This window comes from Eulemur rufifrons, chromosome 7, assembly GCF_041146395.1.
Source record: "Eulemur rufifrons isolate Redbay chromosome 7, OSU_ERuf_1, whole genome shotgun sequence".
NCBI lineage: Eukaryota > Metazoa > Chordata > Mammalia > Primates > Lemuridae > Eulemur > Eulemur rufifrons.
In genome coordinates, this window is record NC_090989.1 from 74,561,216 (window position 1) to 74,705,394 (window position 144,179).

At 36.3% G+C, this 144,179-nt stretch overlaps 1 pseudogene; it reads right to left on the reverse strand.

Moving 5' to 3' along the window:
• Positions 1-668: 668 nt before the first annotated feature.
• Positions 669-93,554, reverse strand: LOC138385752 (Y-box-binding protein 1 pseudogene; annotated as a pseudogene).
• Positions 93,555-144,179: the final 50,625 nt, after the last annotated feature.

A 144,179-nucleotide genomic window follows, 5' to 3' on the forward strand; every position in this document is an offset into this window, starting at 1 on the left:
ACAGAAATAAAAGGGAAAGGACATTTCCTGAGGGGAAGCAACTCTCTCTGGCCAGTGGAGAAGACCCTGAGGTTTTACCACACTTCTGCTTTTATGTGGATGCCTTACGATATGCTAAATGGTGCGTGGAACATTCATTGTTTTCCTGAGAAAAGGGTTCCTAGAGCTCTTAGAGCTAAGGGACCTCCCCAATTTTATCCTTATAGGGTGACTTCCAGGGAGTGCCATGACATTTTAAACTGTCATGGCACTGGTGGGTGTGATTTTTATTATGCTAATGTATGTTAATAGGGAAAAGGTCACTTTTGGGCATGACCTCCTAGTTTCTGCACATGCTTCTGGCCAGGAAAAGTCCCTAACCTCAAGTTCCTGCTGTTGTGGGTTTGGTTCTAAATGTTCAATGGCCTCCTCATTTTTGTGCCCCTTCTCTTTTCCTGTGGTTAGCGCTGCCAACCTGCACCTGTCCCTAACATTTAGATAAAAATAATAAAAACCCATGCTTTGTAGATAATGCAGACAGTTCTAGTTATCTGGTCAATAGACAAAAAAGCAAGCACTTAAGGTTTTCAGCTCCAATCTTTTGTTCATTTCTTATTGCTGGAATTTTGAATTCATTTCTGCTTGTTGGATGACGAAACCGGACGATGGTAGAGATGGTAAGCCGGCATTTACTCTGCCCCATCCTGCTCAACCTCAGGAGGGACGAATTCTCAGCTGGTGGATCGGCTGCTTTTGTCTCTTTGCCGTCTTGTGGTTTAGGGTTTTCTGGACGTCTGCGTCAGTAATTGAAGTTGCCATAGAACCGACTTGGAGGCAGCTGCTGACCTTGGGTCTCGTCTCCTTGATTCTCTTTATCCTCTTCATTGCCATCTCCCTGGGTCTCTTTGGTAACGAGAGCCCCTGCGGAATTGTGGTCTATAACCCATACATACTCTGTCTTACTGGTCTACCTAGTTCTCCTGCACCCTGATTGCCAGCACCCTCCATCACTTCTCCCTGCACAGGAGGGTTGGGATACTGTGGTCTCCGCATATAATAAGATGGGAACATTTGCCCGTGGTAGGGCCAGCGTTGTTGGGCCTGGCCTTCAGGAGCACTCTCCGATCCCTCATTCTTTCCCCACTCACACTATTCTGGTAACTCTGCTGGTAATTTCGAGGAGGACTCCTGCGATGTGGATAGTGTCTATAATGGTTATGGTCTGCTGCCTATTTACTGCCTTGAAGTGGAACTCCACCAGGGCCCCTAACGTTTGCTGCCTCCGCACCCTGCGCTGCTGCCGGTGGTGCCAGGCTTGGTGTTGGCAGCGCTGAGCGCAGCTGCTGGGTCTTGGCCTCGCTGCTCATGGTTGCAGTGATGGTGACTGGGGCCGGCTGCAGCAGCTGCGGCTCCTCTCCACGTGTGATGGCAACTAGGCCGGCGGTCGGGCTGCTCCCACTGCAGATTGAACACACAGAAAAGAACAATCTTGGAATCAGAAGGCCATAGGTTCCCCAAGGCCTTCTGTGTATATAAGGTTCTCCTAAAGCATGTATGGAAAACGCACATTAGTTGGTCTCCCTTCTAAATATGCTGATTCAGTATGTGTGGGTGCCTAGAATCTACATTTCAAAACGTGCATTCCCTTACAGTTATTCTGCAAATAATGCTGTGTGAAATACTGGCTCAAGCTTATCAAAAGGGATCATGCTCCAAAGTTTCTTATCAAAATTGCAGATTTTCATTTCACAGACCTTTAACCTCTTCTTAGCCATCCATCCATCCATCCATCTGTCCATCCGTCTGTCATTGTGAGGCAGGGAACTGGCAGGCACTGCTTCAGACATTGCTCAATTGTGCAGGCATTGCTTAACTGAGTCAGGAAGCCCGGTTAGAACAAAGATGGCAGGGAAATTGACCACTTCTTGACCTTGGAACTTCATTCTACCCTCATTCCCATAAAAGTTTCTAAAGAAACCTCCCCCTCATATCATGCTGACACCACGACACTTCTGGTTTGACCATATTTAGTCAAAAGGAGGGCATCACCCTAATTCTAGGAAAACACTGCCCCTTTCCAAGAAATAACATGAATAGTCCTCCCTTTGTTTAGACTATAATTAAGCTGCTACTTAAATAGAGGGACTATGGAAGATGTTCTCTGCAGGGAGAACTAGCCTCTACTCTGTATGTGGAGTAGATTTTCTATACTTCTTAAATAAAACTTGCTTACTCTTTATACTGTGGGATCACTCCAGAATTCTTTTTTGCAGAAGCCAAGAACCCACTTGGACTTCAAGTGATTCCCAGCATTGGGAATTACATTCCTTTGACAATTGGTCCATCCAATCTACATTTCGATTTAGTGCTGAAATTGAGAACATTTTTCTTGGTCACAGTTTTCATGGTTACCTATCCTATCTTCTGTCCTTTGATGTCCAGACCACAACAATTAAATCAGAATATTTATTGATACTGCAAGTATATCCCAGAGATCAAAGAACTCCCCTGTTAATTCTAATGTACATACAGGTTAAAGAACCAGGAGCCTAGACCTTTGCTACTCAAAGTGTGGTCCACAGACCAGTGCCACATAAATCCTCTGGGGATCCTGTTAAAATGCAGATTTGGTTTCCTTCGGTCTGGTGTAGGGCAAAGAGTTTGCATAACAAGCTTCCAGGTGATGCCAATTGAGTCTCTGAAGCTCCTCCCTCAGTTTCTACCCCTGGACCCTGTACTTAGGCTTTGACCCTGTTCATCCTCAGTGTTGGACCAAATCTCCAGGTCTCAGGCTCTGGAATGTTGGCTATAGAAATTCTCCCTCCTAACTCCAGCCCTGCAGAGGACTATTCCAGATACTGTGTGAGACTCTACAGGCTGAGGGCATTGGAGAATTATAGGAAGCCACTACTGATTACCAAGCAGGCACCTCTCTGATGTTACACAGTAACAAGCTGCCACCCTGTTGACTGCCCAGCCCACTTCCTGAACAGTTGTTGGCTATGTTTCCTACCAGTATCAATCTGATGATTGTCAAACATCTGGCTGCTGCAAAATGGTCATGAATGGAAGAAAACTGGTGCCACTATCTCTCTAGTTAGTCTTCTATACCCCAGCCATAGAACCACAATAAATAGTACCTTTGCTTTGGAAAGTTCTTGCAAACTCTATCCTCAGAAAAGACCAGGGTATGTTCCCCTTTTTAGTGCTGTTTCCTTTATATAGAAGACTCTTCTCCAACTCTTTCACCTTATGAACATCTATTCATCCTCCAAAGCCTTCTTTCTGTCTCTTTCCCTAACTTATCTCCACCAGGGAGAATTAATTATTCACTGGAATATAAGATCTGACTCTATACTGTCATCATAGTACTTACCATTTTATATTTAACGATGTGTCTAAAAGGCTAGAATCATAGATGATATTACAATATCAGTTTTATGTATTGGAGATGTCCTCGACATTATGCATATATTATTATGTATATGTGGTTATGTTTGCAGACTTTATGAACACCCTATATTTACTGACACCAAGTCCCCTGTGGACTCGATGCCACTAGAGGTCAGGGCTTTGTCTAATTTATTTTTCTGCTCTCAGCATCTAGTACAGCTCTTGGCACATTTTTTGAAGTCTAATATAGGGTATCATATTGAAATGTAAGTTAATTGCTTTTAATGGTGACCTTGTCAATAGAGTCAACTGAAGAAATGATGGAAAGACTGTTCACAGTATAGAACACAGATCCTATCAAGGCTCACTTCACATTTAAGTGCAGAAAAATCCTTCTCATTGTCTTAGGCAGTGAACTCAGTCTCTTATCTCCAGAAGTAACCTCTCTGTTGGGTTTTTAACCTCTATGTTGAATTTTTCATGGTAGATGAATAGAGGCCTCTTTGGGATAGTCTTAAAGAATAGACGTATAGAGATGATTGAAATATGAGATATTATCCTGCAGTCAAAACTCCAACTTTAAAGTCAGAAGCTTGAGGCTTTTTGCCCAGAGATGCCAAAGAAGGACACAAGCCCAGGAGGTCAGGCTGTCCCAATCCTTGTAAATGGATATACACGAGAGGGTGTGGTTTTCCTCACTGTCATTCACAATCCTTCACTTGGGCTGGAAAAGCCTCTGTTAACATGTTAAAATAAAACTCCCCCTAGAGTATGCAGTAACAGTAGAAATGCCTGTGGGTAACCAAACCCAGAGTCACATCACCAGAAAAATGATTCAGTAAAATGAGTCAGTCTTTGCATTTCCACACCAAAGCAGAGTGGCTGCTCAAGTCAGCAGAGCATTTGTATTGCCAGAAAAAGTGCCAACACAAGGAATCTCCTCCTTCCAGGAGTGCCTTCTTAGGTTATACTTATCCTGCAGAGCTCCTTCCAAATGCATCTCTAAGCAAAACAGCTACAATTCCTAAGAATCTGAGTACTAACAAGTCCTTGAATCACCTGATTATGAAACTCATAAAGTGCTGACATAGTGTAAAGATGGATTTTAAAAGTCTATTGTGTGAGTAATGCATGCTCAATGTAGAACAGTTAAATACAAATAACCAAAAAATAAAAGAAGAAAATAAAGCCACCTGAAATAAAAGCTCAGTTAACCTTTTGATGTATATCCTTCAAAATCTTATGCATTGTGTGTATATGTAATATATACACATAAATATATATACACACATATATTTCTGTCAAAAGTAAGATAATATTGTATATAGTTTTAAATATGGTATATTTCACACCAAAGTTATATATTATTAAAGTCATTCCATGAGAGGTAATAATATTTCATTATATATTTTTATGGTTGCTTAGTATTCTGTTTCTATGTAAATAACCAATTAATTTTTGTTAGACATATAAATTATTAAAAAATCTTATTATTAAGTATGGCAAACATTCTGTTAACTATATCATTCCACATGTCCTAAGTACTACCTTAAGAGAAATTACTAGAAATGGAATGTGAGGTCAAGAGACTAGAAGGGCATAGCCAAGAAGCCCTCCGGGAAGTTTGTGCCAGTTTACTCCCATCAAGAGTATTTGAGAGTCTCTTTTATTTCCCCACATCAACTTTTCCATGATTATCATTTTAAAGCCATTGTATTTAAAAGTAAATATATCTTATTTTAATTTTAATATTTTGATTATTGGGGAGGTTATTATTGTATTTTATTGGTCATTTGAGTTTCCTTGTGAAATTTCTGTTCATGACTTTAGCCTGTTTTTTTCACCATGGTATCATTTTTTTTCTTATAGATATGTAAAAATTATTAATAGGTTAAAACTACTAACTCTTTGAAATAGTCATTGCATATGTTTTCCTAATTTATCTTTAGCTTTTTAACTTTGTTAGTGATGTTTCTTGTATAAAAGAAATGATGTTTCTACTATAAAAGCATTGCTTTTTATTGTAGAAAATAGGTCACTAAATATGAAATGTCCGATTTTGAATCAAAAGTGTAGTTTATTATATCTCAAACAAGAATCAGTACAATTAATCAAAGTATGCACCTAAACTATCAACACAGTTTTGCCGTCTTTTTTGTTGTTGTTGTTGTTCTTTTTTTGAGACAAACTGTTCCTCTGTTGCCTGCACTAGAGTGCCATCAGCCTAGCTCACAGCAATGTCAAACTCTGGGCTCAAGTGATCCTCCTGCCTCAGCATCCCAAAAGTTTTGCCATCTAACAGTAGCTTGTTTATGCCAGCAGCAAAGAACCCTGGAGTGCGAAAGGTGATATATTTGCCAAAGGCATTTTCCACAGCTTGTTGAGAATTGAATATTTTTCCTTGCAAGAAGTGGTCCAAAGACTGGAAGAAATGAGTCAGTTGGTGCAAGGTCTGGTGAATACAGAGGATGACAGTTTCCAAGTCCAGCCTCTGTAGTTTGAGCAACCTTGTTTGTGTGACATATGGTTGAGCTTTGTCTTGCAAGAGGATTGGCCTGTCTCTACTGATCAATCTTGGCTGCTTAATCACAAGCATCCTCATCATTTCGTCCAATTGGTTGCAGTGACATCTGCTGTAATCAACTGACCAGGTTTCATGAAGCTATAGTGGATAATACCAGCGCTGCACACCAAACAGACACCATTAGCTTTTTTTGATGAATATTCAGTTTTGGGCTGTGTTTCGGCACTTCATCTTTAGCCAACCCTTGTGCCGAATGCTTGTGATTGTCAAAAAGAAGCCATTTTTCTTCACACATAACAATACGGTGTAGAAATGGTTCACTTTTATATTGTGACAGCAAGGAAAGGAGAGCTTCCAGACGATTTCTCTTCTGACACTTGTTTAATTCGTGTGAAACTCATCTATCCAGCTTCTTTACCTTGCCTATTTGTTTCAAATGGTGCGATATTGTTGGAATAGGAACATTAAACCTTGCTGCTATTAATAATTCACACGTAGATTGAGATGGATTCGCTTCCACTGCACCTTTCAGCTCATCATTATCCACCTTGGTCTGAGATCATCCCTATGGCTCATTTTCAAGATTAAAATCACCAGAACAGAACTTCTCAAACCATTGTTGTACTGTGTGTTCATTAGCCACATCCTTCCCCAACACTTCGTTGATATTTTGAGCTGTCTGTGCTGCATTGGTTCTACAACAAAACTCATCTTCAAAATAACATGAAATTTTGACTTATCCATGGTTTCATAAAAATTGCTCTAAAAATTTTTTTTGAAGGCTAATCACAAGCCAAAATGTACATTTGAAAGACTGAGGATATACCTTCACAATAAAAATAAAACAAGAAGTGTCAAAGTGAACTGTCAGAGATATCAACTGTCAAACTTAGTACTTAAGGAAATCAGACATTTCACAATAACCTAATTTTTTTTTCACTTATATAATAGAGTACTGGTTGAAGCTGAAAAACCAAAGCTATACTGACCACCATTTTAAGAATTAGATGTTGCCTTCTTTTGATAAGATTATTCCAGGGTTCTGATCAGCTATGAAAATGTGAATAAAATGCTTGTGTTCATGGTTCACACTTCGTGGACAGCCAAGTCCCTTTAGAGGGAAGCAAACTGGCATCTGCAACCAAGTGACAGGAAGGGGCCAAGACAAAGATGCCCAAGAGGAAAACCTCTGAACAGGGTCTGGGTTTATGAACTGTGAAATCAGCCCAGTGATGTGCTGCTGAATGTTTAGCTGCTGGCTCTCTTGTGAGATGGATACATATTTATATGTACACAAGTTCATTATAAATTTTAATGACATGTTTATGTAGTGCAAAATTTTCAAATAATAATAGAATACCATTATCAGTTTTTGATAAACTCTTGTATAGCCACCCCGTGGTTGCAATTGATGAATGAATATAATTTCAGTATAAATGTTGGTTTATATATTTTACATTAATGAGTAAGACAAACTAAAAACAACAAAAACATTCTTCAAAACTTTGGTTTATCAATGACCCAAGCAATTCATTTCTTGAATCACATAAGAGTTTTTAAGTACTAGAATAATATTTTCTCAACTTTTTTTGTGCTATTCACAAGTATAGATACAATGCAATTTCAATTTAACCTGCATTATTAACGTTTTCTCCATTACTTCCTTACCGTTAAGCAAAGTATGAATTAAGCCCTGATTTAATTTATAGTATTTGCTCATTTCTGTGGTGTAAATATTCCCACCATGGCTGATTTCAAGCTGCAAACCTGATGTCATGGAATGAGTTTGGAAGAGATGTAAACCTCAAGAGCATAGATAATAGTGAACATAAAACTGATAAGTTTTGAGTATTCATTGTCTTTGTTTTTAATATCACTTAATTACAAATGCATATAATTTAATTTCTAATAATTGTTATGTTTAATGACTAGCTTGAAAGATTGCTGAACATTAAGCAATTGGCGAGTAGAAGCTAGCTGCAGCACCCCACAGATAGAAATCGCATATTCAATTTCACATTTTATGTGAAACAAAAATTTTGTTGCATACTTTAGTCCTGAAGCTTTCAGAAAAGTTTTAGTGTTGTTAATGAAGGGAATTGAGAGAAGGCCCTATGACCAAGCTTGAAGTTAAGTGGTAGACTGCAAGTAATAATTCCTTAATGTTGTGGGTTCAGAGACATCAGGAAGTTACCTGCAGAAGAAGAGAGTAGTACTCAGGAGGAAAACCTGAGATGGGGTGAAGATCAGATTTATGGATTGTGTAATCCCTCCTAGAGGATTCCCAGGATAACCTCTTATGAGCCCGATTTCTCTGCCATCCAATAGCATATGAAGTATAGGACTCAACCCTGATAATTTTGTTTGTAAGAAAGAAATATATATTTTCATGAACAGAAATTCGTAAGTTTTAAATAGCTTTATTGTGGTATAATTGACATACAATAAATTGTACATGTTTAAAGTATACAATTGTTTAAGTTTTGACATATGTATATATCTGTTAAACTATTGCCACAATCAATATAATGAATATATCCATCAACTCCAAAAGTTTCTTCATGCTCTTTTGTAATCCTGCCCTCATGACCACTCCGTATTCCTTGATCCTCATGCCTAGGCAACCACTGATTTGCTTTCTGATAATATAGATTAGTTTGCATTTTCTAGATTTTTATATAAATTAGATTATTCAGTATGTACTCTTTTTTGTCTGGCTTCTTTCACTCAGCATAATTATTTTGATATTCATCTATTTTGTCATATGCATATATCAATAGCATTTTTTGGAATAGCATTCCATTATATAGACATACTACAATTATTTTTTGCCCATTCACCTATTGATGCACATTTGAGTTGCTTACAATTTTAGATAATGAAAATAAACTGATATGAAGTCTCACAACAAGTGTTTTTATGAACATACACTTATACATTTTCCTTAGGTGAACAAATACCTAGTAGTGAAATATCTGGGTTATGTTATAGGTGTACATTTAACTCATTTAACTTTTAAGAAACTACTAAACTATTTTCCAAAAGATCTTAATATTTTACATTCCCACTACTAGTGTAATGGAGTTCCAGTTGTTTCACATTTTTGTCAACATTAGTATGGTCGGTCAATCTTTTTAATTTTAGCTATTGTGATACGTGTGTAGTGGTGCTGCATTTTCATTTAGGTCTGCATTTTTCTTACGTCTAATGAGGTTGAGTATCCTTTTCTGTGTTTATTTACCATTCATTTATCCAACGTATTTTGATATGTTATGATTTCATTTTATTTAGTTCAAAATACCTTCTAATTTTAGTTTTGATTTCTTGTTTCACCCAGGGATTATTTAGAAATATGTTATTCAGTTTCCAGGTATTTCAGGGTTTTCCAGAATTCTTTTTGTTATTGACTTATGATTTAATTTCATAGGATCAGAGAGAACATTTTATATGACTTGAATTATTTAAATTTGTTGATCCCTATTTTATAGCTCAGAATATGTTCTATAGCTATGGTTTGAATGTATCCCCTCCAAAATTCAGGTGTCAAAACTTAACAGCCAATGTGATGGCATTAAGAGGTGGGGCTTTTAAGGGGTGATTAGGTCATGAGGGCTTCTTGACCCATGAATGGAATTAGTTGCCCTTATAAAGAACTTGAAGAATGGAGTTTGTTCCCTCTTGCCTTCTCTCCTTCCCACCTTCCCACATGTGAGGACATGGTGTTTCTCCCTGTGGAAGATGCAGCCCTCACCAGATACCAAATGCCTGTGCCTGGATCTGGGACTTTCAGTCTCCAAAACTGTGAAAAACATATTTCTATTGTTCTCAAATACCCAGTTCCAGGAATTCTATTTGTAGTTGCACAAAAGGACTGAGACATCTATCTTGGGAAATGCTCCATGCATGTTTGAAAAGAATGAAAGTGCTCTGTTGTTGCGTGGAGTGTTCTAGAAAGGTTATTTAGGTCAAGTTGGTTGATAGTGTTATTGTTCAAATATTCTATTAATATATCTTTATATTAATTATTTATCTCTTTGTTCCATCAATTACTGAGAGAGAGATACTGAAATCTTTGATTTTATTTGTGAATTTGTCTATTCTATTTGCAGTTCTATCAGTTTCTGCTTCATCTCTTTTGAAGTTTTGTTACGAGGTGCATAGACATTTAGGATTGTTATGTCCTCTTAATTAATTGACCTTTTCATATTATGAAATGGTATCCTTGGTAATATTCTTTGCTCATAAATTTACTTAATCTGATATTAAAATAGTGATAGAAGTTGTCTTTTGATAGTGTTAGCATTGTATATCTTTTCTCACCCTTTTACTTTTATTTGTGTCTTTATAAATTAAATTCAGTTTTGAGTAGGCAGCATATAGTTGTGTCTTGCTCTATATTCAATCTTATAATCTCTTTAATCAGGGTGTTTAGGTTACTTAAGTTTAATGTAATTATTGATATGATTAGGCTTAAATCTATTATCTTGCTATTTGTTGTTTGTTTTTTTTCCCCCTAGGTGTTCTTTGTTCTTTTTTCTATCCTCTTTTGGATTAATTACTTTTTGTTTGTTTGTTTGTTTACTCTTATTTGTTTACTAGCTACGATTATTTGCTGTGTTCTGTTAATGGTCCTTTTAATCTTTAACTTATTATTTTCTACTTTCAAGTGACATTATACTAATTGACTTCTAGTATAAAAACCTCACAACGGTGTTCTTCTATCTCTCCCCTCTTGACTTCCTTACTGGTGTTTTCATGCATTTTACTTCTAGATATTATAAACTTCACAATACACTTTTAACTAATTTTGCTTTAAATAGTTGATTTTTTAAAGAGATTAAAATAAGACAAAATTCTTTTTGTTCACCTACTTAGTTATTGCTGCTACTCTTCTTTGCATAGATCTTGGTTTCACATGTTATTGTTTTCTTTTAACGTTTCTCAAAGTGCAGGTCTCTCTAGTGATGAATGCTTTCAGATTTTATATATGTGAAAAATTCTTTATTATATATTCTTTTTCAAAAAATATTTTTTATGAATTAAAGAATTGTGCATCAGCAAAGTTGTTCCCCCTTTTATTACTTTAAAGATATTTCTCCACTGTTTTCTAACTTAAATTATTTCTGATGAGAAATCTGTTGTCATCCATCTCTTTGTTCCCACCTAAACAATATGTCTTTTTTACTCTGGTTGTTCTGTTTTAAAATTTTTTTATTTATCACTTATTTTCAGCAATTTGATTATGATGTACCGTGGTGTAGTTTTCTTTATGTATCTTCTACTTTGAGTTCATTAAGCTTCTTGGATTACAGACACTTTTTTTTCCTTTATAGTCTTTTCCAGCTTGGTATTTTCTTATCTGTAATTTTTATTGCAATTTTGTCAAGTTCCCTAATCTTTTGTTTCTGAAATGTTTAATCTATTATTTATTCCATCCAGTGTGGTTTTTATTTCAGACATTGCATTTTTCACCTCTGAAAGTTCAGTTTGCATCATTTTTATATCATTCATATTTTTATTAACATGTTCTACATTTCTTTTAGCTTCTAGAACATATTAAATGGAGGGATAATTATTTTACTATTTTTTCATGATAATTATATCATCTGTGCCATTTCTTTATCAATTTTGTGTGAGTGATTTTTCTCCTTATGATAGGTTGTATTTTCTTGCATCTTGGCTTTCCTGTTAATTTTTTATTGTAAATTTTACTTTGTTGAGTACTGGATAGTTTTGTTTACTTTTGCTTTATTGTGGTACACAGTTAAGTTATTGAACACAATTTCATCCTCTTGGGTCTACTATTAAGATTTGTTGTGGGACCAACACAGCATTTAATCTAAGGTTAACTTTCCTCTCTACGGAGGCAAGATTATTCTTAATTGTCTGAAATCCCCCTGTATTCTGAAGATTTCCTTTCTGTCTGTTGAGAACAGACACTATCACTCCGTGTAAGCTGTAAGCTCTAATTACTTTTCCCTTTAACACTTTTAGTTTCCTCCTACACACACTTCAAGAAGTTTCCTCACATATGTGTGCTAATCAGTGCTCTGATGAATGCTTGAGGGGCACCATCTGCAAATCTCTACTGTTCTCTTTCCATGTAGCCTTCTACCTATGGTATTCTGCCCTGTGAACTTGACTTTTCTTTGCCAGACTCCCTGCTTCATCTGCTCAACTCAGGGAGACCCCTAAGCTCTGATTGGATTCTCCTTTCCTGCAACCCAGCCTGGAAACTCCCTCAAGGCAGCAAGCCAGGTTAATTACGGGTTTCTAGATTTTTTCTCTCTCAGGGATCATTGTCTTTCATTTCCTAATTTCCAGTGTCTTGAGTGCCACTGTTCTATATATTTTGCTTGTTTGTTTATGTTGTTGTTGTTTCAGGCGGGATGGGAAATCCCATCCTGATATTCCATTTTTACCTGAAGCAAAAGCCCAAAGATACTAATTTTAATGTCATGAAATATATCAATATTATACTTTATAGTTTGTACTTTATGTCTCATTTCATGTATCATTCTCTCTTTTTTCTACAAGTTTTAAGAGCTGCCATTAACATTTAAGTTTTTAATCAACCTAAAAAAGGTTTTGTATATGCTATGAAGTAGTGAATTAAAATCATTTACCTATTTCTCTTATGGCACACTTGGTTTTACATTACCACCTATTGAATGGAGATTAATTTCCTCACTATTATGCAAAGACATTTCTGTCATATACCAGGTTCTGCTGTGTAAATATTTGGTTTGGGGATTTCTAGGTTATTTCATTGGTTTATTCTTCTATTATTGATACTCTTGGATATGTATTAAATATTTAAGTGTAGAATCTTGTCTTAGTCTGTTCAGTTTGCTATAACCAAAATATAAACTGGGTGGCTTATAAACAACAGAAATTTACTTCCCACAGTCCTTGAGTCTAGGAAGTCCAAGGTCAAGGTGCTGGCAGATTCAGTGCCTGGTGAGGGCCCATTCCTCATAGATGATGCCTTTTTGCTGCATCCTTATATGGGGGAAGGTGCAAACAAGCTCTCTCAAGGCTCTTTTCTAAGGGCACTAATCCCATTCATGAAGCTTCCATCTTCATCTTCATAACCTAATCAATTTCCAGGGGCCCCACCTCTAAATATCACCACATCAGGGATTAAGTTTCAACATATTAATTTTGGGGGACATAAACATTTAGACCATAACAAATCTTAAAGGTTATATATTTAATGTAATCTCTTTTCTTTGGTCATTTGCATAGGTTTTATAGTGCAAGTGTTTTCTGGAATTACTTATATTATATTTCCCTCTGGTCTTCATCCTCGTTGTGAACTTGTTTCTGAAAGTCTTGAGTTCATTTCCCCTCCTAGCAAAATCCTTAAGGCAAGGAATAGGGGTATTATCTGCTGATCTCTTCCTTGGTTAATTTCCTCCAACTTTTTGTCACACAGGGTTCAAATACTCTAAATAAAGTCCAAGAGGCCCACCATAACTCAGTTAGTAATATCTCAATTACCAACACCTTCCAAACACCTCCAAGTTCTGGAGTTCTTAATCTTATTTCACTCTACCTAGCCACTCTGATTTTCTGCCATAATTTCATTTCCTGTCCTTCTTTTTTTCAGCAGGATGACATGGTTGAGTTATTTTAATTTCTATTTTTCTTGGTAAATATTTCAAATGCACAGAAAAGCATATGGTGTAATATAAGGAATGCACAAGTACCTTTTATCCAGAATTCATAAATATTAAGGTTTTTCAATATTTGTTTCAGATTTCTCTCTCTTTTTCTTTCTCTCTCATTTTTTATTTGAAAATTAAGTAATATGGATCCCTTTAAAGCCTTCCCTCCCTTCCTTCTGTTCCTCGGCGGAGGAAACCACTGTCTTGGGTGTAGCATGTATCTTCTCAGTCTGTACTCTCTCTCTCAATAAATATTAATATATGCATCCACTGTCACTTTGGTGTTGTTATGTATTTAAAAATTTATATAAGTGGTATTCTATTGTATAGTTTTTGTAGTTCCATGTCCTAGCAAGATGCCAAGGAACATAATAGGCTATCATGTAGCATATTGTGGACAAATTAATCTATTTCATTTTTTTCTCTCTCTCCTTTCTTTCCTTCCTACATCCTTCCCTCCCTTTTTTACTTCCATCTTTCATTCCTTCCCCCTCTCTCTTCCCATTCTTTCATTTGTTCATTGGTGACGTGCAATTCCTGTTCTCGGTTTACATTTTCAGACTTGTTTTCTCCTAATTCCCTGCATGTATATTATATTAAAAACTGGTGGACTAGTGTCAACTTTCCCCACATATGTTCTGAATTTGTATGTCTTCCTTTAACCTAGAATTCTCTTTCTCCATGTCTGCTTGTCTATGCTGTCTCCATTCCTTAAGAGCCAATTTAAATGTCCTTTTCTCCATTATATCACCTTAGATCATCTCAGCCATAAAGACTCTCTTCTGTATTCCATGCAGTTCCATATCATACAGTGGAAACAGCACAAGATTTCTGAAGTTGAAGCTTATTAGCTCTTCCTGAAACTATTCAATTTCAGTCAATCCAATAACCGAGACTCTAATATCTTACTTATAAATAGTGAAAATAATTCCTATTACATATCACAAGATGGTTATATTGGATAAAATTAACTAAAATGTGGATGGAGAGATTGAGACAGATAGGAGACCCAGCAGAGTTCCATAGTATGTTCATTTGTGAAGACACCCAGATAAAAAGAGTGAGAGAGTTCATGCGATGAACATGAAGTGGGAATAGCACGTCCTTGCTATTATTTGGTCAGCCTAAGTTCCTGAATACCCTGGGTTCCATGATCTTCTCACTGGGCTGCATGTGAGGCTTCTATTTTAAAGTCTGTAGATACTTAATGCTTAAATGCAAATTAAGCACTTCATCTGCTATTCAATTAAAGAAACAGCAGTCTTTTCGAACCCTGGATGAAAAACTGTATAGGATTTTAAAAGGTAAGTTTTAACCATAGATGATTTGAGAGTTTTGAATATAATCTCTGCATAAAATGCCCAATCCTTGTCCCAAATAACTTACTGAATGTGGAAAGAAAGATGAGTATTGAGATTTCCAGTTTCTGGCTTAGAAAGCTGGGTTGATTATAGTACAGTTATTAAAGATAAGGAATACATGAAGAGAGGAAGGTTTTAATGGTGTATAAATATGTAACAGAAATAGAATCATGCAGGAATTTGGATATTTATGGAGACTCTACCTGGCAATAGGAGTTTGGGGAGCTTTAATGACCAAGTCCTAACCACTTACATTGTCTAGTTTCTCCATTCAGTTTCCAAGTTCCTGGTAAACAGAATGTGATCAGCCCAACTTTAGTATATCAAATTTGCTCACTTAGGTGGAAGGAAATGTCATGGGCCAGTCAATCACCCCAATTTACATCTATTTCTGGAGAGAGAATAATTCAGTTTTCAGACAAGTCCCTAAAGGGAAGATTCCCAGGGGGCATTTGGTTACACGAGTCTGGAGTTAAGGAAAAATCAGTGCTCCAAATAGAGATATTGGAGTCAACAACACAGAGAAATTATAGGGAAGGTTGAATTTTGTGCAGACGGTGAAGAGAGCTTCAGACAGAATCTTGAGAAGACATTAAGAAGTAAGTAGAGAAAAAGGAGGGAGACACTCAGGGAGACTGAGAACACTATGAAAGCTACAGAACAAGGGATGTGAGAAGGCTGGTGTCCTTATAGACATGCAACAGTGACTCAGAAGTTTTTCCGTTCTGGAGACGTATTCTTCCTTTAAAGTCTTACAACAAAAGAGATATGTCAGGTGAAGAAATCTCCATCTATTTTCCAAGAAACGTTATCCAGAAAGCAAATCTAGAAGTATCATTTTCAGGCACCACATGTGTTAATTTCTTCTACCCTCTCAGACTTTAATCTGCCATGGTCACTCTTATACCATCCCTTTCAGATTCTCTCTTTTGACAAGCATTGACAATGGAAAACCAGAATAGATAGAAAGGCACTAATAGGAGAGTGTGGAGCAGAAATGTTTTATCCAAAGCATTGATGAGCTTCTCTAAGCAGTGAGTAGGATCCGAGGTAGCATAAAACTCTCCAATAAAAACCTGTGAGAATTCATATATTTATGGAATAAAATGTCATATAATTAAAAATATTGTGGGTTTATTTTTTTGTTTGGCTCTGGAGGATAAGAATGATGTGTCCTAGGTTGTGAGATTCTGCTGGTTTTTACACATAAGGGAGTGGACAATACCCATCGTGACCTAGAGCTTTGCTTTCTACAGGAAGGGATCGGTATTTAAGAACTTAGTCTTATTTTTTGTCGCAAATCTGGAGAGAGAGAAGTTAAACTTTAAAGTTCAACCAATGCATCAGTTTTCATAATAAGTAACTAGCCATTTGTTTGACTGAATTTAAACACCTTCATGCTTTTATTCTTCATGTAGGCTTGTATGTGTCAACACAGTCATGTCAGTAGAAGAAAATCTGACAGGAACAAAATACGCAAATGGATTAAAAAGCAAACTACAAACGCTCAACCAATCCACAATCTCAAAACACAGTATTTATAGTAGAAAAAAAGAAGAATATTAATATTCACTCTTAAATACTAGGTGAATGTGGGATGTGTGAAAAACCTGACTACACCTACAAAGTACTCAGATAAACAGCAATTCTTTGGAAAACATTTTTTTTCAGTTAGTGTAATTTTTTTCCTATTTATTTATTTTATTTTTTTTTTTTTGAGACAGAGTCTCGCTCTGTTGCCTAGGCTAGAGTGAGTGCCATGGCATCAGCCTATCTCACAGCAACCTCAAACTCCTGGGCTCAAGCGCTCCTCCTGCCTCAGCCTCCCGAGTAGCTGGGACTACAGGCATGCACCACCATGCCCGGCTAATTTTCTTCTATATATATTTTTAGTTGGCCAGATAATTTCTTTCTATTTTTAGTAGAGACGGGTTCTTGCTCTTGCTCAGGCTGGTCTCGAACTCCTGACCTCGAGTAATCCACTCGCCTCGGCCGCCCAGAGTGCTAGGATTACAGGCGTGAGCCACCGCGCCTGGCCTTTTTTCCTGTTTTTTAAGAGTTAAAAATACTTTGAGACTTATTTCTTATGTTGTTGGATGGAACTGCCCCTTGGCTGTAGGTTAAATTTTGCCTTAGAATCTGCTACAGGAAGTTATAATGTTTTGGAAGGTCTTTTAATCCATAAGATATAAACAAAATAATACCACATAATTTCATTATGGAAAATGACTATATTATTTCTGGTATATGTTAAAATAAAGAATTGTTGATATTATTCTATTAACACCAAAAGAATTTTTGAAAATAATGGAAAACGATGAGTTACGGAAACCAACTTCTAATTGATGGCTAATATTTTAGAGATATTTTTATTGATTAAGAGTTGTATCTTTGGCCGGGCGCGGTGGCTCACGCCTCTAATCCTAGCACTCTGAGAGGCCGAGGCGGGCGGATCGTTTGAGCTCAGGAGTTCGAGACCAGCCTGAGCAAGAGCGAGACCCCATCTCTACTAAAAATAGAAAGAAATTATATGGACAGCTAAAAATATATATAGAAAAAATTAGCCGGGCATGGTGGTGCATGCCTGTAGTCCCAGCTACTCGGGAGGCTGAGACAGGAGGATCACTTGAGCTCAGGAGTTTGAGGTTGCTGTGAGCTAGGCTGATGCCACGGCACTCACTCTAGCCTGGGCAACAGAGTGAGACTCTGTCTCAAAAAAAAAAAAAAAAAAAAAAAAGAGTTGTATCTTCTATCAATTGTGAGTTTTATTAATATTTTGGAGGCTTAATTCTCAAACAGGTCATTTAGCTTATCTTTATTCTGGGCTACAGACTAATGGAAATATTAACCCTTTCCATTATTTCACAACTACCTGGCTCTGAATGCAGGGCAGGGATTGTGGGAGGCTGTCTGAAAATCCAGACTATACTTGGAAAATTAGATGTTTATATTAATCTAATGGTGGCTATATAACACATTTTTTTCACAAGATAAAATTCTTTAGATGAAGGGAGATAATCAATAAAGAATTTTGTCTTGTCTAGTGTCACATAGCCAAGTAAAGGAGAGGGCTAGGACTCAACTCCTGACCAAGTGGCAAGTTTCGTCTAAATGTCTTTGCTTTTCTCAGCCGTTGACATTTGATATTTGTTCACCCACTGAGTAGTAGCATGATATAATGGGGAAGAGCAAAACTGCATAGATTTCAAAGTCAGAAAAACTTGAATTTGAATTCTGATTTTGTCACTTACTATTTGGCTAAAGCAAGTTATGTACATTCCTTGTGTCTCAGCTTCTGAGCTATAAATCTTCTAATTTTAAATAATTTACCACATAGAACTACTAGAAGGATTAACTGGGATAATGCATATAGTGCTTTGAACAATGACCAGCACATGGTAGACTTTCAACAAATGCTATCTCTCTCTCTCTCTCTCTTTCAAAAATATTGTTCATCACTCAATAACTTGTTGCTAGTGACAGAAACCCAGTGAAAACCAAGTAGGATAAAAAGCAAGCTGCACTGCTCACATAATCAAACTGCGGGAGGGGCAGGTAGCCTCACAGAAGATGAGAACCAAGGACAGGGGCAGTGCCAGCACTCTCTCCATCTCTCTTCTCTGCTTCTTTCTGACAGCTGCTCTATTCACCCAGATCGCGTCTCCCTTCAACTTGTTAGAAATACGGCTGCTGCAAATCCCAAACTCACACCTCCCTGCTTTACCACTATAGAGGGACTGAGCCTATTTTCTTGGTCTCAAATGGAAACACCTGGTTCTGACTGGTCACGCCAATCCTGGGCTATTCATCTGATGAAAGAAAAGAAGGATTCCATTAATGCTTCAGCTTGATATTGTGCCTCCCCCTCAAACCTTGAAAAAGGGACTTCGAGTCATGATTGAAACACCTACTGTGAAAGCACAACCAATTACAGCATTGGATCAAGGAACAAGCTGCAAAAGGGCACCAAAAATATACATGAATTATATAAACTTTAAAAACACAAAATAATACTTCTCTATTTTTATGTATAGATATAGGTAGTAAAATTAGGAAAAAAATATGTGTAAGAATGATGCACACCAAATTCAGATAATGATTTCCTTGGAAAAGGAAGATAAAGGAGGATGTGGGAAAGAGAAATCTAACGTACCTCTGAAGTTTTAGTTAGAAATAAAGGAGGAAAAGAAAGAATGAAGGAAAAGGAAGGGAATAAGAAGAGGAAGAAAGTGAAAGAGGGTGGTGAGGGAGAAAGAACACAAGCCAGAACACTAAAGAATCTACCTATGATGGCTTTCAATTAAGCCAAAGTTTCAAACTTATGCTGGGGGTGGGGAGGAAGAGAATATAATTGTATCTCTTAAAAGAAACCATACTCAGAAGCATTTTCAGAAGTGGTGGGGAGGAGTGTTGGTCAGGCAAACACTAGAAGTCTACTATATTTTAGTTCTCATTTATTTTCTACAATTTGCCATGGTTTCCTAAATTCAGCACAGGTATGAAACGAGATATAACCTTGCTTTACTTGATATTAAAAATTATCAGTGATCCATTTGTACATCTTAGTCAACAAAGTTGTTTTTCATTTAAAAAAATTTTGTTATACAAAATACTATACTGGGTAGTGAAATAAAGGTTGACTTGTTGATAAGATGTTAAAATAATCAGTAATCTCTTGATCCAACAAAAAATAAGATGCTTGGTCATCAGTTTTTAAAGAATAATAGATGACATTTCTTTGTGAAAAGATCTGGAGCCATGTCAATATGAGAAAATATAAAGACCTCAGATTAAATTAAAAAAAAAATCACTTGCTGTCTTCCAAAAGAAGAGAAAACAAACAAGACACTTGCTTTATCATGAAAGAAAACAAAGAAAAGTAGAAGGGAGTCTCTTATGTGAATGATACTTCTACATCTTTTACATCGTTTAACAAAATGTAGAGGTGGGATAGGTGGATGATAAGTTTTGTGCTTACAATTTGCATAAAGGTATTGGTGTTCTCCATTTTAAGCAAATTTGACATACTATTAAATGTTTAACTAATGAAAGAGATATTTGTACTTTTAAAATTTATTTTATAGAAAAACCTAAAGTAAGATTATTTTTAAAAAAATCTTATTTAGTGCATTGACCACTACTCAAGACACAATTTTGGTTATTTATTTTCTACTCAGCTTCATAGATAAGTATATATTTCATGTCCTTATCTTCAGCTGAAGGGACAAAATCAAAATACATAAAACAGCAGATCCAAGAGGAGGCTTAAAGACTGTTAGATCTTACCATGTGAGGACTCTGTAATTGGGCCAGAGAGAGGAGGACATGAGTGACTACAGACTAGGGGTCCAGCAAGGGACAAAGGCATCACTGTGGGGTGAGCCATGTGGTAATGTCCATTAATGAAATCCTTCTTAAATTGGTGCATGATAGTTGTTCAAAATCCTATTTAAAAAGCCTCAATTTACTAGAATTTGATATACACACATTGTGTTAAATATATTGATTTTGTCTAGTGTACCTCTAAACACAATGAAAGAATTAAAAAATGTACCCAAAGAGCAATTGGTTCCCTTCCATGTTGTTTACTCCATGCTTTTTTTTATCGTAATTGTTTTTATTTTTTGGTGCATGTATGTTGTGGGGGGAGGGGATCATAATCCTTTAGAAAAGAGCATCTTTCTACCTCTCTGAAAGAGATAATTGCTGGTCTGCACTTCCACTCTTGGAGCTACATTCCCTTGAGACTCATGACAGACATTTTCCTGCATTTCCTATTATCAGGCTGGACAAAGCCTGGGTGTATGAGCTTCCCTATGGTCAGGGATGAAGAGATCATCAGCTTCTCAGAGCAGGTTCAGATATGTCTTGGGTTTTGCTCTCTTCAGAGCCTAGCACAGTGTCTGGCTCATGGTAGGTGCTAAATGAAATTTGTTAAATTAATTCATTAATACATAAATCAAAAAGAAACAAGTGATTTTTCAAACCTTCTATTGAAAAGAATCTTCCCTTGGCATCTATCATGCACCAATTCAAGAAGGATTTCATTAATGGACATTACCACATGGCAAAGCATTTTGTAATGTGATAAGGGGACTTTTGCCTCTAAGACACCTGTTTGAATCCATCCTAAGTAGATAGGGGCTGGAAGTTACTGCTGCCAATATGAAGGGAGCTCACAATGGATTAAGGTTTAGATCCCAAGGAACAGGTGCCCTGGTCATAAAATCATCCATAACTATGAACCAGATAAATTAGGGACTGAAAGAGCCACTAAACAAAGACTTGCACATGATCGACACAAGTCCTATGAAAGAAGTTCATAGTCCAAATTGTAGTGACTCAGTATGGTGGTGCATGGAAGATGCTTAGAAGACTGGTGTTATTAGATCAAAATTGTAGTCCTGATACTGGCATAACATGGCTTGTTCATTATGACAAATTTTTCTAGGCTCAACTTCTGCATATCCTGTGCTGGCCCTGGAATTACCCATTTCTCCAAAAATTTATGGTCTTTTAATGGGAGATATTATTTCAGCATCACAATCTGGGTACTAGCAATGTTCAATGCTACTTTATTAAACATTATTTCTAGACCTTTTCAATGGAAAGAGCTAAGAAATATATGTGTATTTAAAAAATATTATCTCATGAGATCATACCGATATCTCCAATTCAGCTCAGACTTCAGAGGTTTTTACTTACCGTATTCTGTGTCACGTCTGTATTTCCTTTCTTCCAAAAGGATCATCCTGGTTCTCAATGAAATAGGGGCTGATAGAAATAGCATGTTACACAATTATTCATTTTCTTTATCCCTTATTACACACTTAACAGTCTCAAATTAACAATACTGAACTACCACCACCAATATAATTACTGAGGACAGGCAAATATGGCTTGCTCAGGTTCTCACCATTTTCTTCCCGGTTTTTAATGGTTGTGCTGTAACTACTGTCTGAATTTATGACCATTATTTACTATGCTCCTTCTTTTAATTCTCATTTAGTCTTAGTTCTCCTAGTAAGTATTTAGCAGTCAACCCCAGATCTTATGATGATACCTCTTTACTCATTTTGATTTTCTGAAACTTGTTCTCTAGCAAATCCTTAGAATGGGCTCATAGGAAAAATCTTCACTGAATTCTTATATACTGATAATTTTGTGTTCACCTCTTCTACATGAAAGTTAGTTCTTGCTGGATAAAAATATCCTTGGCTCGCATTTTCTTGAGTATCATAAATATGTGAGCCTGTTTTCTTTTGATATAAAGCATGCTGTCAAAAAGTTTGATGTTGGCCCAGCATGATGGCTCATGCCTGTAATCCCAGCACTTTGGGAGGCTTAGGTGGGAGGATTGCTTGAGGCCAGGAGTTTGAGACCAGCCTGAGCAGCATGGTGAGATGCTATCTCTACAAAAAGTAAAAATATTAGGCCGGGCGCGGTGGCTCACACCTGTAATCCTAGCACTCTGGGAGGCCGAGGCGGGTGGATTGCTCGAGGTCAGGAGTTCCAGACCAGCCTGAGCAAGAGCGAGACCCCATCTCTACTAAAAAATAGAAAGAAATTATATGGACAACTAAAAATCTATATAGAAAAAATTAGCCGGGCATAGTGGCGCATGCCTGTAGTCCCAGCTACTCGGGAGGCTGAGGCAGTAGGATCGCTTAAGCCGAGGAGTCTGAGGTTGCTGTGAGCGAGGCTGACGCCACGGCACTCACTCTAGCCTGGGCAACAAAGTGAGACTCTGCCTCAACAAAAAAAATTAAAAAAAATAAAAAAATAAAAATAAAAAAATAAAAACAAAAAGTAAAAATATTATCTGGGCATGGTGGTGTGCACCTGCAGTCCTAGCTACTTGGGAGGCTGAGGCAGGAGGATTGCTTAAGCCCAGGGGTTCAAGGTTACAGTGAGCTATGATTGCACCACTAAAAAAAAAAAAAAAAAAAAAAGTTTGATGTTAGTCATATTTTCTATTTTTTCCTTGTGGGCTCAAAAAATATTATTGGCTTGCTTCCTGAGACCTCCTGGTTCTGATTCCTTTCTCCCATTTATTTGCCCCTTCTCTTTCCTTTGATCTATAATGTGCCTGCCTTGCTTAATTTTGGTTTCATTTTTTCCTCTGTGTGAAGCCCTGTCCTAGAAATGAATCCTGGCTGGTCAAATTAAAGAATTTACAGGGGCAAGACTGCATCAGCCCCTCTGAGCTTCCTTACTACAGGCTCCTCCACTCATCTGACATTGCACTGGACAAACCCTCCTAGCTCCTGGCGGCAGCGCTAATCTCAAATTGGCCTGCTGTGATTGACAGTGACTGCTCATTGTCTATTTTGAGATTTTTCTCTTTTCAGGTCTGTCAGATAGCTTCCCTCTGTGTTCAGCCCCTCAGAGTTTGACATCATGCTGGCCATTGGTATACTCTGGCATTAGTTGGTTTTTTTGTTATCTACTTTAATTGTATATGTTCATGGGTTTTTATGTTTTGTCTGTTTTGTTCTTGCTCTCTGGTTGTTCTGTTTCTACATGGGGGAGTCATGAGATTGAAAAACTATGCTGCCATCATGATCTTCCCACTAAGGCATTAATTTTAAGTGGCTTAAAGGATTTAAAGAATTCTGAAGAAATAGTCACATCACTTCCCACAAATTATATTGTAGAAGGCAGCTGTCCTGAGCTAGTACTGAGAGGCAAATGCCTTGTCACTGAATTACTAAACGAAGTTGTAGTTACTGAGTATGCTTTGCAACGTAACAGACAGGTACCATATCACTCATGCCTTCACAGGCAACATGGAAGATAGAGGAAAATATTAAGCGATACCATGTGGAATCAGACAACAGATACAGAATGAGGGACATTCTACAGGAGATCTGACTGGGATTTAGGCCAAAGAAATGGCATAAAAAACAAAAGGTAAGGAGGAGGAGCTACACTAGATTGAAAGAGACATAACAACCCAAAGCATTGTTACACCATAATAAAATAGGTTTTTACCTGAAAATACTGTACATTTTAACATGCTGTTATTCCATTGAGGATGAGGGAAGCCAAAGAGAAGAAAAGGAGAATGGTCTCAATCCAAAATTATTATATTGGGGAGGGACATGTTTATTCTCTAATGCTGCTAATGGAAAGTTGCAAGCAGGGGAATACCAAAGGTCGAGGATATGGGGAGCAACCCAAAGGTGTCCTTGGTCACATCTTTAATGTTCAAGGAGACTAGTCAGAGGAGCTCATCTTAAAGAAAGCATTTTCTTTCTTTCTGTTTTTGTTTTTGAAAAAATAATTTCAAATTTAAAGAAAAGTTGCATGAATGGTACAAGGATCCTTTTCCCTGAACTATTAAAGAGGATGTTGCTCACATGAGGCCATGCCACCCCGGAGTACTTTACATTAGTATGTAATTCTGACAAAGGCATTCTCTTGTATAACCACAAGACAGTCACCAAAATAGGAAATAAATGTTAGGCTACAATGATACAATCTAATCCTTAGGCCCCATTCACCTTTCACTCAGTTGTTCCAAGAATGCTCTTTATTGCACAAAGATCAATTTATGATTACATGCTGCCTTTAGTTGTCATTTTTCTTTTCTTTCTTTCAATCTATAACAGTATTCTGTGTTTCTTTGACTCTCCTAACCTTATCACTTTTGAAAATCAAGCACAGTTCTAATCTATGACCTTTACTTTGTCATTGAATAGCTGTGTTGTCTTGAGGAGGGGGAGTAATTTCTCCATTTGAAGTCCATTTTCTTCATTTGTAAAGGGGTTAGACATCATGACCTCCACAGTCCTTTCCAGTTTAAAAATTTCCAGGATTTGTCATAAGCTTACTCAGATCCACTAGGCTGATCTCATGCCTAAATCTAATCATTTGTCTTGCAAAATAAGAACTTGTAGGTGACTAAATGTGCATCTATTTGAACTGCCAGGATCAATGGCAGGACAGCAGCTTCCCATTTAAAAGACAGTATACACATATCTTTGACCATTTCTCTCTTAAAAGAAGATAGTGGCAAAGGCAGCAAGAGACAGTGAGTTCAGTTTCATAACAAGGCTGAGTTAACAAGTTTAAATATGAGACTAAAGGCTTTGTTGAGAGATCAGAACCTATTGACTGCCACTGAATTCCAGGTAAACATTTTATGTGGCCACCATACTTTTTCCTCTAGAGTTACTTCTAACAAGAAATTTTCATATCCTGGAGCAAACATGAAATCTAAAAAAAGCCATTTCCCTTCTTTCCTCACCATTAATTATTTCAAGGACTCTTCAGATTATATTCTACCTGAATGCCAGGAAGGAAGTTGCCTCCTCTTCAAGTAGATTGCCTCCATGACCTCTCACCTTGCTTGGGCACCAGTTTAATATCAAACATTGGTGGAAAGCAAATAAAACCAATTCCAAAATCTGCTGGCTTTATTTTACCAAAGTGCACCTGAAGCATGCTATCCTGTTACAGGTCTTTAACAAAAAGCAGTCTAAGACAAATCAATCTCCAACCCACACACACTCCCTCAAACCAAAACACAGAGTTAACACAATCCCTAGGTGGTCAAGTGGTTTAACCACAAATATCCTGGTGGCCTTGTCTGACTCTTAGTTTACACAGCTGAAATGGGATGGCTGGGGCCCCTGGCTAGCACAGGGAAGGAAGGAAATTGTGATGGGCGGGTGCCCACTGTGGTCAAATGTGGTCAAATCTGCCTTTGGAAAGACACAATGGGAGTTCCATGTCTGAGCAAAAGATAAAAGCCAAAGAAAAGAGGAAAAATCATTCATTCTGCAAAATATTGAGTGCACACTAGAAATTGCTGGGTTGGGTGGGGGGAAAATGGAAGGGAAATAAAAGACGAGTAAGACATGAATATTATTCTCTAGGCTAGGCATGACACAAAGTAGAAACTGCTAAGGGAAACAAGAAATAGAGAAAATTCTATGGGAAAACTATAATACCTGGCATTAATAGACTACCAGTAAATGTATGACAGAAGGAAGGAAGGAAAGGAGAGTGGGAGGGAAGAAGGAAGAAAAGGTGGGTAAATAAAAGTGCTTAGCTCTGGCTTTGGAAAGGGAAATATCAGGGAATTTATACTGAGAGATGGAAAAATAATATAATAGACACCCTAAACTAATAAAAAGGAAAATAACTGAGCTTGGCTACAGTTCTTAAGCAAAAAAAAAAGTGGATGCAGCCACTTGGTTTGAAATGCATTATTTTGGCTCCCACTAGTCTCACCGCACCCTGCCCCCGGCCCCCTCAAGAATAAGACAGACTCACAGACATGGGTGCCTCTATCACTCAGAAACCAACAGAACATTGTTTATTTCAAGGAGTAGACACCCTTATCCCAAAGGTGAGGTTGATGCCTATTCACCTGAGAATCCAGCCCGAAGGTACCAATACATACATTACTGTCACCAGATTAGGCATTCACATTCACCCTTCAGAATATGCCCTATATTTTCTTGCTTTTGGACTGTTCACCCTGCACCAGGGACTGCAGCAGGGACTCCATCACTATCACCTCTGCACATACAAATCTTACCCATCCTTTAAGGTTTGCTTTATGGTCACATCCTCCTAAAAGCTTCTATGATATTTCAACAAGAAATTATCATTACCTGTTGAAAAGTTTCTAACTTCTTATCCCTTCCTTAGGGCCCTCAATTCATATTACCTTGTTTAATAGCTTTTGGTGCATGTTCTGCCTTCTCTGTAAGGCCAGGAGAACACAGGATCTGTCTGATTCATTTTTACCCACCCAATACCAATCATGACTAAACAGGACCCCATATGAGTTCAACAAATTTGGTAACAAGTGAATAACTATGCTGACACCATAGAGTGACTAATTATTGCATAACCAGGGTAAGCAAGGTTGTGCTACTGTACAAATAATTCCAAATTTCAGTGGCTTAAAACAGCAAAGGGTTATTTCTCATTCATAATGCAAGCCCATTGTGGATTGATTAGAGGTTCCCTTCTATAGCATTCTGACCCAGGTATATAAGCCGACAGAGACTCCGATCCTCGGAGCATAGGCAATTAATATGGCCGCTCCTATGGCAAGCAGAAAGGCGAATGATGAATCAGGTAACAGCTTGTAAAGAGGCCTTTGCCTGGAAATGACATATATTTGACATCAATATGATCACATTCTATCGGCCAAAGTTAGTCACAAAGACATGCCTTGTTTCAACAAGAAAAGAAAGTGCAATTATTCTATATGTCTAGAATATTCAGTGAACAGCTCTAATAATTACTAAAAAGATCACATAAAATTGACCTTCGGTCTTTATGTTTTAGCTTGTCATTCAATAAGTATGGAAGCATGGTAGTTCCCATCAAAAACTAGCTTTAAAATAATTTGCCTAGAGCCAGGTCATAGTAGTCAGAATTCATGGGTTTCCATCTTAACTAACTTTATATTATAGACAGATAAATACAAATATTTTCCAATAAAACAGATTTGAGAATCCATTTTATTTGTTGTCTATAAGGCAGAATACTATCACTGGAAATAGATAAATTGCTGTTCTTAAGGAGTGAAACACATGAAACCATAAGAAAGCATTGTATTTAATTTTAAAAATTAATTAGTTAAACATTATTTGACAAATCTTTTTGTATGCATGCTTTCTTTTAATAACAAAGGCTTCAGAGAAGGCATATATGGAAGAAAATATTGTCCATAAGCTATTTCTAAGACTGGATGATTTGACCTTTTACTAAGACAAGAGTTCTGTCAAGAGAAGGGTCCATGATAAAAAATGTCATCTTGCTATTGACCTTAAAGTTAATTTGTTGAACTACTCCCAAAACAAATACCTTCCCCGCTCCCGAGAAAGAGATTTCCAGGATTGTGCTGGTCGTACAATTTTGCATCCAGAGATGGGAAAAGAAAAGAGGGAGATGGGTGCAGAGAAGAAAGGAGAAAGGGCAGAGCTGGGAGCAAGGCACTGGACTGGCAAAGGTAGGTTCGCTTGGATCAATCAGAGACACAGCTCAGGTACTATCCCTGGGGCACGTTAGACAACTCGGAGCAGAGCAGAGTTCTTACAATGCAGAATTTGGAAAACAGGTGGATCCTTAAGGGAGCTCAACAGGACCAGAAAGTCACTTTTAAAAAAGGGAGCAGGGCTTGGTGATCAAAATGCTTTGTATCATGTTGATTTACTAAGTCTCATGTAAGGTCCCCAGGTCAACATGCCATCCACAGATCCCTGAAAATTTCTCAGAGTCCCTACAAACAAAATTACTCTTGACTCCACCCATGGTTTCAATTAATTCAAGAAGAGATTGAGACAGAAAATCTTCAGAAGTTCCCAGAGTCGCTTTATTTTCTTAGAATATCTTCATCTACACCCATTAAGCCGGACTCTTTGAATGAGTGCCCGCCTAGAAAAGACCCAGAGGCGGGCGTCAGCCTGCTCTGAAGAGCTTATCCCCCACTTTAAAACTCATTATGCCTATGTTTTTAACCTTTTGATACACTGGGATTTCTCTGAAGATTTATTTTATAAAAAGGATTCTGTACTCCCATAATATGCTGAAATAAATAAATAAGGCATATCAAGAAGCTAAAAAAAAAAAGGATTCTAGAGTTTCAAAAAAATTAGTGCTGCTGTTCTAAAACATTAAATAAGGCAAATCAATTTTTTGACTCAGAAGAATCATAAGATAGATACATAAGGCAGATGCATGAAGAAGGCGGGTAGGCCAGGGAGCTGGCTCCACTTTTTTCCCTTCTATTAAGTTCCAAGTATAGGCCTTCTGAGAACAATGATAGCACCGAGGTAAGGTTATGGGCTGAGTGCCACAGTACTTTAATGCCGTAGTGCTAAGACTTTGTGATTTGATGAATTTCATGAACCATAACAAACAATAATAATAAATTAGGGGCCTGGCACACAGTATCACTTTCAGGGGGGCAGTTATGACGAGGGACACTCCCAGAATGCATAGGACATTAGTCAGATAATTTTATGGGTCCTTGTCTATATAAAGAATTTGAGTTTTAAACACGTTACAAAAGTCTCAGGCCCCTGTAAAGTACAGTGATTTATTGACAAAGCTTAGAATACTGGATAGAGAAGAGTTACTGAACGTATTTGTTTATTGTCCAATCAGTGTGTTGACGATCTTTATACTAATGCCTGGCTCCCCTCAGGAAAGTTTCAGACTCCAAAATGGAAAGTGTGACAGTTTTAAATACTAGGGGCACAGGTAAAGATTAGTGCTTTCCTTTCATGTCACCCAAACTTTACCAGGAAGAAAAATCAAGAGAAAAAAATATCTATATTATTACTATCCTCTTAGCAGAAAAGTCTTTCTTTTCCTGCAGCTTCGTTTTCACCACCTAGACACTTCAATCCCTCTGCTGTGATGAAGTACTTGTTTTTTGTCTCACCTCCTCTCTATGTCACTGGTCTGAATGACAAGGATCTCACAATTCTAAATGGAATGCTTCTGATCAAATTTAGCAAGGAAAGAAGGAATGGTATCATTAAGCATGTATATTTTGCCAGATGCCCTATGTGTGATTTGTCATTTAACTCTCTTGATAACACTTAAGATGGGATTTCATATTCTCAATTATAGATGAGAAATTTGAGTCCAAGAGAATTTAAAAAGTCAAGATACATCTGCTTTTCCCCTAGACCACTGCATTCCTTCAGCTCTTTATCTGATGTTCCCTAAAATTTGAGGTGAGGGATTACAGTCAGTTGTAAATAAATACAAATGCATACAAGATGACCATCAACTTCTCTGCTACCAGAGAGGAGTATTTCCATATCTTCTTAGTTGTGTTAATGTAACTCAAGTCTTATATAAAGCTGTGTATGTCTATGCAAGTGTATGTTTCTGGCTAACAGTGAAATTCCTGGAATAAACAATATGTAGCTTGATGTTAGATAAAACCGTAGTCAAGACTGGGGTTATACAAATGACTAAGGCTACCTTAGTGTAATGAGCTGAGAGCTCATTTGTCAATGGATATCAATAACACATATTCCAAGACCTTTCACAGAGACATCCTATTACTTATAATGTTAGTTCTGTAAGTTTTTAATCCTGAATTATAGAAAATAGGCAAAGGATCTGAATGTGAGTAACTCAGGTCTGTGTTATATGGAAAAACGACAACTCTCTGAATAAACCTGTCAAGTTTATTCTACCCTCAAGCCGAACTTTCTTCTCTTTATTTCCTTAGATAAAATTTCCACAAGTGATTCCATCGCTGGAAACTACTTTTGAACTACAGCTATACATATACATCTACATAAACATATGCACATACATGTACACACACATACACACTTAGATGTGTGTGCACACTGAAAATCAGTTCACTCCTTAGTTTCAATCACCTTTATTACTTTAAAGGTAGTTTAAGCATGCAATCATAGAATATTCAAAATATGAAAGTATCACGTCTTCTGTCCGTGCAGAAAATGTGGATAGGTTAAAGGATAGAGAATATTGATAACAAAAATACCTTACATATGGATAGTACTTTACACAGAGCTCTCATTTTCATTATCTCATTTGATTCTTGTAATAGGCTTATCCTTAGGCAGGAGAGATGTTATTAACCCATTTAATAGATGAATAAACTGAAGCTTGGATTTATGTTCAATATAACGTACATAGTAATAGAGCAAGAACTGAAATCTAGATCCTTGTAACATAAATCCAGTATATGTTTTTACCATAATTTTTTTCAAAAAGATACTATGGTCCTGAAAACCTATATATTTATATGTTCATCTGTTTATCCTTTTCTATCCATCATCTAGCTTTGTATTTTATTATGTTTGAGATTTTTCCAGGGTACCAGCGATGCTTCTGTTTATTCATTTTGGCAAAGAAATGTCTTTAAATTTTGTTGGGTTCACAGCCTTCTGGTGGACAGAGTCCTCCTCATGCCCCTCTCACGACAAGAAATCTCTACTTTCTTCAGTTACTGTAATGCATTCAGCCCGCCAGTGTTATGCAGAAAATTTAAATACAAGTCTTTAATTTAGCAGATCCACCCACAAGGTTCCAGAAGCTAAAGTCAGCATGAGTCTTTGAGAAAATATCACCCTGGAAAAAATAGTACATGTGAGAAAAATACTGTGAATTTAGAAGCATTTGTTTTACAAACTACAGATGCAGAGTGAAAGAAAATGACATCTCGCTTTGATATTAAGCATTCCTCCATAACACATCCATCTGCAACATGTTTTGCAGTCACTTACCCGCTAAACCTCACGGCACACAGATTTGCACATGAGGCACAATACAGCTGACCCCGTTTTACAGATGGAGAGAATAAAAACACAGAGAAATTAAATGGATTTCTCAAAGTTTCCAACCAGTTTTCAGACATCTGCCATTGGACAGGAGTGAACTAAGTAAGCCACCCTAGTCCTTTTATTAAAGTTGAAAAAAGGAAATTGTATTGGCTCCAGCTTTTTTCTTTTTAGGAGGAGGATTGTTGGCTGAGATCTACTTAAAAGGACAGTCAGGAGACTTGTCATGAAGCCATTTTTGTGTAGCAAAACCAGCCTTTAATTATATTGTGTGCTTATTTGGGGTAGATGGGAGGGGAAGGCAGTGCTCCATGATCTCATCTTTAAAGGGGATGGACAAGATCGGTGGTTTTAAAAGTATGTTTCTCAGACCAGCAGCAGCAGTGTCACCTAGAGACTTGTTAGAAATGCAGATTCTCAGGCCCCACCCTTTACCTACTGAATCAGAAATCCTGGGGGTAGGGCCTGAAATCTATTTTGCGAAGCCCTTCAAGTGATTCTGATGTATGCTAAAATTTGAGGACCACTGAATTCTGAGTCCATCATGTTGTTAAGATGATCAATTGCATCTTTTCAGATAATTTTAAAGACATTTTAGGCTCTTCAGAATACATATTAGTTCATTTTTATGCTTTGTGATGAAACTAGATATTAATCTGTTCTATTTTAGTGGCAGAGAAATTGAGATACAGGCTTGCAGAAACTATAGGAAACAAAATATAAGACAGTGTAATGTAATGTCTCTCTTCCTCCAGATAAGATGCCTTTACCTTTTCTTTCTACAGCTCATGCTTTGGAACCACAATCAACAAAAGTGGAGAATCAGCAGACGTGGAACTCAGGGCTATTCCTTCATTTACTTAATGACGTTGGCAAAATAGTACCTAGCTGTGTCTTGCAGCTGCCAGGTAAAATAGTAGCATCCTGTTAGTTACTGGTTTCTACTTCAGTCGCAGGCAGGCGCCTTGTGAGTGAGTGCGCCAATCACAGCACAGCTGTATGGTTGGCTCTCAGGGCTACTGCAGAGGGATGGTGAGTTCCTTGAGGACAGGGATTGAGTCTTACCAATTCCGGATCACCAGCATTTAGCACTTATCACATCTGTGCATGATCGGAACACAGAACCTGGCCTGGCACGGTGGGGATGGGATGGGAGGATGTTTGTTGAATAAATTAATGAAATAATGGAATAAACGAATAGATGTTGTTCTTCCTCATATTTTCCATTATGTCAATACAAAATGATAATAAACTTTTCTTTTTCCCTCAGACACTGACTTTAACGAATAAATTTTCCAAAGCAGAGGGACTTAAAGTACATCACATGGCCTCATAGATCTTTTCCATTTCTTAACTTCTTGGTTCAACAAGGAATTGAAAGGAATCAATCTCCTGCTGACTGACAGTTTTGACAGCTGCTGTTCTCGGGATGTCAATGTATAATGTGTTTTTCAACTCACCAGTTTAAAACTGAACAGAGACATATGCACTGTCAGTCTTGCTCCTCTGATCTTGCTCCCGGTCCCCAGTTCCCACCCGCCTCCTGCCCTGTTTTATCCCTTCCTTCCCTCATGTCAGTGAAGTGCCTTTAATTTCTGAGCAATTCCAAAGCTCCTCTGCCCCGAGCTAGAAGCTGGATTAGAGCTCATCTTCCCTGAGTATTATTACAGCATTTTCACAGTGGAGTCTCCAGCTTTGCAAACTAATAGGGCATCATAAATTTGAAGCTGTTCAAATAATAAACGAATCTTTTCTCTATGCTTAGCCAAGGGAAGGGAGTATTAAAGTGAATAAGAGTAATAATAAAAAGCAAGTTAGCAGCATGGGTATAATTAAACTGAATAGTTCACACACACAAAATAAAGCTCTAAACATTAACTTCCTCTGGGACACACCCCAGTACACCCAGACCTCACCTCAGAAAGGTATGCACAGTTTGTCATCCTAACGTAAAGCAAACAACTACACTCACCCTGCCATTTACAATAGGGAGACAAGTTTGGCTCCTGAGTCAAAAATTCTTCCAGCCCTTAGGAGCAAAAAACACCAATTTTTCTTACCTTCAGTATTCAGAATACTGAAAATGCAATTCCTTGAATTGATAACAGGCTCTAAGGACAGGAATATGATGCAAGGGTATCTTATTTTCATGCAGTGTTGTAAGTGCTTTTTCATCTGTGCCAGAAAGAATAGCCAGCAGCACAGTAGAGGCATTTTGACCCCTAAAGCTGCTCTGCAGGTCCCCTGGGGGGCCCTTCCTTCCAGAGCACTCATTAGAAAGTGTAAGTTCTGAGAGGGCTCAGTCACTCTGGGTGGGGCTACTACCATCTGCACTTTCTCCCCTGAAGCCATTTAAAACCCCATGAAGAACCGGTCACCCAAACTAGGCTACACCTACCTTCCTTTCTCAAGAGCTCTGGGCCCAAGTCACCCCTGGCATGAAAATTAGAAAGTATTTTCTCATCACTCTTGATAAATTGAGCTTATGAGAACACAGAAAGTTATAATTTGGAAATAATGTGCATTTTTTGTAGCCGTTTTCCTTCAAAGAGGCTATTCACAGAGAGGCCTATTCTAGAATGCCCTCTTTATTTTTAGGGATACAAAACATTCACCATAAAATGATTATGTGCATGATGTGTAAGATTTTTTTAATCTTGGTTGTTTCTCTTGTTCTTCACTTCTCCTTCTTATATTTTTGAGACTCACACATCCTCTAGCTAGAGGAGCAAAAGGGAAAATCCACACACGTCCATGGACATGAGAGATTAAATCTGTTGTCCAGCTGCTGTTCTGTAGCCCTTCTCTACGTGGCAAAAACACCTCTGAGCTAGAGCATGGCTTAATAAGGAGTTCCCCATCCCCTCATATGGCAATCATAGCCAACTGATTGGTCCCCAAAGCTGCTAGTTTCATAGGAAAGAAAGCCTTTCAGGAAAAAAAACAGAGCAGTAAAGGTCCTCTACTCTAATACCCCATTTGACAGTTGGTTGGGTTGACAGAACAGGGTATTTGTCTGAGACACTAAGATACCTCAAAATCACACTTTTTAAACTTTTGTTAAAAGTTTTCTCTTTTTCTCTTGTGTTATCTTTGGTATTCCTAATGTTAACAATATTTACTATAAAATTCTGAAACTATTGAGCCTAAAATAAAATGAAAGTACTTGCTCATACTATTAAGTCTTCCTTACCATCTGAGTGATTTTGAGAATTCACTTGCCTTCTGTAGGTCTATGCTTCCCTATTGATAGACATGCTAGAGGAGTGATATTAGATGTACCTTAATCTCTAATGTTCTTTGTTGTAATCTCAATGACTAATGATTATCAAAGTGATTATTGCCTCTATTAGTGTGGATAATCAAGAGTTAAACAAATGTATTTATGTACATAGGATTAACATACATGTATTAGGAACATAATGCAATTCTTAAGAGCATATTAGAACTATTGCCTTATCTTGTGATTTATTTAATTTTATAAAGCAAAATAAATAGAAGTCTTGGATTGGGGATTTCAGGTCCTAGTTTTTCAGTCAGCTTTATTATTTAATTTTACTGTGTGACTGTAAATCATTTAACTTCCCTAAGCCTCAGTGACTTCATCTGTCATCAGGAGCAGATAGGTAGGGTAGGAAAAACACAAAGATTTTATACTATATTTTGTCTAAGAGTCCTTCTAGCTCTACCATTCAGTGAGATGGGAATCTGGCATAACTCTTTAAATAGTCATATCTTTGTATGTAGAAATATACAGGTTACTTGGACATAGAAGACAAAAGATTGGGGTAAAGTGAGTTAGAGACAATATTGTCAACAAGGGTAGAAGTTCTAGGGAGTCCCTTCTTTTTTGTTGAAAGTATGTGTGTGTTGGAGGAAGGGGAACAGCATTGATGGAGGCAAAAAGAAGCCAAGTGTTAATGTAAATCCTCTTTTCTTGACACTTCTATTTCACCCTTCCTGTACCCCTAATCGATTTCCCTTTAGAAGCAAAGAGCCCCTAAACAGCCACGGCTAATGTACTTCATCTGAACACAATTATAGTCCTAGAAATCCACTAATTTTTATTCATATGTATGTGTATAAAATCAATCTTACAAACTCTCAATTTAAACCAAATTACTTTAAACCAAATTCACTCATATTGCATTAACAGTAATTTTAGCTAAATGATTTATTGATATTTTAATAAAAGAAAAATCAAAGGAAAACATATAAAAACTTACATCTAGACATTGAGTTATGGTTTTATAGTGTTGAAATAAATCTATTAATAGAAAATTATTAAAATACATGCTAAAGGTAGAAAAAGAAGTCATTATCAAAAACGATTCTATTTTCTAGTAGATATCATTTAGAAGCAACAAGAAAAACTGAAATGTATTCTTATTTCTGGGTTTCAAACACAGTGATAAACTGAGAGCTCTTGACACAAGGTCAGCATAATCATAAACTAGTTTGCTTAGAAAGTTGCCAAAGTCTCACACTTTGTGACACGTGTACACCTACCTGAACCCTCAAAAAGTTATTGCAGGAGTGTAGAGAGCCCACTAGAGCATTTTCTTCAACAGGGCACACTAAGGATAAATCAGTTGAGTGCTGTTTACCAATAAGTCACCTCTGCAATATGGAAGGCACATATTGTCAGGAGATGTCCTTGTGGCAGTATGGTCTGCCTCCATAGGATTTTTCCTCCTCTCTCTACCATAGTCATACTCCTATGGCAAACTGGCAGATGCAGATTGTTGCAAAAAGCAATGAAAGTCAACACCCTGTATTTGGGGACTCAATTGCCACAGATTACCCGATTTACTATGTGAATAGCAAGAAAATTATATAGATAATAACAGAGCACAATTAACTGCATAGGCATTTTATTCAACCACAAGTCAACTCAACATGGGTGGTCCAAAGATAACCTATTTGCTTAATGACCTTAAGGAAGTTATTTCCCTCTCAGGGTCTCAAAGGGATTGAACTAGACCAGTGGTGCTTGACATTACCTGTACATTAAAGTAGCCTGGGAGCTTTGAAAACTATTGATTCCCAAGCCCTGCCTCATGCTACCAGTATACTAGAATCTCTAGTGATGGAGTCCGAGCATTGGTAGTTTTTGAAAGCTTCCCAGGTGATTCTGATGTGTATTCGAGGCTGAAAAACACAGATTTCTTTTAAAAGCAAACAGGGGGGAACATCAGAGGATTGACCTTAAAGTTAAACTTTGAACACTAGAATATTCATGGGAAGGATGTTTAGAAGTGAACACTCATTTGTTGGACCTACTTATTGGGGCCATGCCCTACAAAATTGCCACTGTGCAGATGTCAAACTGAAAAACCACAAAACTAAATAAATTCACATGGAATCACTCAACTTATTTGAGGGAAACTGAGATTGCTGCTTCCTATGGTAATATTCAGACTGTGAAGCTTTTTTAGTCTTCCATGAGTGGGGTTGCTTCAGAAATAATATACCACCCAACAAAATAGCACCCTAAAAGTGCTATTGCCTCATTCTGGCAACGAAAACTGTGTTTTCCCTTAGGCTTTGCTTCGTAGGCTGGAGTTGCCATGGGAAGCAAGGCTTTATTGGGATGCCAGAACAAACAGGCTCTGAAACCACCACAGCATAACTTATAGAGCTGCCTATAAATCAAAGAGAGCCTTAGGGTCAAAGCCACTTAAACACACGCACACACACACACTCACACATGTTCATACTCCTTGAAAAATATTACAAAGGAGAAGGTATGCCAGGGAAATCCAACTAAAATTACTGCACGTAAGTAATAATAACAAATTTATGTGCCTCTTTCATCCGCAATTCTCAAAAAACACAGAATGTGCTAAAATTACTTGTCTTTTGAAAGCTTTCCAATGTTCTGGGGGATAAAAGAGGAGGGATTTTGCATATAAAATCAGGCAAGTGGAAGTGGCTGTAAGAGGCCATCTACTCTATTATTCTGGTTTTAGGCATTGTTATCATGAAACCAAGCCATTTCTCTGCTTCCCCTTGGCAAAGTCAATTGTACACTATTCAAAGGTGTAGTCTTCTATCCAGCCCACTCTGTTTTCCTCTAGAAGACTTTCTACCAGTGACCTTCTGCTGGGACAGGATTTTAAATCTTTCCTAACACTCAGGTGCCAGTATACAACCTAACGCAGGTTAAGTGCTCTTAAGCTGGTCACCTCTTTTCTCCATTCTCCTAACCCTCTTAGTTTCCTCTTTTACCAAGAATGCCCATTACCCCACTAAAAAGTGCATTTCTTTGACTCTGGGGAACAGTATCTTATCCTTAGAAATCTGGCAATGTCCAGATAATCTTGATATTTAAAAAGAACATTTATACCTATATGGTATTTCTGAAACAAGTGTTGAGCCCACATGACCTTGCTCTACCATCTATGGAGATGACAGACAGCTGGTCACCATCCACAGCCAGAAGGAGCTCAGTAGATACTAGTTCTTTGCACTTCCTCCCCTCGGGCAGTATCACTTTTTTATTCTTTTTTATTTTAATAATGCTAAAGTGAAATGTAAGCTTAAATTTGGAAGCCTTAAAAGAAAAGTTTTAGAAAAGAATCACAATCACAAATCATGAAGGATTTCCTTGTTGCATAAACAATGAGGACATTTGCAGGAGGGATGGTCTCTCCACAGTGGGAAGCCTGCCTAGATGGTGTTGCACTCTTGTGTTTGCCTCTCCTGTCACCAGCTTCTGCGATAGCTAACCCACCTACAATGTACAGACCCAGCTCTCCTCAGAGCTCTAGGATCAACCCTGACTTTAGCCATGTAGATGATCTGGATCTAGTTCAGTTCACTGGGGCATTACCTCGAGGGACACTCATTGACAGTCTAACTCTGATATTGTGCCCATTTCTGTCTCATCCTTGACACCCAGTCACTGCCATAGCCTGAGTCCCTGTCAGAGACCTTGAGCCTGATTGTGCTTTCTTTGTAACTTGCTTAGCATACCAGCCTCCCTAAGACTTCCTTCTTTTGCCATCTCCCAAAATCACACCTTCTAAATGATGTTGAGACTATGTAGAGCCAGTAATAAAAGAAGGCAGTAGAAAATGGGTGGGAAACAAGCTTGGAATAATTCCTGAGCCAAATTGCAGACTCTTTCATATGATTTTATGCTGTTATTATGATGTCTGGCTTTTGATTGGATATCGGTCAACACAGAGCTTAACTAGAATGCAAACAGGACTGGTGCGCTTTTTTAAAATCTCTTCCCTTTCTCCTCATATCATCCATGACTAGACTTGTGCTTCCTCTCCCTGCTTGTTCTAATTCAACTTCTCCAACTCAACAGTAGAATAAATTAACAAGGCAGCTATGGTGGAGTGAAAGGTACCTTGCACTAGTTGTCTGAGTTCCAATGTCTCTACTCATTGGTAGGGTGACCTTAGGCAAGTTATTTTACCTCTCTGAGCTTCCAATTACTTATAGAATTGTCATGTGGAGCCAAGGAGTTGTGAAAGCTATATAGCACTATAAATATGTAGGCTGTTTTCTCCTCTTTTCCTAATGCTAAGAAAATAGAGTGGTAACACAGTCTAAATCTTTTTAAGTACTTCCCCAGAAAAATTTTTGAGCAATCTGGGGAGTTCTTTATGGTCATGTACTGGTCAGGTTCATTTTGGTCACAGTTACTAAACCACAGTTTTGCAATTGCTCATATAGTGCAAAAGTTTGGTACCTGCATTTATTTCTCTAATATACATTTTCCCCAGGTTTTTGCTGGTACACTTTAGCTAACACAAGACATCAAAGAGGTTCTAAACTAGTAGGAGAGCTTCAAAGGCTTCTTGAAGGGTCAATTAGCAGTTATAAAACTTATCTCTCTTGTTACTAATGGCTATTAAACTAAAGTGAGGGCTAATGAGGACTGATCACTGCCACCTCCTGGGATTGTTGTTATTGAAGTAGAAAATCATTTTAACTCTCTGCACTGAATATGCAATGTGTGATGAATTTAAGATTCATTAACTATTGTAGATTGAGGATCTCTTTATGATTCTTTCAAGTTAGAAGGTGACTTGTACCTGGCAACAAACATAGCGTAGGTACCTGCTTTGCCATTAAAATAAGTTGGTAAGATTTCCTGATGACATGAGTACTGACCCCTGTGGGTGCTCTCATGGTTTCCAAAACTCAAGTGGGCACATTAGTACCAGGTAGTATAGCTTCCTGTCTAAGCCAGGGAGCAAGACTGAATCAAATGTTACCTCTGCCGTTTCACGGCTTCTTGATATTGGGCAAGTTAAAGAACCCATCTGTGCTTTTGTTTCTTCACTTGTGAGATGGGGCTGCTGAAAACACCTACCTCCAGGCATTGTGGTGAGTGAAAAGAATAAACACAAAGTACTCAGTGGTCACTGGCATTTCACGACCATGTGAATGGACTTTTTATTTAAACAGGCAAATGGAAATTTATAGTCTATGGCAAAATTTTTTGTTTGAATAGTTATGTTTAAAAGGTCTTTTCTTATATGAACAACTCTCAAATTATCATGTAATTATAGGTATATATTTCTATATAATACATAAAATGATTCAACATGAAGATTTTTGCTTTGTTTCTTATTTACATTGTCTGAGTATAAAATTAGCACATTCATTCTAAGTCTGTTTTTGAAAGAATCAGGAAATAGAAAAGAATAGAAAAAAACTTCCACCTATATACAGTTACCCAAAGACATCTGTTATTTTGTCACATTCTCTTTTAAACAATTTTTAACATCAGGAATACTACTGAAATAAAAATTAAAAACAATTATTTTTAGTTTACATAGATACATTTGGTATGTATTAAATTCTCGTATAAAGATAAAAATTACTGATTATGTTGCTCATTAATATTTGCCACTTTTTATTATCATTTCCACTTTCCTCTGATTCTTCAGCCCCTGTAGAGCAGGGTTCTCCACCCTGACTGCACATTAGAATCACGTGGGGAGCTTTAGAAACATGCTGAAGCCAAGGCTTCACCTGAAATCAATGACAAGAGGATCTAAGGTAGGGGTGGGCATTGGTGTTCTGTAAATCTCCCCAAGTGATTTCTTTCTTACAGCCAAAGCTGGGAACCACTGCCTCACATGGACTGAATTCTTCCCTTGGCTCACAAAGAAGTTCTTATCTTAAGCAGCAGTGACAAACTGTTCCTCAGCACTGTTGTCCTGCCAAACCAGTCTCTCTTTAGCATCAGAGCTCCTGGAAAAGCCATCAGAACTATGGACCTCTGCTCCTTCACTGGCCTCCCCTATCACCTTTCCTCCTTCATCTCCATCCTTTGGAAGGTCACAGATGACCACCTATCAGTAATTCAATGACTTAAAAGAAATCAATTTTCAAATACTTTTTTTGTTACAGCATTTTCTTGTTAAATTTTCTGCCCTCAAACTATCATTCCTCATTCTGTCCCCTTAACACTGTCCTCTTCAGATTCCCTCCTGATTTTCTAGGCAGTTTACTGTCATACAAAAGATAAGTGATCTAGAGTAAGAGAGTGGTGGGTTTGGGTCTCGGCCCTACCAACTCCCAGGAGGGAGATTTAATAAGTAACATAACACAAGCCCTTGGGTCCCTGCCTAGCACATCTTAGGAGAAACTTCTGTTTGCTTACCATTCATTCCCCTTTCCTACCTCTCCTGCTTCTCTCCTGCAGAAAATGGATGCTTTCATTCACCAGACGGCCCTGGGAATATTTCCTGGGTAAAAAGTTCTGCTTCAAAGTGGGGAGCCAACTGCATCGCTGCTAACTCTTGGGGAAAGGGTGAAGCACATCACACAGAGGACACTGGGGGAAAGAGATCCGGAGTAAGAAGATTTCTGAGACTTTCAGTGTACAAAGGGCTATGGGAACTCTATGGCCTCTTCAAGAAAACCTACTCTAACACAATATATTATTTTCCAACATTTCTTGAGTTGGTGTTTTGGTTTGGTTGGCTGGTGGGGTTTGGAGTTTTGGGGAACATGTGGATGGGCAGAAGTGGTCCTCAGGGTGGCCGAGCTGTATTCCTCTTCTCAAAGTAGGTAGATGTACTCAAGGTGTGGCAATCATGAGTTACCATTAACTGAGGGCTTAAGTACTATATACGCTGTTCTAGCTTGGTAAACCTCAAAATGGCACTCTAAGGAGTGTATATTCTCCAGAAGGAGAAAACTGCCTGTTCTTCTCTGTGTGACATCATTTCCCACCCCAAAGTCCTTGCTTATTCTTCTTTTGGAAAGACCTCCTGTTCATCATCTCCCCAACTCCAAATTCCAAACATAATTTCTAGTTTCAGTGTAAACGCACATTCTTCTTCTGAATGCTCAGGATTATTGGCCTATAGCTCTCTTCTGGTCTAATCTTTTTTTTTTTTTTTACTTTTATTAGAGTTCTGATGTCTAATGTCTAATAATTTTATAAGCTCTGTTAAAACTGTAAACTTCATGATGTGTTTAGAGTAATGCTTACTACAGGGCCTCACACAGAGTTTGCACTCAATAAATATTTTTGGAATTAATGAATGAATTCATTCCCAGTAGCCTACAGTTGTCTTTCTCTTGCTCTCCCTTTCTCTCTCTCCCTTTAATGAGGAATATAAATGTATGGATGAAGTATACCTGGAGACAATCAGCATCTCTCCTGATAAAAACATTTATCATAACTATTATTTTAATTCTTGTCATTTGATGTTTAAAACCAGTTTCTATATACTATTTCTTGAAAACTATAAAAACGAAACATCCCTCTTAACTTTGGCTAAGCCATGTTGGGTAAAAAGGATTGATTAGGGGGATCATAAAAGGAAAGCTCTTGATAATCCCCAAACAGTTGCCTCTAACTGTTGTATAAGTGAAAAATAAATATGCAAAAACACAGCAACTTGGGATTTGTTTGGTGAAAAATAAAATTCCAACTTTGTCTCTTATGGTATTAAATATTGCTAAGACATATGACTGAAAACAAGAAACTTCATAGTTAATAATCACATTTAATAATGGTCTTAAAACAGTCAGAGTTCTTTACACTTATAAATCATTTCACACTCATGGATTAATATCCCAGATGAGAATAGAGGACACAGAGCTTTGACAGATTGGTTTGCCTGAGAGTTTATCCATCCAGTTGAGTGCTGATATTAAAATAAAAAACTGGCAAGCATGTGCTTAAGCATGAATAACAAAGTTGAAAAATTAATTAGTTGAAGAAATGTTGAATAAGTAAGACAAGCAAGAAGGAAAAGTCACCATCAAACTATTACTCAGTGATAATTACCTTTACAATGTTGGTATATTCCCTTCCATTTTTAAACACACATCTATTCTATTAATATAATCTCTAGTCACATTTGTTTAAAACATCAAGATTATTATAAATATACAGTTTATATTATGCTTTGTACTTTTATAGCATGTATATTTTTTCATATCAGTAAGTTTCATTTGACAACATGATTTTCAAAGGATATATTATATCAGAATATTTGGATATATCATGAAATTACTTATTGATTGTTTTCCACTGTTGATCATTTAGGTTGTTCCCAGTTTCTTAATTTTTTTAAAAAATTTCTATCATGAATGATCCTTCAGTGAGTATCTGTGTGCCCATATTTATATGCACATCTCTGCTTACCCTCTTAAGTTAAAATTCTAAACGTGAAATTACCCATATACTCTTTTAGCTTGGTAAACCTACAAAACTAAAAGAAAGATAATGTTCCAAGTTACCTTTAGGATTGTAGTTCTTCACAAAGATTGAGGCTCAGAGCGTGATGCAATGGGAAGAGTCATGGCCTGGGACCCAAGAGAACTGACTTCTAACCTTAGCTCTACCTCTAGCTCACTGGACGCAGCAGGAATTTCTGTTCTACCTCACAGGAGAAGTGTGGGACTCTTCTGAGTTCCTCATTTTTGGACCGTTTTGAGCAGGGAATTTTGAAATTTCATGTGCATCAGAGTCACCTTGGAGGGGCTTGTTAAACAGAAGTTGCTTGGAGCTATCCCAAGAGGGCCACATTCAGAAGGTCTGGCCGGGGTCTCAGAATTTGCATTTCTAACAATTCTAAGATACTGCTGTTGCTTCTGGCCTGGTGACAACACTTTGAAAACAACTTAACAGGATGGGCATTTTGGGAGGCTGAGGCTGGAGGATGGCTTGAGGCCCTGGGGTTTGAGACCAGCCTGAGCAAGAGCAAGATCTTGTCTGTACAAAAAATAGAAACATTAGCTGGGTGTGACGGTGTGCACTTGTAGACTCATCTATTTAGGAGACTAGGGCAGGAGGATTCCTTGAGCCCAAGAGTTTGAGGTTGCAGTGAGCTAGAATGACACCACTCCATGCTGACCCAGGCAACAGAGGGAAACATTGTCTCAAAGAAAAAAAGAAAACAACTTAAATATGGCATCTATTTAGAAGAGGGATCAAGACAGTGAGAATGCAAGAGAAATGTCTTTATTTCTTTTTAAAAAAATCATAAAGTATCAGAATCAAAGCATAAAATTTAACTGGAAAAAACAGAGGAAGGGATCACTGAATTCTTTCCCCTGGAATCCAACCAAGTGCTTTGGGACTTCTGCTGATTCCTTCCCCTAGAATGCCAAAACCCAGAGATGAAGTATTTTCCTTTAATGTTCTAGGACAAATGTGGTTCCATAGTCCATGTCTTGGTTCCCTTGAAAACAGCTGAGATGAGATAGAATTGTTCAAAATTACTTTACCAACACTAAAGGTGAATTGGAAGAGAACAAAGGACAAAAAGCAGAAGACAGTCTGGCTTACACAGTATAAATATTTGACAATTCTATCAGTTAATTATCTCCAAAAATTTGTAGTCCTGAGCCATTGCCTACCTGGTCTTCCAAGATACCTTTCTTGCAGCTATATGGTCCTGGGACAAATTCTTAGGCCTCTTGCTTAACTCCCTAGCATCCCAGAGCCTGGTCAGCCTCCCTATGGTTGTAACCATGACCTCTTTCATCTTGTACAAGCTGTCTTCTGGTTGCTGTGTGACCAAAATCATTTAAGGCCAACCCACTTGGTTTAGCTTAGGGAACATACTTCTTCCTCAGGAAACTGGCAAGACTTGATAATTGGTAATGGGTTGACCAAGCCTAAGTTACCCAACACTCTGCTCCCTTTCACTGTGTAGGTACAAATAGGCAAAGCAGAATAACACGTTAATTATAGCACAATTCTAGCATATGTGTCACAAGAATTGTAGACCTACAGTAATTAGGCTGTGGGGAAGGAGTAATGGTGCTGTTCTGTACGAAGCTGTCCACAATTAGACTAATGAACGAAAATCAGAATGTTCAGTCTCCATGCACTCAGTAGATTTTAATTAGGGTTTTTGAGTCATTTTGTGTGACCCCAAGGGTTGGATCTAGGACTGATGCATGAACACTACAGGGCAAACATGGGAGAGATAACTCTTATCCAGCACTGTATGTGTACTGTGATAGATTGTAGCATATATATTATGAGAGAGAAAGGTGTCTAAAAATAGAGAAGTCTGCCTGAAAAGATAATAGGTTGCCTGTTACTGGAGGCATTCAAACCAGATTTGCATTCAAGTTCCACTTCTTCCAATAAGCCTTCTGGATACTCCAGTTCTCTGCATCGTGGTACTCATTTTATTTTTCTAACTCATCTCTCTGATTTTATTTATTTTTTATTTATTTTATTTTATTTTTATTAATTTATTTTATTTTTTATTTTTCTATTTACTCTTACTTCCTAAAATCATTGCAATTAGACTAATAATTTAAAAATGTGAAACACATCATACCTCTACTTTAAACACTTCAGTGATTTTCAAATACACATGGAATAAAAACCAAAGCCTTTAGCACGCTATGCATGGCTTGGCTGGTACCACTTCTCTGATCCCATTGTTTCCACTCTCCTCTGTGTTCCCCAGGCTCCAGACACTTAGCCTTCTTTCTGTTCTGTAGACAGGCCATGCACACGCCTTCCTCAGTCCCTTTGCACTTGCTGTGGCTTCTGCTTGTGATGCTCTTCCCACCGAACAGTGCTGACTCCATTTCATCCTTTGGATCTCAACCAAATGTTTCCTCCTCAGAGAAACTCATCTTAACCACCCTCTATAAAATATAGAAAACCCACTAGCAACTTTGAAATCCATTTTCCCATTGTATTCTTTTCATGGCCCCTATTCACTTTAAATTACTTATTGGGATATTTGTCACTGTCTTTCTTTTCCCACCAAAATGCGTGCTCCAAGAAAAAAGAGGCCTAGCTACTTTATTCACAACTGCATCCCTAGGACCTGTGGATGGAAAAGGAGGAAGGAAGGAAGGAAGGAAGGAAGGAAGGAAGGCAGGCAGGCAGGCAGGCAGGCAGGGAGGGATTGGTTTTAAACTACCTGTTTTAAGCAGTTTGTTAGCCAATACATGTTTACCAAATATTGCATATTTTAGGTTTTAAAGGTTTTGTATGGATTTTATAGATCAACAAACTAACTGACATATAATCCTATCCATGTCCCTTCTCCTCCAACCAAACGATCTTATGCAACCACCATGTTTTAGAGATGGAGAAATGGAATGCCTGTGCAGTTGACTTGCCCAAGGTCATGTGGCAAAACTGAGACACGGTCTTTTCCACTGCATCACCCTGGAATTTCTTAAACACTCCAACCAGACTTACACCTTTTTCTCTAAAGAAAGCAAGAGGGAATTTAGAGTCCTTATTTTTAAACCTGCATTAAATGGAAACCTTTGGAAGAGCAGGTGGTGGTAATGCTACGAATCTGGCTCAGCAAGGGAACACTGAGGTCATGATATTTTTCACATTTAGTAACTTTAAAAATATAGAGATGATGTAAACTTCCTAAGACCTGTCGCTAGCCTAGTGATACTGGTTACCCTGGGCAGGAGGGTGCATCATTGGTCATGGCAGGCACATGTGTGGCCAATGAGCTTTCTCATCAAGAGAGATGCTCTGGTAACGCTTGCAGATGGCTGTCTTGGATTCACATCCTGCTTACAGTAACACTAGCAAGGCTGCTTAAATTTCCTATTAGATACATGACAAAAATATCCTATGATGTGAAGAAGTTGCTAAGACCAAATAGTACCTACTTCACAGAGTTGAAAGATTTAATGAGCAAAAACATTTAATGTGGTTTGCACACTCTCTGGCACTTAGTAATGCTCATTAAAAATCACTTGTTAAGATAAAATACTAGTTAAAATGAGAGTGAATTTATATGTTCGATTTTCTGAATTAACTTGAACGGCTCATTGCTCAGCCTGTCCTGAACTCTGCTTACAGTAACATACTGGCAATGGAAGAATCAAATATCATAGCTCAGATCTGAGAGAAACATTCATAGTGATCACCTATTTACAAATGAGATGACCAAAGTGGAAAAAAAAAAAAAAGTAATAAAGCAAAAGAAAAACAACAACAGAATAAGAAACTTAACCCAGGGTGGTGACAGTCCTGGAATTTGAACTCAGATCTCTTTTGTCAGTTCATTGTTTTCTTCTCTTATCCAGACAGCAATGTTTATTGCAATTTGCATTTGGCTCGTTTTTAAAAATTTTAAAAACTTTTAAAATATTTAATTGACATATAAAGATGAAATTCATTAGAGGTGTGCAACATAATGATTTCATATACATATGTATTGTGCAATAATTATTACAAATTAACTCATCCATCACCCATATATTAGATCCCCAGAACTTGTTCATCTTATCACTGAAAGTTTCTACCTTCTGACAAATGTCTGCCCATTTTCCCCTCCCCCATCCTCTGGCAACCACAGTACTATTCTCTGCTTCTATGAGTTGGTTTATTTTTTTAAACTTCCTTCTACATTTAAATACTCTCAGACTCTTAAGGATAAGATATATAATTCTACCACTTTTAGACTACAGGCTCCCAGTAGGTTTGCATTCATTATTCCTATCCTACTGAAGTTTTCATGACCACACTAAATACATTTCATCACATAGGGGATCACAAATAGTAGATTGTATTTAAGAACACTTCCAGGTCTAAAATTCTGTGATTCTATATTTATAATAATGATCCAAATCCAGATATTCTGAAATAGTTCCCAAACGTACTATTTAATATTAAAGATGGAAGGAAAATATGTACAATGATTAACATCCAAAATTACTTTTAAACTTCCCTTAAAAATCTAAGTATAATAATTTAGAATTATGTTCTGTACAATACTTTGTTCCCCAGCAAAAAGGATGAATGATGAGTCACTGTCAATAGCAGAGGATTTTAATGTTAAAGCTTTTTTAAATAATATTTCTATTGCTAATTATACCTCAAATTGGGGGAATTAACATTTTCTATTCATGTACATTGATCCCTGGCCTAATGCTAATTTGTAGCCTGTGATTCATCGTTTTGTAAACAAGTCCCCATGAATTTGTGATCAAAACTAAGAAATCAAAATCATTTTGCTTGACTTCACTCCAGCAATGTGTCCTTGTAGGTCTGTAAATATATTCTTTCATAAATCAACCAATTTTTTACTGTTGATTTACATATAAATTTCAAGATGTTTTAGCTCTATTTGATTGACCTTCAACTGGCATTTAAGCACTAAAAGGAAAACTAGACTATTTATCTCCATGTAGATGGAGGTGGATAAAATTAATGCTCATTCCTTATCTCCTATTGATGTCTGCTTATATTCTTCAGCAATGTACTGAATTAAGAGGAGTAAAAAGAAGAGTGCAATGGGCTGATAATGTAAAAACCTGGGTTTGAGTCCTGGCAAGGGTGCTTTGCACAGTCTGGTTGTTAGAGAGGTCACTTCTCATTTCTGGGTTCAGTTTCTTGGTTTATAAAATAAAGATGGAATCTACCAGATGGTTCAAATCCCTCTCCCTAGAAGTCAAAGATCCGTCAATAAACAGCAAGGTGTTTAGAGATGGCACAATTAAATTCCTTCTACACTCCCACGTGCCTATGAATGACTTAGCAGCAGAAAATAGCCATGTTCTTCTCAATGTTAGATTTAGCTTTCTCCAACTCCAAACAGCTGGACAAATAAGCAAATGCATTTGAGCTATTGTAGAAGAAAATATAAATTTGCCTGTACTTCAGGCAGCAGTGTTTCACTACGAGATAATTCAAGATTTTTCATTCTCACATTCTAGGGGGCCCCAAACCCTGCCAATTTCATCTATGCATGTACATGACATTTTTGGAGTCCATTCCCTCCTTCTAGCTCACAGCCAAGGCAGAGTTCAAATCCTCAGCCTCTCTGACCTGGATCACTACAACAGCCTTCCAATGCATGCTTAGCTTCACTCTCCCTCAATTTTCTCTCCTTCTTGTCCCAGGTTGATCTCTCTAGAACATAGATCTGACCACAACCCAGACCTGCTTAAAATGTTGATGGCTCCTGTTTACTTTCAGAATAAAATCTAAACTATTAGCTTTACTTTCACATGATTTGGTCCCTCCTATCTTTCTAATCTCAGCTCTCTCCACACTCCACACTTCCATCTACCACCCTATAATTCACCTTAAGGAAACAAGTGTTCCTTTAGAATAACATTAGACTATATTTATTAAGCATTCTCAAGGCACCAGGTGATTTTACAGACATTATCTCATTTAAGCAAAGATTAACACTTCAAGACAATCATTATCTCAGTTTTCAAGAGAAGTTGGGCAACTTGCCCAAGGTTCCTCAGCTGTAAGAGGGTTGAGCAGAGGCAACCCTTCAAGCTTTTTCTACTTGCCTTCATGGAAACACTCTGCATTTGCACTTTGTTGCGTTTGTTGCTTCTTCATCCTGGAATGTTCTTTCCATTTCTACTTATTTGAATCTCACTCATTCCTTGAACTCATCTAAAATGTCATATCCTCTGCAATTTTTTTTTTTTTTGCATTCTTCTAATGGCATTCATATTATCTCTTCTGTGCTCCAGTATTTTGCTTATAGACACTCATAACATTCTGTATTGTAGGAATATTTGTGTGTGTGCCTTAAACTCCCATAATAACATAATCTCCTGAAGAGCAAGGGCCATGTTAACGTCACACCTGCCATTTAGTACAGTGCCTGAACCACAGTAGGTACTAACTAAATGACTTTTGGAATAAATAGGCAAACATCTAAATAAAATATTTCTATTTTATCTTTATTATGCTCATTTCTAAATTTAGATCTCACAGAGATATAGCCAAGTCAATCAGTAAATACTACATAGTACTAAGAGTTGGCACAAAAAGAAAACTTACAAAAGAGCATAGCTCAAACTTCAAAAATAACTAATTTGTACTCAGAATGTTATACTAGTCATGATAAAACTGATTACTCCTAAAATAAACCGCAACAATTTTCCTGTAAATGATTCAAAAAAAAAATTTCAAATGATACCAAGGTTAAAAATAGCCATTTTGTCTAAATTGCTCAAACATAAGTCTGCTTCCAATCTTGTAGCAAAATAAACTTCCAGTCTCTCTGTGGGGATAGGTGGTAATGTTTTCCCGCATGAACTCACAGCTAAGCAGAGGGTTGGGCATGTTCCAGAGCGAGTGCTACATTTTTAGTCTATTACAACAAGGATGACAATTACAAAGATACAAGCACATGGCCCAATCTAAGGCTTCTGTGGAAAGCGTTATTGCAGCCATGGAAGGAGCCTTTCCAGATTTAGTCAGACATGCTTATTTACCTACTGGAAGAAGAAAGTGTCTCAGCAATCCAACATGCCAAGAAGATATCATTTGTACAGAACCTGCTAGCTACTTTACAGAAGGTAAATAAAGACAAATCAATGCCAGCAAAGTATGCCTCACATCGCTGGAATGGCATAAATGAAAAAGAAAGCTTCCTTTTGGTAGCGATTTTTAAACACATGAAGACTCACAGGCCTCTCAGTTCCCCTCTACAATGTCACTCCTCTCTGTGCCCTCTCATTTCTGCTGGTGAAGAAGGTGTCGCTGACATAAACCTTCTTGCCTCTTATCTCTCACTTTGGGGCCAGAATAATATTCCTAAAATGCAGGTTGTGTCATGCTAGAAGTTTTGACATGAATCTAAAATACCTTCATTGCCTAGGATAATGGAACAAAGCTTTCAAGGCCTACTTCAATCTGCAATGTCCTTCCCCATCCCACAAAACTCCCACAATCCTACATTCTTTCAAGATGCAGCTCAATGATCACTGTCCCAAAGAAGCATCCCTGCCCCGTTCAGATAAATTCTTTCGCTGAACAATCATGTTTCTTTTTTTCTGTACTTTTTATTCAGTTCCTTGTTTATAAATTGTAAAAGCCCCAATGGTAGAAACAATGTCTACTTTAGTTTTGTATCTTGCAAAGCATCTAATGAAGTGGCTGATCAAGCAAGTTGTTATGTTCACTGAATGAATGACTGAGAAACAAAGGAGATTTTGGCAACTACACGTGGGAAAGATTTAGGTATGACTGCTATTCCTCAGATAATATTTCCTGATCTCAAAGTATAATCTCAATGAGGAAGATTCAATTGAAGTGGTAGAGAAATACTATGAAGCTGTAATCATATTTTTTTTTAAGTTTTTGTTTTATTTAGTCAATTTGTTATTTAGATTAATTAGGTATAATTGCTTCCAAACTTAGATAAAGATATTACATTACTAGCAAGAAATGATATCACACCAAGGGACCACCTTCATGGTTTCAAATGTGCCCTTGTACCCTGCTGGTTGTTAAGTGTCCCGTTCAAAATTAATTTTATAATTTCAGCAGGCTAGGCTTGCAAAGAATTGAAACACAAGATTGAAAGTAAGATGAAATCATAAAAAATGGTTCCTGTTCTTCAAAATGATACCTTCTTTTCTTGTCTCTCAGAGTATTTTGGAAGCACAGCATCCTGTGCTATGCATTACAGTTGAAGAAACCAAGGTACAGAGATTAACTCACTCAAGTTACTGGGGCACTCAGTAGGGAGAAGAAATGTGAAAGCAGAAGTTTAACATTAGACTCCTGTTACGATGCTTTGACTAAGCCACTCTCAGTTGCCTCTTCTATGAAGCAAGAATATTCATCTGTTTTCTTTGAGCTTCATAAAAATAATCTAAGTAAGAGGCTTTAGAAGTTTCCCCAATTGAAAGCCTGTGCAAGGACTTATAACTCTGGAGCCTATTTTGGGGATTTGAGTTATATTTCTCATCATGTGAGATCTGACTTACCCAAGATGTATTTTAATTTAGGCTAAAATATTTTTAAGTAGAAATAACAACCTCCTAATTTTGCAAAAGCTCATTAAATTTATTTGATCTCCATTAAATGAAGTGCATGATTATAGATTCTTAAAAAAATCACAGAGATGGAGTGAAGTAAGTGAGGCCAGGAATGAGACTAGACTTGGTATGTTTCCCCCAGGATAGTTGTCAGCGGAGCTGAAAGAAGAATCCACATAGTCCAGGCTGAAAATCAAAATCGATTACTAATTTCAAAGACCAGTGTTTATCTTTGATAAATCTATTCATTGAACAAGTCTATTGTTTTTCTGTTTCCCAATCCATTGGTATTTGTTTTTATCTTTATTTGATTCTTCTTATTACTCTTCTTAAGTTCATTTTATTGGTGTCTTTCTAACTCTTTATTTTCATGCTTGGCTACTTTCTTTCTTGATTTGTAATGAAAGCGTTAAGAAATAGGCTGCCTTTGAGGGCAGTTTTGGCTTTGAAGCATGAATAAATAATTATAGTCAGGCATGAATAGATGATGGTATATCTATATGATGTAACATGCAACACTTAAAATACTTCTAAATGATTTTTATCACAAGCAAAAAAAGTTCACAATGAGTTATTAAGCAAAAACAAAAGGGTTCCAAACCATTTTATACCCTATCATGTCAATTTTTTAAATGTATTTTATGCTTAAAATATACTGCTAATCTCTAAATGGTGATATTATAGCCGCATTTTGTTTTCTTCCTTGTGCCTTTATTTTTACAATTTTTTAATAACACGATTTACTGTTATAATCAGTTAAGAAATTTTATTCAATTTTCTATCATTTTTCTAAAAAATAGTTAAAACAATAATTAACATTTATGGAAATGATTATGATATGATATTAAGCTAAGAAAACACCATTAAATGTGCATTGCCATCTTAACCCTGCAAAAATATGAATTACACACACACACAAAGTTACACAGAAAAAAGACAGCAAGTAAATAGACAAGAATATAAACTACTGTGTTTCTAATTAAAGAATTATAGATTAATTTGATTTTATTCACTATTTCTCCAACTTTCTGCAATAATATTTTATAAGAAGAAAACAAGAAATAGATGTTATTCATCAATCCTGATGCCACAAGGATTTCACATGTCCACCTGGCCTCTAAGCCGGTCAAAGAGAATCCCAGCTGTTCTCCTTGTCACTTTTCTCATCTGTCTCCCATTATATTCTCCACACTGATTATAAGTTCTTGAAAGTCATTTTCTAATCACAGGGATCCCCAAATCAGAACCCTCCAAAGATCCTTCACTGCCTATGAAATGGAGTCTGAAATTTTTGACATGAGCAACCAAGCTCTCCATTTCTATCCCCTGTGTGTCTGTGCTTATCACGCACTTTTTCTCTGAACAAATTCGACAGCAGGTCAAACAACACCAAATTCAACTTGCCGCTTGCAAAGACTTGAGTCCTGACATTTTTTTTTTTTTTTATAATAACATTATTTTCCACTTGTCATGTGTCAAAGTGTAATCAAAATTTCCCAGATTCTTCCTTATTGCCTCAGCTGGAATAAGCCACTCCTTACATCTTTTTATGGTCCTTGTATCATACTGCCATCAATTATAATTATTCATGCCATTGGTAAGTGTCAAAATAAATTATTTTGGAGAGAATTCAGTACATGTATTATCTATTTCCTTATTAGGACTCTCTGAAATACTGTATCTTATCCAGCTCTATGTGCTCACCATTACATTACATGGTGAGAGTTTGAATATTATAGGCACTTAGCAAGAGAGGATTGAAAGGAGTTATTAAATAAACCTTTCCTTTTATAAGTTATGCTGCTTTGGTATTCCAGAGATCTAGGTTGTTGATTTCTTGTTTGTTTGTTTTTGGATCAGCAGTTAGAAACTTGGATAATCAAACACCAGAATTGTATAATATTCTTTTCCCTGTTTAAGGACAGTGAAGAGTTGATTCCATTCCATGAACACAAACCTGATAGGAAGGAAAGGATCTCTAATTGAGAAGCACAGATGACATCAGAGGTGAGAGCTGATTGTGTGTGTTTTGGGTAAGTGGGTAATTTATCCAGTAAGGCATCCTGAGAAAGTCAGCGTTATAAGGATAGAGTGATTAGAAATCAGAAAAAAATGAACAGTGGTTGAATTTGGCAAGTTGGAAGTCTGATCCTCAACAAACACCCAAGAGAAGTGCTATTGCTCAGGGCTTCCTCCTGCATGCTCCCCTGGCATGATGTACAGGAGAGCTGGCAGCACTTGTAGGGCCAATAACAAGGCGGTCCCTTCACATTTATTTCCTCCTTTCTTGCATATTAATAATGAAGGGTGTGATCACTCTCTGTAAAGATTAGTGGAACATTTTTTAATATTTAAAAGCCTCCCTGGTTTAATTAAAGCTGGTCTGTCTATGGGATTCAGAAATGTCTTATAAAATCTTGAAAACTTGGGAGTGGGCACAAGAAATAATTTATAGGAGCAATTGGTTCAAGACGTCACACACCAAAATGGAAAGGAATGGCTGAGTAACACACTGTGTCTGCCATGGCCATCCTGGGCAATCCTGTAGGCAATGTCTGATTCTCCCAACAGAAACTGAAGGAACAAATTTTCTAAAACTCCCAGAGACACTGTGGCACTTCCTTGAACTCCATGTTAAAGAGACTGTAAGAGGGAATACTCCCTGTGTCTGCATAGAAGCCAACATGAATTCAGTATACGAGGACTCCAGATTCTAATGAGACTCTTTGGGCCCCTCTAGGTGGTGGTAGAAGTAAAGATGGACCCCAGGGAAGCCCAACAGGTCTCCAGAGACCATGGAAAAAATATTTTAGCAGCTTCACAGGTAGTAACACCTTCACAGATGCTGGAGCAGAAAAGCAAAGCAGTGACAGGTATAATGTGATGAATACAAGCCAAGTTCATAAACACAAATGAGAGATATCCCTTGGAGTTTTCTCAAAATAATGAGGGAGACTTTTGATTGGGTTAAGGTCCCATATATTAGCACATAGCAAGAATCAAAGATTAACAGGTGGTATTATTAGGCAACTGTTAGGAGTTTAGGATTTTGAAACAGAGAGTTTGCCTTTAAAGACCACTTTCTAGCCATGTGTCTAGTGGGCCAAATATTTAACCTCATTAAGATTTGGTTTCCTGCTTAGTGAATGAACGCTCACCTTGGGAACACATGTGTGCCTCTGTATTCACTAATTTCCCTTGCTCCATAGTGAGGGGCAACTCCACGTCCTTCCTTACATCAGACTCCTCTGTCTATCTGACCTCACTGGATTCTTTCCAGGGAGCAGGAGTGTTAATCGAATTGGTCAGAACCTGAGTTCATAGGGCATACCGGCAGTATTTTAAGGTCAAATTTCAAGACCCTTTTTCCATTTCTGGCTGACAACGCTGTGCTTTGTTTCAGCCTCTACTCAAGCTGAAGCCTGGGTGAGTAGATGCCAGGTCTGCTCTGCCTACAAAACGTTCACTCTCCTAAGCCTCAGGCCTAAACTGTGTTCTCCAATCTTATTTCGTAAGAGTTTTCCTTTGTGGGCTCTTCCAGACATTAATAATATCAGCACTTTCTTTTCCATTTGGCTGTTGATTCTTTGGTGAATACGCTTTTTGGCTGGGAACTCTGGAGAAGAGGAAGAATAATGGTAGGATTTGGGCACCAAACCAGCCGCACCCTAAACCACACCCAGAATGCATCATTGTGCCTTCTCATAGGATTTGGGGAGGATTAAAGAAAAGAATGCATGAAAAGTCTCAAGCACAGCCCCTGGCATATAGTACTCACTCAATAAATGTTAATTATTCTTAGTAATACACACAGATGACAAAGATTTGCCATTGGCTATCCATACCTGATCAGATAACTCTGGAGTTTTGAGGAAAGTACTCTAGGGTGGCTGGACATCTGAATGTTTGATTAATTGCAACTAGAGTAAAATGGATATTTTAAGCTTACTGCAAACTTTTTTCCTGTGGTTCAATAAGAAAGTTAGATTTTTTTTATTTGTTTTTTGTTTTCTAAGACACATCACTGTCTCTTCTGGGAGAGTTCACTCTTTGGAATGTTCTGATTATGCATGTATAGGCACCTACTGTTTGGTCTTTGGATAGCCAATAGTGGTGAGGTGATATGAATGCAAAGTTCTCAGACCTGCCTTGATAGATTTTGCTTACTGAATCATGGAGATGGGGAGTGACATATATCTTCTTAAATATTTTTCCTTTTCATACCAAAAGTCTTTGAGATTTCCTCTTGTAGGACTGAAAATTGAAGTTGCGGATGAGGGGCTGATACTCAGGGAAAGGATCTGATAGAAGCATCTGTGAAGGGCAGGCCCTAGCGGTGTAGGAAGATCAGGAACCACAGACAGACTCAGGAAGCCATAGCCCTCTTCTGATATGAATTTGCAGGTAGGCTCCAGGAAGCATTGCTTTCTAATATCCAATATTTAGTTTTTCCATTCTGGCTTTGCAATTCCCTTTTGCTATCTTCATGTCTTCTGTAAATGTTTTTGAAGCTCATGTTCAATGCATGGGGAAGTCTGAAGGGGTGTGTCCACAATTAGGGAATCACTAAGGGGAGAAAACAGTAGCCAGCCAAAGTGTCTGTGAACTTGCAGAAAGTGAACCAAAGAGGGGCTTTACCAATAGTCTGGATAACTATTAATAGAACCTGTAAACATTTCCAAGAAACCCTCAGAGGTACTTCTGGGAGAGTGGACCTCCTACAGCAATGTAGTTTGGGGCATGTTTTGTTATGTTTAAAAATCACAGAACAGAGTGATTTGGAAGGACAGAGAACTTAAGTAACTCTACTCCTGCATCTTATTCTTTGTGACTTGAATATGGATTCTTCGCTCTCTAAGCTCAGAGTCCTCCACCAGTGAAATGAGAATCAAAGCATGTTACCTTCAGATACCTTTTGACTCTCAATACTGTTGACTACATTATTCTACATTCAATCAACCATTCCATGGAACATTTGTGTTTACAATGTTCAGGTACTGGAAAATACAGAAATGAGTGAGACATGATCCTTGAATTCAAGAACCTTACATGTAAGGGAGAGAGACAAATGCATAAATAGATTATTTAAATGCAGTGTAAATGTGTGCACAGGGCGCTATGAAAACATAAAGAGGGCAGGGGGAAAATACTAGACTGAGGATGTTAGATATAGCTTCCTAGAGATGACACTCGAACTGATTTGCAAACCTACGTCAGATTGTTTATTTGACTTGTGTACTCCATTTCCTCAAGTTCATGGAACATAGTGAGTACAGGAAAGAGCTCTTCTCACTGATAGCCTTTCTGGCACAAATACAAATCAGGGAAGAAGAGATTGCTAAGCAGCAGTAGCCGTAAAAATTACCCATGGAGTAGAGAGCCAGCTTAATCAAAGGCAATGGGCTAGTTTTCAGTAGACTGGAGTTCTAATTCTAACAGCAGCTTACTCTGTCATGTAGCCACAGGCAATTCAGGAAACCACTGTAAATCTCATTTTCCTCATCAGTGAAAAAGAAAAAAATATCCTTCCTTCCCTCTCCCAGAGTGCTGTCACAGGAGCAAATAAAGTACTAAATATAGAGGTGCTTTATAACTGTGGTCCCCAACTCCCGGGCTGTGGACCAGTAGCTGTCAGCGGCCTGTTAGGGACTGGGCAGCAGAGCTCCGCTACCTTCCCCACACCCCCATACGTGGAAAACTTGTCTTCCATGAAACTGGTCTCTGCTACCAAAAAGGTTGGGGACCGATGCTTTATAAAATAAAAAGGAGCTTCCTCATTGGTGGGGAATATACTCTGAAGAGTCTGGCCCTCTTTTAAGGGCACAGGAGGATGGCTGGTGCGAGGAAGGACTCTTGCAGAAAAACAGGCGGTGTTTTACCGCGTTGCGAGTTCCTATCAATCTCCTGAACAAGTGGGAGGTTGCAATCCTGGCAGAAGGATCCTGGAGGATAAGATTTTCTCCCCAAGCAGTTCCATAGACCTATGTGCCATCAGCGTGTATGTGGAAAACAGGATCAACAGCGGGTGAAAGACAAGAAGGAAGGACAGTGTCAGCAAAGGTCTGAGTGTCACGCATCAGTCACAATGACAGCTGCCAGGGCTCAGAGGGCTGCAGAGCAGAAGGACGGCCACTGGATTGAATTCGGACACATTCCTGAGGCTTTGCATCACATAGCCAGGATGGTGGTCCTTGCTCATCTAAGCTCCCCGTCCTACTCACCCTCCCTGAACGTGTGCTTTCCAGGCTGCTGTATCTGCTTTCCTCTCAGAAAGGATTACTCATCTGTACTCTCACAGCCATGCCATCAACACCAGGGAGAGCTTCTGCCACCCTGCTGGGCCAGAGGATCTGCAGACCCACAGGTTATGAAACGCAGAAGCTTCACAGGCAGATTCCCTGGAAAGCGGTCAGGGCTTGTGCAGCATGTCCCTCACACCCCCAGTGCACCTAACACTTTACATCTTGTTTGTACATAATTAGAGAATTAGAAAAGCGTGGTAGAAAGGGTGCTGGACCTTGAGTCACTCACCTCAAATCACCTGAAGGGAAGGGATCTTAATTTTTGTAGTAACTATTTAATATTCGTTGTCAGATGGTGTGCTAGGGCGTGCTCTTAGACTTTTAGAATTTACCCTCAGTAAATTTTGCTTTGAGGTAGGTATTTTAACACTACATTGCAGATGATGAAACAGAGATACAGAGAGACTAGGTAACTTGTCTAGGGTCACTCAGTGATCAGGTGTCAAAATTAGAAATTCAGCCTGAATCAGGGCCACTACAAAGCTCATGTTCTTGGCCTCACCTTCTTCTAGAAAATGAGAACAATGGTGGTGTCTGGGATCCCTTCTGTCTCCAAACTTCTACGATCCTGTTAAGCCATGTGCTCTGGGAGTTAATTTTTTTTTTTTTTTTTCTGAGCTGTAAGTACCATATGTATCTTACCACCCAGTGTGTTCTCTTGGCATACGTTAGGTGCCTAAAAAACTATCAGTTGAATTGAACTGAATTTTCAAAGCTTCATTTTCTTCATCTCTAAAATGATGATAATGGTCCCTATGTCACCAGTCTCAAGAGGTTGTTATGAGGCTCAAATGAAATCCTGTATTTAGAACCACTTTTTTAAAAATATATTATTGTAGCATAATATGCATGCATGCTAGTAAGCATATGTATCATAACTATACTCAACGAATATAACAAAATGAACATCCAGCATCCAGATCAAGAAACAGAGTATTGGGCCAGATGTGGTGACTCATGCCTGTAATCCTAGCACTTTGGGAGGTTGAGGAAGGAGGATCGCTTGAGCTCAGGTGTTCGAGACCAGCCTGAGCAAGAGCAAGACCCCGTCTCTACTAAAAATAGAAAGAAATTAACCAAACAACTAAAAATAGAAAAAATGAGCCATGCCTTGTGGTATGTGCCTGTAGTCCCAGCTACCAGAGAGGCTGAGGCAGGAGGATAGCTTGAGCCCAGGAGTTTGAGGTTGCTGTGAGCTAGGCTGACACCACAGCAATCTAGCCCAGGCGACAGAGTGAGACTCTGTCTCCAAAAAAAAAAAAAAAAAAAAAAAAAAAGAAAGAAAGAAAGAAAGAAAGAAAAAAGAAAAGAAATAGTATTGACAGAGCCCCAGAAACCTCCTTCTAGTCAAGGATAACCACTGTCCTGACATCTATCAGCATAGGTAAATATTGCCTGACTTTGTTATATATGTATAATACACATATATAGCATGCCCTTACGTATGTATGGAATAATACCAATGCCCTTGTGTATGACTTTTTCTGCTGCATGGCTTGTTCCTGAAATTCATCCACATTTTTGGTTGTAATTTTAGATCATTCTTTCTCATTGATATATACTATTTCACTGTGGTACAATACCACAAATTCTACTGTGGTAGGAATTTTCAGTTTTTTAGATTTTGACTATTACCAATAGTCTACTTATAAACATTCTACTACATATCTTTTATGAACTTACGGATGCATTTCAATTGAACATATTCCTAGAAGCATACATTTGTGTAACTTCAATAGCTATTTTGCCAAGCAATTTTCCAAAGCAGTTGTTATCAATTTGAACTATATTAAAATTGAGAACATTTCTTCACTAGAAGACACCACCAGGAGAATGAGAGGGCTCCTTATAAGTGGGAAAAATATTACAAATAAATAATTTGACAAAGGAATTATATCCAAAGTATATAAAGAACAATTGTAATTAAATAAGAAAAAGACAGAAAGCCCTATAGAAAAATGGGCAAAATGTTAGAATAGATTCTTCAAGAAGGCAATATCTAGAAGTCTAACAAGCATATGACAGTCAATGGCATTAATCATTAGGGAAATACACATTAAAACTCTATTGAAATGCCACCAAAATGATGTAAATTTAAGCACTTTTAAAATGGTAAATCGAAACCATCCTAACTTAAGAAACCATAAGCTCTCCTAAAGATTAAATATTGCATGTAGGAAAACTATAACCATATGTGAGGCTGGAATTGTGATGGGGCAGATGGAAGAAAATATATAGACTTTTGGCGTACTAGTTTCGTACAGGAAATCTCCAACTAAGCAAAAGCAATGTAAATAAGCAAGTTTGGGCCTTTTTCACAATTCAAATTCCCCACAAAATAGAGTCTGAGATAGAGTTTTTTTTAAGTGGATTTTTTTTTTTAAGATGAAGATTTACAGAAGAAAGCTAACTGGGGCGTGTTCTTGGGAACAACACCTGCCTGCCAGGGAGCAAAGAAAACAGGATAGGGCAGAAGGGGAGTTGAATGGCAATGTAGTCAGTCAATCCTACAAAAGGCTTGGGCCTTATTGACCCATCAGAGGTGTCCGAAATTAGAGTACGGGGGCTAGATATTTATACATTCACTTTGAACAAGTCATTTGATGAGGTATCCTTCTGAGAAGGAGTGAGGACTTTGGTTAAGGCTCTCTTTAGCTCCAGGCAGTCCCAGGACAGGGAGTGAGCTGAGAGCAGTTTGCTGACAACACTCTCAGCACCCAGGGGAATGAGTGCTTCACTGTCTACAGTACTACCACAGTTTTTTTCAAAGCTGCTGTACCATTTTGCATCCTCACTGGCAATATGTATAAGAGAATTCCACTTACTTTACCACCTTGCCAACACTTTGTATTGTCCGTCTTTTTAACTAGAATCTTTTTCATTTCATTTAACTCGTTACATTTATTGACCTGACATTTTTCATAATATTCCCCTGTTATACTTTTATTGTCCTTAGTATTATATTGTATTTCGTCTTGATGTATATAATCTGTGACTTTTCTTTCTTTTGATCCGTAGTGCTAGATATTGATCAGTGTCATTAATCCTTTTCAAGAGAAGCTCATATTTTCACTTTTTTCCCTGTCAACATTAAAATTATTGTCCTATTCTCTTCTTCCTTGCCCAGTTTCAAATAGCAAGTCTGCAGTAATCATTATCCTTGTTCCTCTATAGATCAAAGGTTTTTTGCTCCAACTTCTGTCAAAATTTTCTCTTTGTCTTTGATTTTCTGAAGTTCAAATATGATACCCCTATGGGTATATATGGATCTATATTTTTGTTTGTTAATTATTTTTTCTGCTTGGTGTTCTGTGAAGTATCTGCAGATTGGTGGACTTGTCATTAATTATGGAAAATTCTCAGCCATTATTACCTTAAATATTCTTTTATCTTTTTTGTTCTCTCTTTTGGTTCTGGTATTCCAGAGAATGTCTAATAACTCTTGGATCAATTGCTTGTTTTCTTTTTTTTCTTTCTTTCTTTCTTTCACCCCTTTGAATTTCAATCTGGAGAGTTTCTGTTTGCCTATCTTGAAGCTCACTGATTCTTGTGCAATATCAAGTTTGCTGATGAACCATCAGAGGCATCCTTTATTTCTGTTACAGTGTTTTTCATTTTTAGAAATTCTTTTTTATTTTTAGTGTTTTCATCTCTATCTTTACATTACCCTTCTATTGCATCTTCTCTACTTTTTCCTTAGAGCCTTTAACATTTTAATCAAAGCTATTTTACGTTCTCTATGTGATCATTTCAATATATGTCATATCTGAGGATAGTTATGAGGATGATTTTTCTTTGTAGACTGTGTTTTTTTTTTTTTGGCATGCTCTGAAAGCTGGATGTATTTTATTGGGTAATAGAGACTGAGATAAATAGGCCTTTAGTGTGAGGATTTATGTTAATCTAGCTAGGAGCTGGGCTGTGTTTAATGTTTGCTGTTCTGTAAGTGCCAGACGATTCAAATTCCTTTAGTGCCCTTGTTTTTGTCTCCCCTCTTGACTTTGGGCTTCCTAAGTACTCCTCTTCAGAAAATGTCTGTGTCTTGCAGCTCTTTCAGCTGTAATCCGCTGTTATTATACTGGAGCCCTGTTGTTATGGGAGTAAGGTGTGTAGGAGGAGAAGTGTTCTGCAATCCTCTGATTAAATCTCAGTCTTTTAGTCAGCTGGCGTCTCAAGACTGAGACTTTCACAACTGTTTCTCTAGTAGTATAGCTTTTTTTCACTCTATCCCATACTCCCTTTCCTGGCTGCAGCATTTCCAATCTATTCCTTTAAAGCCCTAACACCTGTTGAACATGGTTTATTATTTTTTCCTTTTAGGTTAGACAAGAAAGCTGAAAGGCACTGAAGTGGGAGGGATTTCCTTACCAGAGCTGAGATAAGATTCTGGAAAAGTTCATTCTCCTGAATAGTATGCCTTTGTTATTTAGGTTCTAGGTGTATTTCTCAATGATTATTATTATGAATTGAATTGTGCTCCCCCCCTCATAAAAGACATATTAAATTCCTAACTCCTACTCCTAGGTATATTTGGAAATAGGATCTTTGCAGATTTAATCAAGTTAAGATGAGGTCATTAGGGTAGGTCTTAACCTGCGATGACTGGTGTCCTTTAAGAAGGAAATTAGGACATAGATCACACAGAAAAAAATGCCATGTGATGCAGAGGTATAAATTGGAGTGATATAGGCACAGGCTAAGGAATACCAAAGATGGATGGCCACCACCAGAAGATAAAGAAGATTCGAGGTAGAACTCTCCCCTGCAGGTTTCAGAGGAAGCATAACTCTGCTGATGCCTTGATTTCAGATTTCTAGACTCCAGAAATGTGAAAGAATAAATTTCTATTGTTTTGAGTCACATTATCTGTGGTAATTTTTTATGACACCCAGAGAAATGAATACAATTACTTTTCCCATACCTCTGACAGAACTAATTTTTGGATCTTTATTATGAAGATCTGATTAGGTTTCTGAACGTAAACCCCACAAAAGTGTTTGGGTCACCCTAAGACTACAAGATAAAGGAGTTTCTTACTCTCATGCTAGTCCATAGTCTTCCTCCAGCATTTCATTAAAATTACTGTTTAAACAGTCCTATAAGTTTGTGGCTCCAGGGGCTTTTGTTCCAGGTAAGCAGACCTTAGCTATGTCTCTCTGGATGCACCTATCTCTCCATATATCAGCATGGTGGTTTGTTCTGTGACCTTGGTTTTCTGATGGGTCCAAGAAAAGTAATTGATTTTCAGTTCGTGCACCTTTTTCTTGTTTTGATGATATAGTGATGACTTTCAAGCTCTTTAGTCAGAACTGAAAAAGAAAGTGAAGAAAATTATTTTGAAATTAAGATCTGAGTGCTAAGTATCCTCATTGCTATTGGGATGTCACTGGCTCTTGGTCATCTTAGTTGACAGGGCTCAGGGCTATATGTATGTATATTACTCCATGTATATATGCATATCCATAATTATTTATTTATAATCTTATTTTTATACTATGTGTATTTTTACATTTAACATGTGTTTCTTGTAAACAGCATATGTTTTGTTCTCATTTTTTTAATCTGGTCAATCTCTGCCTTTTAACTGGAGTGTTTAGACCATTTACTTTAATGCAATTATTAATATGATAAATTTTAAATATATTACTTTGCAAGTCATGCTCTACATTCCCTCTTTTCCTGTTCTTTCTTTTCTTTCTTTCTTTTCTTTTCTTTTTTTTTTTTTTTGCTTACCTTTGGATTAATTAAATTTCTTTTGATCTGTACTACTGGCTTTTATTAGGTATACTTCTTTTTTGGTTTGTTTGCTTTAGTAGTTGCTCTGAGGTTTTCAATATACATTTTTAATTTAATACAGTCTATCTTGAGTTAACAATATATAACTATGCATGCAATATAAGAATCATACAATACTATGCTCCATTTCATCCCATGTCATTTATTTTCTGCTACTGTTGCTAGACATTATATATGTACATATTTTATAAACTCTGATATATCGCTATCATTTTCTCCTTAAACAATCACTTTTTTAATTGATAGACTCTTACAGACATTGGCCTAGGCAAAGAATTTATAAAGAAGACCCTAACAATCACAGCAACAACAAAAATAAATAAATGGGACCTGGTCAAATTAAAAAGCTTCTGCACAGCCAAAGAAACAGTCAGGAGAGTAAACAGACAACCTACAGAATGGGAGAAAAACATTTTATATTTACCACTTTACTTACCATACTTATCATTTTTGAGCTCTTTATTTCTTTGTTTAGATCCAAGTATCCATCTGATAACATAATTCTTTTGCTTGAATAACTTCTATTAACATTTCGTGTACCACAGTTCTGCTGGCATTGAAATCTCTAAGTTTTTGTTTGTCTAAAAAACAAACTCTTTATTACATGTTCATTTTAGAAATATATTTCCAAAGAATATAGAATTCTCAGTTGATTATTTTTTTCTTTTTGTTCTTTAGCACTGAGATGTCATTTCATTGTTCTCTAATTTCCATTATTTTTGAAAACCAGACCATGGTCTTTGTTCATTCTTATCTTTGTTCCTTTGTGTATGAAGTCTCTTTTCCTTTGGCTTCTTTTGACTTTTTCTTTTCTATGATTGGGTTTAGCAATTTCATTTTTTTGTTTCCTAATTTTGATGTTTGGTATAGATTTCTTTGTGTTTATCCTGCTTCAGTGCTTATTGATGTTATTGCATCTGTGGGTTTATAGATTGCATCAAATGTGGAAAAATTTTAGATATTATTGCTTCAAATATTTTGACACCCCATCCCACAAAAATAAAGCTCCAATTACATGTATTTCAGTCTACTTTATATTGTTCCATAGATCACTAATCTTTCAATTTTTTTAATCTGTTTATCTTCATACTCCAACTTAGTTTCTACTGTTTTGTCTTCAAGTTCATTGATCTTTTCCTCTGTAGTCTGTAAGCAGCTATTATATTTTAAGCTCTAGAATTCCCATTTGGCTCTTTTTTGTCCTTCCACTCCTCTTCTCATTGTGCCCATGTATTTGCTTGTCTGTAAATCCCTAGAAATACATACAACAGATGTTGTAAAATCTCTCTAATAATTCCATCATCTCTGTCATTTGGGGGAAAATTTTATTGACTATTCCTCTGGTGATTGCTTGGATTTTTCTGCTTCTTTATATATCTAGTAATCTTTGCTTGAATGTTAACATAAAGGCTCAGGACTGCTTTGGCTATTCTGGCTTTTTTTGGGTTCCACACAAATTTTAGGGTTGTTTTTGCTATTTCTATAAAAAATGACATTAGTATTTGATAGGGATTGCATTGGATCTGTCAATTGCTTTGGGCAGTATGGTCGTTTTTACTATATTAATTTTTCCAATTCCTAATCATGGCATGGCTTTCCATTTGTGTCTTCTTCAATATATTTAATCAGCTTTTTTTTTCTCTGTTTGTTTTCCTTGTAGGGAACTTTCTCTTGGTTAACCCCTTTGGTAAATTTATTTCTAGGCTTTTGTGTAGTTATTGTAAATGGGATCAACTTGATTTCTTTTTTAGCTATTTCATTATTGATGTATAGAAACAATACTAATTTTTGTATGTTGATCTCACAATCTACAACATCACTGAATTTGTTTTTCAGTTCTAAGAGTTTTTTTGGTGGAGTCTTCGGTTTTTCTAAATATAAGGTTAAGCCATCTGCAAAGAGGGATATTTTGACTTTCTCTTTTCCATTTTGGCTATTTTTTCTTTCTCTTGCCTGACTGCTCTGGCTAGGACTTCCAGTACTATGTTAAATAGGAGTAGTAAATATGGGAATCCTTGTCTTATTTTAATTCTTAGGGGAAAGGCTTTCAACTTTTTCTCATTCAGTATAATGTTAGCTGTGGGTTTTTCATTATATGTCATTTATTATTTTGAGGTATGTTGTTTCTATGATTCATTTGTTGAGAGTTTTTATCATGAAGGGATGTTGAATTTTATCAAATGCTTTTTCTGCACCTATTGAGATGACCATATGATTTTTGTCCTTTATTCTGTTGATGTGATATATCATGCTTATTGACTTGAATATGTTGAACCATCCCTGCCTCCCTGGTAAAAATCCTACTTGATCATGGTTATTGTTTTTTTGATGTGCTATTAGATTTGGTTTGCTAGTATTTTGCTGAGGACTTTTGTACCTATGTTCATCGGGAATATTGATCTGTAGTTTTCTTTTTTTGTTGAGTCCTTGCTTTATTTTGGTATCAGGGTAATCCTGACCTCATAGAAAGAGTTAGAGAGAATTCTCCCCCTTCGCATTTTTGAAAATAGCTTGAGGAAGATTGGTACTAGTTCTTTTTTACAGATTTGGTAGAATATGGCAGTGAATCTGTCTGGTTCTGAGCTTTTCTTTGGAGACTTTTATTACTAATTTAATCTTGCTGCTCATTATTGATCTCTATCAGGTTTTCTGTTTCTTCCTGATTCAATCTTGGTAGGTTGTATGTTTACAGAAATTTATTAATTTTTCTAGGTTTCCAGTTTGTTAGCATGTAGTTGTTCATAAAAGCCTCTGATGATCTTTTGTATTTCTGTGGTATCAGTTGTAATGTCTCCTTTTTCGTTTCTCATTTTGTTTATTTGTGTCTTTTCTTTTCTTTTCTTGGTTAGTCTAGCTAGAAGTTTATCAATTTTGTTTCTGTTTTTGAAGAATCATTGATTTCATTGACCCTTTGTATTTTTTTAGTCTCTATCTCATATAGTTCTTCTTTGAGCTTTATTATTTCTTTCCTTCTGATAATTTTGAATTTAGTTTATTTTTACTTTTCTATTTCCTTGATATGAATTGTTGGGCCTCTAGAAGGCTTGTGCTGGTGCCAGAAATGGCAGCAGAGGGCTAGGCAGGTGGGCAGATTCTTGAGCCTCTGGGCAATCAGCATGGCATGTGTGATAGCCATAGCAGCTGTGGGATAACTCTCTGGGACCCAAGTGGTCTATGCTGGTACCAGTGGCTGTGAGAGTTGGGTGGACCAATCCTCAGATCCACAGGTGGCATGTGCAGGTGGATGCCAGCTGTGGTGGTAGCAGCAGTTTGAGTGGGCTTGACTTCAGTCAGACCCCAAGAGGAGTGCTCAGGTGGTGCCAGTGGTGGACTGGCCTGGGAGATCCCCAAGGCACTGGATGGTATGCTTGGGTTCTTAGAGGAGTGGAGCCAGGGTACAATGTGCTTTCAGGTACCCCAGTGGTACATAAAGATGCTGATTGTGGTATGCAGGGGTAGGGTTAGCCTCTGGTTGTTCACAGAATTCTCAGGTAGAGGCAGCAGTGGCTAGGCTGTGGCCCTGCTACTGCAGAGGGCACAGTTGCTTCCCTGGGAATAGCCATAGGCAGGCAGCTGGGGTGCAACTTTGCCTGCACCTCAGCCCAAAGTACTTTGTAACCATGGAGTCTATAGGCAGTGGAATTTGGTTTTGGGGAGTCTGATAATGTGCACCACCTCTCTGTGAGTGGGAGGAATTGTTGCCTGTGGCTGCCACCTCAGCCCTTGTTGCAGAGCAAGACACAGTCTGGTGTTGGCTGGGCTCTCAAAATGGCACTGTGCTGCTGCTGCCCAGGACTTGGACACTTGTGGGTCCCAGTGTGAGCTCTCTCTCTGGAGGATAGCCTTTGTGCAATTTCCAGGGAGCTCCGTATCTTAGTTTTAGAGCCACCAATGATCAAGGGGCTCTCCCATGGCTAGGATTATAGGAGTCCATGGCAGGAATGTGGACCAATAGGGGGGCTCTCCCAGCTCCCAGCTAATCTCAGTTGAGCAGGCTGTCTCCCTTACTTAATTTTCCTTGCTTTGGGCATTTCCTGTCTCTTCTCTGTTGAATTCCAGTGTTCTCTCTTGGATGACCTATTCAAAGTATAATTATCTACTCACTATCTTGGTTCTTCTTAGTGGAAAAAGTGAGTGAGAGATGCCTCTAGTCAGTCATCTTGAACCCTGAAGTCTTTCTTGATAGCCCATCCTTAACTTGCATCTTCTTGTTGAGCTGTGTTTCATTCTATCACAACACAAACTTAATGTATCTAAAAGTGAACTCATTATGTTTCCTATATTAGTCAGGTTGCACGCAACAACAACAAATCAATGCAACCCAAACTGGCTTGAGACAAAAATAGAAAATAACAGACTTATGCAACTGGAAAGTCCAAGTAAGATATTAGAAGAAGCTTGGTTTATGGGCTAATGTAGTCAGACCTTGCTCTTTCTTCATTTCTCAGTTCTGTGTTGGCTTCACTTTCAGGCAGACTCTATCCTTGTGGGAATAATGATAGGCAGGAGCTCCAGGCCTACATACCACTTCTCAGTAATATCAACTACAAGGTAATATATTTTAAAATTCAAATAATATTATATGCAATGCAATAAAATTAAAAATAAATGTCAGAGTCACCAAATTTCCTCTATATTAGCAGACTAAAGATACAAACTTCAAAATAAATTATGGATCAAATAGTAATTTTGTAATTCTTGGAAGTGAAAGATAGACTTCTGCTTCTGGTTCAAATATAGAAAATCAAAACTCCCTAATGAATAGAACTAAACTATAAGCTATAAAATTACAGTTCTCAAAATAAGCTAAAATCCTTTCTAGAATAAAAAAGTGCCACTTCTATTTCCATGACTTATAGAGTGGCAGGAGGTGAAGAATCCTGCCATAGAAAGGGTAAGTATATTTTGTAATTTTTTATTCATTTCTCTATATGCTGTAAAACCCTGAGTACATTGCTATTTTTGCCTTCAACAATAAATAACCACCTGAAAAAAATCTATATTTAAATGATTATATAAATATATAAATACCTTTCATATGTTTCCTAGATACATATCTTTGTGATGCTTTTTATTTCTTTCTGAAGATCTGGGTTTCCATATGGTATAATTGCCCTTTTCTCCTCAAGAATTTACATCATTTCTTATAGGCCCAAAATAATAATAATGTTTTATAAGTTTTATTGCATATACTTTACTCACTCAAAAGAAGGCATGAAAAGATTAAGAGGAAATTAAGGGCAGGTGACCAAGATAGTAGACTTAAACACAACTATATCAAGTTACATTAAATATAAAGATATTAAACCCTTCAGTTAAAAAGCAGAGATTCTCAAGTTGAGTTTTAAAATAAGATCCAATTGTTTGCTGTTTACAAGATTATAAAACTATAAATTTATTCCAAATGTAAAAAATAATTGCAATTCTAATAAAAAATTTCAAAGGAATTTTTTAAATAACATGAGACAAGTTGATCCTACAAGTCATATGAAAGAATAAAGATCCTTAAAATGCTAAGTTTGGTATAAGGAGAAATATGAGTGACATACACTATCTTTTACCTAGTTTATTTAAAGATACAAGAACAAGTGTTAGCTAATTAACACAATTCTGGATAAAACGAAGAAGTTGCTGGGGTAGGGATTAGGGACCTTTATTTTGCTAAATTTGATAAAAGGGGACAAATTTAGGAGGAGAATGTAATAGCCATCTCCCTTTCCCTTTTTATATTGAACATTTAAGTTACATAGTGGCAATCATCTGGCAACCATAAGATGATAAGCAGGAAGAAGAAAAGACAACATACTTAGGATAATGCAGCAGAAATATGGCTGAGCTTCATTATCTTGATTACATTAATGATCCTCAAAACCAGTGCTAGCAACTATCTAATGCCACACTTCTTATGTGAGAAAAATAAATCTCAATTATGTAATCAGTTATCAAGTATTCTTTTGATTGCCATCATACCTATTTCTAACTATTATAAGTTCTAAAAAGAGAGCTGCAAATTAAACAACAGTAACTTTCAATTTCCTATCATATTGACAAAATTAACAAGTTTTATAATGTCAAAAAGGAGACATAGAGGGCAAAGACAAGCTCATGCTGTGTGCATGGGTTTGCAAATTATCACAACCACTTAGAGAACAATTTAACAGCATTCAATAATGTTTTGAGTCTTATAATGCAGAGTTTATAACAGACCTTAACTTTTAATTCTCTAAAGAAACAGTCTCAGATTATATAAGGAGATATACAAAAGAATGCTTATTATAGCATTGCTCTCAAGAGTAAATAATTGGAAACCTTCCATATGTTTACTAATTAAATAAATGTTTAAATAAATTTTGGTATAGTCCTACAGTATGATAGTATTCAAGTTAAAATTAATGAACTAGATCAATATGTCCTAACACCAATACATCTTGAAGATGTAATTTTGAGTTGAAAAAAGTGATATGCAGACTGATAACAAGAATCTATTTAGAACTCAGGAAAATCAGCAAGAAAAAATCAAGCAACCCTATCAAAAAGTGGGCAAAGGACATGAATAGAAATTTTTCAAAAGAAGATATAAAAATGGCTAACAAACATATGAAAAAGTGTTCAACATCTCTAATCATCAGGGAAATGCAAATCAAAACCACAATGAGATATCACTTAACCCCAGTGAGAATGGCCTTTATCAAAAAAACCCAAAACAACACATGTTGGCGTGGGTGTGGAGAGACACTGCTGGTGGGACTGCAAACTAGTGCAACCCCTGTGGAAAGCATTATGGAGGTATCTTAAACAGATTCAAGTAGACCTGCCATTTGACCCAGCAATCCCATTACTGGGCATATACCCAAAGGAAAAAAGGTCATTCTGTAACAAAGGCACGTGTACCCAAATGTTTATAGCAGCACAATTCACGATAGCAAAGATGTGGAAACAACCCAAATGCCCATCAATACATGATTGGATTAGTAAACTGTGGTATATGTATACCATGGAATATTACTCAGCTATAAGGAATGATGAAGATACGACATCTCTATGGTTCTCCTGGAGAGAGTTGGAACCCATTATATTAAGTGAAGTATCCCAAGAATGGAAAAACAAGCATCACATGTACTCACCAGAAAATTGGTTTCCCTGATCATCACCTAAATACAAATCTGGAAACGACACCAATTGGACATCAGACTGAGGTGGGGGGTGGGGGAGGGGATGGGGGTATGCCTACACAATGAGTCCATTGCGCACCGTTTGGGGAGTGGTAACACTTGAAGGTGCTGACTCGGGAAAGGGGGGGGTGGGGAAAAAAATATGAAACTATTGTTTTTAACTTGCACTGTTCACTTAATAATTTATCATGAATATTTCCCATATTATTTCATATCATTGTACAAGAAATAATGTATACATTATGAGGACATACTGTATCTAACAAGATATACTGTTAGACTCTTTGATTCTGTAAAATTAAATTGAAAAAAAAAAAGTGATATGCAGAAGGATGCACCCATAAAAATACCATTCCTGTGAATTTTTAAAACACACAGCTACTATATATTGTTTATGGACACATACATTGCATTGAACTGCTATATGTTCCACCAAAATCATTCTTCCTTATTCATAGTAAAAAGAGTTTTAGTTGGATATGGCCACCAACTAGATACTACCTTTTCCTATTTTTACTATTTAGGACCTCAAAGAGCTTTTATTTATTGTGAAATATCTATTGATATTTACTATATTCCAAGTTACAATGCAGACATTTAAAATATGCATTTTTCATTTTTAAAACCATAATAAACCTTTATATTAACATATTATTTAACAAAAATTAAAAACCAAATTTAGTGAAATAGTGACAGCGTTTCCATTTTTGTAAATCTTTTTAATGTCTGACTTTATTCAAGGCAAGTGGAGTCTCATATTTTTTTCTGCATTCAATTTATAGAAATGCTGTTTTTGTTGAAAAATATGAAGAAAATTTGGCTTCACACAGGTACGTAGTTGGGAAAAGGAGGAGGTTGCAGACACCTTGAAAGAATCCAGGGACCTCAGGAACCCTCACATTGCACCACTGCACTCAGAAAATTGCTGCCTTAGGAGATGGTGAAATAACAAAGTCTCATGGATCAAACTTGACTATCTACCCTGGACTTTATACCTCCCTAAGAACTGCTGTTGGAGAGAGAAACTTCCATCTCCTTTGACCCACTGTGCTTTGGGAACTCTACGTTAGAGAAGTTTAGTTAATACCCCATGGAATACACAGATATCTAAGCCAAATACAAAATCTGATCTGAAAAAATATATATACATCCACCACAAAATGTGATTTAGAAAGGGTACTACAATGGACTGCACGTTTGCGTCTTCCCAAAACTCATATGTTGAAACCTAATACCACTGTGACGGTATTAAGAGGTGGGCCCTTTGGGGATAATTAAGTCATGAGGATGGAGCTCTCATGAATAGGATTCAAGCCTTTAAAACAAGAGGCCAAAAATCTGGGTAGCTCTCTCTCTGCCATGTGAGGATTCACAAGAGAAGTTGGCAGTCTGCAACCTGGAGGAAAGCCTTCCCCAGAACTCGACCATGCTGGTACCCTGATCTAGGACATCCAGCCTCAGAAACGTGAGAAATAAACTTCTGTTGTTTTTACACCACCCAGTTTAAGGTACTTTGTTATAGTAGATCAAACTGACTAAGATAGGTACAATAGGACCTCAAATATATCTGTAATATTTTATTTTCTAAAAAATATTTAAAGAAAATATAAGTATCAACCTTTTTGTTATATGTATAGTGGGTGTTGGTGCTTATTATGTGATTTTTTATATGTCTGAAAAAATTTTTATAACAAAAATTAATGTTTTCTTGGGAGCACAGCTTCAGACATCTGAGTCTGTGCTTATTGCATTTTACGTTATGCTCTCAAAGAGCAGAGTTGAATCTCTCACTTTTTTTTTTACAAACATGGTCATTAAGCTTTATTAAATATGTAATTCTAAAATTCCATGTGGATTTTGAAATAAATTAATTTAAAAAATGAAAGTGAAATATGTATGGATAAATAAATGCATAGGAAGTCTTTTACACATGATTATGTTGTTTTATTAAGGAAGAAGTGTATTTTCCTAGGGTTGTCATATTAGCATATACCTTTATGGCATCACTGATTTATTTTTATATTAGTTTTAATCAAAAGATTTCAAAGTAATTAAAAATTAATGGTAATAATTTACATATTATATGCATTTATAACTGGAAGTTCCTTTAGCATCCATTATTTTTCATAATACTAACAATAATGCTGCTAATGAAGGAAGACAAGAATGATTGACATAATATGATGGGGAAGCGGAGACCTAGAGAAGTTAAGAGATATGCCCAAGGTCACACAGCAATTTATTCCTTTTACATGTTGAATGAATTTTTGAATTTAAAGAGCTTAATTTTCAAGCTCCTTTATTTGGAATTTCCCAGTATATTTCCCTTCACTTTCCATTGGCCAGAGCAGCATTGCATGCCACCCCAAAAACTATCACTGCAAAAAGTAAAGGCACTAGCATAAGCCTTAGCCTTAAAGTAATCAAGGTCCATTCTCTGGGATTGCTGAAGGTCAGGAGCTTTCCTGAGAACTTTGCTACCTCAAACCAAAACAAAAACAAATTCTGTTAAAAGATAAGAAGTGGAAATGGTTGCTGGGTGGGAAATCTAACAGTCTTTTCCCCAATAGCCATAACATACTTCTATTTCATTTAAACTCATTCTTTGTGCTAGATGGTGTAAGGTAGGGAAAGAAAAGGAGTCCATGGTGCAGATGCTGCCCTCTAAATGCATTAATAAGAAGAGGACATCCATGATTCCCTCAACATTTTGAATTTTGTTCAACTTTTTTAGCTCCTTTGAACACACACACACACCTGTGCAGCTAGGATTTTTCATAAAAATGAACTACATTATATTCATTTGATTCAGGTAAATTTCATTCTCTTGACTATAAATGCTTTGAAGGCAGGAATTTAATTTATTTTTTTTTCATGAAATTATTCCTAGAGCCTAAACCAGTGCTTTGCACACAATATGCATTCAGCATCTCTTCTAAATTGTTTACTGTTGTTATTTCACACCATTTCTTATTATGTATTTTAATGCATCTCCCTTATTGTTCCCACTGAAACTCCCTACTCTAGACAGAAAGCTTTGTTCCTTCATAAAGTGTTAAAGTAAAGCCAATACACTAATTACCAGTAGTGATTTTGTACCAGGCACTCCTCTACATGTTTTGTTTATACTGTATGTATTTTCTCCTAGTTTAACTAATCAGAATAACAATCCATAAAAGCAGAAGCCATGTCCACGCTGGAAGTCCTGAAGTCACTATATTCATTGCTTCCTCAAAGTTGGACCCAACAATCATAGAGAGAGGAAAATGAAAACAAAACACCTCACCAAAAAATCCTACATATATGTTACTATCATATTGAACAGATGGTATAAAAGAAAGAAAAATGTTATTGAGCATCAATCTATAAACCCTGGAACCCTTCACCTAGTGATTTGCATCCAGAGAACTCACTGAGCTAGCCAGAGTTACCTTACACCAGACATAAGACACCCATGGCTGTGGAAAGTCCCCTGAAGTCACCGGAACATCCACAGGAGTGTGTGTCTATGGATATAAATATACAACGCTTCACTCACCTCAGCCCCCAAATCTGACCTTATTTGTCAGTGCTACCTTGGCTGGGTCTGGAGGGGAAAGAAAGAACATTTTGACCAGCTGAGGCTTTGACAGATGCGGGAGAGGCACGTGTGCTGAGATGGGGAAGAAGCTGGCACGCTGTGCATGCGTCCTCACCTTTGCTGCCCGCAGAGCCCCTCCGACAGATGACGCCACACTGGCTCCTAGGACCTCTTTCTCCAGGAAGTTCCAAACATTTCTTATGGTTTGTTTGTTTGTTACCTAGCATAATTGTTTCTTGTAAAAACAACATGATCTCAGTGTTTAAAATGGAAACTAAAAAAAAAAAAAAAGGAATGCATATTCTCCACCACCTAGTACAACCATTTTAGCACTTCAAAAAATTTCCTTATGGTCTCTTTGCTATGCTTTGAAAATTATAATTGTGTTTTATCTCTAACTTTTGTTCTAGATAAAAAGCAGCAATATGAACAAAGGCCTATTTTTTATCTAGTGTGACCATATAATGTGTTCAATTCAGGACAATTTTGAGAATAAAAGAGGAGCTACAATTAATTATAAAAGTTTTGAAATGTTTATATAATGAATAATAAGTTGGTTATATTGTACTTAAATAAAACTATTCAAAACCAATTTTCAAAACTAACATTAATGCTAAAACATTTAAGTAACATATATCTGTGTGGATTAAAACAGGAAAAAACTTCTTTATATTAATTATTTGAACTCAACAACCTAACTGAATGACTATTGTTGGACTATGTTTATAAAATTTACTATTGTCTTAGTTGCATCTGTTTCTAATACCATGGTAATACTGTTTTTTTGAAGAATGTATTTTTTCAATGATATTATTTTAATTTTTTCAATTGCCTGAAATGTTTCTTCAAAGTTGCATTCTATAATTAATCAATTTAAAATTGTTGACATTTTCCATTTAATGTTTTTATAGGCATTTTTACTGCACAAATACTCTCTTCAAAGCAGCAGAAACAATTTGATAAACTCAGTGCAAAATTTGCTAAATGGAGGATATTCTTTATTCTAATGTATTTCATGTAAAATGTGTAGTTATTTCTACCCATATATCTTTACACATGCCATCTTTTGCCTCTATTTATAATACCTTTCCTCAACAAATATTTTGAGTTAAAAGTCATCAAATAAGTTCTCTTATATTTGTATTCATTTGAAAGTTACACTAAATTTAGTTACTACAAATAAAAAGATTTCTCTAGTTTATTTCATCCCAAAACAAAGTATTAATTTATCTCATGTAAATAGAAGCTTCATTAAAAGTCTCTTTTCACAAGTTAACATATTCCAAAATACAATTAAATAATTTAAAAAATAATGTTATACAGTTTGAGTTTTCACCATTTAATTTGTTTTATTCCCCTCTTGCTTGTATGGTGATACATTTCAATATCTTTTCATTTGTAAGCTTTACTTTCAATAATTACACTTCTGTAAATGTTGCTTCATAAATTTTTTCTATCATAATGTTTTAGTATTGTAATTCACTCAGAAGTGTTCTCAGTTAATAGTGATCATAATATTTCTTTTGGGAATTTGAATTTTAATAATTATTAATGTAATAAACTCTTTAGAAAATTAAATTTCATTTTCTACATTGATAAAATTGTATGCATTTACTGTACACACACAATATTTTGAAGTATATATATGTATATATTGTGGATAACTAAATCTGGCTAATTAATATATGTATTACCTCACATAGATATCATTTTGTGGTGAAAACACTTTACATCCACTCAGCAGTTTTCAAGAATACAGTATCTTATTACCTATAGTCACCATATTGTAAAATAGATTTCCTGAACTTATTTCTTCTTTGTAAGTGAAATTTTGTATCCTTTGACCAACATCTCCCCAGCCCCTTTCACCGACCATTCCAGCCCCTGGTAACCAGTGTTCTACTCTTTACTACTATGAAATCAACTTTTTTAGATTCCACATATGAGTGAGATCATGCGATATTTGTCTTTTTGTGCCTGGTTTATTCCACTTAACAGAATACCCTCCAGGTTCATCCATGCTGTTGCAAATGACAGAACTTCCTTCTTTTTTATGACTGAATAATATTTCATTGTGTATATATTAAATGTACCACATTTTCTTCATTAATTCATCCACTGGATGATTTCATACCTTGACTATTGTGAATAATGCTGCAATAAACATGAAAATTCAGATATCTCTTTGACATACTGATTTCATTTCCTTTGGTTATATACTCAGTAGTGGGATTGCTATATCACATGGTAGTTTTATTTTTAATCTTCTGAAGAAACATCATACTGTTTTCCGTAATGGCTGTATTAATTAAAATGCCCATCAGCAGTGTGCAAATGTTCCTTTTTGTCCACATCCTCCCCAGCACTAGTTATTTTTTGTATTTTTGATAATAGCCTTTCTAACTCGTATGATGCGATAGCTCATTGTGGTGTTAATTTTCATTTCCCTGATTAGTAGTAATGTTGAGCATTTTTTCATATACCTTTTGGCCATTTGTTTGTCTCCCTTTGAGAACTGTCTATTCAGGTCTTTTGCCTACATTTTAATCAGGTTATTTTCTTGCTATTGATTTGTTTGACTTCTTTTATATATTTTGGATATAATTTCCTTATCAAAAGTATAGTTTGCAAATATTTTCTCCCTCTCTGTAGGTTTCTCTTCTCTCTATTGATTGTTTCCTTTGCTGTTCAGAAGCTTTTTAGTTTGATGTAATCCCATTTTTCTATTTTTTGCTTTAGTTGCCTATACTTCTGGGGTGATACCCAAAAAGTCATTGCCAAGGCCAATGTCTTGGAGGTTTTCCCTTATGCGTATTCCTAGTAGTTTCATAGTTAGTTTTGGGTCTTATTATTAAGACTGTAATAATCCATTTTGAGTTGATTTTTTTATATGGTGAGAGATGAGTCTAATTTTGCTCTTCTGCATATAGATGTCCAGTTTATTGAAGAGACTTTCCTATCTTCATTGTATGCTCTTAGCTCCTTTATTAAAAAAATCACCTGTCTGTAAATGCGTGGATTTCTTTCTGTATTCTCTACTCTTTTCCATCAGTTTATGTGTCTGTTTTTATGCCAGTACCATTCTCTTTTGGTTACTCTAGCTTTGTAGTATATTTTGAATTCGGATAGTGTGATGCTTCCAGCTTCGTTCTTCTTATCAAGATTGCTTTGGCTATTCAAGGTCTTTCATGGTTCCATACAAATTTTAGGGTTGTTTTTCTGTTTCTGTAAAGAATGTCCTAGAGATTGTGTTAATTATAGGTCACTTTAGGTAGTATGGACATTTTAACAATATTAATTCTTCCAATCCATGAATGTGAGATAACTTTCCATTTATTGGTGTTTTGCTCAATTTCTTTCATCAGTGTTCTATAATTGCCACTGTAGAGATATTTTACCTGCTTAGTCAGATTTATTCCTAAGTATTTTATTCCTTTAGCTCTTATAAATGGTATTGTTTTCTTGATTTTCTTTTCTTTTAGTGTATAGAAATGCTTCCGATTTTTGCACTTTAATTTTGTATACTGCAACTTTACTGAATTAATTTGTAAGTTCTACTAGTTTATTGGTTTGATCCTTAGGGTTTTGTATATATATGATCACATCATCTGCAAACAGGAGCAATTCAACTTTTTCCATACCAATTTGGATGCCTTTTATTTCTTTTTCTTGATTGCTCTGGCTAAAACCTACTAGTACTCTATTGAATAGAAGTGGTGACAGTGGGCATTCTTGTCTTGCTCCACATCTTAGAGGAAAAGGTTTCAACATTTTTCCATTGAGTATGATGCTAACTGTAGGTTTGTCAACTATGGCCTTATTGTGTTGAGGTACATTCCTTCTACACCTAATTTGTTGAGAATTTTCATTATTAAGTTCATGTTGAATTTTGTCAAATGCTTTTTATGCATCTATTCAAATAACCATATAGTTTTTATCCTTTATTCTATTAATGTAATGCATCACATTTATTGATTTACATATGTTGATCCATCTTTGCATGCTTGGGATAATTCCCAGTTGATCATAGTTTATGATCTTTTTAATGTGCTGTTGAATTTATATTACTTGTATTTTGTTGAGGATTTTTGCACCTGTGTTCATCAGGGATAGTGGCCTGTAGTATTGTTTCTTGCACTATCTTTGGCTTTTGTGTCAGGATGATGCTGGCCTCATAAAATTAATTTGAAACTATTTCTTTCCTCTTTATTTTCTTGGAAGAGTTTGGGAAGAATTGTTATCAATTCTTCTTTAAATATTTGATATAATTTAGCAGTAAAGCCATCAGATCCTGGATTTTTTTAATGGGGGGGGACTTTTCATTGCTGATTCAATTTTATTATTGGTTTGTTAAGATTTTCTGTGTCCTCATAATTCAGTCTTGGTAGGTTGTATGCATTAAGGAATTTATCAATTCCTTCTAGGTTACTCAATTTGTTGGTCTATAATTACCCTTTTTATTTATGTTGTATTAACTGTAATGTCTCCTTTTTCATTTCTGATTTTATGTATTTGAGTCTTTTTGGTTAGTCTAGCTAAAAATTTGTTGATTTTGTCTATTTTTTTGAAAACATTTCAAGAAAAGAAAAATTCATTTTGTTGATCATTTCTATTGTTTTTCTCTTCTATATTTCATTTATTTCTGCACTGATCTTTATTATTCTCTTTTTTTCTACTAACTTTGGGCTTATTTTGTTCATGTTTTTCTAGTTCTTTGAGGTGCATTGTTAGGTTGCTCATGTCATTAATTTTCTTCTTTTTTGATGTAGGTGTTTATTGCTATAAACGTAGCTCTTAGAACTTCTTTTACTATATCCCATAGGTTTTGTTATGTTGTGTTTACATTTTGTTGCTCTCAAGAATTTTTTTAAATTCCTTCTTAATTTCTTCATTGACTCATGGTTATTTCATTTCCATTTATTTGTGAATCTCCTAAAAAGCCTCCTGTTATTGATTTTTAGTTTTATACCATTGTGGTCAGAAAAGATACTTGGTATGATTTCAATTTCCTTAAACTAATTAAGACTTGTTTTGTGACCTGCATATAATCTGTCCTGTAGAACATTCTATATGCACTTGAGAAAAATGTGTACTCTGATGCTCTTCAATAAAATGTGTGTATGTCTGTTAGGTCCATTTGTTCTAAAGTATAGTTCAAGTCCAATGTTTCCATATCGATCTTCTATATAGATGATCTATCCATTGTTGAAAGTAGGATATTGAAGTCCCCTACTATTATAGTACATAATTTATCTCTCCAAATCTATTAATATTTGCTTTATATATTTAGGTACTCCAATATTGGCTGTATATATATTTATAAGTGATAGATCCTTTTGATAAATTGATCCCTTTATCACTATAAAAAATAACCTTCTTTGTCTCATCTGACAGTTTTTGACTTAAAGTCTATTTTATCTGATATAAGTATAGCTACTCCTGATCTCTTTTGGTTTCCATTTGCATGGAATATCTTTTTCCATCCCTTCACTTTCAGTCTATATATGTCCTTAGAGGTAAAGCAAATCTCTTGTAGGTAGCATATAGTAGAGTCTCGCTTTTTATTTTTTTATCCATTTGGTCATTTTATGTAGTTTGGAGAATTTAATCCATTTATATTCCAAGTAAGTATTGATAAGTAAAGATTTCTGCCATTTTGTTATTTTTTTTTTTTTTTTCTGGTGGTTCTGTAGATCTTTGTTTGTTTCTTCCTCTCTTGCTGTCTTCCATTCGGGTTAATTGATTTTCTGCAGTGTTTTCATTCTGTGCTTTTCATGGTAAGCCTCATGGTTCCACAAAGCAAAAACCTATAGTAGATACAACAATGGATAGATTATCCACACACAAAATCAGTTATTTTAAACTGATAAAAAGGTAACCTTGATCACAAAAACTCTATACTTTTATATCTTTTGAATTACTTCCCTTTCTTTTTTGATACATAATAATTGTACGTATTTATGAGGTACATGTGCTATTTTGATACATGCATACAATACATAATGATCAAAAAGGGTAACTGGGAGATCCACCACCTCAAACATTTACTATTTCTTTGTATTGGGAACACTCTAAATCTTCTCTTCTAGTCATTTTGAAATATACAATAAATTACTGGTAACTATAGTCACCTTACTATTCTATCAAACACTAGACTTTATTCCTTCCACCTACGTATTTTTGTACCCATTGACCAAACTCTCTTCATTCCTCTCCACTGTTCCCAGCTTTTATAACCATCATTCTCTTTATCTCTATGAGATCAACTGTTTTAGCTCCCAAATATGAGTAAAAACATGCAACATCTGTTTTTCTGTTCTTTGCTTGTTTCACTTAACATATTGTCCTGCAAGTCCTCCAATATTGCTGAAAATGACAAAATTTCATTCTTTTAAATGGCTGAAAAATATTCCATTGTGTACATATACCACATTTTCCTTATCCATTCATTAGTTAACAGAACTTGGGTTGATTCCCTAGCTATTGTGAAAAGTACTGCAGTAATATTACATGACAGCATAGATATCTCCTCGATATACTAATTTCCTTTAATTTAAATATATACCTAGTAGTGGGATTGCTGGATTATATGGTGGATCTATTTTTAGTTTTTTAAGAAAACTTTATATTATTTTCCATAGTAGCCATGCTAATTTACATTCCCATCAACAGTGTATGAGTTTTCTTTTATCTGCACCCTCATCAGCATTTATTATTTTTTGTCTTTTTGATAATAGCCATCTTAACTGGGATGAGACAATATCTTATAATATCTTGGTTTGGATTTGCATTTGCTTGATGATTGGTGATATTTGACATTGTTTTAAATACACGTTGGTCATTTGTATGTCTTTTGTGAAATGTCTATTCACATAATTTGTCCATGTTTTAAATCAGATTATTATACCTTTTTTCGTCATTAAGTTGTTTGAGTTCCTTATATATTCTGGTTATTAATCCCTTGTCAGATGGATAGTTTGCAATATTTTCTCCCATTTTATAGTTGATCTCTTCACTCTGTTAATGTTTCCTTTGCTGTGCAAAACCTTTTTAGCTTGATGTGATCTCCTTTGTTTATTTTTACTTTTGATGCCTTTGCTCTTGAGGTCTTACCCAGAAAATTCTTTTCTCAGACCAATGCTCTGAAATGTTCCCTGAACACTTTTTTCTAGCAGTTTCATAATTGCAGGTCTTATGTTCACATCTTTAATCCATTAAAATTTTTTTTTTATTTCAGCATATTACAGGGGTACAAATGTTTATGTTACATATATTGCCTTTGTCCCACCCAAGTCAGAGCTTCAAGCATGCCCATCACCCAGATGGTGTGCACTGCACCCATTAAGTGTGTATATACCCATCCTCTCCTCCCCCCACCACCTGCCCAACACCTGATAAATGTTATTACTATATGTGCACTTAAATGTTGATCAGTTAATACCAATTTCATAGTGAGTACATGTGGTGCTTATTTTTCCATTATTGTGATACTGTACTTTGATCCATTTTGATCTGATTTTTGCATGTGGTGAGAGATAGTGGTCTAGTTTCATTCTTATGCATATGTATAGCTAATTTTTCTGGCACCATTTATTGAAGAGACCATCTTTTCCCTAATGTATGTTCTTAGTGCCTTTGTTGGAAATTATTTGGCTGTAAATCTATGAATTTATTTCTGGGTTTTCTATTCTGTTCCACTGGTCTTTGTGTCTATTTTTATACCAGTACCATGATGTTTTGCTCACTATAGCCTTTTACTATATTTTTAAGACAGGTACTATGATGACTCCAGCTTTGTTCTTTTTGCTCAGAATTGCATTGGCTATTCAAGATCTTTTATGGTTTCATATAAATTTTAGGACTTTATTTTTTTATTTTTGTGTAGAATGCCAGTGGCATTTTGATATAGATTGCACTGAATCTATATGTTACTTTGAGTAAGATAGACATTTTAACAATATTGATTCTTCCAATCCATAAGTGTGGGCTATCTTTTCTCTTTTGTGTCCTATTGTCCTCTTCAATTTGTTTCATCAGTGTTCTATAGTTTTTATTTTAGAAATCTTTCGCTTCTTTGGTTAAATGTATTCCCATGTATTTTTGTAGCTATTTAGATAGTATTTATTTCTTGACACACATTTTGAATTTTTGATGTCACAATTTACATAATTTATTGCATATCCTCTGAGAGATTATTGTAGCCACTATTATTTTTAATAGTTTTGTCTTTTAACATTCATATTAAATATATAAGTATATATTATTATATAATAATGTATAAGTGATTGTATTATTAGAATATTTTGGATTTTCCCATGTTCTTAATCTTATCTGTGACTTTTATACTTACAGATGTTTTTGTGTCACTCATTGGTATACTTTTCTTTGATACTGAAGAACACCCTTCAGCATTTCTATAAAACAGGTCTGGTGCTGATAAACTCTTTTAGCTTTGTATATCTGGGAAAGTCTTTCTCTCTTTTTATCTGAAAGGCAGCTATGCTGGGTACAGTGTTCTTGAGTTGGCAGTTACTTTCCTTCAGCATTTTGAATATATCATCCTACTCTCTCCTGGCCTATATGGTTTCTGCTGAGAAGTTTGTTGCTAGCTGTGTTGGAACTCCTTATACATTATTCACTTCTTTCCTCTTACTGCTTTTGGGATCCTCTCTTTGACTTTAATCTTTGAGTATTTAATTATAATATCTTGGGGTAGTCTTCTTTGGATTGAATCAAATTGGAGACCTTGGACATTCCTATATCTGGTTATGTACATCTGTCTCCAAGTTTAGAACATTTTCTGGTACTGTTTCTTTAAATAAACTTCATACCTTTTTATCTGTCTCTTCTCCTTCTTTGACCCCTATGATTTGAGTGTTTGCTTTTTTGATACTCTTTCATAAATCATGTAAGCTTTCTTCATTTATTTTCATTTTTTTCTCCTCTAACTATATATTTTCAAATAACCAGTCTTCAAGCTCATAGATTGTCTCTTCTGCTTGACCAATTCTGCTGTTGATGCTTTCTATTGTATTTTTTTCATTTTGTCTGTTGTATTTTTTTTAGCTCTAGGTTTTTGGTTTGATTTTTTATTTTTATTTCATTCTCTATTAAATTTCTAAGTTTTATTACTTATAGTTTTCCATAGTTCATTGAATTGTTTCTCAGCATTTTCTTAAAGATAACTGAGTTTCCTTAAAACAGCTATTTTGAATTTTTTATCAGGTAGTTCATACACTTCATTTCTTGAGCATCATTCACTGGCAGCTTGTCTGTTTTGTGATATTACATTTTCCTAATTGTTCTTGATCCTTGTGATTGTGCATCAGTGTCTGCATTTGAAGAAATACATAATTATTATTTTTTTTAATGAGAAGTTAATTTTTTTTCTTTTTTTTATTTCAGCTTATTATGGGGGTACAAAAGTTCAGGTTATATATACTGCCCATGTCCCACCCATCCCCCCGAGTCAGAACTTCAAGCGTGTCCATTCCCCAGACAGTGTGCATTGCACTCATCAAGTAGTTATACCCCCATCCCCTCCCCCCACCCTCCATTCCCCCCGCCCCCCGAGTCAGAACATTCAAGCGTGACCATTCCCCAGACAGTGCGCAATGCACTCATCATGCAGGTATACACCCATCCCCTCTCCCCACCCCCCACTTCAGTCTGATACCCAATTGGTGTTATTCCCAAATGTGCACTTAGGTGATGATCAGGGAAACCAATTTACTGGTAAGAACATGTGGTGCTTGTTTTTCCATTCTTGAGATACTTCACTTAATAGAATGCGTTCCAACTCTCTCCAGGAGAACAAAAGGGATTCTATATCACCGCTATTTCTTATAGCTGAGTAATACACCATGGTATACATATACCACAATTTACTAATCCACTCATGAATCGATGGGCATTTGGGTTGTTTCCACAACTTTGCAATTGTGAATTGTGCTGCTATAAACATTCGGGTGCAGGTGTCTTTTTTATAGAATGACTTTTGTTCCTTTGGGTAGATACCCAATAATGGGATTGTTGGATCGAATGGTAGGTCTACTTGAATCTGTTTAAGGTATCTCCATAATGCGTTCCACAGGGGTTGCACTAGTTTGCAGTCCCACTAGCAGTGTATGAGTGTTCCTGTTTCTCTGCATCCATGCCAACATGTATTGTTTTAGGACTTTTTGATAAAGGCCATTCTCACTGGAGTTAAGTGATATCTCATTGTGGTTTTGATTTGCATTTCCCTGATGATTAGAGATGTTGAACATTTTTTCATATGTTTGTTAGCCATTCTTATATCTTCTTTTGAAAAATTTCTATTCATGTCGTTTGCTCACTTTTTGATAGGGTTGTTTGATTTTTTCTTACTGATTTTCCTGAGTTCTAAATAGATTCTTGTTATCAGTCCTTTATCTGATGTGTAGTATGTGAAAATTTTTTCCCATTCTGTAGGTTGTTTGTTTATTCTCGTGACTGTTTCTTTGGCTGTGCAGAAGCTTTTTAATTTAATCAGGTCCATTTATTTATTTTTGTTCTTGTTGTGATTGGCTTAGGGGTCTTGTTCATAAATTCTTTGCCTAGGCTAATGTCTGTAAGAGTCTTTCCTACATTATCTTCTGGAATTCTAATCATTTCACACCTAAGGTTTAAGTCTGTTATCCACCATGATTTGATTTTTGTGAGAGGTGAAAGCTGTGGGTCCTGTTTCAGTCTTCTACATGTGGCTATTCAATTTTCCCAGCACCATTTATTGAACAAGGATTCTTGTCCCCAGAATATGTTTTTGTCTGCTTTGTAAAAGATTAGATGACTATATGAGGATGGTTTTATATTTGGATTTTCTGTTCCATTCCACTGGTCTGTGTCCCTGCACTTGTGCCAATACCAAACAGTTTTAATTACCACAGCCTTGTAGTATAGTTTGAAGTCTGGCAAATTAATACCTCCCATTTTGTTTTTATTGCTTAAAATTGCTTTTGCTACATGGGGTCTTCTCTGATTCCATACAAAGTGTATAATTATTTTTTCTATATCTGTGAAAAATGATGTTGGTAATTTAATAGGGATTGCATTGAATCTGTAGATCACTTTGGGTAGTATAGACATAATCCAAGTGCTTATCAATAAAATAATCTATCACGACCAAGTGGGCTTCATCCCAGAGATGCAGGGATGGTTTAACATACGGAAATCTATAAATGTAATTCACCACATAAATAGAAGGAAAAATAAAGACCATATAATCCTCTCAATAGATGCAGAAAAAGAATTTGATAAAATTCAACACCCTTTTATGATAAGAACGCTTAACACAATAGGCATAGACCTACCTAAAAATGATACAAGCCATATATGACAAACCCACAGCCAACATCATACTGAATGGGGAAAAACTGAAAGCATTCCCACTTAGAACTGGAACCAGACAAGGCTGCCCACTGTCTCCATTACTTTTCAACATAGTATCGGAAGTCCTTGCGAGAGCTATCAGGCAAGAGAGCAGAATCAAGGGAGTCCAAATAGGGAAAGAAGAGATCAAACTCTCACTCTTTGCTGATGATATGATGTTATATCTGGAAAACCCCAAGGATTCAACCAAGAGACTCCTGGAATTGATCAATGAATTCAGTAAAATCTCAGGTTACAAAATCAATACACACAAATCAGAGGCATTCATATATGCCAATAACAGTCAAACGGAGAACCAAATTAAGGACTCAATACCCTTCAAAATAGCAACAAAGAAAATAAAATACCTAGGAATGTATTTAACTAAAGAGGTAAAGGACCTCTATAGGGAGAACTACGAAACACTGAGGAAGGAAATTGCAGAGCATGTAAATAGGTGGAAAACCATACCATGCTCGGAGGTCGGAAGAAATACATAATTATTACATTCTTCCAGACTGGCTTTGTCTGAGAGAGCCTTGTGGCAGGCATGGCAGTGACCACAACTGTGGTCACTGTGGCACTGCCAGCAGCCTAGAGCCCACTATGGCAGACACAGTGCTGGGGAAGGACAGAAGCCTGGGGCCACTAACGGCTGCCTGCTGCTGAGGGCTGTCTGGTGCTTGGAGCCACTGGCATTGGCCAGGCAGTGGTGTAGGCCAGACATTGAGTTTACCATTTAAGCCTTAAGCCTGGGACTTTGGGTGGTTCTAGAGGTTCAGTCTAAATATTTAAAGATTTTTAAATTTAGAACAGTGATTTACTATTTTATATATCGTGTCAAGGATCAGCAGAGATAAAGAAAAATTGAACTCAAACAGACTTTACTTTTGAATTTAGTTTACAAAATAATGGAATTATAAAACACCAAAACTACGAGAACACTACATATTAACCACCTAGAGAAAAACAGGTGTGGAAGGAAAAAAGGATTAGCCTTTTCACAGAAAAGAGTTTTACAGAGAGTAAATTGCAGATCTGCATTTCTCTTAAAGTCCCAGTCTCTGTTCAGATCCAGGATTTTCAAACAATGTGTGTTTCATCCTTCTCAAATCGGGCAAGAAGAACCAAAGGTTTTACCAATGAGAAATGAGGAGCCCTGCCAAAATTCCAGCCAACCCTGCACACTTACTGGGCATCTACCGAGTGCCAGGTCCTGTGCCAAGTGCTCTGGGGGATAGAGTTGAGTAAGTCATGGTCATAGCTCTCTTATTTAGTGGTGAAAGCAGGCACACATACAAGTAATTTGATTCCAAGGCAGAGTGTGATAAGTGTTATCTTAGATCACTCGAGGAGACAGGTCACACGACTGGAATAGCATGAAGTCAGGCCTGAGGCTGAGGGCATGCTGTTATTTAACAACCCTATCAGGTTCATCTCACAGCTTGGAAAAGGGCCAAAAACCCTGTAGCTTCTTGTCCTGGGTGTGCTGGGTCATAGGATGCTTCCATCCACCCCTCCTCGAGTCTACTGTTAAGGCCGCTAGAGTCTGAGAATGTATAAAGACAGATGAGACAGACAGATTTGTTCCACTTTTTAAAATACATTATGCCCTTTTATCCTAGATTGCCTAGCACTACAGAAACATGGCCTGCTTAAGATTTACCTCTTTTCTCTCCTTGCATCTCATGGGAGGTACCAAATATCAGAGTCCTCAGTTTTCTATCTATTCAGGAAGTGAACAACAACAACAACAACAACAAAAAACAGTTTTTAGTATCTCTTTCCACATTTAGCTTTGCCTGAGCTGTTTGCCTGTCTGTCTCCCAGCAGGAACTGTGAGGTGCTGGAGGTCATAGCTACTCTTTTTCGCCTCTATATAGAAGCCTTATTGAATTAAACACTCAATCAAGTTCTAATGCATTAAATTTAAACTTCTACTAATTTTTAAGCTGCTCCCCATTTTTCAGCTTGCTAGAAACTTTTCCAAAATGCTTCAAACTTAGAATTAAAAGTGAGAGGGAAGAAATGAGACCTTTATCTACCAAATATTACATCATATTAAATAGATTGCAAAAACGCAAGGGTAAAAAGAGAGGAATTAATCTGAATGAAGAAAAGGAAAGAGGGTTGACTGGAATCCCAGAGATGTGAGCTCTGCCTGGGGCTGTGCATGACATCTGGGCATGCTGTTCCCCTCTCTGAGTCTCAGGCTCCTCAATTGTCAAACATGAGGGCTGAATAGATTTATTGCCAAGACTTTATTTTGAGTGACCTATCATTTTCATGATGGTTATTCTTTACACTATCTGGAATGATAATGGTATAATATTTTATAGCTTACAAAGCATTTATGGGTGCATTGTTCTCTAGTAAATATGTATGAAACTGTACTTTCAACATTACAGTTCTATGATTAGGACCTCATTATATTGAAGAGAGGGCAAAGTGAAGCTGAGGGCTCCTCCATGACAGGTTCTGTCTGAAGCTAAGTTGACCTCTGGGGCATATTCTAGCCTAGATCAGATTTCTGTGGTCACACTCAGACCCAAACCAACTGCTGGGGCTTTGGAACAGACTAGTCATTTGTGTGAATGGGTCCAAGAAACCCACAAATTTGTGCTTCTACATTTGCTAGCCAGACCCACCAACAAGAGCTCAAGGAAAGCTTTCAGCAGAACTGCCTTTCTTCCCTCTTTTTACTTCCTTACTCATTCTTCACTGCCTGCCTCTCATGCACACATATGGCTTCAATCACCACCTAATAGTGATGATTACCAACTCAGGAATTTTAGCTGGTGTTTCAGCTTATAACCTACTTTTCTAATTAACTAATCAGCATCTCCATTATGGTCCTTAAAGCTCAATGTGATCCACACCACTTATATTACCTTCCTTCATGAAGCATTTCTCCCTGACCTCCCTGACTTTTCCAACTGTGCCAACATTTACCTTGCTAACTTGGCTCAAAAATTCCAGTTCAGCTCTGATTTTTTTTCTTCGAATCCTATTACTAATCAATGGTTAAATCCAGCAGATCTTCTCCTCAAAATATCTGCCCCTGTAATGCTTAGGCTGAATCATCATTTACTTGGACAGATACCTTAACTTTTTAAAGTGTATTCCCTGTACATGCTCCTTTCTAATCATGCACACCTCTAAACAGAAACACTTAGAGCATTTCTATTAACTACCATGTAGTCCATTTTTAAACAATGCTAGAATTCAAGGTCTTCTATAGTCTGGCATAATCAGCTATTTCAGCTGAATGTCCTGCCACCCAGTGTGAACTGTGCATGATTATCCAAACATATCCCCTACCCATTCATATATTTTTGTGACATTGCTAACTTGAGTAGTATGTCCTGCCCTATTTCTCCACACCTTTCTTATTAAAACATGACTTCATTCTCCAAGATGCAGCCTAAATGATTTTTCTCCTAATACACGTCTCTTGGGCCAAATGTGTGCTCTTAACTATCTGAACCCCACAGCCTTTTTGCCCTTTCTTCCTTCTAAGGAAGGGCACTAAGTGTATTCTGTCTCATAATTTGATCAGTTGTATACTTCTTACTGCTCGTCTGCTAGACTCTCAGTAACAATAAGGCAAGGTCTGTACTTTACTCATGAGCATGCTCCATGGTGGAAGGGAGAGAATTGAGTGGGACCAGGACAGAACTACAAGAGTGGTGCTTAGTGAAGCTGAACGAAACTGGACAGAAGACGGATGGCCAAAGAGCTTTGCCAAGCCAGCTTCTGAGTTCCTGGTTACTTGTGGGAGTGCACTTCCAGTATCGTGTATCTTATCCCAGGCTGAAAGTCAGTGTGTGTCACTGGGGAGCTCAACACAGCAAATAGCTCAATAGAGTTTAGACTGAATGAGGTTGCAGGGAGGAATCAAAGAGAGGAAAGAAATCAAAGGCCATCATGGTCTTGATCTATGATTTATTCTATGATTTCAGCTAGGAGGATGACAGTTATAAGATGGCTGCCTTTCATTGATTTTCATAGAAATACTGTTTTTGTTATAATCAGAAAATTACAGAGCTGGGTGGAGCTTTAGGAAAAATGCAATTCAGAGAAAAAAAGTAGCTTATTCCAAACTACAAATTTCAGTCAGCTACTGAACCCAGATTTGGATTATTTATCTTGATATTTAGCATACCCTCTATATAATTATTCCTCTAGCCACCTTTTTACTGACTTAGCTACACAAAGGTTCAGAAGGCCAATGTGTCTATATTTAAGAGCACTGATCTTGGAGCAATGGGTGACAGATTGAATCTCCAAAGCTCACCCCAGGGCCTTCCTTTACTGGTGTCAAATCATATGAGACTTAGCTGTTTGTATGTCTGTCACCAGGCAGGAACTGTAAGGTTCTGGAGGACAGAGCCTTTCTGACTCACATGTTCATCCCATGGTACCTTAAAGGTGCTTTACCTTATGAAATAATCAACAGTGAATTGAATTGATGCAACCTTCTGCTAGTCCATAGCTCTTCCCTATGACTTAGTTTTTATTATAGTCACAAAAGAATTTCTGACTTGACCTTTCCAGGTAAAATTCCTCTTGAAAAATAATTACTTTGTTTTATGCATTCCTAATAGTCATTAAACTCCACAGCATAAGAATCTGGCTCCTCAACCCCAAAACTCAGGCTTTTGGACATGAAATAAGCACACTGTGCCTAGCCAGCTCTCAGCACAGAGACAGTGTGTGCCCTGGGCCAGGCCTGGCCCTCCACCCCACAGCTGCACCCTGAGCATGAAGACCAGGGACATGGCCACCTGGTGCTTATCCTCTGTTCCACCTGACAGGAAGATGGTTTAAGCTTTCTCTTGCACAATGCACTGGAGGCGGAGGAGGGAGGGAGACAAAAAGAACTGGTCAGGTTGATTTCATCAGCGTAGCAGCAGCTCTTCAATATTTCTTTGAGAAAAGAAGTTTGGCAGCTTAAGCACAGCATGCTCAGGCAGATTCCATTAACAGGACACCTGAGCAGTCTTCAGGCTCCTCCTTCCCTCCCTCACCTCTCCTCTTTCTCTTGCTCCCAGGAAAGAATAGTTTTGTTTAATTGAATGTTAACAGAGAAGGTTTTAATTTCAATAAACATGAACTTTTCTTCAATACTGAGTTATCAACAAATCTTCAGAAGTAAGTATGCAATGCATCACCTATTTAAAAAAATGTTTGTGGTCTTTTTTTTTTGGACACAAAAGTAATATGCTCATTGTAGAAACTTTGGAAATTTTATTACATATGTATATACACATAAATATATATTTTATACATATAGACATATATAAATGTACCTATAGTTAATGGCTCATTTGATATAAGCAGTTCATAACATTCACTCAAATATATATTAAAACATTTTTTCATGTTAGTAAATTTTCTTTCATAGCATTATTGGTCACATAGTACTACATTGTATTGCTATAATAAAAATTATTTGGTTCTACACTTTTCGTCACTTAGGGTCTGTGTCTTGGTTATTATGTACAACATGGTGATACAAATCTTGTAAAAACTCTTCCTCTGTTGTACGTATTCATATAGAAGAGAATAAGTTCTTTTTCCACTTTATGAGATATGTCACTGAACTTGGATTCTCAAAGTTAGCCAATAGATACAAAATTGGACTGTAGGAGGTTTGAGAAGCTTATGGAGAGTGAGGGGTAAAAAGCAAAGAGCTGAAACCACAATTGCCAATTCTCTTTGCTCATTACAGCCCACAGTTTACTGTTGCCAAAATTCCCACTTAATAAACAACTTGCCCCAAGACTCTCTCAGACTTTAATTGAGCCACAGTTTCTTTAACTTACTCATCCTTTAATTACAATCCTAAAGCACCCAGAGACCTATGTGGATCAGTACACGAGCCATGTCAAGTTCAACCAGCATAGTTCAACAGGTGAAAGTAATTATAGAAATTTTATTCTTTACTTTTATCCATACAGGGACTTTGAAAAGGAACCAAATAACCATTCCATAGCAACGTTTACAAAATTTTAGCCACTCTCTTTAAGCTCACAACAACCATAATACCATAGTCTTAAGCCCTTTACTATATAGATCAACTTAGACACATCTCAGCAAGAAGAATCTTTCCTCATTAGAAGAGAATAAAATGGAAAAAGGGAGTAAAGGATTCTATTTGGTGAGCTAAGGTGAAGAATCTAACATTAGTAATTTTTGTCTTGTCACATAATTGTTCCTTAAATATTTACTGAAACTAGACAAGCCAGCAACTATGCTGGTTCCAATAGAGAATATAAGTTGAAATTGAAGAAAATCTCTGCTATTGAATTGGTTACAAGTTAGTTGAGAAGGGGGGTAACCCTTTATTTGACGAGAGCATTACTCTTCCATCACAAGAAGACAAGTATTGTTGGTTACTGGTTACTTGCCTCTGCTGGTTCAAAGGGAGAGGGGTATAGTCCCAGATCTTTAATTTCATCAACACCGATTTATTTAATAAATATGGGCAAGGAAAGTTCGGTGGAAAGTACAAACATGTTTGACACTTCAGCCTAACTCCATGAATTTACAGTTTAGTTATACAAATGATAGATTCATATATGAAATGGTGATGAAGCCGTTACTAATATTAAACGAATTATATAAGTGACAAGTACCAACATGTTTTAAAATAGAAACAGAACACTTCTTGTGGGGTTAGTGAGAGAGGGTGTCAGGAAGAGAAATAGGAGGAAACTGGACTTTGAAGAATTTTTCCTTTCTTGTAGTCCAAGTAGAGCTGCTAGAGGATGTGGAATTGGAGTTGCAAAGATAATCTTGAGCTAATACCACTTAATAAAATAAGCCTGGACTCCCCTTGATCTTATTTCACAAATGTTTGGTAAGTATCACTTTAAGATATCATGTCAAATTCTGGGTATGTGAAGATTCATAAGACATGGAACTCCACTTAAGTTACTGTGAGGGGAAGACAATCATATTTGTATTCTACTTTACGGTTTACAAACCTTATTCAAATCTATTAATTCAAGCTTAACAAAAATTTGGTAGGGTTAGTATTATTATCTCTATCTCACCCATAAAAATAAAACAAACCACACCAAACAAAAGCAAACAAAGAACAACAATAGAAACACCCCTCAGTCTCAGTGTTTGTTACTTGTCCTAGATTACACAGGACTCCAAGTCATTTTATTTACACTACAGGTGGTCCCTGGGTTACAGAGGAGATACATTCCTGAGAACGTCTTTAGGTCACATTTGTATTGTAACTGGGATCCCTGATGAACGGTGTATATGTGGTAATAATAATACTATAATGACTCATATGTGGTAATAATAATACAGTGTAATACTATAATAATAATAATACCCCCATACTGTAAGAATAAGTTACAGAAACTATTGTGCTCTTTCTTTTCATTCAGACAAACAGAACACAAAATCAAATGTATACAAAATGTTTAGATAGGAGATAGGAGAAATTTCAAAACAGAATATTAAAAGTTAATACTCACCTAATGTTGCATAAATGCTAGGCTAATAGGAATGTTATGCTTATTTCGGTCTTCTAACCACATCAGTAATAACCTTTCCATTTCAATAATTAATCCACCACACAGCTTATTAATAATTGATGCTTTCACTGGAGCATTGCCTTTTACATATTCCATTATTCTCACTTTATCCGTTATGATTGTTCCAATAGTCGAGCAACTGAAGCCTATTGCTTTCCCAGGAAACGATGGTGTCTGGCCTTTCTCCAAATGCTTAATTATTTCTACTTTCCTTTCCATTGTAGTCACCATGCTCTTTGTTGCAGACTCACTTGGACTTGCAGTGGACTTTTGCTTTGGAGGCATGGTCGCGAGGGTAAACACAGACTCATGAAACTGAATAAAAAAGTTAAGATGAAAGTGATGCTGTGTGTAAGCGACTCTATAAGCAGTGGGACTAGCCACTAGGGTAAAGATGCTGCACCAATGAACCACTTATGCCATGCGGGTTTGTTTACATGCTCAGAAGAAACTATTCCCAAATTATTAATTTCATTGTTTAGCTATAAATTATCATTATGAGGAGCCTTGGGAGCCTGTTCATAAGTACAGAACACTGTAAGTTGGATGGTCCGTAACCTGGGGACTGCCTGTATACTAATACTACAGCTACTACTCCAGCATGTTTTGTACAAATGAATAAACTTTAGGTCTTTGATCATCTATGATTGGTTATTCAGCTTAGTAATTGCACTGATCATTTTCATAGTTCATTTCTTAGATATTTGCCTTTTCTTATTTTAGAAATTTAATATTTCAACAATTATGTAACATAGATCCTAGCATCTGGGAATAAATTGTCTGCTTTCTGTGACATTTACTAAGAGCCAAGGCGTTGGTTTAGCTCATTAGTCAGCTATGCATAATTTCCATGTATTTTCATTAAATTTTGTATTGAAACATTTATTTTAATTTCTTTTTTAAATATGATATAACTTTATATAAATTTTAATCTCCCATATCCCATGATTTGTTATAATGTGCAATATAATTCATTTTCTTTTAGTAATACATTTTTATTGATGTCTGAGAAATTAAATGACTATAAATATATATTCTATATTTGTATTAAAAAGTGAACAAAATCTGTAAGATCCCATGCTCTATCAATTGCTACAAAATTTAAGAACAAGCTTCCACACAACTTTTAGGAAACATTTTTGGACAAACCATTGTATATCAGTCATCACCAGTGATTGTGGTGGGCACTTTTACATGCCTCACTACATTTAATTTTTAAAATAAGCCTCTGAGTTTGAAGTACTAGTTCCTATTTTATAAATGAGGAAATGCTGTCAGAAAAATTTAAAAGCTTACCCAAGATCATGTATCTGGCAGGTAGGAGAACCAGGACATGTCCAAATGAATGACTTTTGCCCTGGGTTTGGAAAGTGGGAAAAGGAGGAATTCCTGACAATTTTTTCTTGTTTAGTCAAAGTTACATATGACAAATCTGTGCATCTAGAATGAAATGTTCACAAATCCCATCTGCCCTTGTCCTCTTTGCCTATTTTGTTGATAGAGCTAGGTTTTAGAACTGCTTTATGGAACAAACAATAAGTCCATTACTACTGTAACAAATTTCATTTTTCTTTCTTATGGATTTGCTTTAACTTCGCAACTGATTTCAGCTGTGCTTATGCAAATGTGTAGTCTCATCATTTGGGCCACCCTCCTCGCCCAGATTTTCATCCCCACAATGTACTTATTTTCAATAAAAACAATCTCCCTAACAGAAGGTACCAGAGAGAATTCCATCTCAAATAATATTGCCACTTGATAAAATGACACCTTTCTTCCAGTGAATGTGAAGGATTCTTGCAAACATTATTATTAATAATAATACAACCTTACACAATTCTTAGGGCGTAAATTAGGTGACATGGTATGTGCCATTTATTGAGCATTCACTGCACATAACACTCAATTCCCTTTTAATCTTCACTGTTAGGTGAAGGACAAGGAAAGGGAGTCTGACTTGAGAAGTAACTTACCCAAAGTCACACAATTAGTTAACAGTAGAACCACATGCTAAAGTTAGTAAAAGTTAGCTAGCTAGATCTAAAGTTAAGTCTTATTGATAAGACTTCAAGGAAAGTCTGTTGCTTAATTTTTTTTCCCAATTTCAGTTTCCTCACCTCTAAATGAGGGCTGCTATTATCTGTCCTCCCTATTTTCCACAGTTAATGAATGGAAGTGAGAATACTCTACACAAAGTATAAAGCACATACTATATATAAATTATAAAGTATAGGAAGTTTTGCCAGTCCATCTAATATATCTATTTGCAATGTGGCTCCTGTTGAGTAGGGTGTTATTGCCCTATCATAGCCACCTACCTTTCAGAGCAGCATTGGAACTACAATTTAGCAATTAAGTTTCTTTCTTTTTTTTTTTTTTTGGAGACAGAGTCTTGCTTTGTTGCCCGTGCTAGAGTGCCATGGCGTCAGCCTAGCTCACAGCAATCTCAAACTCCTGAGCTTAAGCAGTCCTTATGCCTCAGCCTCCCGACTAGCTGGGACTACAGGCATGCGGCACCATGCCTGGCTAATTTTTTCTATATATTTTTAGCTATCCAGCTAATTTCTGTCTATTTTTAGTAGAGACAGGGGTCTTGCTCATGCTCAGGCTGGTCTCGAACTCCTGACCTCGGGCTCCCAGAGTGCTAGGATTACAGGTGTGAGCCACTGCCAATTTAGTTTCAAGTTCAGCGTCAGGATAAACAGCAATGCACACTCAATCTTTGGTGTGCTTTACATACCGTTTCCATCCTACTCATGGTAGCTAATTGTGGATGAGGTGGATATTGTTCCAGACTAGAGGCACTTGGTGTTTCTCCACACTTTAACTTAACTATGTACAGTTAACCTCACTCTCATGTGAGATGGAGTTTTGAAGAAATACTTCTTGTATAATTTAAAAATGGTAAGATGGCCTGGAATATTAGAAAGTGCACTATAAGCGTCAAAACCTAAATTCTATACATGATTTTGATGCTAACTAGTCATATAATCTTAGGCTTGTCATCTTCCTAGGCTTATTTTTCTTATCTATAAAGTGAGACCGTTGGACTAGATAATTGATGTGTTTTGTTATTTAACAACGATTAGTTGGAACCTGCCATATGCCAAGTCATATTTCTGGAGTTGATAATATAGAGATAGATGAAACAATGATCCCTGCTTCAAGGATTGCAGCATCTGGTGGGGGAGACAGATATAAACCAATAACAATAATTCAATGTGATGATCTCTACTGACTCTTCCAGTTATGAATCAAAATGAACGTTTCCCTTTTCCTCATAAAACATGTGTGTGTAACCCATGCACACATGCACACACACACCGCCCCATCATACATGAGCAAATGGATTGAAAAAAAGTTCAAGCAGAGACAGACTCCAAAAGGTAATTGTCAATTAAAGAAGTGTTATCACATAAGAATGATAATATTTTCTCACTAGATTTTACTTACAATTACTTTGTCCATATGGAGAGAGGCTAACTGAGAGGTTTATAAACATCTTGCTAATATTAAGTAAGTGGTAGTGAAAAAAAATGCTCCTACTTAGTTTCATAATTATTGGGCCATTTCTGAAGCCAACTGGCTCCTTATGCAGAGCTCTGCTCTGCATCTCCCACTATCATAGTAACCAGGAGATGACTGTCTTGGATGATTGTTTTTATTGTGTGCAGGAAGGGAATTTGACAACTCTTGGAGAAAAATAACATTAAGAGGATATCAAGTACCAGAATGCAGACTCAGAAGCTCTAAGTTGAGTCCTGCTTCTGCTACTTACTATATGTCTGACCTAAAAAAAAAAATGACTTAGGCAAGTCACATGATCTCTCTGTGTAAGTTTTCTTTTTTCAATTGAAAAATAATTACCACTTTTGTCTACCTCATAGGAAGGTGGGGAAACTCAAAATGCTTGCAATCCTTAAAGAGGTACATACATGTTAGATGGAGGTATATATATTTCCCAATAGGAAAGAGTGGTAAGTGTTGGAAATGGGAAGTTTCAATGTATAAAAATAGCCATATCAGTTCAGAGCTATTAATACAGGGGCCTTTGAGAGAACTTAGTCCCATCTGACTTTACAAATGAAGGAAAGAAAGCTTCTTAGAAAAAATACTAAATAGGACTTGTACTCTATTATACATGTACATATTCCAGCCAAGTAATAAGAACTGAAAATAACAATTAGTTATATAGACATTTCATGAGTTCCAGAATGTTTAGGACAGTGACCACTTCGATGATTTTTGTTTTATTTTGTGTTTTGATATTTTGGCATTGAATACTTACATACTTTACTAATTTACTGGACAATTCCTTTCTAGATTTAGTTCTATGCTCTAATAGTATATTCTCTCAGGACATACTCTCTCTCAGGATAATGAGACATAATATTAAAAAATTAACTGTAAATCTGTAAATAGTATTTTGGAAACACTGGGGCTTCTGAATGCCAATAACTGCAGATTTCCCCTAGGGCTGCCTTCAAGCTTTTACTCTGGGAATATTGAGATCTTTGCCTTGTTTAGGAGAGAACTTGCCTCCAAACCAATCAGATATTTCCACCTGCCTCACTTGCTCTATTTATTCATAGACAATTTCAAGACACAAAAATTGCAGTGTGCCCTTCACTGTCACAACCCTTCCCTGTCCCCCCTAGAGATAACCACTATTCAGAATTTTGCCATAAATATTGTCCTGTTTTTCTTTATAGCTTCACTGCCAAGTGTGCATTCCCTAATCAATATAGTTTGGCTTTGCCTGTTTTTGAATTTTCTGTAAATGGAATAATACTCTGTATTACTTTTCACCTAGCTTCTTTGTCAATTTCTATATGACATTCATTCATGTTGCTGTATAAATCTTCCTCATTTGTTTTTATTCCATTTACATTGTTGCATAATATTCCATTGTATGACTATGCCACCATTTATTTATCCATGCTATAGTTGGTGGGCAATTGGTTATTTTTCATGTGAGACACAGAATAAAAAGGCTGACATCCACATTCTCATAAAGATATCTTGGTACCTATCTCCAAGATGTTTTCTAGGTTATATACCTAGAAGTAGAATTTCTGGTTCATAAGATATTCATATTTTCAATTTGACTAGATAATGCTAAACATCTTTTTCAAAGTACCATACAAATTTATACTCCCACTAAAAATATAAGAAATTATACATTTTACCACATTCTCTGCAACAGTTGGTATTGTCTGATTTTTAAACTTTTGCTAAACAATTGAGAAGGTAATCTCATTGAGTTTTTAGTTTGCAATTTTCTGATTGCTAATTGAATATTTTTTTGTATGTTTATGGGCCATTTGGCTATATTCTATTGTGATTTACATGTTCAAATATTTTTCCCATTTGTTGTATCATCTTCCTTTTTAAAGTTTATTTGTAGGAGTTCTTTATATATCCTGTGCACTGATTCCAGACACTGTGGTGCAAATATCTTAATACATCCTCTTTTATTTTCTTCATGGTAATCTAGATGATATAAGTTCAAAATTTTAGTGCAATCCAATCATCATTTTTTCTCTTATGGTTACTTTGTTTTGTGACTGGTTTAAGAAATCCTTTCTTAAACTGGAGTCATGACAATATTGTTTGTTACATTAGAAAAGTTTTAACTTTTATGTCTAATATTTTAATCCACATGAAAGTCATTTTGTATGTGTTGTGTGATAAAGGTCAGCCAATTGTCTCAGCACCACTGATCCCTCACTTATCTGCAATTTATCTGCAATGACACCTCTATTATAAAAATTGTGTCCCTTCTTTTATACAGAGGTTTTTTTGTTTGTTTTATTTTTTTTTAAGAGACAGAGTTTCCCTATGTTGCCGAGGCTGGATTGCAGTTGTTATTCATAGGTGCAGTAAGAGTGCCTTGTAGCCTGAAACTCCTGGGTTTAAATGATCCCCTGCCTCAACCTCCCCAGTAGCTGGAACTACGGGTGCACACCACCAGGCCTGGCTAGAGGTCTGTTTCTAAATTCACACTGTTCATTCAAGGGGTAATGGAATCACCACTCAATATAAAATAAAAAGACAAAGCTGTATTTATTGTTTACTAGAGTGAGAAGTCTGCTCATCAAGAACAGTCTCTGAGAAGAACCAGATAGCTGATTTTGGGGCTGGGGGAAGCATGAAGTTCAGGAAATTGATGGACTTTTAGAAATGTAAATGAATTCACATAATTTGGAAATGTGTGGTTGATTCAGATAAGACTGACATTGATTGGTTAGCAATTAGAGGGGGTGTTTATTAGAGTGAGTCCATCACTGAATGGCTAACTTTCAGCATAGAAGGATGACCCCGATTGGTTGGCTTATAAAAGTGTATTCCTTAAGTCAAGTTATTATTGATTATTTGAACAGTTTCAAAACTCATTTAGATGACTATTTGTTATTACAATTGAAGAATAACCAATCTTTTTTCTAAATTTGTGATAACTTTTAAAAACATCAGTTCTAATTGGTCTAATATCATACTATGTTAATTACTGTGACTTGATGATCAGTCTTAATATCTGGTACAAGTTGTCCCACTTTGTTCTTTTTTCATCAAGAGTCTCTTAGATATTCTTATCCATTTCACTTCTGTATAAATTTTAGAAACTACTTTTCAAGTTATATACACACAAACCAAATTTGTGATTTAGTTTGTATCCCATTGAAAATTCAGATCAATTTTAGATAATATAATTGAGTATAATCCAAAGATACGTTGTATTTTTTCATTTGTTGAGCTTTCTTTTCATGTCACTCAAAAAGTTTTAGAATTTTCTCCATAAAAGTTTTGTACCTCTTTTGCTAGCTTTATTATTAGGTGCATTATATTATCTTATAATATTGTAAATGACATACGTTTTTCTTGTTTGTTTGTTTCTAGTAAATTAAGTTTTACAGTTGATTTTATGGTGATTTTGTATCTAGCAAAAGTGCTAACATTTTTACTTATTGTAGTTATCTATTACTTAAATTTACCATGTACACAGTAATGTAAACAATTTTGTTTCTTCTTTCCCCATTTTTTTCAACTTTTATTTCTTTATCTTGCCTTAGTTCATTGACTAGGTCCTCCAGTATAATGTTGAATAGAAGTTGTAAGGGGCTGAATTCTCCTGGCCCATGCTAGACTACATTTCCAAGCTTCTTTTTCTAATTATAGGTAGATATGTGACTCAATCCTTGTCAATAGAATATGGGAAGAAATGTAGTATGCTGCTTCCAGGCCTTACCTTTCAAATAATTACATATGATCCTTCAGTTCCTCTCTCTTTATCTGCTAGGTGGAGAAGACTCTTAGGACCTAAAGGAGGGCAAGCTTTAAGATGAAAGGAGTCTGAGTACCAAACTGACACCTAGATTGCCACCTAATCAGGAATACTCACACTGCATTATTATTTATATAAAAATTAATTTCATTAAGTCACTTTAGCCTTTGGATTTTCTCTGGTATGTCAATTAGAAAGCATTACCTTAATTACATACATTTAGTTCATTAATTTTCAGTATTTCTTCCCTTCTAATATATACATTTTAAAACTAAACATTTCTTTGTAAGTATTGCTTTAGCTGTGTCCCATAAGTTTTAATATGTATTAGTATATTTTCATTTGCTTAGTTCAAATATTTTCTAATTTCCATGTGCTTTCTTTTTTCAGTTATATAGAAATGTCTTTTACTTTCCAAATATGGAAATTTTCACTTATCTTTATATATATTTCTAGCATATATTTCTAGCTTAATTATATTGTGTTTAGATAGCATGTCCTCTATATTTGTAATTCTTGAGCAATTGTTTAAGCCTGCTACCCAAATTAAGGTCAACTTTTATAAACACCTATATTTATAAGTCCTTAAAAATGAGTGTTATGCAGTTATTAGATGCAGTGTTCTATATATCTTTTAGGTTTAGTTTGTATTAATATTGCTTAAATATATTCTATGCTTATTGATTTTTGGTCTGCTTGATCTACCAATTACTCAAAAATATGTTAAAATCTTTCAATCTGTTTGTGGGATTTTTAAATTTCTCTTATAACTGTTGAATTTTTATTTTACATATTTTGAAACTATGTCATTAGCTGCACATAAATAAAAATTATGACTTCCTGATAAATTCAAAGTTTTATCATTATAGAATGATTCTCTTTAGTAATGGTTTTTGCCTTATAGTTTTCTGACATTAATATTATTGTCTGTCAGCTGGTATTTTAATGACATATCTTTTTCCATTCTTTTAGCTTCAACCTTCCTATATTTTTTGTGACATACCTATATACTCTTTAAAAATATTGATTAGATCTTTTTCTAATTTACTATGACAAACTTTGTTTTTCTTTGGATAATTTTACCCATTTATATTTTAATGGTTTTACTAATGCATTTTATTATCTTTTTTCATCCTTTCTACTTGCCCCACTGTTCTATATATTAGGTCATTAAATATGAAATGTCCAATTTTGAATCAATAGTTTATTATATCTCAAGCAAGAAGCAATACAATCACTCAAAGTTTGCATCTAAACTATGGACACAGTTTCGCCATCTTAACAATAACTTGTTTATGCCAGCAGCAAAGAAGTCCGGAGAGCAAGTGGCAATGAAATCACAAAAGGTGTTTTCCACAGCTTGTTGAGAATTGAATATTTTTCCTTGCAAAAAGTAGTCCAAAGCCTGAAAGAAGTAGTAGTCAGTTGGTGCAAGGTCTGGTGAATATGGTGGATGACAGAGAGTTTCCAAGCACAGCCTCTCTAGTATGAGTAGCATCGTTTGTGTGACATGTGGTTGAGCGTTGTATTGCAAGAGGATTGGCCTGTCTCGATTGACCAATCTCAGCCGCTTAATCACAAGCATCCTCATCATTTTATCCAATTGGTTGCAGTGACATCCACTGTAATCGACTGACCAGGTTTCATGAAGCTGTAGTGGATAATACCAGCATTGGACCAACAAACACACACTATTAGCTTTTTTTTTGATGAATATTCAGTTTTGGACTGTGTTTTGGCACTTCATCTTTATCCAATCATTGTGCCAAATGCTTTCTATTGTCAAAAAGAATCTATTTTTCATCATCCATAACAATATGCTGTAGATCACTTTTATGTAGTTCACTTTTATGTCATGACAGCAACAAAAGGCAAGCTTCCAGATGATTTCTCGTCTGATGCTCATTTAATTCATGTGGAACACATCTATCCAGCTTCTTTACCTTATCAATTTGTTTCAAGTGGTCCAATATTGTTGGAATAGCAACATCAAACCTTGCTGCTAATTCACACTAAAGTTGAGATGGATTCGCTTCCACTACAGCTTTCAGCTCATCATTATCCACCTTGGCCTGAGGTCACCCATACGGCTCATTTTCAAGATTAAAATCACCAGAAAAGAATTTCTCAAACCATCAGCGTACTGTGTGTTCATTAGCCACATCCTTCTCCAACCCTTCATTGATATTTTGAGCTGTCTGTGAGCCACTGGTTCCACACTGGAACTCATATTCGAAAGTAACATGAATTTTTGACTTATCCATGGTTTCACAAAAATCGCTCTAAAAAAATGCGAAAGATAATCACTAGCCAAGCCATGCATTTGAAAGACTGAGGATGTACTTTCACAATGAAAATAAAACAGGAGTTGTCAAAGTGAAATGTCTGAGATACCAACTATCAAAATTAGTACTTAAGGAAATCGGACATTTCATGCTTAATAACCTAATTCTTTCTCCTTTTGGAATGATTTTTAAATTATTATTGTCTTTTGCTATTTACCTTTTTGGAAGTAATGCATTCTTTTTCTGTTTTTTCTTTTTAAGTAGTTATCAAAAAATTACAGGGTTAACATATCAAAGTTCACACTTAATTAATAATACCTTTACTCTTCCTGAACAACATAGGACTTTAAAACAATCATGTGCTGCACTCCTGACTCATATGTTATTGTTTTATTATATTTTAATTGTCTTTTTAAACTTTATGATAATTTATTTTCTCAAAATATTTCTCTTAAAATGCTTCTGGGCCCTGGGAAAGATGAAATGCCTAACCGTTGGACATCATATAATCATGCAGCTAGAGGTGCCCATCACAGGCTAAATTTCATCATACTCACCAAATCATATGGGAAGTTAGATTCAATAACAGTTCATTGTAACATAGAAATTGTATACCTATGATGAAACACAAGCAGGGCCAGAAGGCACAAGTAAGCTGCAGAAGTGGATAGCTCAGAAGCCCATGTTATTAGCCACTGCCACACTAATGGATCCAATTGCATGGGTTTCCACTCACTGGTTGTACAGGGTCTTCTTATGATCATCTGATAAAAAATGGAAAAGCTGAGCTCAGTTCATAGATAGGCTGGCTCCATATGTGGGTGCAAGCTGAAAGTGGAAGGCTGCTACACTAAAGCCTAACTCAAAAATACCCCTGAGAGATTATTAAGAGATATTTTTCCAATGGACAAAGCTAGTATACCTAGTTATCAACTTTTTTTTTTTTTTTTTTTTTGAGACAGTGTCTCACTTTGTTGCCCAGGCTAGAGTGAGTGCCGTGGCGTCAGCCTAGCTCACAGCAACCTCAAACTCCTGGGCTCAAGCAATCCTACTGCCTCAGCCTCTCGAGTAGCTGGGACTACAGGCATGTGCCACCATGCCCGGCTAATTTTTTCTATATATATTTTAGTTGTCCATATAATTTCTTTCTATTTTTAGTAGAGACGGGGTCTCGCTCTTGCTCAGGCTGGTCTCGAACTCCTGACCTCGAGAGATCCACCCGCCTCGGCCTCCCAGAGTGCTAGGATTACAGGCGTGAGCCACCGCGCCCAGCCTAGTTATCAACTTTTTGTAGAAAGAAAATGGTCTGAGATAACACTATATGTGTGTGTGTGTGTGTGTATACACACACATACACATACTCCTATGCACATACATAAATCTATATCTATATCTATTAATATATCTACATCTCTCCATAGTCAGTGGCAAATGGTTTGACTGGTTGCTTAGGGCTAAGTAAGGAAAAAGATTGGAAGATCAATCAAGAAGGTCTGGAGAAGAAGCTTGTGGAAGGACATAAGAGAACAGGTAACAAGGATAAAGATCTTTGTATTATAAGTTAATGCCCACCAGAGAGCACCTGGCATAGCAGAGTCAGTAAAAAACCAAGTAGATAAAATCATCTGGCTAGTTGATATCATCCAACATTATTCATTGTCTCCTCTCAGCCCTTTCCAGTGTCACAATGTGTTCATGAGAGGGAAAAGCTCTGGATGTAGACTTGGAAGCAATGGATGGACCAAATAGCATGGGCTCCCACTCACCAAGGCTGATCTAACCACTACCACTGTCTAATGCCCAACTTTCCAGAAAGGAAGACGAAAGCAGAACTCCAAATATACCTTCATCAATGGAGCAGATCAAGTCATCACTTGTTGAAAGTTAATTTCATTGTATCCCCTCTATCTTAGAAGACGCAAAAATTCATATAGACTAGAATTTGTGCATGTTCCATGTTTTCCCTTCCTGCCTGCAGGGGCCTTGCCAATGTCACTAACCAAGGGCACATCAGTATCCATGGCCACATAATGTCAGGTCAAGAATCCATCTTTGCAGCAAATGAGATATAATAATGAGCACATGACCAGTGGTCCTATGACATACTGCATGACCCAAACACTGCTGGCAGATGGAGTAATGGAATGGTCTTTTGAAGGTACAACTGATATACCAGCTTAGAGATGATACCCTGGGAAGTTGGGATGGCATCATCCCGAAAGCGGTGTTCCACTAAATCAGTGGCCATTACATGGTACTGTCCCCAGTAGGTAGAACACGGGCTTATAGAAAACACAGAGTTGAAATAAGAGTGGCTTCACTTACCATCATGGCCAGTGACAAACTCAGGGAATTTGTGCTTTATGTCTCTAAAATGTTGGTCTTTGTAAGTCTAAAGATCCTGTTTAGAGCCAGGCAAGGTGCTATGTGACAGAAATTGTAAACAAAGAAGATACCATCTCTCAGAGTTTACGGTGATTGAGAGAGGATTGGGAGAGAGAAGAAATAATAATAATAGTAATTATAATAGTGATGATAACAACAGCACAAGGAATTTTGAACACATAGGAAGAGGCTCCTAAATCAAATAGATGTTTGTGTGTTTGTTTTTGGGTCTGCAGGAATGAAAGTAGGGAATGAAAGGGAATTAGAAAAGGCAGAAAGACTTCCAGGGGGAAATGATGATTTAACTGGATTTTGTAGCAAAGAAACTAATTAATTATGTAGATGTGGAGGCAAAAGTCATTCAGGCAAAAGGTAAAGAAACTTGTGCTGCTTCTGTACAAGGACATGTACAGATTTCAGTTAAGTGGGAAGGAGTTTGAGAGGGAAAGGGATGTGCCAGAAGGTTAGGCTTCAGAGGCCTACAGGAGACAAAGCAGAAGCCTTTAATGCCAAGGATGCCTGGGGGCAATAGGAAGTCATCAAAGGTTTTAATCAGGAGAATGAGGTGATTCCATGTGCACTAAGCAAATTGAACTGAGAATGTTCATTCTTGCATACCTTGTCCTCACCCCATTCAGGAAAGAAAAAAACCTTTTGACAACAAAACTATATCTTCAAAAGATTTATAGACTTCTGGAGAAATTCCAGAAGTACTCCAAGTTCAGAACCAACTGTTCTTTTGAGAGAGGAAATTAAAATAAAAAAAAAACAACCCTTTGGAAAGTGGTTTTTTTTCTTTTCTTTTCCCTTTTTTTTGGGGGGTGGGAGAGGGGAGGAAGATAACTTTAGATTTTTTGGAAAATCAGCCTGATTACACAGAGGCAGAGGACATAATTACTTCAGTAATGAGTTGTAGAAACCAGAATTTCCCTTAAGAAAAGAGGATAAGAGAAGCTATGAGAAAATCCTCCCAAGCTGAAACACTGAAATTCAGTTCTGCAAAGAACTGTAAACTAGTTAAAGCAAAGGCAACTTCTTGCTAAGAGAGTCCTCTCAGGAAAAATAAATGGATAAATAAATTGGATCACCGACATGAGCTTGCACCCAGTTAAAAGTGACTTCATTCATTAGCCCAAGGACAGCATTTCTCATTTCCTCTAGGATTTCAGATGGTAAGCCCAGAATGCATTAGAAACCTTGTGTCATTGAATGTATCTATTCTCCTCTACGTGCTCCAGCTTCCCTTTGATCATTTTATAATTACCATTAATTGATTCTTTCTCTCTGGTAACCTATCACTTTCTTGCAATTGATCTTTGTGTCTGTCTCAATTCATAGGATTGTGAATACCCTCATTGGTGAGACTTTTGTGTGTGTGTGGATTTCAAGAAACATGGCGTTTTAGTCAGAGGGACTTTGAATTCTAACCCTGCCACTTGCTAGTTCCTGGAACAATGGAACCTCACTAGGTTTCAATCTGCTCATCTGTAAATTGGAAATGCAAGGCCTCTGATGGAGTATTCTTACTGTGTTCCTTTAACAAATGGTTCTCAGCCCAAGCCAGACATTAGAATCACCTGGAGAAATTTTTTAGACAGACCTTTGCCAAGGTCCCATCCTCAGAGGTTCTGATTTAATGGGCCAGGGCATTGGTATTTTTAAAAAGCTCCTCAAGTGATTCTAAAGTACAGCCATAGTGGAAAACAACTGCCTGAAACCAAATAATCCCATTACAGATTGTGAAACAAGGGCAGAATAAAATGGATGCCAGACACACCAGTCTGCTTTTCACACTGGGCTAGTTGTTGGATCACAGATGTAGGTGTAAGGTATCCAAAAGAAAGATCAAGCTCTTTTATATCTCTGTCTACTAGTGGTATTAGAATAATCCAGCAACAGGGGAAAAGGGGGAAGCCCACTTCTGATGAGCAAAGCTTTATTAATCTGAGAAGAGAATATGTTACTGAAACAGAGTAAGGAAGGAGTTTGATCTCTTTAACTCCATAGTGGTTGTATTACCTTGTGAAGAACATACAGAAGCCCCAGAACTGCTCCATGTGAAACCTCACCCCCTTCCTTCTGCAAGCAACGACCTCTGGCAGGAAGCATTTTCTTTTGCCTAGAGGCCTGGAAAAGCATCTCATATTAAGAATGTGAACTAACATTTTGTGACTGTTTGCTAGAAGTTGAGAACTCTGCTAAGCATGTGCATAGCATCCAGCCCTCTAGTGTTAGTCTGTGAAGGGGATTGAAAGGAAGTGAAGGTGAAGCAGGACCTCTCCTAAGGACCATAGAAGAGATTTATTTCTGTCTGCCACACACCGTGATCTCTCAGCTACTAGACAACTCTAGGCCAAGAGATTCCCAAACTTTAGCATGTATCAGAATTACTTAGGAAGCTTACAATTAACAATACACAATGTAGGAAGCCACAAAGATGAGTGTAATACATTTTAAGAAACATAAATCATACAAGTAATCTTAAAAAAATATAAGTACATACAACTAGAAAAATGCTCACCTAATTAAATATAGAGTCCTGGGTCTCACTCCAGAATTTCTGATTCATTAGGTCAGTGGAGGGGCTCTATGGTTTGAATGACTGATGAGTTCCCAGGCTATGCTAATGCTACTGGTCTGGGGACCACCCTCTGGTACCCACTCTTCAAGGGCACTCACACAGTGGCGCTCTTGCCAATGGATTACTAAGAATCGGTATATTTGCTCTGAAACCTTTTTATGAGCAACTTTTCTTTTTAATGTAGTTTAATTAAATACTAGGTAACTAATGAAATACAAATATAAATAAGATGGCTTGCTTTGTTTTTCTCTGAAAGCTAAACAAAATATTTTGAAAATGCCCTATAAGGAGTATTGCTTTTTTAAAAAACAATACTGTCAGCTTAGTTGCCTGCCAGGTGATAAGGCTGGAAAATTAGGGATGGCGGAAGGAGAGAGAACTGTAAAACTGTTTAGCTTCTGCATTTGGGGTGTTTCACTGGTGTTTTATAATTTTTTGCTCTTCTTTAAAGATACCAAAACTGGAAGAGGCCTTAGTATTACATTAGAGTATCATCAATTCATTGTATATGTACATACTTTAAATTTTAAAAGATATTTCTGAACAATCTTCTGAAAAGGTGTGCATCATTTTTTATTCTCTCAAATTCATATATTTTCTTCATTTTTTATTATTATACATATATATTTAATTCATACATTAGCTAACTATGGATGCCTGTAACTACTGAACTTAGAATATACTAATTATTTGTCCACATAGGTACTATGGAGATTTCTCTTTACTTTAAGTACTAGGAAATGAAAAAATAAATTAATATGTGTGAAAGTATTCTGCAATACAGAAGAAAAGGGAGCCTTGTGCTGAAATAAAGACTTTTACACATACATACATACACACACAAGCATAGTGTATCTGTATATCTCTGGATTTATCACAAATATTGTTATATAGAAGTTTTTCATAAAGTATTTCTAGCTCCTTTATCAAATATTTAATTGAGAGTTTTTAACATTTTAGATGCTATAATTTTGTGTTTGTTTAAGTTTCTTGTTTTAAAAAAAGTTTCATTATTGTTATTATAAATGGTCCTTGGAGACTTCATAAAGCCTTTTCTTTCTTATATTGAAAGTTGTATATATATCCAATAATTATATAATTATTTGGTACCTAATTGATAACAAATTTGATTAATTTTGACATCTTGCTCTATTACAGACATATAATATTGTGTTATAGTCTTCCATTGCTACTGTTTCCTGATCTACTTGAAAAACTCCTGTTAATTCTTAAAGAACCAGCTAACACATTTCTTCTTCATTGAACCTCTCTTCTAGAGCTTACTGCTAGTTTATTACTAATTTATGCTATTTTATAATAGTACAAATATACATACCCATGCAATATACTATACAAAAACGTTTACAGTTTATGGAAAACCAAGGCCTATATCTTATTTTGGCGAACTTTTTCCTAAATGTTATTTTGAAGAAAAGTAAGTCAGGAGTAGTTTTTAAAAAACACAAATAATAGTTTCATAGTTATTATTAAATGACTATAGGAACAACTTGACTACTTATTAGGGCATATTATAAAGCCACAATGTGATGTTAACACAAGAATAAATAATTCAGTAGAACAGAATAGGTTGTTCAGATATAGACCTGATTATAGACAGAAATATTTGCTTAAAAAAGAGAGGCATTAAAAAATCATAAGCAGGGAGCATATTTATCAATGCATATCATAGGGAATACTAGTTGCCATTTGGATAAATATAGTTTAGATTTGTATCTAATACTATACAGTCTTTACTTTTAGACTTAAACTATTAAAAATTTGTAATCATAATTAAATATATGGACAGGAGAGCATGTTCCAAACTTACCAGTGATGAAAGATGTACTTTCAGCAACTTACATAGAGAGACAGAAAATAAATAGATGATAGAAAGAACATTAAAAATTTTTTGATAGATTCTTTTTATATGATTAAAATAAAAAACTAACAAAAACAGATAAGAATAAAATAACCAGGAAAAAACAGGTTCTGAAAATTTGACACAAGCAAATACTTGTCCTTGAAAACCTATGAAAATCAGTAAGAAAAAGCAAAGGGGAGAAAAACGAAACTTATAACAATAGCAGAAACAAAGTTAGCTCATAAACTTGGAAATATGTTTAACTCACTAGTAATAAAAAAAGACAAATTAAAATAGTAAGAGACAATTTTCAACTATAAAATTTATAACATTTTAATGATAATACATAATATATTAGCTGCGTAGTGGAATAGGGACTCTTATAAAATACTGTTTGAACTCTGGAATGCAAAGTTCAATTATGTATAAAAATATTAATATTTATTCATAGTCCTTAATATTTTGGGAAAATCATCCTAAATAAGTTAGTCATAAATGTGACTTTATGAAGAGAAAACTTCCTGTGCACCAAAGATTCATGTCCCCTTTCCCCAGGGTAGAGATGTCACTGAGAAATGACTTCCCAGCTCCTTTTGCATTTAAACAGAGCCCTGTGAGTTTCCTTAAGTCTCAACTAATGGAATAGGGGCAGAGTTAATGCAAGCTACTCCCAGGACTGGCCAGACTCTCTAGGTTCAAAGCTCAGTTTTCCATTACTGGTGTATAACCTTGAGCAAGTTAACTAATGCATTGTGCCTCGGTTTCCTCATCTGTAAAATAAGTTTTATAATAGTGCCTACCTCATAGGGTTAAGAGTTACAAGTCAGTAGGTCAATATATACTAAATTCTTAGGTCAATGTCAGAACATGAGTATTCTGAGAAGTATAAGCAACACCAAACCCATCAAGAGTGCCAATATATGGTTCATTCCAGAACAAATATTGTTTGCCCTGGTCCATGGGGTACACCATAGATCTCAAGCTGAAGGAACCTTGGGGGTTTCCCAGGGCACACCCTTCTCCTCTAAAATCAGGAGTGCAGTGCTGAGATCATAGGAGGTTTTCACAGTGGCCTGGAACCTGTGATACGATCCTTCAAACCCTCTCAAGTTCTCCTGGTAACCATGGACCTGGGAAGACCAGTCACACTGACCCTTCAGGAAAACAAAAGAAGAGTCATCTGGTTGTAGGTTTCCAGGAAGTTTGGATGTGAACTCAGGTAGAGTCCCTAAAGGTGAGCATTTACTTATACAGGTAAAGGTTGGTGGCTAGAAATTGAAATAAGAAGACAGCTAAGAGGGAATCTTAAGAAAACACTCCTGTTTAAGCAGAAAAGTACACACAAATGGAATACATTTGGATGTCAGTAAAAGTTTTCATATGTAAAAAGATTACATATAAATTAAAAACCTGTAAGTATTAAAAAAAAAAAAAGAAAAAGGAAAAAGAAAACACTCCTGTTGTCCTGGGCATATATTTACCTTGAAGTAACCAATATTTTTTAAAATTATTTAACAGCCAAGCATTGTTCTAAGAACTCTACAAACATTAACTTACTTAATCTTCATAACAAACCAGTGAGAGATATTCTCTTACCACATATTACTGGTGAACTCAGTAGCTTGCTCAAGGTCACACAGGTAGTGTGTGATAAAACCAGAATTCAAACCAGACAATATGACTCCCTAGGTGTTCTCTGAGATGCTAAGCTTTGCTGCCTCTCTCACCATAACAAGGGAGAGATGCCCAATAATGTTATTTTTAATGCTGCTATATATTAGTATAGCATAGTTTTAAATTAACAGTGATTAACCATATATTCTCCCCATATTCCCAGGAGACAGGTAAGACTGGTATTAATTCTCATTTTGCATAAGAAGAAATTGAGGCTCAGAGAGTCAAAGTAACATTTGGAAGAACACACAGTTAAAATTCAGGTCCTGGTTGTTCGACTACTGATCCACTATTCTTTTATTCACTCCTCACCAGTTTTTTCAATTCTTTTCCCTTAAAGAGAATTTAAAATAAGATTTTTTTTCTCTCCATTCCCTCCAATGTTGGCAGAGTGATTAAATCAAAGAGATGAACTTTTTTTTAAGACCAGAAACTTAAGCAATTCTGAAAATTACTAGGAATGTTTGATTTCGATCTTTCAGGTAATCCATTTACTTATTAAGAGCCATGAAGGCTTTTGAAGCTGAACACAATTGTACAGGATGACTGGGTAGAACATGGCAGTCCCTTTTCCCCCTTCATCTTCAGCCAGCACGTTGGATTGCTCCTTTGCCAGCTAGTGAGGCAGGCGTGTTGGGACATTGTACAAGCAGTTACCAAACAATCTAGTAGAGGAAATCCTGGGGCTGCAGGAAGGGGACCTGGGTTCAAGTCCCATGTGCACTCCTTGAGGTAGCCTCAACAACTCACTTATACTATTAGGCCTCAGTTTTCTCATCTGTGGAGTATGGACATTCGACTAGGCAGTTGCTGAAGTCCCTCCCAACTTCTTATCTCCTTCTGAGCTCTATCTTTGCATGTGGCTTTGGACAAGTTGGGCTTCAGTTTCCTTATCAGTAAACTAGGACTGATCATATTTTTTCTAATTCTCTTTCTGGATTGATGAATGCATCAAAGAGGATACTGAAAACAAATGCCCTTAAATATAAAATAAGTTTTACAATTTGTAAATACTTGCTACCATTAACTAATTAGAAAAAAAAAAGGTTAAGATTTCAGCAACTGAAAAAATTGCTGCTGATCTTCATAAAGCCCTTAATGGGTTAAATGCCTGGACATCTGGTGAAATACTAGCCTCAGCTGTTTAAGTGACATCTTCTTGGGTCAAATTTCTCTCCTCTCTCCAGTCCATCTGCTCACAGTTTGTCATGATAAACACTTCTGAGTTACAAAGCAAATAGTACACAGCAACAAGAGAGGGACAGCATCTTGGATCTTGACTAGACAATAATATCAGAGCAAAAAACAACTGTCTACTCTTCATTCCCTCAACCCCACCCGACACTGCCTATTCACCCCTGCCCCCTCCCTTCTCTGCCCTGTGTGTTGAAGCCGCATGCCAGGTGGGAGACAAGTTAAAGGTAAGAAATCAAAACTATCCATGAGTGACCGGGGATAAGACACAGGCCTAATGGGTAAGAATAATACCAGGTGGCATTATAGAAAATAGAGGTGTTGCCTGCCCTTGGTTCAATGAAAGTAGAGTGTGTTATGTGACTGGTACTCCCTAGAATAGAATCATCTTAATGTAGCATCCTGGGAATCAGGGCGCTTGGCTTCCCAAGGCAGTTCACCAATTTGTTCTGAGAGTTCAGCAAAATTCACTGAATATTCAGCCTGTTTCCTTATTTGTAAAATGAGGTGGTAGTTGGTGGTAGCAATACACACCTACATCACTGTTGTCAGTAGGTTTAAATAAAAAATGTCTGTGACAGAGTTTGGCACATAGTAGTTAGTGAATTTTTTTTAATCTACTCCAAATTTGGTATACAGGACAGAGATCTATACTGAGAAGAGCTTGGATGCCCGACTGAGGACTTTGGCCTTTCAACTCACACACTTCTGGTGGTGGGAGAATGGATTGGCAAACCCACTCTGGCAAAAACAGTTTGATCAGTTGTTACACTTAAAGGCGTGATTGCATATTCGAGAACCCAAACATTTCCAGACCTAGATGAGGCTTTTGAACATAGGCAAATGTAAGCAAGTTCAGAGTAGCAGAGTTTGTAATAGAAAAGAATTAACCAGAAACAACCCAGACATACATGTGAATGAATTATAGCTACATGGATCAATATTAATGAATTTCAAAAACATAATGCTGAATAGAAAACAAGTCACCAAAGACCATATCTAATATAATTCCATTTACATAAAGGTCAAAACAGTCAAAACTAAACAATGTATTGATTAGGGGTAAAGATATCTGTGGTAAACCACAAGAGAAGCAAGGAAATAAAGAATAATTAACATTGGGGATGGTGTTTGCCTTTGGCAGTCAGAGGAATGAGATGATTTAAAAGATGAAAGGTGCTTGGAGAAATTCAAAGATATTGGGAATGTGATGGGTATAGGAGTAATAATTGTGCTATTATTCTTTAAATTATATAAATATATATGTAGTATTTATATGTGACAACATTCCAGGCCAAAAAAAAAATAATATGCACAAAAATGGAACAAATACATACCAAAAAAAATCAATCTTTTCTTCAAAGCTCAAATCAAACATTTCCTGTTACATGGAGTCCCCCCTGACCTCACTGATATTTTCCTTCTCTCTTTCAATTTCTCTATTTTTTTGTTTGTGTGTTTGTTTTACTTGTCTTATGAAAGCCTTCCATTTCTACTTTCTGTGCGTATGGTTTGAGTAAGATCTTATCTCCTGGAGATTGCAAACATCTTGAGTGTGGGATCTGTGACCCATTATCTCCCCTTCACCTGTGGCGCCTATCCTGGGAATCAGTTTGATTGAGACCAGGAATATTGGGACTTGCCCTCTAGAGGAATTCAAAACTCATTTTTTTCACTAAACGTTTGAATTCAAATCCTGGTTTTATGACTTAAAACATCTGAGACTTTTGAGCATGCTAAGTTTCTTCTTCTATGAAATGCTAATAACTTCTAACTATTGGGTCACATTCAGGATTTTTCTGATAATTAACTGACATAAATTTTTTAAATTGCATGATAAAATATCATATAAATATATATATACGTGCCCTTGTACATAGTAGATCCTCAAGAAATACTCATTCAGTGATTTTGACACAGTTTTACTTTATTAGGTTTAAGGGCCCTAATCAACACACAGGGCAGAAACAATTACTTAAAAAGGGTAAAATGACCTCTTCCAGAGAAGGAAGGTACTGAGACACACTAGAAGGACCCACTCAGAAATATGGAATTCATTAAAAAATTGTGTGGTAATTTTTCAGTATTGAACAGCTGCAAGAGGCTGTTGATCGCTTAGCTCTCCAACTCAATGTGAGAGGAGAATTGTGAAAGGCCACCACACTTTGGAGCCATGAGGCAATGTGACATATACCCTAAGACCTAAAGGAGAGAAGCTATGGAAGCCAATGAATGATGCATGGTAAAATTGGTAGCAATTAAAATCAACAGACCTGCTTTTCCTTTGAAATGAATTCATTATTTGTCAATACTTTTCTGAAAATATAAGTTGGATATTTTAGACTCACTTTTCTAGACAGAAAATTTAAAAATTCACTTCTAGCCTTGTTAAAAACATTTTAAAATATGTTCAAAAAGTATTTGTTAATGTTTTTCTGAAAAAAAGTTTAAAGAGAATATATGCAGAAAAATCAAGTTTATTTTGGATGTACATATGCTAAAATGCCTACTTTAATTAACATTTTCTTATTTCCAGAGTACTTCAGGACATATTGTTTTATTTAAAATTCTAGGAAGTGAATATTATCAATAACACTCTACACAAGACAGATTACAGGTGTAGACAGTAAGTGACAGAGCAGGTTTCAAACCTAAGTTTATGACTCTAGAATACTACATTTGCCACCCATTTCCCTTCAACGTTTACCTTGGAGAGATCACCTCTTCTCTTTAAGATGCAGATATTTTTCTCTGAATGTAAAACTATGCCTAGCACATAGCAGGTATATAGTAGATAATTACTGAATACATGAACTCATTTTTTCCTCAACATCTTTAAGACCTACATGTGGTATGCACTAAGACAAAATCACAGACTGTCCCTACTTTCACGACATAGCATAATTTTCATCTTTTGTGTGCATCTACAATGAGCAAGAAACTGCTCTGACAGTTAAAATTTAAAAGGCAGGAGATGAGTTTTAGTTCTTCATCTAGAAAGTGGGCCTTTCGATTTATTTCATTTGGCAAAGGAGAGTCTACCAGCTTAGCAGATGTAAATAAATAAAAAATTATAAATGGCAATCATGTATTTTAAAAATGTGACTGTCTCTAAATACAAACTGAAATGTCTTATTTATCTTTATATCATCAAAGTATCTATGACCATGTCTGACACATAGTAGGTGCTTTATAAATATTTGCTAAAGACGCTGAATTCTTGCAAACTTAAAATAATGGCCAGGACCAAAAAGTAAAACAAAGGAACAGAACTGTGTGTGTGTGTATGGGTGTGTGTTTGTGTGTGTGTGTGTGTGTGTGTGTTTAGCAAACTTTTATTTATTTACTTATTTTTATTTCAATGTATTAAGGGAGTACAAATATTCTTGGTTACATGGATTGCTTTACATTACAATTTACATTGTAATGCTCGAGTCATAACTATAAGTGTGCCTGTCACCCAAATAGTGTTCATTGTACCCATTAGTTGGGAACTGTCTGTGTGGGAACAGGCGATGTGAAAACTGAAGGGCTGGAGCTCTCTGGAGCAGAGATAGGGGCGGTGTGAGACGAGAAGCAGTATGGCATCCGCTTTCTTGGCTGGTGGCTGTGGCCTTGGGGGCCAATCTCAGAAGGGCTGGAAGCCTGATGCTTTAATTTCAAGAGGGTCCCAGTTCACTGGTTGCAGCAGCATTTGGGCTCATGAGGGTGGAAAAGCTCCCAAGCAGCTTGGCAGCCTGTCAACCACTGGAGGTGTGTGGAAAGGAGAAATGAAACACCTACCTATCGCCTTCACTGGGATCTGAGCTTCTCCAGGGTTGATCTCTGCAGATATCTTTCTTCTTGTTCTGCTTCGCAGTTTCTTTCCATGAAGTCTCTGGCAGGCTCCACAGGCTCCAGCACATTCCCCCATAAACTTTACCTGAGCTGTTCTCATTCCCCCCTCTCTCCTATCTGGAACCCTACCCTCCCTCTGGGATAATATGGCAACCCATGTCTTTAGTCAGGCGTCTTTTCCAGGAAGCCCAGCAAGCTTTTTATTTTGAGCTAATTTGAAATTTAAAGAAAAGTTGCAAAGATAATATAGAGTTCCCAAATACTTCTTCCTCAGTTTGCCTAACATTAATATCTTACATATTTGTCAAAACTAAAAAGAAAACATTAACTTATTACTATCAACTAAGCTTCAGACTTCATTCAGATTTTACTAGTTTTTCCATTAATATCTTTGTTCTGTTACAGAATCCAATCTAAGATACCACATTGAATTTAGGAATTTCTTGTTTACAGAAATTGTTTGTATAGTGTAGAAGAGAGATTAAATTATATAAGGCCTGTTGAGGCACTGAGGAATGTTGATTCATCCAAAATAGAATTAGCAGACCCACACACAAAGGTGCTCTGTCCAATATGGAAAAAAGACAGTGGACTGGACTCAGCTGCATCTGGTAAAGCTTGACCAAAAAAAAAAAAAAAAGCCCTTCCATGATATGTTTTGAGCCACATTTTCATGCTCTGTCTCAGTAAATCTATGTGTAACTAAACAAATATGTAAGCATATAGTTACTTAATTAGCAAACAATTGTTTTATCAATGGATTTTTGACAAAGCTACCAAGAACACATGATGAAGAAAGGACAGTCTCTTCAATAAATGATGTGTTGAAAGAAAAACTGCATATTCACATGCAAAAGAATTAAATTAGACCCTTATGCTACACCATATGGAAAAATTAACTCAAAATGAATTGAAGTCTTAAATATAAGACCTTAAAATGTAAAAATACTAGAAGTAAACATAAGAGAAAAGCTCCATGACATCGGTCTGGGTGACAGTTTTTTGGATATGACCCTGAAAACACAGGCAACAAAAGCAAAAATAGATAAGTGTGATTATATCAAACTAAAAATGTCTGCACAGCAAAGGAAACAGTTTGAAGAGACAACACACAGAGTGGAAGAAAATATTTGCCAACCATACATACATTAAGGGGTTAATATTCAAAATATACAAGGAACTCAACTCAGCTGCAAGAAAACAACCCAATTTTAAAAATGGGCAAAAGACCTGAACAGACATTTCTCAAAAGAAGACATACAAATGGCCAAAAAGTACATGAAAAAATGCACAGCATTGCCAATCATCAGGGCAATGCAAATTAAAACCATAATGAAATATTATCTCACACCTGTTAGAAAGGCTTTTATCAAAAAGAAGAAAAATAACAAGTGTTGGAGAGGATATGGAGAAAAGGGAACTGTTACACATTGCTGGTGGGAATGTAAATTAGTATAATCATTCTGGAAATTGGCATGGATTTTCCTCAAAAAAACTAAAAACAGAACTACCACATGATTCAGTTTTCTGAGTATATATCCAAAAGAACTAAAATCAATATTTTAAAGGGATATCTGCTCTACTGTGTTCACTGAAACATTATTCACAATAGTCAAACTATGTAATCAACCTAAGGGTCCATCAGTGGATGAATGGATAATGAAAATGTGGTATATACACACAATAAAATACTATTTAGCCTTAAAAAGTGGGAATAAAGATCCTATTATTTTTGACAACATGGATGAATCTGGGGAACATTATATTAAGTGAAACAAGCCAGGCACAGCAAGACAAATACCATATGATCTCACATATCTGTGGACTCTAATAATGTTGAACTGACAGAATTAGAGAGTAGAATAATGGTTATCAGAGGCTGGAGGGTAGAGAGGGAGGAAATGGGAAGTGGTTGACCAAAGGGTACAAAGTTTAAAATAGGAAGAATAGGCTTTGAGATCTATTGCACACCAAAGTGCAATAGACAATGTATTCTCTATGTCATGTTTAGGTTGATGCAGAATCCACAGCTCATTACTGAAAAATCCCATTGGGTATATATGATCCAGACACACAGGAGGTTATTCCTGAGGGAACAGCCAGCATGATGGACTGTATATAAGCCACTGTAAAGTCTGTCTACCCTGAGAAGGAGGACTGTCCAACTCCTCCTGTAAATGCCAAGTGGAGCACCCCATATGCAGCAGCTGATGTGCTTCATATGCAAGCCAGCGGGACTGGCTTTATGATGACCGGGATAGTCACCCATTGAACATGCCCACTTTCAAAGCTATGGTAAATGCTGTGGTTAAGGGGGCCCCTTGTAACGTTAGTATTACAAAGTCCAAGGACAGTCAGAAAGGTCTTAGTAAATTTGCTATCTCAGCTTCCCCTCATGGGACTTACTGATACTAACAAAAACATTAGATTAATTAACAAGAGAATGGGGAAAAGTGAAAGGAAGAATCAAAGGACTCATCTCAGAAAGGTAGATAATTTTAAATGGTTATTAAGAAACAAGGTCAATAAAGAAAAAATTGATAGGGGTGAAACTGAAGGGAAACAGAAAGGGGAGAGTCATGGGACTCTTCCTGGCAGGGTGGAAATCTTTAGATGGTTATTAAGAAATGGAATGAATAAAATGGAAATTGGCAAGGTTAAAACTAAGGTCTTAATACAACACTATCAAAGGTTGGGCAGGCCAAAGGGAGACCCTGCTGGTTTCCCAACACTAAAGGGTCCCAAACCAGTTTGTTGTATTTTCCCCCAGTCTGGAGAAATTTAAAAAGCCAGAAGGCAGAGATTACAATGAGAAATCTGATCTGAAATTGCCTGGGGCAATAGTTGGCAGATTAATCAAGATAAAGATTGACAAAAGGGCCCTTGGATTAACCCATGGCTGGGGACCCAAAGCCTTTTGCACAGGAGAGGATAAAATGGTCTGGGGTGGAGAAGAGAAATTCCTAGGACTAGGACATAAAAATGTAAGAGTTGATAGGATTATGAAAGTTGGTATATTTGAACATACTTCATGTGAAGTGGTTGCATCTCTTTTACCTCATTATATTATTAATACAAGAATGGACCTTGTATCTGACTGGGGAATTATTCCCTCTACCTAGTACTGTAAAACAGAAGGCATGTAAATCTCTTCAAGAAATACTAACTGGACATGCTAAATGGGAACCAGTAAGATTCTCCAAGTCCACACAGCATAGAGAAGGAGCTGGATGCTGGTCGGGACAAACTCTCCACCTGATCACCCTCTGTGGAGCTTACCCTGGCGCTTATGGCAAAGGCCCGTGAGCACCTCCCGGTGATGGCTACCAGGACTTTGGACTAGAGAATTTCCACTTGAGGCATATTTACTATTTTGTTATGGGACATAACTGAAGCTACCCCTATGACTGAAGGACATAAAATGATCTTGACACCTGAAATACCCATGCTGTCCCAGGTGATGTCAGAGAAACACTCTAATGGGAATGGTAATACTAGAAAGAGTTCCACGATAAAATGGAAATGGTTTATACAGGATCATGCTACCTGCGGAAGGCAAGGAAGAGCTACTCAGAGGCAAGAAGCTTCTTTCCCCCCAGTATTGACTGTGAAACTACGTAAGGAGCTCCTGGATTCTACAGTGCCTTATAAACTGCTTTCGACTGACTGACCAAGAGCTGTTGGGTTGAGGATGGCAGTGCCAAGGTGAATGGACACCATCCTGTTTGGAAGACTGCTACTTTGATCAAAGGTGGTAAAAACAAATTAGCTCAGTGGAATGAATTGTAGGCTGTTTTCCTAACAGTGATGAAAAAATTGAACAGTGGTAAAAGCCCCTGTGTTTGAGTTTTTACTGACTTGCAGGCAGTGACCAATGGCCCGGCCATACACTCAGGTGAGAAGGCAAGGGAAACTTGGCCTGTTTAGGTGATGCCCATGTGAAACACGGCCCTGTGGAAATTTGCATTAAAGTAGAACAAGTCAATGCTCATCAGAAGAACTCCCAGGTTCAAAAATGACTGAAATGGACAAATAGATATCCCCATATGCTTTCTTGAGGTGGCCATATGGGTCCCTGAAATGAGTGGGTACAGGGGCACTGCAGAAGTGCAGAGATGGGCTGAATCTAGACATGTTCCTCTTCTACTCATTCATACACAAAATGCCAATAAGGACTGTTCCATGTGCCAGCAAGAGAGACAGAGACTGCCAATGGCTAGGGGAAAATTCCCAGGTGGGAAGACCCTGAACATAACTGGCAAGTGAGACTGATGCTGGTAACCCTAGGGGGCTATAGATAGCCCTGTCCTGACAGAAATGGACACTGACTCTGGAGTGGGCTTTGCTTACCCAGTGAAAGATGCAAATGCCCAGGGTGCCATAAAACAACCAAAACAAAACAAAAATTAGACGATATTGCATGGATTTGGATGGCCAACCCTCATTTCTTCAGACTAAGAAACATACTGTATAGCCCATATATCCAGCAATGGGCAAAGACATACCCTCCTCAGAGTAATAGTTTGATAGAGAAATGGAATGGGCAATTAAAACATTTGATTGTCAGCTGGGCATGGTGGCTGATGCCTCTAATCCTAGCACTTTGGGAGGCCAAGGTGGGAGGATTGCTTGAGGCCAGGAGTTTGAGACCAGCCTGAGCAAGAGAGAGACCCCATCTCTAGAAAAATTAGCCGGGTGTGGTGGTGAGTGCCTATAGTCCCAGCTACTCAGGAGACTGAGGCAGGAGGATCGCTTGAGCCCAGGACTTTGAGGTTGCTGTGATCACACCACTGCACTATAGCATGGGTGACAGAGTGAGACTGTGTCTCAAACAAACAAACAACAACAACAAAAAAAAAAAACATTGATTGTCTGAAACATGGAGATAAAAGCATGAAGGACTGGTTTATAATATATACCTTCATGAGTGTGTGCTCACACTCAACATGAGTGGGGCTAAAAGAAGTGTCCCCACTAGATTTTTCTCTGTTTTTCTGGTTGATGTGGGGAAGAGAGGGTGGGGAGGTTGCTGGTATCATTATGTAATTCTTGCCAAGGGAGAAGTACACTGGTATAATGACTATAATTTTTTCTTTCTTCCCCAAATCACCCCAAAATTTTTTTTTCTCTACTACATTGTGTGGAGTTCACTGTAGCCTTAAAAATAATTATGTGGGAAAATTATACTGGCATAAGTGGATGTCTAACAAATGCTGTTTGTGGCAAGGGGAGAAGAGAAGCTACAGAATATGTTCAATATGATAACATGTATATAAAAATATTCATTTCCATTTCTACAGGTATGAATGTGCATAGGACTTCAGGGAACAGATCTGGAACTGCAGACATTGTTGACTGGCATGGTGAAGGGGAACTCAAGCTGTGCTGTAAGGCTTGTTTTATACTCTATGACTTCCTTTGTTTAGAACTCAATATTTTTTTTTCACTTATTATTGTGGGAAAGTAGAGAGTTCAGTATGATGAACTCCCATGTATGCATCTCCCAGCTTCAAGAAGTGTCAACACAAAGCTAGTCTTATTTCATCTATACCCTACTCATTTCCACACTTTATAAATAATTTTGAAGAAAATTTCAGACCTCATATTATCTGTAAATCTTTTAGTGTAATTATCCACCTTAAAAAACAATTATCAAATATATATCAAATATAATCAAATATCTAGTATTCAATATCCCAATAGATTCATAAATGCATTTTTTCACAATTTGCTTAATTATTCAATATGTCCTGATTTTTTAATGCTTTACTTTCTTATCATGAAATATTTCAAATGCAGAAAACTATGAAAAATAATTATCAGACATAAACATAAATACCATTCAGATTTATATGTTCTTTCTATTTTGCCATATTAGCTTCAAAATTTTAAAGAAATAAAAATGTTTTTTTAGGATAAAAAGTACAATCATTCTTTTAAAAAGTAAAACATGGTTTTAGAGACATAAAGACTGCAAAATAAAATTCTATTGCCATCCTCAGAGATCTTATCTGCCCTGTTATTAAGATATACCCTTCCCATGATATGTTTATACATTTAATAGAAATATATGTGTAGACAAAGAGTACTTTGTACTAATTTTTAAAAATCTCAAATGACATTGAACTGTATGCATCCAATTATATTTTATTTTTATCTTCAACATTATGTGTTCATATTTATCCATCTTGATACGTGAAGATAAAGTTCATTTATTTTGTTGCTACCTAGAATTTCACTGTTTATATATCTATTTTCCTTGGAAGGATAGAATTACCCCAACTTTAGTCTTATTAACTCTGTCATAGTGATCATTCTTGTACGTATTTCTTCATGTAGACATGTGAGAATTTCTTTATGGAATATTCCTAGAAATGGAATTTCTGAGTCTTACGATATAACATTTTTAAATTTATTTGATATTGTCAAATTGTGCTCCCAAGTCATTTTCCTAACTTACTCTTCTATTGACAGTATATGAGCTTTTTTTTATTATATCTTCACCAGCCCTTGATATTTTCCAAGTTTTTAATTTACTAACCTAATGGGTGTGAATAGTATTTCTTTTTGATTTTAATAAACATTTGTCTGATTTCTATAGGGGTTTCATATGTTTATCATCCTCTCTTACTTTCCTTTCTTTGAAATTCCTACATGTAATATGTGTTCATATTTCTGTTAGGTTACTTGACATTTTCTCTTTACTTTTAGTTCTTTATAAATTACAGACACTTAACTTTTATCATTCATGATTATTTATTTGAGTAGTAAGAATCTTCTTCTAGTCTGTAACTTAATTTTAAGTTCACAGTGTCCGGTTCTAAAGAAGTTTTACATTTTAATGTAGTCAAAACTGTCAATATTATTCTTTTATGGTTTGTGCTCTTGGATACTTGTTTATAAAAATCCTTCCCAATTCCAATGTCACTAACACAAAATCGTATTTTTTTAATTTTTTAAAGTTTTTAATGTCATATTTTAATTTTTATAATAAATATATTCATATATTATTTCTATAATTAACAGTACCATTTTAAATGGACAGAAAAATAAAAATCATCCTCAATTTTGGCCCTCAGAAACCAACTACTGTTAACATTTATTCTATTTACTTCTAGTTCATTTCTATGCATATGCCCTTAAGTGAAATGATAGATAATCTATATTTTGTACACTTTTTTGGTTGAATTGGCACTTCATGTAATTTTTTTTAATTTATAGTAATTCACAGAAAGAGAGGTTGAGGCTGGAGAATCCAAAGATGCAAGGTTTGAAGAGGAAACTTGCATGACAGTTCTCTTTGACAGTATATATTTGGGATTAATGCAACCCAAGCCAAGAGCAGCTATTAGCTCTTTTGTTTTTACATAGTTTTTATGTGCGCCTCCACTGTAGAAACTTATATAGTCTTCCTAACATTTGTTATTCACATCTCTGCTTCCTCCATGAAACCATGAGCTCCTTTAGGTCAGATAAATCTTACTAATATTTATATCACTCATTGTAACTAGCAAATAGTGGGTGCTCAAGATATGTAGAAAGAAAGGTGGTGAGGTGGACATTTAGGAATAAAGAGATCTAAATTCTAGTTCAGCAAGTAGCTAGTTGTGTGTCTTTAAGCAAATTTCTTTTAAGACTCAGTCATTTTATCTATAAGTTGAAGGGAAGAAACTAGATGATCTGTAAGTTTCCTACTTCCTCAGACATTCTAGACTCTAATTCTTTTTTTAAAAATTATTTAATGGAGCCCATAAATATTCTTTAAAATATTTCTGTTGCAGGATACTATTAAGTAGCCCAGTCTTTCAACAACCTATCACATCTAACATTAACAGGTGTTTACTTAAATACAAATGGAACTTGTGGTCCCTTAAGACTGCCAATTTTTTAGTAGAGATGTCTCTGCAGGTTGGGATGGATGAGCTGTTTTCTGGTTAGTAGCCATCAGAATACCAGAGAGGGAGCTTAATATAAGATACTCATTGGAGCTCTCTTGCCACTGTGATTTCTGGCAAGATATGGGACCATGTCATTTCCTGGCTAGTTTGTCTTTCCATCTGTCCATGGACTGATAGAGTTTATGATTATACCTCCCTCTAGTGACTAAAGCCTTCTCATAGTATAAAGTCTCCTATGACACATGAGCAAGAATATTTGACTAGAAAAATAAATTTAAAATATAAGGTATTAATCCTTTGATAATTCAAAAGATATTCTTGTTGCCATTGCTCTGTGGGAGAAGGAAAGTTCATCACATGTTTCACTTTGCATTGAAAGAACTAAAGTTCAGAAGGCACTTTTAGTGTGTTCAAGAAACAAATAGCCAGGATTCTGCCCCATTAATATAATACACCAGACCAACCATCTCTCAAAGTCTCATATCAACACACGACAGAACAAACTCCAGTGCAAATATACAGGAAAATAATCCCTCAACTATTCATTCTATGTCTCATTGTCCACAAACTTGCTCTGGTTGAAATAGTTATGGAATATTTTATACTAAGGAACGAAAAATATCAGAAATTCAAACTTTCAACCTAATATCTACATTCATTAAAAGAAATTAATAATAATAGTTAGCTAAAATCAACTCAATAGTAAGTCCTCACTTAATGTCATCAACATGTTCTTGGAAACTTGCAACTCTAAGCAAAATGACATACAGCAAATCCTTGAAAAATGTCATTGTTCAATGTCGTTTTGTTATAATATTGATGAGAAAATATTGGTTTCATTATATATCATTTTGCTTAAAGTTGCAGTTTTTAAAAATTTTCAATGACATTACGTGAGGACTTACTGCACTTAGGAAGTAAGATAGGCCAGAGAGAAAGACATACATCTTTTAGGCCTATCACTTCCCCCTAAAAAGCTAGTAGAAATGGCCCCATCCCTTTTTTCTGATACTTTCACTATCTCTTCTTCTACAATAGTCCAACAGTTCAAACGAAAATATTAGGCAAACAAATAACTACTGGTCCAGGAATTATGAAAAACACAGTAAGTAGAAAATCTTCCTTGTATTGGCATAGAACTTACTTGAGATCTCATTAAGTAAGGGGCAAACCAGTGATATCATCTCAAGACTCTAACCTCAGGATGTCTCACATTTCACATCAAATACCCTATTCCTCTATATTAGGTACAGTTTCAGGTCAAAGTATTAGGATGTCCTTGGACCTTAAAGAAAGCATTTGCAATCACAAATAGGTTAATTTAAGCAGCCTTCTTTTTTTAATTTTTTTTTTTTTTAATTTCAGCACATTACGTAGGTACAAATGGGAAACTAGTAACTGGACTTTGGGGAAGAAGGGATTTTCACCAGCTCACTGGGAAGTCCCTGTGGTTTCTAAGTTCTATTTCTCAGTTTAGTTCATGAAGCTCTTAATACAGCTAGCCCTGTCATTTCAGATCAGTATAGTCAGTTTTTTCACTATTGACCTTGCAATTGAAGAACCCAAGTCTGCAATTTCTATACAGTTAGAGAATATTAGATTGGCCCAGATGTTGGAGCCTAATCTGTCGATATTAATTTTACAGCACAGAAAACTAAGGCCCAGAATGGGTAACAGAGTTCCCAAGATCACACAGAAAGGGTACAACTAGAAGCCACATCTCCAGATTCCATGTACAGTGTCTTTTGTACCATACTATTGTGTTGTGTGTATATGTATATATGTGTGTATTTTCAGAACAGACCAGAGACAACATATCCACATAAATGTAGGTTCATTTTGTCCATGCAAAATAGTCCTCCTAGAAGTTTACAACTATTTCAATAATGCTACTGTTGTTCAAAACATATTTTGAATTCTTCTTTGGGCATCATCCCCCCAGACTATGGCACATTATTAGTGATTGCCTTCACTACCAGACAGTTAGCTCATTAACAGCCCAGTCTATGTTTAATTTTGCCTATATTTCCATTGCTTAGTATAATATCTGGCACATAGCAGATAAACATTTTTGAATAAAATTAGTCAATGTTTATCTTTTCATGGAAGATTTAAGTATTAAAGAGAACCAATATTACAAGAAAAAAATGAAGTTCATAAAATCAGTGGTTGGGGTAATATGCTTGGTATGACTCAGAGTGCTTGTCTCTCCCTCACAGACCCAAAGTAATTTGAGTTCAGAGATCATGTCTTATTCACCTTAGAATCCCACAGCATCACTCCCAATTCTTATACAGAAAGGAAAGTCTCATAAATATTCAACAAATGTTTGATGAATAATGGAGCAATAGGTAGTAATTTGGATGAAGGTAGAGACCACTTGTTTACAGTTTGCTGAAGCTGGTATGCAATGGTAGTATTTCTTGGTTGGAAAATAAAATTAACCTGGGTTATTGCCAAAGCTGTTACCCTCAACTAGCCACTTTAAACTGTGATCTGGAACAAAAATGCATTGCATGTACAGTAGATTGTACTGAGAGCTGACATCCAAATAACTTTAGCTGCCAACATTCTAATCTCATAGTGTTGCTAAAAAGAATTTTCTCTTTTGCAAAGATCTTGTCTTGCTCCTTCTGGGATGCAGTAGGTACTCATGTCACTAACCCATTACCAATAGGATTTATACATTACTTAAGGAGTATTTATGACTATAGCAAATTCTTTGATACTGGTATTGGTTGTGCTTGGTGTTCAGAATGACATATATTTTTGCTTGCCAGGGATGTCAGGCCATCTAGGAATAATGTACTATGGGATTATGTTCTGAAACAAACAACAACAACAAAAAATGCAATATACTTAAGCCATAAAAGGCTGTTAATAAATGTGCCTGGGCAAAATCAATGAGACCTAGGTACCCAGGAGATGTCCATTTTTAAAGTTATGGTTGAATAATGAGATTCAGGACCATATTCCCATCTGATCCCATGTTCTTTTGGGACTAGGAATTAATGAACCCTACCTTTTGCCTCACGTTGTCCTTGGCAGGATTGAAGGTGAGTTAATACCGGAGGTAGATAAACTTGAGGGCTTTGAAATCTTATGAACCTTAATACAAAGTACACAAAATAACTTCAGTCTTGGGGATAACTACCAGGGATGGTCAACAGTGCCTTGGGAGTTTTTTCACCATTTGAATGCTTTTTCTTTACGGGGAAATATGCTTGAAGCATTACGTTTCATTCCTTAAGAAGAATCTCCCCTTTTTGAGATTCTTATTATATTCTAGTTTAACATGCAGGACTTTCACAAGATGTGTTTTATCACTGAACTGGTTTGTGGAGGAAATTAAGGGCTGGTTGCATTCATATACAATGCAAACATGGGTGTTTGGTGTGGGAGGGGAGAAACTTTGTTTTCCACAGTTTCTATCCCTCTAACTGTCCTGCCATAACTTTCCATCTAGAGTGCTTATCAATATTCTGGGACATTGAAATGAGTGTCCCCACATGAAGTATGTCAGATGGGGACTGAGTAAAGTGTCAGGACAGGATAAATAACACATCTATTGGAAAGCCAGCAGGGCCACTTGTTGGCTGCTGTCTTGTTGGCTGGATGCCAACATAAAAGACAGAAAACAAAACCCCTCATCCTAGATGTTGTATATTTTTTATTCCAATGAAAATTGAGTGAGTGGCTGTGACTCTGATTCTACTTTCATATGGTTTCCAAGCCCCGTCAACAATAGCCCTAATCTGAGAGTAGGCAGAAGTGAGACTTGGGAGTCTTCAGCTGCTAATGCGCTCTTCCATGCATCACTCAAGGTCAGTTCCTCGCTTCCCAGCACCTACTGAGCTCCCCATTCATTACATCAACACTGTCTCTCTTCCTCCACAATCCATGGGATCCTTTCAAGATTTCAGAATGGGAACTATTTTCCTTTCCCCTCTCATCTCATATGCTCCCAGATCTGTGATTTTAAGCATATGAATTCCATTCAGCTTTCAAAATTCAAAAACCAGGGACTGCCGCTATTTTTCTCTTTTATTTTTGCTATGATATCCCTTTTCTAAGGCAACATAAAGAATGCCTGCCTGGCAGAATAGAGAAGGAGTCAAAGAGAAAACATTAGAAGTCAAAATTTACATAATCAATGCTTCAAAAATATTATCACATGATAACTTATACATGCACTAGAAAGAGAAGAAAGGAATACAATACAACTCAAAGAAGTATATTAGTAGTTTGTTACTTTAAGACTATCAGAACAAATAGAGATCACCTGGTTTGATCTTTCTGTTTAGAGTGAAGATAACCAAGATCTAGAGGAAAGAAGTGCCTTGTTCAATGTGACAGGGTGAGTTGTTGGAAAAGATAAAGATAGTCGTATGTGTTAGGCCTCAGATAAAAAATGGATTGGCTAGAGCTCCAGCACCTTCAGATTCCTAGATTTGTGCAGTTAAATGTGCTCATAATGTCTTCTCAATTTGGTTTAGAGGAAAAAGAATAGACTTTGTTAATGAAATATATATTTGAATTTCTGTCTGAAAATGATTTTTTAAACAAGAATTTGAAATTAATAAGTTCTGCCACTTACTTGTATGTGTTGCCATAGACAACTGCTAAGCATTCTAAGAGTTATCTGTAAGTGGAGATAATATTACACTGGTAGACTTGTTATAATAAAACTGTATGGGAAGTGTCTAAATCTTGGCGCAGAGTAGATGCTCTATTATTCCTGGCCATGGTTTGTGGTATGATGCCATAATGTAACTCTATATCATATGTATAGTTGTAGATTATCACATGAATTTGTAGATGAAAGATGCTAGGTTAGATGTTTAAATAAATAAATAAATATTGAATAATATGCCATTTTAAAGGCAAGAATATACTTTAAGAGGCAAGGCTAAACCAAAGTACTCCTGAAACTTCTATTATTCACTTATTTTAAATTTCTAACATCGAAACATTTATAGATAGGATTTACTGATATTTTCAGTTAGGACAGTTCAGGCAATCAGAATACTTGTGAGTTGTAAAAGGACAGAATAAGATAGATTAAATGTCTAATATACATTTCTCCCCACAATAAAACTGAGCCCTGTAGAGGAGAATGACTTTCCCGAGGTGGCAGAGCTTGTCCTTAATAGAGGTAGGCTTAGAATCCCAACCTTCAGGTGCCTAAACTGGTCGTGTTACCCTCTCCCTCCCATTTGTAACATTAAGAGTTGGGAGACAGAAACCTCAAACTTCAAAGTAATCTGGATTCTTTCTCTGCCTTCATATTTCCCTTATAAAATCCATTAGACTTACAGAAAATTGCCTTACGTAGCATTTTAGACCAACTTTACACCAACGAAGCATAGATTGTAACAGGCATATTTGGCTGCCCCAAACATCTTGTTGGTGGACCTTTATTTCCATAAGCTACTTTTTCTTATTTCCAATGTCTTCTAAAATTATCTTGTTGTTGACATTCTATTTTAAAATCTTTTTAAAGCCATTGTTTTGCTTTATTGAATTCCCAAAATTCTACTTCTTTGGCACTTGTTCATTTTTATTTGTCATGATCCTTCCTCAGTTAAGATATTAAAAAATGATTACTTTATCAGAGTGTAAACCTACTACTAAAATGAAAGAGAAAGACATTTTCTCTGATTTTTTTTACTTAAACATTTGAAAAAATAAAGATAAACAAATGCAGGAGTGATTCAGTAATAACAAAGAAATTTTAGCTAAACCATCCCTAGCACAAAGATGCAAAAACACTGATTAAACATGAAGGACAACATGAAGAGCAGTGAGAACTGCCTTCATTATAGACATAACTGAAATATTTTCTCAATCCAGTCATATTCACCTTAACAATAGCTAATGTAAGCTGATGTTAAACAATATTTTTATGAATATTTTTCTTTTATTAAACCTCACCCACTTATAATCCATGTGAACAGACTCAAAGACAAAACACAAAACTCTTAGTATCCTGGTAAAAGCACAGTAAATGAACAAGTGAAAATATCAACAGTGAAACTCACAAATGTGTTCAAACACCCTAAACTCGGTTCCTTGAGATCATAAGAAGTATGTCCCAGGGTTGGGAAAAAGGGATTTTTTTTTATAAACAAGAAACTACATTCATCAGCATGAAAGACAATCAAACACTATTATAACAAATGTTTTTGATGTGACACTACATAAGAGAATTTGCAGGGTAGGGAGGACTATGGATGACTGATTATTTTCCTGTTTACATCTCCTAATTTTTCAGAATACATTTTGGCTGTGTGAATTTAGTCTTATCACTTAACCTCCTTGAGTCTCCCCAGTCTCAAAAATAATATTGAAACAATAAAATCTACCTCATCTGTCATCTGATATAAATTTTGAAGAAAGAGCAAACAGACTTTCTTAAAGGATCAGATGTAGAGGTGAGAGAAAGAGAAGTGTTAGGAGGAACTTCCCGGTATGTGGCCTGAGGGAATGGAAGGGAAGAGTTGCCATCAACTGAGCTGGGAAAGCCTGTGGAGGGAGCAGGTCTGAGATACTCACTCCTACAACAGAAGTGCCCCAGCTCACTGAGCACATTTAACTGCAAAAACCTAGGAATTCGAAGGAGTTGGAGCTCTCTCCAATACACTTTTTATCTGAGGCTGAGCACACATCTAGACTGTGGATTTTTGGGCTCCATGGCAACATATTTCTATGTGTGGCTGTTTGAGATATTTCTATATGAAAAGAGCCTATTTCTAGGTTTGTGTTTTTTTTTTTTTTTTCCTCCAGATAAGAATACCTGCAGAAAGGTGGATCACACTCATCTAAATCATGGTCTCTATCTCATGGGATACTTGCATTTCCTGATTATTCTGTTATTGAATATATTTCCTGTTTGTGGGGGGAAAATTTGCTACGTGTCAGAAGTCATACCCCAAATACTATTTTTTTAAATGACACAGATTTTTAGACACAATCAAGATAAAATTCTGGCTAGAATGTAGAATACATTGATTGAAGGTCAAAAGCAGTTTTAACATGATGTTTTTCTGTTCATAATTATAAGCGTGCATAGCTCTCTCTTTGGCTGACAAATGTCTTCCCTTAGGAACAGTAGGGGTGCTAAATTATTTGTCTTTCCTATTGGGAAGTCAATGAATAACTAAAATGTATAAATGAAAAAATAGAAATTGCAGTCTATTATTTAGAATTATAAAGGTATCTAGCAGGGCAATAAAAAAATTAAGGTCTATAAATCTGAGAGTCAATGTTGAGAGGAAGTATAATTTTCATAGAAGGGAGTCATTAGATGCCGTGTCAGTTGGAGTCTGAGCAGAAAACAGATGGCACACTGTTGTTGAAGAGAGTTTAATGAAAAACAATTTACAAAGCTGTGGACAATGTTTAGGTAAAACAATGAGAGATGATGAAGTACTCAGATTCTACAAAGGGCCAGAGGGAAAAAGCAGTTACCAGCACTTGGCGTGACTTATAGCTGTAGAGGAGGGCCGCTGACAGAAAGGAGCTAGAGCTATGGCAGAGAGCCATTGCCCACCCATGGCCATAAGAAAGGTGTTCAGGGGGATAAATTTCCTCCCTCTGATCTCCTGATGATGCCTCTCCTTAGCCAAATCTATCTGGAAGACCAAGAGCATGGGGTCATCAAGAGTGAAATCCAGAAGTCAGTTTCTTAGGTCATAGTACAGGCAGAGAATGGTGGAGAATGGATTTGGAGAAGCAAAAAGAATGTCCAGCACAGATACTACCTACGATGGCAAGCTTAAATATGTTTAAGTTGACTGGGAAAACACATGGTTGTCTACAAAGAAATATGTTCTTTACATTTTATCTTGTGAATATACAACTAATAAAGCTTGTTGTAGAGAAACATGTAGCAGCAAACCTTTGAATTTCACTTCAGTTACCTTGTAAATACCTTAGATTTATCCTCCATTATATTTAAGGAGAACTCTATAAAAGTTGTGATGTAATATCATTTTAAGTGAGTTTCATTATTCTGCCCACCTACATATATGTTTATTTTGATTGTCTTTCTAGAGAGATCTGAAGTGGCATGTACTTAATGTATAAACAATAGTTATTTCTGAGTGGTAAGGATTCTTTTTAAACTTTATTCTTTGAACTTTTCTGTACTGATTGAGTAGTAATGAATATGTAATGTTTTTATGAAACCATAAAGTATAAAAACTAAAAGTATGTCTTCTTATGTGGAGGAAGAATAGACCTACTACTAATGTGGAGGTGACTTCTTTAAATCTTATCCTTTCTATGAGGCCTTTACAGGTCAGCACAGTCACAATAATTTTCCCACTCTTCTATTATTCCCATTAAAAAGTGAAATTGATAGAGTCAAAACAAGAAAACTAAACGATGTCTGCTCATTTGGCATGCATTCGCAGACAGAAAGGTCAGTAATGAGGGCAGGAATAAAGGCCAATAACTGAGAGAAGGTCACTGGGAGATTCTGTGAAATAAGCAGGAGAAGGTGCCGAAACACACTATGATAAGCTTGAGTGAAGGAGCAGGTCCTACAAAACAGCCGAGGCAACCAAGAAGCAGAGCATGGGAAATGGTCACTATGAAAATCCAACAAGTTCTGGCAGAGGGTCGTACTATCTTTTGGAGTAATTTCTATGGGCTCCTATACATGCTTTCTGGTTTTATCCTGTGCTCTCATAAAGGTCCTGCCTGTTTCCTAGTGCACACTAATCTTGCAGAGCATTTGATTTGTACTTTCATTGTATGCCCTAACCTATTTTGCCTTGTTTTAAAATGTATACTTTATATGACTCATTAAACTTTTCATTTAATCATTTATTTATATCTGTATGTATTCATAAATTTTTGTTTTATTCTATGGCTATAATTCAATCTTATTTATTTGAGTGCTTAAATTGCCACAGATTTGGCTAGTGGGAGCCCCTTCAGTCTGGCTTCTCTGTCTTTTTGACATGCCCCATTGTTCTTTGAGCACTTCGTTAAATTCTGGCATTACAAAATGTTCCAGGCTCATCTTGTGCTTTCCCTGCCCAAGTCCTGGAAACAAACAACTTTTTCAAGAATCTTTGGTTCCTTTTAGTGGAGAAACCTAACGTAAAACCAAAATCTGAGTAACAGGTATGCTCATTGCTATAGGCATATCATTTCTCCCAAGCCCTCTCAGTGCACAGAGCTAAGGAATGTGCACACACACAAACTCACGTACACACACATTTACACCTATGCTTATTTGTGTATCTACCTATTAATCAATCTATGTAATTATCTGTCGTCTATCTACCTATCTATATCGAAAACCGTGAGTTCACACTGATATCTCCAATTCCAACCCAACACCACAGTTTCATTTTGTCTTTCTTCTCTTTCTAGTTCATAACTTCCTGCTCTAACAGTGAGATACTTGGTTCCCACTGTACTTAATAGGTTCATTTATTTGATTAACACCTCTGTATATAAGAATCTTCCTTCACTGCTACCACATGTCCCTGCCAGAACTCCAATGTCACATGTTGAGTTGTCCTTCTCCCACCAACAGTAAACTTTTTCACCCCTGCCAGGCTTCAACACATGGTGCTGGGCTACAGATCCTGCACATATAACCTTTGTCATAGCAGTTGGGCTCTGAAACCTCACTCTCAGACTCCATGGTTTTCCCTTCCTCCTATCTGGACACATAACATACTGAATCGTTCAGGAAGAGAAATGAAAAGAAAGAGAAATAGGGAGCAATTTATTATTTTAAATGCCTATGTTGGAAAAACATAGCTATAAAATTAATGTGCTAATCTTCCACTGTAAAGACAAATCTAGAAAAAAAAATATCAAAATAAAATAATCAAACAATAGGGAAAAAATCAAGAAAGGCAAAATTGATTCTTTAATAAAACCCTTGGTAACATCAGGTGCAGTGGCTCACACCTATAATCTTAGCACTTTTGAAGGCTAAGGCAGGAGGATCACCTGAGACCAGGAGTTCAAGACCAGCATGGGCTACACAGAGAGACCCATCTCTATCAAACAAACAAACAAACAAAAAAACCCTTAGTAAGACTTCTCAAAAAAAAAAAAAAATAGAGAAAACTAGCAATAACGGTAATATAATAATAAAAGAGAGGACATCACTGCAGTTAAAGGACAATTAGATGATATGATGTACAATATTATGCAAATAAATTTGACAACTTAAGTAGAATGGACGAATTCCTTGAAAAAAACAACCTACTAACATGAAAATAAGAAGAAATAGGAAATCTAAATATTCATATACTGATTAAAGAAATTGAATTCTTGATTGAAAACCTTTCCACAAGAGAAATCTGGTTACAAATGGCATTATGATTAATTCTAACAAACAGCTAAGGAAAAATTAATATCAATTCTGCAGACTACAGAGATGGAAGAAAACATCCCAAATTATTTTATGAGACCAGCATAATCCTGACACCAAAATCTGACAAAAATATCACAATAAAATAAAACTATAGACCAATATATCTCATGACCAAAGATCAGAAATCTCAGACAAAACATTAGCAAGTCAAATCTAGGAATATGCTATAAAGACAATACATAATGACTAAGAAACTTTTTACCAAGGAATATAAGCCTGGTTTATTTTTTTAAAAAAATCAATGTCATTTGTCATATAAATAGAACAAAGGAGAAAATCACATTAATCTCAATAGGTATAAAAACAGCATTCATGATAAAAACTTTCAACAAGTCAGGAATGGAAGAAAACTTCTTTAATTTGACAATGGACATCTACAAAATAACTGACAGCTATCAATATTTTTAATCGAGAAGAACCGAATTATTTCTAAGAGTGGGAACAAGACAAGAGCGTCACCTCCTCAACACTTGCCTTCAACTTTTTAAGGGGAGTCTTAAGCAGTGCAATAAGGTGAGAATAAGAAAAGAGGAAGTAAAACTTTAAAAATAGGAAGTAAAACTGTTGCTTTTCGTAGATAACGTAAGTGTTACTATCAAGGGCTCAATAAAATTCATAAAAAAATACTTCTAGAATACATGCATTTACCAATTTCACAGGACACAAAGTTAATAATATAAAAATCAATCCTCTTTTTATATGAAAGCAATGGACAATTGGAAATAAAATTTTAAAAATATCATACAATATATTATCAAATCCATCAAATACCTAGGAATAAATTTAACAAAATATTAGGAAGATTTTTTTTCTGAAACTACAAAATATTACTGAAACAAATCCTAAAAAATATTGAAAAGATATATAATATTCATGGATTGGAAGAACTCAATATTGTTAAGATGTCCTCCCTTTCCAAATTATTCTTTAGACTTAATGCAATCTCAATCAAAATTCCTACAGATTCTTTGAAGAAATTAAAAAGATGAAAATTTATGTGAGAATGTAAAGGATGTAGAATGACCAAAACAACCTTGCATTTGTACACTGTATCATTTGTAAGATTCCAGAGTCTATGACATTTGTAATAATGACAGAGTGACCCAAGGTAAGGAAGGCCAAGAAGAGGAATTCAAAAAGAAAGACTAATAGTTATCTGCTTACTCTGTTCCAGGCATTATGTAGGCACTTTGTATGTATTATATCTTTTAGTCCTCACAATTACCCTATAAGACAAGTATAATTATAACCCCTACTTTAAAGATGAGGAAATTGAGATAAGTAATTTGTTTGAAGTAAAAAAAAAAATGTTAAGCGGCAAAGCAAGAATATAAAATAAGGGCTTTCAGATTCTCATATTATTCATAAATGAAAAGTGACATATAAAAATGACATTTAACTTCCATACACAATATGAACAACCTGAAACATATTTACCTTTCCAATTTATTACCAATATCTCTAAGAGCTGCTGTTTCATTATAAAGTGACACAATATGAACAACCTGAAACATATTTACCTTTCCAATTTATTACCAATATCTCTAAGAGCTGCTGTTTCATTATAAAGTGACACCTTGTTCTTCATGATATAGATTAAAAATATCTTTCCAAAATCTTTTAAAATGGCTGAATGGCCAATATTTTGATGTAAAGATTGAATAACATTTTGAAAGTAGGAATAATACTGACGGATGCTAGGGTCGAGCTGAATCCCAAGTGATTATGCCCAGCAGCTACGCAGTAAAGGGGATTGACATGTGGACACGGATATTCTGAGACTTCCATTCACTTCCTCAGTGCCGAGCCCTGAATTAAATAAATTGATGGAAAAAATCCCTTTATTGTTATATAAAGATTATTCTAAAAACTAAAAAATCAATAGGCAGGACTTTCTTTGATCATTCTGTAGAAAAAGAAAAAAAGTAACATTCCTACTTACAATGGGGGGAAAAAACTTAAAGTATGTTATTAATACCTGTTCTAATAGTATTTGTTGAGTCTTCCTATAGGGATAGAAAGATATAAAAGCAAAATTATTGTGTTTGCAGAATTCACAGTTTAATGAATGGACAAATACATATGCCAATAACTGAAATTGCAGCGAAACCAGATCTAAGAAGATCATGTAAATTGCAGAAGGATAAATGGATTGTGATGCTTGGGGAAGGGAGTGGTCATAAACAGATGAAAGGAGAAGAAAGTCACCAAGAAAAGGTGACAAATCAATAGCAGGGCAAGAAGAAAAAAATGCATTCTGGATAAGGGAACCATCATCATCAGAGGATTAAAAGAGCATTAAAAGGGTATATAGGGAACTGCAAGTAATTCACTATGACTAAAGAAACATGTGGTAGACAGACAGAGAATGAGGCTCAGGAGGCAGAATGTGCAGGATTTGGAATTTTACCCTGAGGTTACAGAACCATGGAAAGTTTTCCACATTGGGGTAATCTGTTTGTACTGCACCATCCAGCTCATGTTGGAGTCAGCATGATAATCAAAAGACTATTGCAATAGTTCACAGAAAAGATGATGTGGGCCAAATCTAAGGAAATAGAACTGAGATGGAAAAGAGAATCTTGGGATGCTTAAGAGGGAAAATCAATAGAAATTAGTAAACAGTTGGATGTGCAGGGGCTGATGAAGAAGAGAGCCAAGGCTCACTCGGGGACTTATGGCAGAGATGGCTGGATAAACAAAAGCACTGCTAAAGTATGACTTTGATTTGATCATTCTCCAATTGCAGACTTCTAGAATTAAATTAAGAGAATCCAAAGCATAAATAAGTGGAATTCCATGTTTTGTAATGAGAGTTTTACCTAGACTTCTTTTGTGAATTTGTCAAAATAGTAACAATCCTGAATTTTCCAAGCTTTGACTTTCACCAAATGATGGAATGACCACTGCCAACTTTGGCAATCCTAGTTTTACTCAGAGCCTGATATGCCAATTTTCTTTGGCATTATAAATGATTCATTCTGTCTGAATAGTGACTTGACATTTGGTAAAAGGGAAGAGAACTTACTATGGAACAGATTAAGGTGAAGTCAAGCAAATATGCTGAATGTGTGCTATTCCACACATAATGAATTATTTCAAAAATTTCAAGTTGAATGAGCACAAAATTTCCTACAGAAACAGAAACATCTCCACCTATTTCTCCATCTCACCTTGCCTCAAATTTTCATTTCTTGAAGTGGAAACAGTCATTACTTAGCTACTACCAAAACCAAATAGAATGATGTAGTAAAATGTTCTTTGTAAGCCTAAAATGCTGTACAAATGTGAGGGATTATAACTGTCATCCAGTATATCTCAGCCAGTTTACATACGTCATCTGAATTACATTAAAAATTAACTGTAGTGTCTTCATCTGTATTATGAGAATAAAAATAATGTCTTAACAGAGTGGTCACAGGAACAAAATGAGTAAAGCAGCATATTACACAAGTCTTGGAAATATTGAACATTGAATAAAATGTGATACTCTTGATAGAAGTGTTGCTAATATTAATATTACTCTTACTGATTCATTCCAAAGAAATCAGTGTTTGATCCTAGCCTACCTACAGGGTACAAATGCACTGACCATTGGGAACTCTGCAAATAGACTGGGCAGCAGGGATGGCACAATCACACCTGGTGTGCGAGACGGAGTACTATGCTGCTCATTTAAGTAATAAGTGCAGCCCAGATCGTGGCCCTTGCCTGGTACTTGTACAGCATTACCCGCTGCTGATAAATAAGGCTTGATGAGACAGCAAGGCTAAACTTTCTCAGAATCTGAGCCTCAGGGGAATGAGGGCTGAGACAGTATCTTGTGTCCATTTTGAGCCATCATTGGCAGTGAATTTGAGCTGTCCTTTCTGGCCCTTCCCCTGGAGATGGGCTTGCTACAGGCATGTAAATGTCATTACTTTTTCAGGTGTGGGAAATACTTAGCCTGCCCTTGATTTCATATCCTAGACTTGAGAATTGGACAAGACCCTAGAGTTCATGTGGCTCAACACACTAACTGCCCAGATGATGAAAATAGGCCCAGAGATAAGTGACTTGCTAAAGGTTATACAATTTACCACTGTAGAAACCAGGCAGGGGCTCCTGACTCCCAGCTAGGGCTTGCTTCCTCCTTTAATCTGCACTAGTTAATTTGGTCTCTGTTGGCCAAGACCACCTTGCTGTTGGCTTTCTGAGGCTGAGCACCTGGGTGGTTTCTTATTTGAGTCTTGGACAGCAGCCAGGCATGCAAATGGGCAGGGATGGCTGACTCAGACTTCAGAACACTTTGTGCCTAAGGGGCCAAGGTACAGTCTAAAAGAAAGGGTGTGGGCTCTGGGCACTTACACATAGCTTCTAAGTTTTGCCAGCATGACTGGGTGAATAAGGGGAAGGAGGAAGGTCTCACCCTGCAGGGCTCCTGCTAATGAGTTCTGGGACATGGAGCAGCTTGGATTACTCACTTAACCCAGGATGTGTTTGGCCCAGGTAAACAGAGCAGTGAACTAGGGGAGACTTAGTGTGGAAAGAGAACTTTGTTTTTGCATGGAAAAAACTTTATCATTCTTAATTCATGCATTTATTCACTTATGCAAGAGATATGTATTATGCAAATATTTAAGTATACACCATCAAATAAGTTCCCTATTCTCAAGAAGTTTATAGTAAGATGTGAGAGATGGCAACTAAAGAGCCACATTTTATACAGTGAGATATGTGCTATAACACAAGACACTGTGGAAATTCTAGAGAGGACTGTGCTATGTGTGTTTGTGTTGTGCATGTGTGTAGTGTTCAGGAAGGTTTTCCTGGAAGTGATGTTTGAGTTGAATCTTTAAAGATGCAGAGGAAGTATAATGTGCCAGAGGTGTGAGAAAGCATGGTTGTTCTGAGGAGTGATTCGATATGGCCAGAACACTGAATCAAAAGTAAGGATTATTAGAAGATGCTGGGCATGTCAGTATCAACTTGTAGAAATGCCCCACTTCACCTTGCTACTGAGCAAATGGAAGTTCAGGCACATTAAGCCATTCTCCCAAGACTGACGAGATGCCAAACATCAAACCGTGATTAGCCCAGGTCTGCACCTTTCATAAAGTATATTTGAAGGAAATTATCTTCAAGCCTTCCTCAACTGAGAGATGGAGCAGTAATTTGGAACTAAAGTCACATTTTCTTATGGAAACCATGGCATATATGTTGGTTAGAGATCCAGGTTTATCACACAAATAGCTACTTCATCCATAATGCACCTATTATTCTTTACAAAAATAATTACAGTAACTATCAAATATAAAAAGTTTGGGTGGGAAAACCTGCTTCAATTTGGAATGCTTGAAAAATCTCCACTCACCCTTCTGAAGCAGGAGACGAGTACTTGCAGATCCTAACTGGCGGGGCCTAGGAGGTCAGGAAGTGAGAATGTGAAGGGCAAGTATAAGCATGGGACCCTGGGGATCCAGAAAGTGTGGGGAGAGCATCTTTTCCAGAACAAAGTCCTCAGGGACATCTCACAGCCCTGCAGTTTTCAGTCATTCTGTCCTTTCTTTTCTTCAGAAAACCCTTTCATGATATCACCTGAGATGTACAACCATGTTTTTCTCCTTCTCTGATGTTCCATAAGTCCTTTTCTTCCCTCCTGAAACAAGCAACTCAAAATTTGGAAGTTTAATAAAGGACTAGGAACTGTGAAAAATTAAGGAACAAAGAAACCTCCAAAGACCTTTACATATTGTTTTGGCAAGTAGATTCTTTGGAGAAAGCCAAAAGTATGTAATTAGATCGATCTTCACTGTAAAGAGGCCAGGAATTCTTGTCTGGCTGAAGATGTTGAGCCAATTAAGTTTAGTGCCCGGTCCAAAAGTGCTTGGTAAATTTTGTCTTGGCTTTACTCTGAACTTACTAAAAACAAAAAACAGAGTGAGAGAAAGTCAGTATGCAGGTGCTTCTCTGTGTCTGTGACTCCAAGTCATCCTATACAACCATACTCCTGGGTGCTCAGGAGCAGAAAAAGGAAGAAAGACGGAGAAAACATAATAAGAACATGACAGATCTTGATATTACTGTCTTTTTACCAATTTTATCTCTCTGCTGTAACAATAACAACAAAAAAATTTATCTTGCATTTTAGCATTTCCCAAAAACATTTAAACCCTTGAAAAAATTAAGATACAGTTCTCGAAATGTGAATTACGGATTAATTCAATGTAAATGCTGGTAAGAATCTCAGAGATAATCTAGTGCAACTTTTTCATTTTATAGATGAGGGCACTGAGGCACACAGAGAGATCTCAGTTTGTTTAGGAGGAGAGCTAGAGGCATATTCAGAACTAGAACTCCTCACTTGCCTCACCCCAGAGCCACCTGCAGCTTTACATTGCTGTTGAAATTGACAGTCAACAGAGCCATTTCATATTCGCTATTCATAAAACTCTGGGTTTGCCCCAATCAGGTTGGTTAAAGTGATTTGCCTAAAGCCACACGGTTACTGTGACAGCTATCCACCGACCCTAGATTTCTTAGATTCCAATGCCAATGCCTATATCACTCTGTAAAGATGGCCATGTGGAGTTTCCCCAAAAAACATATGACCTGTGGAATAAGTTGAGAACATAAAAATAAATGATTGTAGCAGAAAATTTCTCTTTGGGGGAGTCTCAGATAGCAAACACAAAAGCCCCTCAACATCAAAGCTGTAAATAGAACTCTTCTCAGAATGAATGTTAAGTGAATCGTGTGTTTTTATTTCTTTAAATAGGTAATAATGTACATGGTCCACCACATATCAATGCAGAACACTTTCACATTTAGGCCTTTACTAGTACACATGGTCTATAAGTCAAGGATGAATAATTATTCCCTCTACTTCATATGTGAAATTGTGACTCCATAATGTTTACTTATTGGTTACTAATTTTGGATCATGCCACCTAGAAATCCTAAAAATATGTGGATTTCTATATTGTATTTGTTGAAAAAAATACTCCCACACACATTAACTCATTTGGTTTGACTCTTCCTTAAAACAAATTGCTATTATTGTTGTCATTATTATTATCATTCCTTCTTTGGTAATAAGAAACTGGAGCCCAAAATCTCAAAGGTAATAAATAATACCACAAACTTATGTTTCTGATTCAAATCCAATAGGTTAAACATTGCTTTTGGCACATTTCCAACAATTTTTTATTGTATTTGTTTTAGTCTCATGGCAAAACACATTTTGACAATTCCAATTCCAAATGATATTTGTATGTTTAAATGTCTATTTGCTTCTAGTTAAACAGTAGCCCTATAGATTTCAAACTGTTGGATCATTATGTGTTGTGTAATGAAGGTTTTTGCTATAAACAGCACCAATGAAAAACTGGTTTTCAAAATGTATTCATTAAAGATTCATCTCCCACGTTCAATAGTCCCCCCCCTTACCTATAAGGGATGCATTCCAAAACCCCTAGTGGATGCCTGAAACCATGGATAGCACCAAACTCCATGTTTATTTTATTTTATATTTTTTTTAGCCAAGATGGCTAGTAAGTGACTAATGGGTGAGTAATGTATACAGAATGGATATGTTGGACAAAAGGATGATTCACATCCTGGGCAGGACGGCACGAGATTTCATCTCACTACTCAGAATGGTGTACAATTTAAAACTTAAATATTTTTGGAATTTTTCATTTAGTATTTTTGGACTGCGGTGGACTGCCAGTAACTGAAACTGCAGAAAGTGAAATGAGGATAAGGGAGAACTAATATACAAGTTTCTAGTTAAATTTTCAATTTTGATCTGCTCATTAGTTAAACATATGAATATAACAAGAAATTAAAATGTAATAATTTTATATATTCCTCTGGACAATGAAGATTTAAAAATGAGGAGAGAAAATGTTCTCTTTTTAAACTTTCAGAGCATATTAGTGTCCCTCTTTTATTATTATTAATATTATCTCTTTATATTTGGTCAGTATAAGGTTTTATTAAATTTAATTTGGTTTAAATAAGTTCATACTTAATCTACTTTAGTGCGGAATGTGATTTTTTTTACCCTAGCTCCAAGCAAGTAGATTTATTCTCAATTGCTGTGTAGAGGTATCTCTGAGCGAGTATAAGTGATACATAAAAGCTCACAACTAGAGCAGTTTATCCTCCTGGGTCCACACAATGTGTTTGACAGCAACTCATCATAACATAGCCTGAAAAAAATTCCTTGTCCATGCTGTACATTGTAGTTCTTTTAAAATAAGATGCCCGCAAACAGTGTGACTGAGAGCTAGGCTGGGTTGTTTTGTGAAGATCAACATTTAACTCTATTCTAGAACTGATCTCAGATCATGAATGCCAAAACTGAATTCAGAAATCACTTTTAACAATAATCATGCAGCAATAAAAAACAAATAAAAAATTATGAATGAAATTTAACTTTCCTATAAAATAAAATCAACTTAGAAGTTTTTTAATCCCTATGAATGAAAAAGGAAAATTACATTTTTATCAATAATTTAAAAAATAAGTTCTTGTTTCTTGTTAGAATGCTTTTCTTTGCAAGTAACAGTAAACCCATTTAAAGTAATTCAAACAATAAAAAGTTTTCTATCTTTCTTTGTAAGAAGTCCTAAAGGCAGTAGTTCCTGGGAAATTTAGCTGCTTTATGGGGTAAACCTATGATACCCTCATGCCATTGATAGCACCACCATTAAAGAGAGAGCCAGAAAAGAGTTAACGGGATATGGTCAATAATGTGGTTTATTATAGATAATTTAAATATCTTAATGGTGAAATGTAACTATGATGATAAGATATTAAATAATTTTTCTCTTTACTAATGTTCATGTCATAAAATATTGATGAAATGCCAGCAACTCATTAGATTGCTACAATGAAACATTAGGCTTTAACAATTTAAATCTAATAAGTCTAATTTCAGTTATTCTAATACTGATAAAATGGTTACTAGCAGTATATTTCAAAACTTTATTTTTTAATAAATAGAATACTTATTAATAATATTTATTTTAAAAGGTTTATTTTAAATCCTTAACCCATATACACACACAAGCTTGGCATATGTTATTTTGGATTCCTGAAATGGCAGATACTTAGAGTCTTTATTCTTTTGTAATAAGTGTAACTTGCACTAACTGTAACTTTAAAAAAACAAGACAGTGATCACAATCTCAACTTAGATATAGAGTGAGAGTAAATCAAATGGTGAACAGGGTTCGTGTCTCTACCTCCTTCTCACCTTTTACACCTTCAGAAATCACTATATGTATGCACGTGTCTACATATGGAAAATTATAAATATATATGAAGTACTTATCTCTATTACAGATATAAATTTTAATCAATATAAATAAGTTAAATTGCTGAAAAACAGAGAAAGTTCACCTCCGTTGAATAGCAAATAAAATAGATTTTATGTATATTGTAATATGTTTTGTGCATATATATATAAAAGTATATGTATTATAAAATAGGATTTGATGACTGAGAAGATCATAGC